Genomic DNA, 144,179 nt, shown 5'->3' on the forward strand with positions numbered 1-144,179 from the left:
TATCGAGTTGTTTGGCACATCACAGTCAGCAAATATACATTACCTGATTTAGATTTAGGTAATGGACCCACGCAGTCAATTATTAGGTGCTCAAAGGGTTTACTTGTGACCACAATAGGACACAAAGGCACCGGTCTCAAAGACTGATTCGGTTTCCCTGTTAACTGACAGGTATGACATGTTGTAATAAAGGCCGAAATATCTTTTTTCAGACCCGGGCAATAAAACTGTCTCAAAACTCTGTTGTACGTTTTATTTACTCCGAAATGACCAGCAACTTCACCATGTGAGACTCGCATTACCACCTCTCGAAATTGCTTTGGCACCACTACTTGAATTACAGATTCCTCAATCAAACCCTTCGCACAGGGAATAAATTTCCTCAAGAGTAGCTCATCTTGGATAAAATATCCACTGGCAGCACTTCTTACCTCCTGCGATGGAATAACATTCTCAAACAGTTGTTGTAACCCAGGATCGTTCTGTTGTGCAGTCATCAGCTCCCTATGAGTAATAGGAAAAAGAGTAGACAAACCCGGCACAACACAATTAAACAATTCTTTCTCTTCACAAGATGCCTCACGACTCCTCGAACGAGTTACTGCACACGTTACAAATACCTCAGGGAATTCTTGCTTTAGCACATCAGACTCTTCCATCAACGGAGTGGGCACTACCACAGGTGGTGGAATTACCTCTCGCCATACCCTATCTCCAGCTAAATTATTCCCCAATATTACCATGACAGTGGACTGGTGGGGCTTCGCTTATGCTGCAGCTCTTGCTCTGGGGGGATTCATGGGATATAAAAGAAAAGGTATGAATTGTGCTGTTGTTGTTTTCATGCACCTTTCGAATTGAGCATGTGCAGCTAAATATTGCAGATATGGAGATATTGAATCTAGTGCTGGACTCCCACAGGGAGTGTGGTGTCATTAATCGCTGGACTCTTCTTTGGAAGTGTGTCTGCATACGGAGCCTTTCGGATATCAAATGATCCACAGGATTACTGGACCTCTTTAAGTATAAAAATCTCCCTTCTTTAGAAATACTCAGCAAATGTAGGCCTACTTTACACAGCTTTGAACTTTCTCTTTCATTGCTTTTTCTTATAGTGTCTGCTGGCGTACTTGCAGTTGTGATGGGAATGAGGTTCAGGAAATCTGGGAAATTAATGCCTGCAGGGATCATGGCAGCGCTGAGGTAAAGTGGCATTGTTAACTCTTTCACAGTTACAAATATACTATATTATTGTGTTCAGACGTATCAAAATATGGCTAGTACAGCTTTGAAATCTTTCAAAACCCTTGAAAACTTTTATTCATGAATTATTGAAATATAGCCTATATGAAATTGGTGTTAAATTTTTTTTATTAAACAATATTTTCATGCAAAATGAATGCGGGAGCCTGTTTGATATAGATAGGCTATATAAAGACATTTCACATGGCTATGAGCGTGATATTCCTCATATAAATATCCAAGTATATGATACAGCTTAGTTTGAATAAGGAAAGCGATATCTTTGTTGTATCCCTTTCATTGGTTAAAGCTGCCAGTCATTGCATGTGCTGCACTTTATTTGTACCATTTTGTTTTATTAATATATAGATTATAGATTAATATAATTATCTGTTTACCTTTTTTTAGAATTTGAAAGATAATGATGATATTGTTTGATTAGTGACATCTCTGATTGTAGTCCTCGAAAACCAAAAAAAGTAGTGCCAGAAAAGTCCTGCAATTTCATTTTACAGTATCTGCATGAACTTTACATTTGACTTTTCTTCTACATTTATGGAAGAAGTAAAAATCTAGTTGAAAATACCATGTTTCAAGTCATGTTTTCCCCACACTGTTTTTTATTTTACCACATGAACACAAGGAAGACTGATCGAATATTGTCTTTTATTTATATGCTCCATAGTAGTTAAGATCAAAATTATTACTAGAGCAAATACATGTGAAATGAACAGGAGACGTGCAGCTGAGGATCTGTCTGATGTCTGCTCTTATTTCAGCCTCCTGATGGTTTTCCGGATTCTGATCTTCTAAGTGATCACTGGGACCTTCCAGACAACATGTACTGAACAGCTGCGATGTTCATTTCACATTATTATAACTGTATCTTGTACATTCCAAATAAATCTGTCCATGTTCGCGTGTCAGTTTTAATAAAGAAGCTTGTAAGTTAGTTCACTTCTACTTAAAGCCGTGGCTCAACACCTCCTTCACGGTGTTCACGTACACCTCGTCAGGCGGAGGCTTTCTCGCACTGCCCGGCTGCAGGAATTTGCTGATTCTTGGTAAGGCCTTCATTTTCCCCTGGAACGCCTGCGAGACAAATGAAAAATTATATAAAATCATAATCATGCTGCTAAAAAAAAGAGGAATTATGGGTTTGATTCATGGACTGAATTGGTCAGGCAACTCACTAAACTTATTACTGTATATCTGACAATCAATACTGTGTTTTTTTATTTGTGTTAAATATAAATTTGAAGGTTTAATGAAACTTAACTTCACTCTATTCTGACTGTTTGACTGCCAACGTTTAAAGATACAGACATGCTCACAAAAAGAACTAAAATGTATGTTGAAAAATGGGGTCCCGCTTTATATGAAGTGTCTTTAACTACTATATACTAACCTTTTAATGAATCATTTGATGCAATGCAGTATGCACTTATTGTGTACATGCATGTTTTTACAGTATTGTACTTATATGTAAAAATACCTGCATTTAATTACAGCTGTAATTAATAACATCTGTAATTACACTGTTGACCCACTCTTAATCTCACCTGTATCCTCCTCAACATCAACACTATAAGATCACTGTACCTGATATAATTACTTTTTTGATGCAAATACATAGTAGTTAAAGACACATAATATAAAGTGTGACCAATAATGGTATTGTTAAGTCCAATTTTGGGGTTGATGGTGTGTGTGGGAAAGCGTGGAACAGATCACCTGGACTTTGGGAAAGGTTGACAGTATTGTAGGGAATAACTCCTGCAGCATCAGAGAGGCTTCCAGAAGATGAACATCAGCGCGGCTCAACTGGTTTCCCACCAGGAAATTAGAGTTTGCAAGACCCTAAAAAAGTCATATCAGAAACGGCATGATTATGTGGATAATAAATGCTTCAAAATATGAGGAGTCAGAGCTATCAATACCTTTTCAAACACGGGGAGGAAGCGCTCTTTTGCCTTTTGCTCTATATTACTGAGACTTTTCTGCTTGTTTTCAGGAGGTGTAAAAGGAGACATCATTAAAAGATCCATTAGATCACTAAGGCCCTCTGCATACATGTCAATCCTAAAGGACAAAAATACAGTGATAATTGCTTAGGTGTGGTGGAAAAACAAGGAATCTTATTTAAAATAACGGATTACTGGAATCTAGTTTCATAACAGTCACGGAACAATTTGCATTAAAAGTTGATATTTACAAAGCCCGTTCTTTAAGGTCTTTTCCGTAGAGGTTGTATTTTCCAGCGATGTAATTCAGGATAGCCCTCGACTGCACAAGCTGTATCCCATCTATCTCAACCAGAGGAACCTGCTGAAACATCAGGGCTCCCTCTGCAACCAACATAGCAATCACATTCATAATAATAATATACATTATGCAATAGTATATACATAAAACAAGAGATGACTGATGAGGAATTTACTGAACTTACCATTCACCAGTTTTTCATAATGCTCCCTCTTGGTCAAAAACACCTCCTCAAACTGTGAACACAAGAACGCATTGATCTCTGTCATATGCAAACAAACTATATTTATTGCGCATGCTGAAGAAAAAGTTACATGTAAAGTGTTAATCGAGTTCCACTTGCAAATTGCAACTGCATTTCTTTTTGTATAAGACGTCACGTGGTCAAAAACACCTCCTCAAACTACAAGAACAAAATGAAAGTATTGATCTCGAGATCACATTACAATGCACACATTCAATTTCTAAAGCAGGTGTTTTGTGATCGTCATATGCAAATAAACTACATTTATTAGGAAAAAGTTACATATGTAAAGTGTTAATCGATTTCCACTTCTTGCACCTGCATTTTTTTGATAGACGTGGAGAAGTTTTCCAGAGCAACTAACCTCGACTCCAGCCGCGGCCAAAAGCCATCGGATCGACTCCATTTTCCCTCTTCCATCGAAGTAATGCAACACAACTTTCTCAGACATTTTCACAAAATAAAGCGACACTTCAGTACAAAACGTTTTTCTGCGGTGTGTGTGTGTGTGTGTGTGCAGTGCTGTGCTGGCTGTTTATGTGGACTGTGTTGTGTAATTCGTGGGTGGTGCTGCATCGGGACAAAGGGCTCAAACTTACACCCACTGTCCCACACGCACATCTACAGGAATATTGTTGTGAATATGCTGCTGATATCACTCGAGGCATGTAAATAACACAGTTGCACTGCTTCCTGGGTCAGTTTTCTACAGCTCAAACTGTCCAGACAAGCGTCTGCTGATCGAATGAATGAAAAATAAAGTAAAAATGCTCCAGCAGTGATTAAATGTTCATTTATGTACGTAGGCTATCTAGACTAATTTCAATTATTATTTTTTTAAATGCTACGTCATGCTAGTTTATGACATTATCCCTAGCCATTTATGCACTTCACTATGACTGGTCAAATTATAATTGTGACTCATAACGTAATGAACTGAGTCACGATTACTAAGCAGAAAAGTGGACAAAGAATCTTTCTGTAAAGTACGTTAATAACTTAAAGACATTGTGCACATATTTTGGTAGCCTACGTGTCATTTTCATGTAAACCTTTGGTTTGCCAATACAAATGATATTTTAGATAGTTACAATTGTTAACAATAATAAATTAAAGGGATAGATCATCAGCTAAAAATGAAAATTCTGTCATAATTCACCCACTCTCAAGTTGTTTTAAACCTGAATGAGTTTCTTTCTTCTGTTGAATACAAAAGTTTCGATACGGTTCACTTGTACTGCGTCGCTAGGCACATTGGGGAAACTTCTCTTTCTCAGATTACTGAAGCCTTATATAAAATAAAAAATGCGCAAACCAGACGCGATTTCTGCAAGGGAAGCTCGGCTTCCCCTATAATGTCAAAACAATAATGGTCAAATATGTAACGAGTTTAAACAGTTTAAAATATATGTTTATATATAATTAATTTTAACGAATTATAATTAATTATAAATATTTGAATGTTTTAGCAGAATTAATAGTGCAATTATTTAATCAATTTAATTTAGGTAGCTAGATCAAGATGTTTAAGTGACTGATATTTTTGTGAGTGGCAAACACAGAGACAAAAAAGTGTGAATGTAATGGTTTAATAAACGAAACTACGGTAGGCTACACCAGTGGTTCCCAAACCTGTCCTCAAGGCACCCCAACACTGCACGTTTTCTTTATCTCCCTAATCAAACACACCTGATTCAACTCATCAGCTCATTAACCCATGTGATAACCACAACCTACAAGAGAAACAGAGAATCAGGGTCACCTTAAAGGGCCACAATAACTTAGAAACGCATCTAAAGGCTGCACACGGGTACTTGCATTGACTTCAGTTGCTGAAGTCCAGATGCAGGAGATTCGTGAGATTCTTGATGATTCAGGAGTGCGCTGAAGCGTTCGTTTGGGTTCTTGGGGTTGGTCTGGACACCCCAAGGGTCGTTAGGTCTGATTACCAAATGTAGACGTTCTGACCCGGAAAAGGAAGTAAAACAGCACGAAATGCAATGGATGCAGATGCAAATAAAATTATCCAGTGTTTTGCTTTCCACAATATTTTGAAAAGTCATCAAAACATTGGTCTCGTACGGCAGAGAAAAAAGAGGAGAGCCCTTGTTGGCACTGTAGCCACGAGCACTTAAACCCGTGCCTCCCCATATCTCGTGAAATGTCTTCAAACACGGATTTATTTCTGTAACAACCCTGCCTTTTTGCCTGTACTGTCTCTTCGCCCCAAACACTCAAAAGACATGAAACCTCAGCATTGCCCCACTGTGTGTATCCTTCGTCCTCCACCGTGCCTATAAGTCATGTGATCTCAGTTGGTGGTGTCCACCTGAGTTGACGTCACTTTTTTAATGACGTACGACTCGCATTTACTGGGGAATATCCGATTTGTCTGCTTACAAATGCACGTATCCGATTCATATCCGATTTATTACCACATATGAGTGAGGCCTGAATCCGATCTGAGAAAATCGAAATACATGCGTTTTTTCCCTGCTTACACATTCACCTGGTCATATACGATCCGGATTTGGGTCACTTGAACCATGCGTAAATGGGGCCTAAGTCATGGGCAAGATCAGGGTTGAGCATCATTGAGTTGAGCATGCAATCAGTGAAGGTGGTTGCATTCAAGTGGCTAAACATAATGAAACAGTCAAACAAAACTGCCTTATTGAGGTGACATCCTTGCTTGGCCTGCAGGAGCTGTCATGTAGGGGACATGATGAGAGTAGTTGTTGAGCTGAATCTCAGGAGTGATTATGAAAGAACTTCACTTCCCAGAGTGCACCAGCAGCAAACCGGCTGCTTGTCACCTGATTATAATTGTCACTGATTTGGAGCACCTGAAAAAGCATGGAGGTTCTCAGTCAGTCAGAAAAAAAAAAAACTTCAGAGAGAAGAGGCTCCAAGTTCACTCGTAGGTTCAGTCCAAAGACGCCAATGGTCTGTAATATGTTTATTTACTTTCATGGTGTTTGTGCTTAAAGGCACACTATGCAAGAATTGTACCTTGATATAACAGCTTCAAAGTCATTTCGGTGGTAAACAAACTCATAGTAGGGCGAATCATCGTGGTAATAAAGCTTGGCGGGGTCGCCGCTGGAAAAACCAGGAATGCAAGTTTGAGAGGAGCGCCCCCGACAAATCTCGCGAGAATCACGACTTGCTTTACGGCAACGACGTCACACACATCAACAACGATGTCACACACATCAACAACCACATATGAAGCACGAAGACACTTGCGTGCATTTCAGACGTGATACTTGACGATGGAAAAAGCAAAGAAAACGCGGTCGGAAGAGACTTGGAAAAGGAAAAGAGAATCTGACCGCGTGAGGAACCGGAAAAGAGTCCCTGATTCGCCCTCGCTATGTGTGTGCGTGTTGTGTGAGTGAGCGCGAGGGCGGGCGCGGCTGATGAGCTGATCAGCGCCAGCTGTTTTGAATGAGGATGTCCGATATATTGTTTGTTACCTCGTCCTGTCTTTGTCAGTTGGTTGTTGAGGCTACCAGGGTTCTACTCGCCGTGTTCTCCTGCATTCCACTCCTGTACCATGCTGTGGTTTCCTGAGATTTTCCCGGAGGAATTTCTACCTGTTCCTGCATCTGTGTCTGCCCACTGCGTCCCAGCGTTGCTGAGACTGAGTCTTCTTCTGTCTGCTTCCATTTTGACCCACACGGATATCTACTATTGTGCTCAATAAATTACTGTTTACTCGCAACTGAATCCTTTGACTATTTCCTTGTGACAGTCCCACTCGGTCGGGCTTTCACTAGTTGGCGCGAGCTAAAAAGCAGCACTGGATTCAACCGCGATGCTGACCTGGCGATCTTGTTGATGGATTAAGTAGCCTAAATCTCTTATTTCTAAACTTGATTGCGTTCTATGTTTTTGCGCTTGCTTGTAGTATGCCATTTTTTTACAATGCTGTTCATTCATCCATTGTTGATAATTAGACCAGTCCAAAAATGTCCACATAATGTCTAGATAGCTATTTACGACAGTGTAAGTGTTCCACAGCGACTATAGGGGTCCCTGTTTGACTAAAACACAATTTCTGCATAATGTGCCTTTAATATGTTTGAGCTATGTTTAACTGCTGTGTAGATGTTAAGTAACACATTGCAGCATTTCCTTCATTTATTTTGTGTTTGTGCTAAAATAATATTACATTGAGTTTGAAAATAATTAAGAGTATAAGATAAAAAAGGATGGTATAAAGTTAAAAGTGGTAAAATTTGATTAATGAAATAATTTTTCTTTGTTCCATCTAAAAGGCTTAAGTGGTTAATTAATTTAAAAAGCATTAATGTTTGATTAAAATGTTTGAATAAAATTGTAACTTTTGTTCTCTGTCTTTAAAGGTTTACAACCTAATTTGCTGAACAGCACAATCAACTGACAAACCAAAAGAAAAAGAAAAGTGATTGAGTCGGAAATTTGAGTTGTCCTTGTGTCCTTTGGAAGTCGAAAAAGAGTAGGACTTGACAGTTGTAAACCACGCGGAGCGGCCTGGCCCTGAGGATAAACGGCTTCAGGTCCAGAAATAAGCTGTTGACGCAGAGGAAGTCAAGATGGCAGAAGATGTCCTGGGGAAGTCGGTCCAGCAACTCAAAAAGGAGAGGACCACTGCAAAAAGCAGCTTCACCAGACAAGCCAACTTCATTTCAAGAGGAGCAAGCAGCATGCTTCAAATGGAGTTAAAGGAGGAATTCACAAAGCTTTCAGACTGTTTCAGAAAGATGCTCGATGCCAATGATGACTACAGGATTGGACTGGAGGCTGACATTAAGATTGAGGATAAGGAAGCAAGTCTTGATGAACAGCAAGAGGCTGACATTGACAAATCTGTAATTGAAGGTGAGACAAAGTTGATGGAAGTAAGAGGCATTGTTCAAACAAACCTGTGGTCGAGGTATGGAAGGAATGAACTTCTTGAGGCAATCCTGGAAGCAGAGAAAGCCAATGATAAAGCAGCTGATGTACCTGTGGAAAGTGCCAATTTAGAGGGCTATGAAGTGCACCTCGCTCTCTTGGACAAGAGAATAAAAGAGGCCATCTCAGCAATGTCAACATGGGAGAGATGGATCCCTGTAGAATTAAAGGATGAATTAGATGGAAGAGTCAAGGACGTAAGAGCATCTTACTACAGGCTTGAGTTAAGGAAAGCTGAATTTGCCACTGTACGGACGATCAATGGGCAAGGCACAGGAGCGAGACTACCCCAACCGGCAACATCCACACCAATAGTGAGAATCAAGCCAACCTCTCTACCTATCTTCAATGGAAGCAAGAGAATATCACAGATGGAGGAAAGACTGGGAAAGCCTGCAAAAGCAGGGAGAGCCATCCGGTTCAACTGAAGTTAAGAAAATTCAACTCTTGGAGAGTGTGGATGACAAAATCTCAAAAGACCTCAGACTTTCAACCTACACCACTGCCATTGACATGTTCAGAGTCCTGGAGAACAGATATGGAAATAAGTCAACTATCACAGTGGAAATCCTTGAAGAGCTGGAGAAGATGCCACATGTGAAAGGGAACCAGCCAAGAAAGGTAATTGACCTCATACAGTCAGTAGAGAAGGCCCTAGCGGATCTCACAGAGTTAGGAAACTCTGGAGCCATAAATAACCCACTGGTAATTAAAACTATTGAAAGCAAGTTGCCTGACTTTATTAAGAGAGATTGGGTGATCTCACCAGACAACCACTTTATCATGCTCTTGAAGTTCCTGAAAAGCCAAGAAGAGATACTAGAGAGACTTGAACAGCTCAGAACTGTGGAGAAGGTGGAAAAATCAGATCGATCAGAAAAGAGGTATGACAGAAGGATTGCCTCAACAAAAACCACAAAGAAAGAAGAGCTTGATGAGGTATGTGGTGTCTGTGGTGATAGTGGGCACAACAACAAAATCTTCTTCTGTAGAAAGTTAAAAAAACTTAAGCTACCTGAAAAGACAGCTGTATTGAGAAAACTGGGAGCATGCAGAAAATTTCTCGGATGCCATGAGAAGGATGGTTACTGCAGAGACACTTTCCTATGCAGAAATAAAGACTGTAAAAGGGAAGGTGGTGCCCCAGACCACCATTTTTTTCTCTGCCCAAAAGAAGTCAAAAGAGGGGAAGAGAGAATGAGTGGAAGAGACGGCAAAGGTAAAAGCAAACTAACGGAGGAACAGGAGGAAATCTTGTCTGAACTCTCCCCAGAAATGGCAGATCGATGCAGACAGGCTTTCACCAACACCAACAAAACCGCAGTGACACTCGATGCTTCAGGCCAGTCTGAGCTACTGCAGAGGAATGGGCTCTCTGAACTTCCTGTCATCATGATGCTGATGCAAGTCACTGCAAACGCAGGGCAGAAGATTGGGACTTTAATTGACCTTGCTTCAGACACAAACTACATTACCCATAAGGCTGCTGAAAGACTGAGGTTAAGACATGAGAAGATAACTTTAGTTGTGCATGGGGTTGGTGGTATGACCATGGAGGTGAACACACAAAGGTATCTACTCAAAGTCAGAGTCAAGACACCTAAAGGAACGGAGAGAGCTCATGAAATGGTCTGCTACGGCTTGGACGAAATTGCCAGAGTGCATCGAGTAATTGAACCTGAGAAGTTGAGAAAATTCTTCCCAGAAGTCAAACTTAAAGAATTGGAAAGGCCAGAAGAGGTTGAACTTCTCATTAGCCACCGAGAGGGAAGACTCGCTCCTCAGAGGATAAAAATCATCGGAGACCTCGTCTTGTGGGAGGGACCATTGGGGAAGACAGTGGGTGGAGCACATCCCGACTTATTTGAAGAAGTGGAGGTTGCAGTATATGAGTCCAAAACACACTTCGCTCGTTCCATGAGGACAGCAGCAGTTAAATATCAAGAAATCACAAGTCCAACAATGGACACAGCCCAGTTACAGCAGGAGGATGTGGCTCAGACCAAATTTACAGCTGCCAGTAACCGTGAGTTCCTTGAGTGGTGGCACTGGGACAGCATCGGGGCTGCATGTGAGCCAAGATGTGGAGGATGCCGATGTGGAAACTGTCCACCAGGAGGAAAAGAAATGACCCTGGCGGAAGAGAGGGAGCTGGAGATCATTGAAGGAGGCCTCACCTATAAGAAGGGGGATTCTCACACACCAGCTCCACATTGGGATGCAAAGTATCCTTGGACAGTAGATCCAGCCTCTCTCCCAAACAACAAAGGTGCAGTCCAGGCTTGTTTCTTAAGGATGGAAAAGCAACTAAGCAGAGAGCCAGACTGGAAAGTCGCATATGCTACCCAGATCCATGAAATGGTCGAACGAGGCGCAGCCATAAAACTCACCAACAAAATCATGGACGAGTGGAATGGACCAGTGTGGTACGTAAGCCACCTGGTGGCGCCAAACCCTCATTCGGTGACAACACCAGTTTGTATTGTATGGAATAGTAGCCAGAAATACAAAGGCGTGAGTATGAATGATCTTCTTCTGAAGGGACCAGACGTTCTCAACCCTATCAGAGCTGTCCTGCTGAGGTTCAGAGAAGGGACGTATGCATCTCTAGGAGACATCAGAAAGATGTACAACTCTGTATGGTTGGAGGAGTGTGAGATGCATCTTCACAGGTTCCTCTGGAGGGACAGCCCAGATGAAGAGATAAGTGAATATGCAGTTACCAGAGTCAACATTGGGGACAGACCTGCTGGTTGCATTGCTCAGCTGGCTATGAGGGAAACAGCACGCCTGCCCAACTTTCTTCACTTGGAGGAAGAGCGCAGAGTCATTGAAGAGGACAGTTATGTGGATGACCTCTTAACCTCCCAAAATGACCTAAATAAACTTGACAAAATCACAGCGAATGTTGAAGAGATCTTGAAAGCTGGAGGTTTCTTCCTCAAACCATGGGTCCGGTCAGGGCAAAGTGGGAGGCAAGGAATGGAGACTGAGGTTCTAACAGAGACACAATGTAAAACCTTAATTCTTCCAAATCAAATGAGGGACGAAGACAACAAAGCCTTGGGTATTGGCTACCAAATGGATGAAGACAAGCTCTACATGTTAACCTCAGTTAACTTTTCCAAAAGGAAGAAGAAAATGAGAGTTGGAAAAGATCTTCTCAAGGAGGAGGTGAGAACTGGGACACCTAATCCTCTGACTAGGAGGGCTCTCTTAAGCCAAGTGGCTGGACTGTACGACCCAATTGGCTTAGTTACACCTGCTAAACAGAAGGGAGCAATTCTTGTTAGAAAAGCATTCCAAGAGGGAGGGGGTGGGAAACTAACCCAAGATACCTGGGACCAACCTCTCTCAGAAAGCCTCAGAGAAGAAGCCATACAACTTTTTGAAGAATATGTGCAGCTTGGACAGATGAGATTCCACAGGAGCCTCACACCAGCTGGCTGGAAAGGGAAACCTTGGGGCATCACATTCTCTGATGGAAGTGACAAAACCTATGGAGCTGTGATGTACTTAATATGGGAGACAAGTCAAGGCACTGTAGTTCGATTCGTTGAATCAAAAGCCAAACTGACACCCCTGGATCAAAAGGGAGAAGCTGTAAAAGCTGAGATCTGTGGTGCTGTTTTTGCAGCCAGGATCAGGAAGTATGTGGAAAAGCATGCACGAATGAAGATCGAGAGATGGTTCCATCTACTTGACAGTCAAACAGTCTTGGGAGCCATTCAAAGAGCCAGTTATGGGTACAAAACAGGGACGTGCACAGGGGGGTTGCTCAGGTTGCCCGGGCAACTGCCCATATGCCCTTCTCGACTCAGGTTGCCCTTCCGAAAAAAAAAAAGAAAAAAAAATCGTACAATGGATGCAGAATTTCACGTAGGCCTAGATAAGAAAAAAAAATCGCAAAGCCTCATTCACTTCCATTCGGGCACCGAAACTGAAAGTCAGTAAGGGAAGGGCAAACTGTTTACTTGGCTGCAGCGCTGCACGCGACCGGTGCGTATTCTGCGTAAGGCCCCGCAAATTACTTAAGGCCCCGCCTCCATCTCGTGACATAGCGCGTCAATTAATGTGTGCAACATCCATGACAAAATGAAGCGAAACTATCCTTCTGGTCACGAAAAGAGGAAGAAGAAAAAAAAACCATGAGAGTGAATTGCGGGAACAACAATCAGGTAAATTTGTGTTCTCTCCTCTCTAAGTTTGATGTTGACCAGCAAAGTTTGATGTTTTTCGGTCTTGCTAAGCTAGCTGGGCAGGCAGTGCATCTCTTGCATCACTTTGTGCCTGACAAAAGTGAGAGTAAAATACAATTATTTATTACGTTTGTTTTTGATAAACGACAAAGTGCAACGGTGTTTGTTTACTGCGCAGCTCGGAAAACATAACCGCGTCGCCGCGTTCATATCGTGCGTTCATATGCTCGTGCACGACATGAAACTCGCATTTTTCAAGCAGAAATATGTGGAGACCAGACATACTGTACAATACATGCACGTGAATGATGGCACTCCCAATCAAAGTACACATTATAAAACAAGACACTGATTATCTATTCTCAGTGTAGTTAAAAACTCTAAACAACTGCACTAATTATGCAAGATAGAAAGCAATGTATTGACAATGTAATTTGACATTGATTGACTATTGATTTATAGGCTATGTTGAATTTAAAATGTTGATTAACTGGACATACTAGTCAATATGGATGCACATCCCTCAGTAAATAATAACCATAAATCAAGAATTGCTTCAACATGCATAATAAAAAAAAAAAAATCATACTGATGCCGAAAATACCCAGGCTGTAGAGAGAACCAAAGTTAATCCCAAAAGCCAAAGCTCAGGGTTATAATTTATTATTTTCTTCTTATTTATGTTTACATTAATATTCACTTGTTATCTTAACATTCTATAGAAAATACTCTATTCAATAAATATTGTTTGTTTGAACTTCATTCTGTTCTATATTCTTGTACTTATTCTTTGACTGTTTTGTTTAAAGGAGGGAGGATTGTATTGGGAGCACTGAAGTGTCAGGTGTGACTGTGGCAATGGCAAATGGTTTACATAGCTCACGACATCACAGGTCAGGTAGAGGCCCCTTAGCAGAATTTTGCTTAGGGCCCCAGGGGGAGGTCAGGATCGGCACTGGGTTTAGCAGTCGATTCTGTTCCCTACCGGAATTCCTGTTCCCTTTACGCAATCATACTACAAATCATGCGTAGTTGCCCGTAGTTGCCCGTAGCCTACCATCAGAACTGAATACGAGCAAGAAGCACAACTGAATGTACGGGAAGCCAAAAGGTTAAAAAAGGATTGTATTTTTTCCTGAAAGTGTGCCCTTTTTTCAGGTCAGAGCAACTGCCCCTCAAAATTCCTGTGCACGTCCCTGGTACAAAACCTTCTTTGCAAATAGAGTGGGTGAAATCCAGAAGGCTGGACTAGTGCAAGACTGGTGGTGGATCCGTGGAGATCTAAACATAGCTGACATCATAACAAGAGGGGGCGCTCCTGGAGATTTTAAGGAGAATTCCATATGGCAAAATGGACCAGAGTTCCTGAAGTGGCCCGTGGAGAAATGGCCTATAAAATCAGCTGGAGAGGTTGCAGCTCAAGCCAGAGAAAGTGTAAACAAGCTCCAGAGGAAGGCATTCACAGGTGCATTAACAAGAGCTCAAGCAAGGAGTCAGCAGAAAGAAGACCTACAAGGCACCCAGGAAAGTCCAAAGAGTGAAGCTCAAGAGGGAATACCTGTGGTAAACCCAACTCTTCTTCTAGGAAGGAAGCCCACTGGCTGGGTTAAAGACCTTGTGGAAGTAAGAAGATTCAGTAGCCTGTTCAAACTGGTGAGAGTCGTTGCCTGGGTTTGTCTAGCTGCCAAGCAGTGGCTGAAGAGGAAGTGCCGGGCCCTTAAACAGTTAAAGTGGGAGGTAAAATCACCCAAGCAAGCTGTGCTGACTATCAAAGAACACGAAGATGCGCTCAAAGACCTCTTCCTCGCAGCTCAAAAAGGTACAGTTTTTTCAGACACAACTCTGAACAGACTGGTAGTATACAAAGATGTGAACTCTGGACTGCTAGTTTGTGGAGGCAGAATTCAGACGTTCAATAAAGATAAGACAGCAGTGCCAGTTTTACCATTTGAAGCATGGGTGTCTACACTGCTGGCACAAGAATCCCACAAAGCAAACCACGAGGGAGTGGCAGGAACCCTTCTCCGGATGAGGAAGAAAGCCTGGGTAATAAAAGGCCGTAGACTTGCCAAGAAAATAGTTGACAGCTGTGTGGTCTGCAGGAAAAACAAGGCAAAACAGTGTCAACAAATCATGGCTGACCTGCCTCTAGAGCGAACAGGCCCAGCTGCACCTTTTGAATTCACCACCATGGACTTGTTCGGCCCTTATGGAGTGAAAGATGAGGTCAAGAAGAGAACTAGACTCAAAGTATGGGGAATAGTCTTCTGCTGCATGGCTTCCCGAGCCATACACACTGAAGTGGTGAGTGACATGTCATCTGAAGGATTCCTGCTAGCCTATCAAAGGTTCACTTCACTGAGAGGACACCCCAGGAAACTCTGGTCAGACCCTGGCACTAACTTTGTGGGAGCCAGACCTGCACTGGAGAAGCTTCATAGATTCCTAAACCGACTAGACAAGTCTGAACTTGAAGATACAGCTGCCAAGCATGGTACAGAATGGTCGTGGAAGATCCACCCTGCAGACTCTCGCCATAGGAATGGTGCAGCAGAGGCAGCAGTCAAAGTAGTGAAGCAGGCGTTGAGCAACCTTGGTGGAGATGCTGTTTTCACATGGGGAGAATTTCAAACTTTTCTCTTCATGGCAGCCAACCTTGCAAATGAGAGACCCATCGATGCAAGAACTCAAAGCAGAGAAGACTGTGTAGAGTACATCACCCCAAATTCTCTGCTTTTAGGACGTGCCAATGCAAAGGGAGACCCTGGAGATTTCCAGTTTAATGGCTACGCTTACAAAAGGCTTAAACATATTCAAGCAGAGGTAAGCAATTTCTGGAAGAAGTGGAGCCAATTGGCTGGACCTAATCTGTTCATAAGAAGCAAATGGCACACCAAAGAGCGAAATGTTGCTGTTGGAGATGTGGTCTGGGTGGCTGATCAAAACGCCCTGAGGGGACAGTACAAGCTGGCTAGAGTGGTCAGTGTAAATGCTGACAGCAAAGGCATTGTAAGAGATGCATTTGTAAAAACTTTTCCTAGCTATCCTGTTCACATCACAAGAGCTAACAGTGAAAGAACTAAGAAGCTTCAAACCAAAATCCCAGCCACAATTCTTCATAGGGATGTCAGACGCCTTGTCATTCTACTTCCCACTGAAGAACAAGCAGAGGTGTGAAGGGCTTGTGTGACCTCTGGATTTGAAAAAACCAGGAGCTCAAGTGGGAGGTGTTGAGCTGAATCTCAGGAGTGATTATGAAAGAACTTCACTTCCCAGAGTGCACCAGCAGCAAACCGGCTGCTTGTCACCTGATTATAATTGTCACTGATTTGGAGCACCTGAAAAAGCATGGAGGTTCTCAGTCAGTCAGAAAAAAACAAACTTCAGAGAGAAGAGGCTCCAAGTTCACTCGTAGGTTCAGTCCAAAGACGCCAATGGTCTGTAATATGTTTATTTACTTTCATGGTGTTTGTGCTTAATATGTTTGAGCTATGTTTAACTGCTGTGTAGATGTTAAGTAACACATTGCAGCATTTCCTTCATTTATTTTGTGTTTGTGCTAAAATAATATTACATTGAGTTTGAAAAAAATTAAGAATATAAGATAAAAAAGGATGGTATAAAGTTAAAAGTGGTAAAATTTGATTAATGAAATCATTTTTCTTTATTCCATCTAAAAGGCTTAAGTGGTTAATTAATTTAAAAAGCATTAATGTTTGATTAAAATGTTTGAATAAAATTGTAACTTTTGTTCTCTGTCTTTAAAGGTTTACAACCTAATTTGCTGAACAGCACAATCAACTGACAAACCAATAGAAAAAGAAAAGTGATTGAGTCGGAAATTTGAGTTGTCCTTGTGTCCTTTGAAAGTCGAAAAAGAGTAGGACTTGACCGTAGTGAATCATCCAACAAGGGGAATTACAGGGAGTTCACAGAAACATTAGCTAAATATGACTCTTTCCTGTCCACACAATTCAAGTCCTCAACTGTGTTTTCTATGTCCCATACTATTCAAAATTACTTGATCTCTGCTCTAACAGCCACTGTTTCTGATCAGATCAGAGATGATATTCAGGATGCTCCCTTTTTTGGATGGCAGGATGAAACAACTGAGGCCGTGCCCAACTCGCTGTCATTGTGGATAGTGCAGGTAAAATTCAGGAGCGCTTTATTGGATTTTTTAATGTTTCTGGGGGGCGAGATGCTCAGTCCGTTTTTGATGTATTAAATGAGAGCATGCAGGGCTACAGTTTTAAGGACAAGCTTGTGGCACAGACCTATGATGGGGTTGCTGTCCTGGCTTCAGCTCTCAGTGGTCTGCAGGTCAAAGTGAAACCAATATCCCCCAGTGCAATGGGTTTGTGCATTGCTATGCACACAGACTGGATCTGGTGCTGTCACAGGGGGCTAAATGCTTGCCTGAGTGCAGAATTTTTTTGCATCACTCTCTGGGTTTGCCACATTTTTTTCAAAATCCACTGTTACGATTCTTCTTAAAGATCGCAACAAAAGATCGCAAACGCCACACAATCGCTGCGTATATAAACCATAAGATTTATTTACATAAAGTAAGTAACATGTGGTGTCAAGGGATCAGTATAAATGTTAGTTAGTGTGTCAGCATGTATTTGTACGTGGCAAGCTCAAGTGATGTCAGTTCAACCAAACATAACCAAAACATAATCAAAAAGTCCAAATCAGAAGATCGTCAGCAGGGGAAGTACATCACATCAGCTCTCCGAAGCGATTGTGCTCTCCCGTGACCCATATGTCCTGTGAGCTCTCTGGAAGTTCCCAGAGCTGCAACAACACCCGCGAGCCATCGAACTCCCGTCTCTGTTTGACCCAGTGTCTTTTAAAACACCATAATCTGGTTCAGGTGTAAAGCCACGCCTCCCGGCAATCAGCCTGTAACTCAGGGACAAAACACACGAGCACTCACTGCACAAACACTCATTGAACCGTCACACACCCCCCTTTAAAAGATCCAATATCTTATGAGGATCCTCAGAACTTCTCAAAAAAAATTCTGAAAAATAAAATAAACAGATCATACTTTCCTTTCAAAACATTCTTTATGAAGTCCGATTCTTGTGTTACCAGTGTTTTCCCACAGTCACCTCTAATCTCCTAGATTACTCAGTTTATTTCCAGCAATCTGGATCCTGAAAGCATATTAAGGCAACAAACAGAGCGCACAGAAAAATAGTAACAACTGTTAAAACACCTACAGTACACCATTCAATCTACTCAGGAACACGAGATAACGCATCTGCCACTACGTTATCAGTTCCCTTGATGTGTTTTACAGTTAAACTGTAAGGCTGCAAAAAAAGAATCCAGCGCATTAACCGTTGACTCGGAGACTGTAAAGAGTGTAAAAACGTTAAAGGGTTATGATCAGAAAAAACCTCCACAGGTAATCCGCCCCCCACGCACACATCAAAATGCTGAAGAGCCCAAATTAAGGATAATGCTTCCTTCTCTATTACAGAATAGTTCCTTTGGTAAGTATTAAACTTACGAGAAAAAAAACTTACAGGATGGTCAAGTCCACTCTCACCAGTCTGTAATAGGACGGCTCCAGCACCAATCTGGCTTGCATCTACTTGTATCTTAAATGGCTTATCCAGCCTAGGGGCAGCTAAAACAGGAGCAACAGTTAACAACATTTTAACATGTTCAAACGCCTTCTGACAATTTGTACTCCAAACAAAATTGACAGCACCCTTAAGGAGATCAGTTAACGGAGAAACAACAGTTGAAAAATTTAGGCAAAAACCCCGGTAATACCCAACCATCCCTAAAAAAACGCATCAACTCCTTCTTTGTTGATGGAGGAGGAAATTGTTGAATAGCCGCCACTTTAGCTTGAACAGGACGCACCTCACCCTGTCCAACTTCTTTTCCCAAATATCTGACAGTACCCTTTGCAAACTCACATTTTGCCAAGTTAACTGTCAGACATGACTCAGCTAAACGCAGCAGAAGCGCACGGAGATGTACCAAATGTTGTTCCCATGTATCACTGAACACAATAACATCATCCAAATATACCGCACAACCCTCCAGGCCGAAGACCACTTTATTCATCAATCTCTGGAAGGTTGCGGGTGCATTTCTCAAACCGAAACTCATAACAGAGTAAGAATATAACCCTGATGGTGTAATGAATGAAGTTATCTCTTGAGCTCTGGGAGTTAAAGGCACTTGCCAATATCCCTTTAGAAGGTCTAATTTGCTTACGAACTTCGCAGACCCCACCTGATCCACACAATCCTCCATACGAGGAAGTGGAAAAGCGTCAGGCTTAGTAATAGCGTTTAATTTGCGGTAATCAGTGCAAAATCTATAAGTAGAATCTGGCTTTTTTACCAACAAGCATGGTGAAGCCCAACAGGAGCATGAAGGAACAGCAATCTCATTATCAAGCATATACTGAACCTCTGACTCCAACACATTCCGCTTGTTGATAGGAACCCTATAAAAACGCTGACGGATAGGTCTCGCCTCTCCCACATCCACATCATGCTGGATCAAATGCGTACGGGTGGGCACATCTGCAAACAAACTAGGAAAATCAAACAACAACTCTATCAATTCTGATTTTTTTAACTCTGACAAATGTGCCAACAATGCATCTAGACTCTGAAGGGTCTCTGAATTCTTTAACCTTGGAAGCAAAACACAGTCTCCAGGTACAATCACATCCTCCCCTCCCTCTACAGAAAAAGGTTGAGAAGTATCCAGAGGGACAGCAGCAACAGTAACAGCTGGATTAACCAGTTGAGTGTCAGATTTACGAGAATGATAAGGCTTAAGTAAATTTACGTGAAAACACTGTTTAGCCTTACGCCGATTTGGAGTTGCAATTTGATAATTTTGGTCAGTCATTTTTTTAAGAACAGTATACGGACCAGTAAATCGTGCGCAAAACGGAGATCCAGATGAAGGTAACAAAACCAACACCTGATCACCCGGCATAAAAACACGGCTTTCGATATGTTTGAAGTGTTTCTTCATCTTATCTTGTGCTCCGACAAGATTTTTCTAAGCACTCATTCCAGCTAAAAATAAGCGTCTACGGAAACCATCTACATATTCCAACAAATTCTGAGGAGGATCCTTTTCAACCAATCCTTCCCTCCAAACAGAAAGAGGACCCCGTACACTGTGACCAAATACAAGATCATTCGGGCTAAAACCCAAACTCTCCTGTTGTACCTCTCTAGCTGCAAGTAATAACCAGGGTAAACCCTCCTCCCAGTCACGATTCAACTCCACACAGTAAGCACGTAGTAACGCTTTCAATGTTTGGTGAAACCGTTCCAGCGCACCTTGACTTTGGGCGTGATATGGGCTTGACCTTAATCACTCTCAAAATCTCAGCAAACATACGTGAAGTAAAATTAGACCCTTTATCGCTCTGAATAATCTTCGGTATCCCAAAAATAGAGATAAATTGGGTTAACGCTTTCACAACTGCTTTAGTTGTAATTCTTCTAATCGGATACGCTGCCGGGTATCGAGTTGTTTGGCACATCACAGTCAGCAAATATACATTACCTGATTTAGATTTAGGTAATGGACCCACGCAGTCAATTATTAGGTGCTCAAAGGGTTTACTTGTGACCACAATAGGACACAAAGGCACCGGTCTCAAAGACTGATTCGGTTTCCCTGTTAACTGACAGGTATGACATGTTGTAATAAAGGCCGAAATATCTTTTTTCAGACCCGGGCAATAAAACTGTCTCAAAACTCTGTTGTACGTTTTATTTACTCCGAAATGACCAGCAACTTCACCATGTGAGACTCGCATTACCACCTCTCGAAATTGCTTTGGCACCACTACTTGAATTACAGATTCCTCAATCAAACCCTTCGCACAGGGAATAAATTTCCTCAAGAGTAGCTCATCTTGGATAAAATATCCACTGGCAGCACTTCTTACCTCCTGCGATGGAATAACATTCTCAAACAGTTGTTGTAACCCAGGATCGTTCTGTTGTGCAGTCATCAGCTCCCTATGAGTAATAGGAAAAAGAGTAGACAAACCCGGCACAACACAATTAAACAATTCTTTCTCTTCACAAGATGCCTCACGACTCCTCGAACGAGTTACTGCACACGTTACAAATACCTCAGGGAATTCTTGCTTTAGCACATCAGACTCTTCCATCAACGGAGTGGGCACTACCACAGGTGGTGGAATTACCTCTCGCCATACCCTATCTCCAGCTAAATTATTCCCCAATATTACCATGACAGTGGACTGGTGGGGCTTCGCTTATGCTGCAGCTCTTGCTCTGGGGGGATTCATGGGATATAAAAGAAAAGGTATGAATTGTGCTGTTGTTGTTTTCATGCACCTTTCGAATTGAGCATGTGCAGCTAAATATTGCAGATATGGAGATATTGAATCTAGTGCTGGACTCCCACAGGGAGTGTGGTGTCATTAATCGCTGGACTCTTCTTTGGAAGTGTGTCTGCATACGGAGCCTTTCGGATATCAAATGATCCACAGGATTACTGGACCTCTTTAAGTATAAAAATCCCCCTTCTTTAGAAATACTCAGCAAATGTAGGCCTACTTTACACAGCTTTGAACTTTCTCTTTCATTGCTTTTTCTTATAGTGTCTGCTGGCGTACTTGCAGTTGTGATGGGAATGAGGTTCAGGAAATCTGGGAAATTAATGCCTGCAGGGATCATGGCAGCGCTGAGGTAAAGTGGCATTGTTAACTCTTTCACAGTTACAAATATACTATATTATTGTGTTCAGACGTATCAAAATATGGCTAGTACAGCTTTGAAATCTTTCAAAACCCTTGAAAACTTTTATTCATGAATTATTGAAATATAGCCTATATGAAATTGGTGTTAAATTTTTTTTATTAAACAATATTTTCATGCAAAATGAATGCGGGAGCCTGTTTGATATAGATAGGCTATATAAAGACATTTCACATGGCTATGAGCGTGATATTCCTCATATAAATATCCAAGTATATGATACAGCTTAGTTTGAATAAGGAAAGCGATATCTTTGTTGTATCCCTTTCATTGGTTAAAGCTGCCAGTCATTGCATGTGCTGCACTTTATTTGTACCATTTTGTTTTATTAATATATAGATTATAGATTAATATAATTATCTGTTTACCTTTTTTAGAATTTGAAAGATAATGATGATATTGTTTGATTAGTGACATCTCTGATTGCAGTCCTCGAAAACCAAAAAAAGTAGTGCCAGAAAAGTCCTGCAATTTCATTTTACAGTATCTGCATGAACTTTACATTTGACTTTTCTTCTACATTTATGGAAGAAGTAAAAATCTAGTTGAAAATACCATGTTTCAAGTCATGTTTTCCCCACACTGTTTTTTATTTTACCACATGAACACAAGGAAGACTGATCGAATATTGTCTTTTATTTATATGCTCCATAGTAGTTAAGATCAAAATTATTACTAGAGCAAATACATGTGAAATGAACAGGAGACGTGCAGCTGAGGATCTGTCTGATGTCTGCTCTTATTTCAGCCTCCTGATGGTTTTCCGGATTCTGATCTTCTAAGTGATCACTGGGACCTTCCAGACAACATGTACTGAACAGCTGCGATGTTCATTTCACATTATTATAACTGTATCTTGTACATTCCAAATAAATCTGTCCATGTTCGCGTGTCAGTTTTAATAAAGAAGCTTGTAAGTTAGTTCACTTCTACTTAAAGCCGTGGCTCAACACCTCCTTCACGGTGTTCACGTACACCTCGTCAGGCGGAGGCTTTCTCGCACTGCCCGGCTGCAGGAATTTGCTGATTCTTGGTAAGGCCTTCATTTTCCCCTGGAACGCCTGCGAGACAAATGAAAAATTATATAAAATCATAATCATGCTGCTAAAAAAAAGAGGAATTATGGGTTTGATTCATGGACTGAATTGGTCAGGCAACTCACTAAACTTATAACTGTATATCTGACAATCAATACTGTGTTTTTTTATTTGTGTTAAATATAAATTTGAAGGTTTAATGAAACTTAACTTTACTCTATTCTGACTGTTTGACTGCCAACGTTTAAAGATACAGACATGCTCACAAAAAGAACTAAAACGTAAGTTGAAAAATGCGGTCCCGCTTTATATGAAGTGTCTTTAACTACTATATACTAACCTTTTAATGAATCATTTGATGCAATGCACTTATTGTGTACACGCATGTTTTTACAGTATTGTACTTATATGTAAAAATACCTGCATTTAATTACATCTGTAATTACACTGGTGACCTCTTGACCTGTATCCTCCTCAACATCAGCACAAGTGTTTTCAACATCAACACTATAAGATCACTGTACCTGATAATTACTTTTTTGATGCAAATACATAGTAGTTAAAGAGACAGAATATAAAGTGTGACCAATAATGGTATTGTTAAGTCCAATTTTGGGGTTGATGGTGTGTGTGGGAAAGCGTGGAACAGATCACCTGGACTTTGGGAAAGGTTGACAGTATTGTAGGGAATAACTCCTGCAGCATCAGAGAGGCTTCCAGAAGATGAACATCAGCGCGGCTCAACTGGTTTCCCACCAGGAAATGAGAGTTTGCAAGACCCTAAAAAAGTCATATTAGTCATATTTATGGATAACAAATGCTTCAAAATACGAGGAATGAATAGTCAGAGCTTTCAATACCTTTTCAAACACAGGGAGGAAGCGCTCTTTTGCCTTTTGCTCTATATTACTGAGACTTTTCTGCTTGTTTTCAGGAGGTGTAAAAGGAGACATCATTAAAAGATCCATTAGATCACTAAGGCCCTCTGCATACATGTCAATCCTAAAGGACAAAAATACAGTGATAATTGCTTAGGTGTGGTGGAAAAACAAGGAATCTTATTTAAAATAACGGATTACTGGAATCTAGTTTCATAACAGTCACGGAACAATTTGCATTAAAAGTTGATATTTACAAAGCCCGTTCTTTAAGGTCTTTTCCGTAGAGGTTGTATTTTCCAGCGATGTAATTCAGGATAGCCCTCGACTGCACAAGCTGCATCCCATCTATCTCAACCAGAGGAACCTGCTGAAACATCAGGGCTCCCTCTGCAACCAACATAGCAATCACATTCATCATAATAATATACATTATGCAATAGTATATACATAAAACAAGAGATGACTGATGAGGAATTTACTGAACTTACCATTCACCAGTTTTTCATAATGCTCCCTCTTGGTCAAAAACACCTCCTCAAACTGTGAACACAAGAACGCATTGATCTCTGTCATATGCAAACAAACTATATTTATTGCGCATGCTTAAGAAAAAGTTACATGTAAAGTGTTAATCGAGTTCCACTTGCAAATTGCAACTGCATTTCTTTTTGTATAAGACGTCACGTGGTCAAAAACACCTCCTCAAACTACAAGAACAAAATGAAAGTATTGATCTCGAGATCACATTACAATGCACACATTCAATTTCTAAAGCAGGTGTTTTGTGATCGTCATATGCAAATAAACTACATTTATTAGGAAAATAGGCTATATGTAAAGTGTTAATCGATTTCCACTTCTTGCACCTGCATTTTTTTTTTTGGATAGACGTGGAAGAGTTTTCCAGAGCAACTAACCTCGACTCCAGCCGCGGCCAAAAGCCATCGGATCGACTCCATTTTCCCTCTTCCATCGAAGTAATGCAACACAACTTTCTCAGACATTTTCACAAAATAAAGCGACACTTCAGTCCAAAACGTTTTTCTGCGGTGTGTGTGTGTGTGCAGTGCTGTGCTGGCTTTTTATGTGTTGTGTAATTCGTGGGTGGTGCTGCATTCGGGACAAAGGGCTCAAACTTACACCCACTGTCCCACTAACACGTACATCTACAGGAATATTGTTGTGAATATGCTGCTGATATCACTCGAGGCATTAAGTAAATAACACAGTTGCACTGCTTCCTGGGTCAGTTTTCTACAGCTCAAACTGTCCAGACAAGCGTCTGCTGATCGAATGAATGAAAAATAAAGTAAAAATGCTCCAGCAGTGATGGTAGTTAAATGTTCATTTATGTACGTAGGCTATAGACTAATTTCGATTTTTTTTAAAATGCTACGTCATGCTATTTTATGACATTATCCCTAGCCGTTTATGCACTTCACTATGACTGGTCAAATTATAATTGTGACTCATAACGTAATGAACTACGATTACTAAGCAGAAAAGTGGACAAAGAATCTTTCTGTAAAGTAAGTTAATAAATTAAAGAAATTGTGCACATATTTTGGTTGCCTACGTGTAATTTTCATGTAAACCTTTGGTTTGCCAATACAAATGATATTTTAGATAGTTACAATTGTTAACAATAATAAATGTATTAACATTAAAGGGATAGTTCAGTTAAAAATGAAAATTCTGTCATCATTCACCCACTCTCAAGTTGTTTTAAACCTGAATGAGTCTCTTTCTTCTGTTGAATACAAAAGTTTCGATACGGTTCACTTGTACTGCGTCGCTAGGCACATTGGGGAAACTCCTCTTTCTCAGATTACTGAAGCCTTATGTAGAATAAAAAATGCACAAACCAGACGCGATTTCTGCAAGGGAAGCTCGGCTTCCCCTATAATGTCAAAACAATAATGGTCAAATATGTAACGAGTTCCAGTTTAAAATATATGTTTATATTTAATTAATTTTAACGAATTATAATTAATTATAAATATTTGAATGTTTTAGCAGAATTAATAGTGCAATTATTTAATCAATTTAATTTAGGTAGCTAGATCAAGATGTTTAAGTGACTGATATTTTTGTGAGTGGCAAACACAGAGACAAAAAAGCGTGAATGTAATGGTTTAATAAACGAAACTATGGTAGGCTACACACACAACTAAACTAAGCAAAGATCGAATCGAGAAAGTAAAGAAAAGTGAAGAGAGGGAGAGAGAAGAAAAGAGAATGGCAACGATCACAACCTACGAGAAACAGAGAATCACCTTAAAGGGCCACAATAACTTAGAAACGCATCTAAAGGCTGCACACGGGTACTTGCATTGACTTCAGTTGCTGAAGTCCAGATGCAGGAGATTCGTGAGATTCTTGATGATTCAGGAGTGCGCTGAAGCGTTCGTTTGGGTTCTTGGGGTGTCCACGTTGGTCTGGACACCCCAAGGGTCATTAGGTCTGATTCCCAAATGTAGACGTTCTGACCCGGAAAAGGAAGTAAAACAGCACGAAATGCAATGGATGCAGATGCGAATAAAATTATCCAGTGTTTTGCTTTGCACAATATTTTGAAAAGTCATCAAAACATTGGTCTCGTACGGCAGAGAAAAAAGAGGAGAGCCCTTGTTGGCACTGTAGCCACGAGCACTTAAACCCGTGCCTCCCCATATCTCGTGAAATGTCTTCAAACACGGATTTATTTCTGTAACAACCCTGCCTTTTTGGCTGTACTGTCTCTTCGCCCCAAACACTCAAAAGACATGAAACCTCAGCATTGCTCCACTGTGTGTATCCTTCGTCCTCCATCGTGCCTATAAGTCATGTGATCTCAGTTGGTGGTGTCCACCTGAGTTGACGTCACTTTTTTAATGACGTACGACTCGCATTTACTGGGGAATATCCGATTTGTCTGCTTACAAATGCACGTATCCGATTCATATCCGATTTATTACCACATATGAGTGAGGCCTGAATCCGATCTGAGAAAATCGGAATACATGCATTTTTTTCCTGCTTACACATTCACCGGTCATATACGATCCGGATTTGGGTCACTTGAACCATGCGTAAATGGGGCCTAAGTCATGGGCAAGATCAGGGTTGAGCATCATTAGCTGCATTTACATGGTTCAATCGGAATGAAATCAATCCGATTGATGAATCCGAACACGGTGTTTACATTAACTATAAATAAAGTAATCGGGTTGATGTGCGCGTTTATATGTCACAAGATTCAAATCGGAATTGATTTTTTGACATGCGCACACTGCACGAATATGCCGCTGTTCGCGCATAACTATTTTCCTCTATTGGTTCTTTATTTTTTTTAAACAGCAGACTTAATATTTATCCGTCTCTGGTCATGATTTGGAGACGATGAGCATGATTTGCCGTGCTGCTTATTGATCGCGCAGTAAAACCCCGCGCCCAAAACCAGTCGAGCATGGATGATAATCTGAAACAAGCACTGATGGGACGTTGTCCTGCTTCACTTCACAAACGCTGAGTGAAATGAGAATTTTTTAATAACGGAACACTCATTTATATTCACTTTATTCAACAGGAAGAACAGCTCGTTCCGCGCGTCATACGTCATTACGCTATTTCAACGTCATTGCACATGCACAGTCCTTTTAGTTTTGGTTTTCAATCCGATCAAGTGTTTACATGTTCTCTCGATCGGATTACAAAAGGAGTAAACCACCCCTTTTAATCCGATCGAAATTTCAATCGGATCGAGCTCAATCGGATCGATTAACGTGTTTACATGAAGGTTTTTTAGTCCGATTGAACCGTCAATCCGATTATAAGTGTCCATGTAAACGCAGCTATTGAGTTGAGCATGCAATCAATGAAGGTGCTTGCATTCAAGTGGCCAAACATAATGAAACAGTCAAACAAAACTGCCTTATTGAGGTGACATCCTTGCTTGGCCGGCAGGAGCTGTCCTGTAGGGGACATGATGAGAGTAGTGAATCATCCAACAAGGGGAATTACAGGGAGTTCACAGAAACATTAGCTAAATATGACTCTGTCCTGTCCACACAATTCGAGTCCTCAAATGTGTTTTCTATGTCCCATACTATTCAAAATTACTTGATCTCTGCTCTAACAGCCACTGTTTCTGATCAGATCAGAGATGATATTCAGGATGCTCCCTTTTTTGGATGGCAGGATGAAACAACTGATGCCGTGCCCAACTCGCTGTCATTGTTCGCCATGTGGATAGTGCAGGTAAAATTCAGGAGCGCTTTATTGGATTTTTTTATGTTTCTGGGGGGCGAGATGCTCAGTCCGTTTTTGATGTATTAAATGAGAACATGCAGGGCTACAATTTTAAGGACAAGCTTGTGGCACAGACCTATGATGGGGTTGCTGTCCTGGCTTCAGCTCTCAGTGGTCTGCAGGTCGTAAGGAAAGCAATATCCCCCAGTGCAATGGGTTTGTGCATTGCTATGCACACAGACTGGATCTGGTGCTGTCACAGGGGGCTAAATGCTTGCCTGAGTGCAGAATTTTTTTGCATCACTCTCTGGGTTTGCCACATTTTTTTCAAAATCCACAAATACCCCTTTTCCACCAAGGCAGAGCTGGTGCTGGTTCGGAGCCAGAGCCTAGTTTCAATTCGGTTCTTTGTTTTTCCACACGCAAAGCACCAGCTCCGAACCAGGAAAAGTGGTTCTTAAGTAGCACCAAATCATTGCTGGTCTAGAACAGAGCCAAGTAAGAACCGCTTGCGTCAGGGACTGGGGGCGGGGTTACCGTGACCAACAAGACGAATAGAAACTTGTGACCGCCATTTTTAAATAGCAGCTAGTCGAGCTAATAGCGGCTTGATTATAATATCCGTCTATGTAAGTTACGGCGAGCTGCACAAACGCGTTGGATTCCGATGTATTTTTGCAAACCCATGAGCATCCATAGTACGCAACGTCCGTTATTGTTGAGGCTTGTTCGAGATGCTTTGGAGCGGCGCGGACCGATCGGAGCTGCGGGAGTGTTTGGAGATCATACGACATCTTGTGCTTTTGGATCGCTTTCGCAGTGCTTTGATGTCATGCGGCGATCGATCTGCGAGAAGCCGATGCATCTCGAACAAGCCTGGCGTGTTTGTGTTTGGCGCTACCGCACTAGCGTTGCTGGGCAACATGAGACATATGCAGTGACGTAAGATCTGGCTCTGTTGTGGCTCTCTAGCCGGTGGAAAGGCAAACCGGTTCTTAGTAAGCTTGTCAGTCGAACCAACTCCGAACCAGCTCTGGCTCTGGCTCTGAACCAGCACCCGGTTCTTGTTGGTGGAAAAGGGGTAAGAGAGGACGGCTTGAGTCTGCAGGCTGTTCAAGGTTTCCCAGAAACGCTCCTACTCGATGGGATTTCACATCACGGATAGTGAGCACTGTGGCAAACAATTATGATGGCCTCCTGCAGACATTTGATAACATCATTGCAGATACGACAATGGATGATGATACACTGGATTGTGCCAAAGGCTTTGTTAGGAAACTGGAGGATTTTGAGTTTGTGTTCATGTTGTTCACACATGTGAACAAATCTTCTCTGAGACTGATGTGGTCTTTGATATTGTCCAGCAGAGGGCGATGGATGTTCTCTACTGCAAGAAAATAATTGAGTCTCTTATTGCATTTGTCAAAGAGAAGAGGTCAGAGGGGGCTTTCCAAGCTGTTTATGCCAAAACAGCAGATCTCACATCAGACCCACGAGATGAGCCCATGAGAAAGCGCCGTCTGACCCAATTACAGGATCCCCAAGAGCTCTACAGAAATCTCTACATGGCCATCCTTGATAACATCTTGGAGCAGATTCCTCAACGTTTTTCAAATTTGGAAAGTATGCTATTCTTAGAATTAGTCAATCCAGGGAAATTTGATGACATGAGACAAGTATTTCCAGAGGAGGCCTTCCAACGTGTGCTGAAAAGTTATGGCCATCACTTTGACTCAGGGAGACTGAGGTCTGAACTTCAAGTCCTGTATTCAGATCAGGGCTTGGGTGACAGGGGAAAGCTGTGTGATTACTTGGTGTTTCTTAAAGACATGGAGTTGGACAGTGCAATGGCTCAGCTTTACAAACTGTTCTCATTAGTGGCAACAATTGGAGGCTCAAGTCCTACACCCGTAACACAATGGGCCAAGGCCGTTTAAGCAGCCTAGCTCTGCTGGCCATTGAGAGGACACTGGTCAAGCCACTGGATAAGACGCCTAGTTGGTACGACAGGGTCACAGAGCATTTTCTTGAAAAGGAATGTAGGGCAGAATTTACGTATAAATAAATGGACAGTTTTTATGATGTAGGCCAAAAATGAGCTTCCCCTCTTTGAAAGACCACCAGCCGCCACTGGCACAAACCTATGGCGCTAAAGCCCGTCGAAATGGGGGAGGCTACCCGTCTATATAAGCGGGCATTCGGCCATAGGATCTTAGACTAATTCTCCTTCAGTGATGAGATCTTCTCTTCGCTGGACTCTGAAGAAGAAGCCTTCTCGCCATTGAACGAGCCTCACAGCGGATCAAGCTGACTGATTAGTGACAGAGTCAGTGTATACATTAATGTCTGTGTCTGCTGCATCTCGGACAATCTGATAACCCATGGTTTGAAAACAGTCCTGAAGTGTGAAAATTGTTTTCTCACTCCATTTATAAACTGACCTGATAACTGTTTTTTCTGCTTCAGCTTTTGTTTGTATGCAGGCAGAAGGAGAATAGAGATGGGATCAGCTTTAACTCAGGGCGGGGGAGAGGTTTGTTGCTGTCCTTGAGTGCAGTATTGTAACGATGTGGCAGGAATGAAGCGGAGAGCGAATCCAAATGCAAGCACTATTTTAATAATAATAATAATAATAATAATACAAAAAGGTAATCCGGGGTAAACAAAGAAACTCAGATCAGGAACTCAGAACAAGAACCAGGAGACAGCTACAAGCAACAGCAAACAACAACTGAAGCACAGGGGTTTAAATACACAGGCAAACAAGCTAAACAAGATAACAAGGGGCTAATTAGAAACACCCGGAGAGACTAATAAACAAGAAAAACTACAAAGGACTACAAAACATGGCACAGAACAGGAAATAACAAAAGTCCACACAAGACAAGGAAAACTTAAGACAGGAATCGTGACAAGTATAACAGTGATCAAGCGTCTCGCAGCTCGCTTAGGAAAAGTTATATGTTGGATACATTTTGGGAGAACTTTTTTCAGATTTGTCCTATTAAAGTCCCAGACGATATTAAAAGCGGCATCTGAATATTTGTTTATCTCGACTGTTTATGGTTTCATACAGAATGTCCAGGGCTTTACTTTTATCTACCTGTGGTAGGTCACTGTTGATCGAACTAAATTCGCATGGAAGAAAGACTGGATGTATTTAACTGCAATGAGACCGACATCAGGACTGCAATGCTTAACAACTGAAACGTCTGAAACACAAACACTTTCTGATGTCTCGCTGAAACATTATCCGAGCATTTAGCTCTTCCATTTTGTTGACCAGCGACTGAACATTTGCTAGAAGAATACCCGGAAGAGGAGGTTTAAAAGTCCTTTTCCCAGTTCTGCACAGAGTCCCGGCACGTTTGCCTCTCTTGCGCTCTGTTGCTATACAATGCTAAGATATATGTACAATAACAATTCAGAAAACAAATAACATTACGATGTCCAGAAATCAATTTCAATTGTATATTGGGTTTATTTAGCCATTTAATGAGATCTACTACTAATATATATTGTTAGTGCCGAGAATTTTCACGTGAATAAATCCATAGATATGCGAAAATAGCTTGTGTACATTCATGGTCTAGTGCAGTGGTTCCCAAACCTGTCCTGGCGACCCACCAACACTGCACGTTTTCTTTGTCTCCCTAATCAAACACACCTGATTCAACCCATGTGATAATGAGCTGATGAGTTGAATCAGGTGTGTTTGATTAGGGAGACAAAGAAAACATGCAGTGTTGGTGGGTCGCCAGGACAGGTTTGGGAACCACGTGGTAGAAGTTTTGGTTCTGGGTTCTAATCCACACTCGTATACATTTTTTATCAGTGGTTGTATATCAAGCAGGGACACATTTGTATGGATTTTGTTTTGTGATTTCACATTTTGTTTTGTGATTTGATAGATTGAAGCGTCCGTGTGAAGACTGTGCTCGAGCCACAAGAGAACACTGTATCCGCACCACTGATAGCAGCGGCAACGGGTACTCAGCAGCTTTAAAAAAAAAAACCCACACATTTCACCGCTAGAACTCTTATTTGACAAACAAACAAAATAAATGCCCTGCCAGTTAACTGGAGATGTTTTATTTATTTGTATTAGGTACATCCGTGCAGCCCGCGAGTTGTTTCAAAAAGTGGTGGAGATAATATCTGGCAAAAACCCATATTGCTCCAGGTCTGTTAAAGATGGTCGCTTTGGCCAGGTGGTGTTTATAGCATAGGGAGCGGGATGATTTACATTATAGAGAGCATTTGATTGGACAGAAGATGTGATGAGGAGCTGAAGTCCGTGGTGACGTCATAAAAATCTGTGATCCATTTTAGCGGAAGTGACTGAGGGACTTTAAGTTTTGAATGCTTATATCTCCTGAATGCGAATTTTGTCATTGGTTTGGAACACAACCAGCTTATTCATAACCTTAAATGGGTGGTATAATACCCTTTTCACAAGATGTAAAATAATTCCTTGATGTCCCCAGAGTGTGTATATAAAGTTTTAGCTCAAAATACAGATATTTTTATATAGCATGTTAAAATGGTCACTTTTTGAGGGTGAGCAAAAACCCAATGTTTTTGTGTCTGTCCCTTTAAATGCAAATGAGCTGCTGCTCCTGGCACAGAGGGCGGAGCTTCAAGAGCTTGTGTCCCTTTACCTCACACACTCACACACACACACTAAATTTTTTTTAAAAACTTTTAGCCGTTTATGTTCAAACCGAAGTCAGACAATGATGGACTCAAGAAGAAGAGACAACATGTAGAATCAACAGGACATTTCTGAATGGTTAGTTGATGAATTTATGCAGCTTATGTGTAGTTATCTTCTAGTCATTGATTAGCATATTCTGTCATGATAATCTATAAATCGCGTTCCCGGGGGCGGAGTTTATGTAAATTCTAGAGTTAGTGATGTTACTAACCCGGGAGGAAGTTCGTGTAGTTCCTATCAGCCGTTTGTTGTAGTCCTTAAAAAGCGATTTCTGTAATAGGAAATATCCAAGGGTGTAATCCACCAGCCGGACACTGAAGCCTCCCGGGGGCCGCCATCGGCTAGCAAGCATTCTCCTGCTGTTAGCATTCAATTGACTCCCATTCATTTTGGCGTCACTTTGACAGCGAATAACTTTACATCTGAGGCGTTTAAAGACTCAATTTGTCCATTATTTATGTCTAAAGAAACACGACAATGTATAAAATGCTCCATTACCTTGTATCTTACGTTATGGCCCCGTAGAAGCAGTTTTTGTAAAAATAGGCTAACGATTGCGTCATAACACGCGACTCTCTGTCGCGCAGTAGAGAAATTACCGTATAGACTGAAGTAGAAGCTTGCGCGCAATCGGGGGGACGTGGAGGCATAAAGTCAAGGGAAAAGCCCATAGAGAGTTGTATAGTGTCTCCTGCTGCTCATGGACAGCTCATACTCACGCTCTCCGGCTCTGTGAGATTCGGAAGGGATGATTCAGATTCCTCTTGGCACCGCTACTAGAAGACGTACAGCTGTCAGACAGGCTCACGTCACATCTCCGTCAGTTTGAGCATGCGCAGTGCGCTTGGCAATCAGGAAGTGACTGCTTCTAATTTAATTCACTTTTCTCCATTGAAGTCTATGGGGTCGCTGTGTCCATTTCTTTTACTGTCTATGGAAATATCTCTCTTTGCTTTGAACTTTGAGCGTCGTAACTTTGCAGATGTTGTTTATGCTCAAACAGCAACATTACACACTAACTAAAGTTAGAAAAGTGAAATCATAATCAACCACCCCTTTAAGGCTATTGTATTTATACTAAAAGCTAAAAAACTTAAATATTGATTTCAGGGGGCCTTTAAGCCTTCATGTTTGCCATGTGTCCTTGTCAAGTCAAGTCACCTTCATTTATATAGCGCTTTTAACAATATAGATTGTTTCAAAACAGCTTTACAGTGATAATAGGAAATTAAAGTAACAGAGATTGTTTTGGGTTTACAGTAGGGCTGGGAATCGCTGGGTACTTCACGATACGATACGATACGCGATACATTGTTCACGATACCGATAATATCACGATATGGCGATACTGCGATAATCGATATATTATCAGTAATAACTCACAATATATCATGTTTTAAGAAATACAATTTTTTTTTTTTTTATTAGGAAAATGAATCTCCATTTATTTTTTTGGATGAAACACAATAACAAAAACAACTTCTTATCAGTTGCAACAAAACAGTCACAGACACTATTTTAGTGTAACATTGCTGCAATAAGTAGTAATACTATGTCTTCGACAAACGGTGACACCATTTGGGTGCAAAATAGCTGTAAGGCTGAGGACAGATACAGTGTAAACAATACTATATGATTGTCCTTCATAAACATGAACAGTGACACTATTAAGTGCAAGAAACATAAACCTTTGGGCTACTGCTTTCAAATAAAAAATAAATATATCAGGGATAGAGTAAATCTAAAACGTACCCAACTTAAAGTGCATCCAAAAATAAAAAAAATTCAGAACAAAATAGAAAACAGTTTAATGTGATGTGTTTTATATGTTCATATTTTTCTTGAGAAAGAGGAGTTGGTCAGCATGTTCAGGAGTGAGTGAACTTCTTTGGGCACTGATGATATCTCCTGCAGTTGAAAAGACCCTCTCAGCTGCTACACTGGTCCCAGGAATACACAAATGCATATGGGCCAGCTTGGAGAGGAGAGGGAACACATGTTGCTGAGATTTCCACCACAACAGTGGATCTTCAGTGAGAGGCAGAGAAGGAGCATCTTAATATTGTTTTATCTCCTTCTCTGCAATTGAGGTTGCTGATGTAGAGACATAAGAGGTCTTCTTGAAGGTCTGACCAAGAAGATCAACAAGTGCAGACTTTCTTTTCTTTGCTGTGCAGGTCTCCTCTTCCTCTAAATCCCCCTGAACATCACCACAAGGCACTGGATCATCCTCCTTTAAAGCTGCAGCTTTTGACTGTAGTTTTGCATAAGTGTCTTGCACTTCTTCAGGTGACAGAAATAAAAGGGATTTAAATCTAGGGTCCAGGGCTGAGGAGATCTTTTTCCACCTCTGATTGATATCTCTTTGAAAGGTCTTGATTGATGGCTCCCTTAATCTCTCGAACCAGAGGGGAATCTTCTTCAGTGCTGGTTGTGTCATCTCGCAGCAGTTGGGCATGAAGAGGAGCAACCACTGAAATGGTGGGATTCTTTTCCTCACACATGATATTTGTTGCCACAAGCATTGGTCTAAGTGCTTCCACCATCTCTTCAGCGCTTGAGATGTCATTCTCTGTCAGAGCACAGTCAGTCACATTCTTTCTCACCTTAATAAAAAAAAAAAGAAAAAAAAAAGGCAAAATACAATTTATTAATAAAATGTATATAACTATTGTTCTATATTTTAAAGCAAATAAAGCATGAACTGTATGATGTAACCTAATGTTTTTATTTGGAGTTTATATTATTTATACCTTTTTAGTATGTATAAAGTATTTATTCATTGTATCAAGTAAGTTTAAATCATATGTTTTAGTATTTATTTACAAACTTATTCATTGTATATGATAAATTATTCACATTTATTACACATATAGATTACAACTTCTACATTGCACACTTTTCTTACCTCTGTTGATAAGAGGGCAGCACAGACAGCTGGCTGTTGCTCAAGAAACCTGGAGACCATCTCATAGGCACTATTCCAACGAACAGGCATGTCCGTGATGAGCTTGTGAAGGGGGAGGCCAAGGAGTTTCTGGTTTCTTTTCAGTGCTTCTGCTCCAGTTGTGCTTCTATGAAAGAATGTTGAGATCCTCCTAACTTTGACAAGTACCTTGGAAACAGCAGCTATTTTCAGCGCACGTTGGGATGCAAGATTTAAAACATGAGCAAAACATCTAACATGTTGGTATCCTGTTAAGTCCATTGCTACACGCATGTTTGATGCATTGTCGGTGACAACCACTGGCTTCTTAGCGTCAAGATTCCACTCCCCCACTGTGGCTTTCAGTACATCGGCAATGTGTGACCCAGTGTGCGTTTCGTGCATTGCTCGGGTTTGCAGGACATATGACTTCATTTCCCAGTCTTCGTTTATAAAATGTACAGTGAACGTTATGTAGGAGTCCGTGGCTCTCGATGTCCACCCGTCACACGTGAGCCCCACTCTTTCTGCCGACTCGAGTGCCGACTCAACTTCAGCCCTGGTCTGGTCATAAAGTGCAGGAATAATTTTTTCAGAAAAATATTTCCGAGAGGGAATATCAAAGCGTGGCTCTAAGATTTTCATCAAAAAGCAGAACCCCTCGTTCTCCACCTCGCTGTACGGACGGAGCCCTTTACACATGTAAACAGCGATCCCATTTGTGATTGACTTTGCCCTCGCAGAACAAGGTGGTAGCTTTGCCTGGAAAAAGGTGTTTACGCCGGGGTGTGTCGGCTTCGAGCCAGCACTAACCACGGCTTTCTCACAGAGCTCCGGGTGATGCCGCGTGAGGTGGCTGTGCAAGTTTGTCGTGTTTCCCGTGTAGCGGACTTTTGCCAAGCAGTTCTTGCATATTGCGTAGTCCTTTTCTAGCTTTGCCCCGTCCGCACTGCTATAAAATCCAAAGTGAGTCCACACTTTGGATTTAAATGTTGCTGGAGCGTCCTTTAACTTCTTGCTCTCACTATTACTTTCCCTGCTTGACTCCGCCATTTTCAAGTGTGTTTACGTCTTCTTACGCCCACAACAGCCAAACTCGCAACGCGTGCCCCCTATCTACTTCTGAAGGGTCTCATCAAGGGATAATGAATAGAGCGTTTTATAACGGCTTTTAAGATCGGTACTTGGCAAGAGCGCATCGAGAATCGATCGCGGGAGTAAATATCGTGAGATATCGCCATATCGATATTTTGGCGCACCCCTAGTTTACAGCAGCTGTAGAATAAAGTTATTGTCCAGATAAAGTTCGTTTTGATTGATTCACTTCCGTCGCAACGATCATTAGTTATTAACTTAGCTGTTAGTATGGTCTACTAACAGGAAACCCTTAATGCAATCCGGCCGCTCATTTGGACAAAACAGTGTCTGGTGCCTCGAGAACGCAAACCATGAAATAGGTTCCAAGGTCCAAGCCTTGAAAAATGTATAATACGGAATTTTTTATCGCTTCTGCGTAGCCATGTGAACCTGAATTATCCTGACAACGTTTGATCTGTAAAGAGGTAAAGGGAAGGAGGCCTTCACAGGGAGGGACTAGTGACTCTTCAGCACTGCGTTGTCGTCGTGTCCAGGCGCAGGTCCGTCATCAGATCTGGAGTGTGTGTGTGTGTGTGAGTGTATCCAGGCGCAGGTCCTTCATCAGATCTGGATACGGCCTGGATCCGGCGGACTGCGGTAAACCTCGGGATAAACAGAGAGGCTAATATTAGCATAGACGCCATTCTTCTTATGATGTAACGAGTGCATCAGGATTTATGGGAAGTGTCCCCGGTTCCGGCTGACCTAATCTATGCAGCCTAACATTGAGTTATAGAAGTCTATAATGTATTATGTGTATGCTAGGTCAAAGAGATGTGTTTTTAGTCTAGCTTTGAACTGACAGAGTGTGTCTGCTTCCCGGACAATGGTAGGAAGACTGTTCCAAAGTTTTGGTGCTAAATAGGAAAAGGATCTCCCGCCTGCAGTCGATTTAGATATTCTAGGTATTATCAACTGGCCGGAACTTTGAGATCGCAATAGACGTGAAGGACTATAATGCGTTAAGAGCTCGCTCAAGTACTGGGAGCTAAATCATTTAGTGCTTTGTAAGCAATATTTTAAAATTTATACGATGTTTGTTTAATAGGCAGCCAATGCAGTGTTGACAGAACCGGGCTAATATAATCATATTTCCTGGTTCTGGTAAGAACTCGAGCGGCTGCGTTTTGGACCCGCTGGAGTTTGTTTATTAAGCGTGCAGGGCAACCACCCAGTAGAGCATTACAATAATCTAGCCTTGATGTCATGAACGCATGAACTAATTCTTCCGCATTTGTCATTGAGAGCATATGACGTAATTTAGATACATTTTTTAAGATGTAAAAATGCGGTTTTACAGATACTAGACACGTGGCTTTCAAATGAAAGATTAGTATCAAAGAGCAAACACACACTCACAGGTTTCTAACCGACGACGAAGACTTGACAGCCATCAAGTGTTAGACAGTATTCTAGGTTATTATGTGAGGAAGTTTTTTGTCCAATAATTAGAATCTCTGTTTTTCAGAATTAAGTAGTAGGAAATTACTAGTCATCCAGTTTTTTATATCAGCTATGCATTCCGTTACTTTTGTGAATTGGTAAGTTTTGTCAGGGCGTGAAGAAATATAGAGCTGAGTATCATCGGCATAACAGTGAAAGCTAATTCCATGTTTCCTAATGATATCTCCCAAGGGTAGCATGTACAGTGTGTGTGTGTGTGTGTGAGGGTAGCATGTACAGAGTGAACAGCAGCGGTCCTAGTACTGAGCCTTGTGGTATGCCATAATGAACTTGTGATCGATAAGACATATCTTCATTTACTGCTACAAACTGATAACGGACAGATTTGTCATGTATTGTTACCTGTAACCACTGTTTGGTGAGTTTTCTGCTTATGTTGAAGTTTAGAGTGCCATGCCTATGTTTGGGATTATTTGAATAAACTGCATTTGGGTTCTCCAAGCTTGCCTTCAGTGGACCTTTCATTACACCTGTGAAGAAGACAGGGGCGGCGTGACTGGTACGTTTTATTAAACTCAAAATCAAAAACAAAAGGCGTGCCCACAGTTTTGTTCTTTTTAGAAAAAAAAAATATATATAGCATTTTTCTATAATTACCATTGTCCATTGACCTAATATATCATTAAAAAAATTAAATCAAGCTGTTATTTCATGTTCCCTTGGGGGGCCCCCTGGTGGCCACGGGGGCCCTAATCAGCCACTTAGTTCACTTATGTCAGTCATAGTTCAGACAATTCTGTCTGAATTGTTTCCAATACTTATTTTCCGCAGAATTGATACACGATACCAGCAGCTCTTTCTTGTTTTCTCATGATCTCTCCGGCAGGAAGTTGACACACAAACACGCCTCCCCTCACTCACTCCTTTCATTTGCTCCGGATGAATATTAATGGTGTTACAGGGGTTTAATTTCGGTGTGGGACTGCATTGCTCATATTATTGCACATCATTTTACTCATTTCCACAGATTTTTTGCTGACACTCAAAGTCACCTCTCAGTACTAAATTGAGTTCGTTTTCGCATCTTAATGCGTTTAATACACGCAAATTGCCAAAATGCCGGTCTTGGTGAGTACAGTTATGTTTTAAGTGAAAGTAAACAGTTGAAAAATAAAATGTATGTGTAACAGTATAATGGATCTGTGCGTCAGATTATACCTATACCTGCCTAATATACCTGCTGCCAAATTATGAGATAATATTAAAAATATCTATATGGCAGTCAGGGGCGTCACTAGGGTTTTCATTTTAGGGGGGCTAAGCCCCCAATATGATTTTTAAACAAATTATAAAAAAGGTAACACTTTAGTTTAGGATCTAAAGATCACTATTAACCATTTTCATTACGATGCAAAGGCACGGTTTTATAATAACTGTGGTCCCAAATGTGAGGCAGGGCAAATAGGGGGGTTCGGGGTCTCCCCGAGAAAATTTTGATTTCTCTGATCTACATATGTGCATTTTAAGATGTTCTGAAGGCCAAAAAACTTGGATAGTGGGCAGCTGATTATTTTTATCTCCTCCTCAGCAGCATCACTTTTTTTCTCTTTGTTTTTCTCTTGCCCTGTCTCTTCCCCTCCTAAAGCTGAGCTTTGACTGATATAGGCTTTTCATTTTTGTCTGTCAGTGAAGAAAGTAAACATAGGCAGTGGCGTCATGCCCATTCAAAATTTTCCTCCCTGATAATTTTTTATTTCTTCAGTCTTGTTATAATCAGATTCAGCGCGTTGTTCATCTTCAATCCGCAGCGGTGCCGAGCAGAGCGCACGTCAGAAACAGAGGACAGTGTGTGTGTGCGTGCGTGTTCATCTGAGCCTCATTGGTCTGTCACTGCTCGTCAATGTCAGAATATTTGAGATGACCAATCAAATCAAAGTAGGGGGGCTTTATGTTCACAGAAGCTGAGCGCGAATTTTAGCAGTGAGACTCGACGCTTCAGTGTACAGTCACGTGCGAGATGTAAGTAGCTAAACTAAACATTTCATATTTGACAGTTTTTTTAGTTCATAAATGTTAAACGAATGACAAAAATAATCAGGCACACGAATATACTTTTGTCTAATTTCGCCATTTTGAGCTGAAAATAGGCCTATGTAACATGACTCGTAATGTAGGCTAATAATTAGTTTACTGTCATTGTGAGGGGAAAAGACGTTTTCATTGTTAGGCACAAGATTAATAATGAATGTGTACATATTGAGAATTAATATAGTACAACTTGTAGCCTTACGTAAATTAAAAAAGCTCAGCTTTAGGAGGGGAAGGCAAGATCAGGAGACTGAGAGAAAAAGAAAGAGTGATGGATAAGAAGTGAGAGCAGGTATTGACAAATAATCTGCCCACTGACATGGTTTTAAAGCTATTTCTTATCCTTTTTTTGGCCTTCAAACGTCTTGAAATGCACATATCAGAGAAATAAAAAATTTGAACCCCCTACCCACTTCAAATTTAGGACCTCTGTGATTATAAAGCCCTGTCTACGGCCCTGTATTAGGCATAAGATCAATAATGAATGTGTACTGTGAATGAATTTAATAAACTTAGTTAGGCTACCTAGCTTTCCTAGTAGCTTTCAGTAAATAAATTCGTCTGAGAAAATGATTCATAAATCAACCTATCAGTTGACCCTATGTTTACTTTCTTCACTGACAGACAAAAATGAAAAGCCTATCAGTCAAAGCTCAACTTTAGGAGTTTTTTTGGCCTTCAAAACATCTTATAATGCACATATAAGATACACATATACTTTAACTTAGTCCTCAGATAGAGGAGGGTTGCTGCTAGCTCCGTTAAGGTATTTCTGTCCCTCCCAAACTGCATTGAAATAGTATGTTTCGCAGCCAGAATTAAAAAAATTTCAGTGGGAGAAACCCCCTGACCCCTCCTAACATGATCCATATGACCCGTCAGAAAACAATTGCAACGTCTCAGATTGTGCCCCCCCAGAATTTTGGCTTGCATGACGCCCCTGAACATAGGGTCAAACTGATAGGGTGATTTTTTGCCTATGAATCATTTTCTCAGACGCGTTTATTTACTGAAAGCTACTAAAGGTAATTAAGTTTATTAAATGCATTCACAATATGTAGGCTACACATTTATTATTGATCTTATGCCTAATACAGGGCCGTAGACAGGGCTTTATAATCACAGAGGTCCTAAATTTATTTGAGATTGGTAGGGGGTTCAAATTTTTTATTTCTGATATGTGCATTTCAAGACGTTTGAAGACCAAAAAAAAAAAGGATAAGAAATAGGTTTAAAACCATGTCAGTGGGCAGATTATTTGTCAATACCTCCTCTGTTCTCATCTCCATCACTCTTCCTTTTTTTCTCAGTCTCTTCCCTTTCTCTTCCCCTCCTAAAGCTGAGCTTTTTTAATTTACTAAAGGCTACAATTTGTATTATATTCTCAATATGTACACATTCATTATTAATCTTGTTCCTAACATGATGAAAACGGCTTTGTTAATGTTTCTTGTAAACTAATTATTACATTAGGCTACATGAGTTACATGAGTGTATAGGCCTATTTTCAGTTCAAAATGGCGAAATTAGACAAAACTATATTAGTTTGCCTAATTATTTTTTGTCATTCGTTTAACATTTATGACCTAAAAAAAGTAAAATATTAAATGTTAAGTTTAGCTACTTACATCTTATCTCGCACTTGACCGTACGCGTCGAGTCCATAGACTGTAAAAAATGGTCGTGTCGCACTGTTAAAATTCGCGCTCAGCAGCGTCTGTGAACATAAAGCCCGCCTACTTTGATTTGATTGGTCGTCTCTGACATTGACGAGCAGTGACAGACCAATGAGGCTCAGATGAACACACAAATGAACACACACCCTGTCCTCTGTTTCTGACGTGCTCTCTGCACGGCGCAGCTGTGGATTGAGAACGTGCTGGATCTTATTATAACAAGACTGAAGCGAACACGAATTTGTGTAGCCTACATTAATCTCACATTTTTAGGGGGGCTTGGCAGAAGTTTAGGGGGGCTGAAGCCCCCCTAAAAAGGGCCTAGTGACGCCCCTGATGGCAGTTTTTCCCCATGGTATTGATGTCAAAAATTGTGGCCAGTGAAAATGCTGACACACTGGACACACAAGATCTGACAAGAGAAGAAATTGTTGAATAAAGTTATTTTTCATAACAACATATTTTAATCACTGAAGTCACATGGACTATTTTAACGATGTCTTTACTACCTTTCTGGACCTTGAAAGTTGCAATGATGTTGCTGTCTATGGAGGGATCAGAAAGCTCTCGGATTTCATCAAAAATATCTTAATTTGTGTTCCGAAGATGAAAAAAGGTCTTATGGGTTTAGAAGGACATGAGGGCGAGTAATTACTGACAGAATTTTTGGGTGAACAAACCCTTTAACTGTTTATTGAGTGATATGCAGGGGGAAAGCTCAACAGGTGAGTATCAGATGCAAATACAATAGAATGAGATAATGGGTAACTGAGTCTCTGTGTCTTTGAGGAGGATTCCAGGAGATTGTGACGAAAGATAGCCAAGGGAGGTGGAGTTCACACACCCAGATGGGTTTAGTGCAAACAGGGAAAAAAACATCCACGGTTAAATATAATGCTGGATCTTTGAATTTGTGGGCCTATTTTTCTGCCGGAGGACCTGGACATCTTGTTCAGATACATGGACTCATGGATTCTATAATATACCAACAGATACAAAAAATTTAAAACTGACTGCTAGAAATCTTATAATGGGCCGTGCTTGGATCTTCCATCAGGACATTGATCCAAAACAAACATCAAAATCAACAAAAAAATGGATCGGTGAGCACAAAATGAAGGTTCTGCCATGGCCATCCCAGTCCCCTGACCTGAACCCATATAACTGAAGAGAAGAAGCACTAACATGGACTTGGGAATTTGAAGGATCTGGAGAGATTCTGTATGGAGGAATGATCTCTGATCTCTTGTCAGGTGTTCTCCAAACTCATCCGGCATTATAGGAGAAGATTCAGAGTATTGAAAAAAAAAAAGGGAACCATTCATTTTGGGCAAAGTGTATTGGAAAAAAAAACATTTATTTCATAAAGAGATTTCCACCAATTCTCAATTATTTTACTTCAATCAAAGGTTAGATTTGTGTGATTTTTTTAAATAAAAGATCTAAAGGATTAACCATGCAGATTTATTTTCACAGGCTTCTTTGTTCATAATTACTAAGGGTGCCAATCATTCTGACCATGACTGTACTTGTTAAATCAGATTGACAAGTGCAGATGTGGCATGATGAGGATCTATCTGAGAGTTTATTCTGATGGTCTGTGTTCTTATTCCCGCCTCCTGATGGTTTTCCGAATTTTGATCTTCTATAAGCTCATGAACACACACACACACACACACACACACTTCCTGACAACATGTACTGAACAGCTGCAATGCTCATTTCACTATCACTTTATCCAAACTGTATCTTGTACATTCCAAATAAATCTGTACATTGTAGCGTCTCAGTTTTAATTAAGAAGCATGTAAATTAGTTAGTGATTAACATCATGTAAATGTTTTGAAGTATTGTTTGGTGTTCTACTTAAAGACGTGGCTCAACACCTCCTTTGCGGTTTTTATCACCGCCTCGTCAGGCGGAGGCTTTCTCGCACTGCCCGGCTGCAGGAATTTGCTGATTCTTGGTAAGGCCTTCATTTTTTCCTGAAATGCCTGCGAAACAAATGTAAAGTTATATAAAATTCATAATCATAACACTAAAAAAAAAAAAAAAAATATTAGGCCGATCAGCTTGATTCAGAAATGAGAGAATTGCTCAGTCAACTAACAGCTTCACTAAACTGGAACAGATTACTCTCTCAATCCCTAATGTATATTCAACAATCAGTACTGTGTTTTTTTATTTGTATTAAATATAAATTTGAATGTTTAATGAAACATTCACTTTATTCTGAATGTTTGTTCAAATGCCAATGTTTAAAGATGCAAACATGTTCACAAAAAGTGTATTTTGCAATAAATTGTAATATCCAACATAGGCGGAGTTTGACATTCGAGCCAGGGGGGGCAAAAAAAAATCATTGTACCATTCATTCATTCATGTAGTAATCATTAGGCGCTTTTCCATTACAGATTTGCTCAAAACTTTTGCGACTTTTTCTAAATGTCGATAAAAAACTATTGCGAAATGACGGCGTTTCCATTAACCGATGTTATGCGACTAAAATGTATTTTTTTCCTCTCGCGATAAGTCATTCCAAAAATCATGGTAAACGGATGTTGGTAGGTTTATCACAGCCACCGCACTAGACATTATTATTATTAATGGAAGGAGACGTGGTGTTATCCAAGCATTAATGGCAGACCCTTATACTGCGAACGGCACATAGCCTATAGCCTAAGAGTTCCTGGCTGTTTCTCCCTCATTTCTGCTCCGAGGTCTTGATTGTGGCATTTCTTTGAGGTTTAGAATCCAGTATTCCTGTAATTATTGTTTCTTTTATGAATTTGATAAAGAACTCTGTCTCGTATTATGTCCAAACGGTCAGTGTACTTTTGTGTCCATTCGTTTTTCCTTATTTAACCCGTAATTGCAAAACGAAAAATAAACGGTTGTATTTTTAAAACGCAAAGTCGAACACCAAAATTTTAATTTGAACTGCTACACACCAAATGCTGCGCAAAATAAATAATATGGACGAATTTTCAGATTTTTGTTTATGACTTTTTGCCCCTTTATTAAACATTTAAAATATTGACAAATTAATATGAAAAAAATGTAGATTTAACTGGTTTTCTAAGGCCAAATTAGAACCTGGAAATTATATTTTTCCCGTATGTGCTGAATGAGAAGATAACCACAGGCTACAGAAAGGGGATTTATAGGTGAGTTATAGGCTATACTAATTAATAAATGTGTCTGAAAAAATAACAAGGCATTTTAATTGTTTATTAATAAAAAATCAGTGTCGGCTAAAACATATCTCCATCTCCGCTGTATACGGCGGATGCACCTTTAGAGAGAAATGCACCTCTCATACGGATTACATAATCAGAAGGTATTAGCTTTCGATTCGAATTTGTTAGTTTTAAAGTGGACATTTTAAGCTTTAACTTAGGCTATTTTATTTCAGTTATAGCGCTTCAGTTCACGGAGACCATGAAGCGCGCCTGATTGTTTTATTTTATTTTACAAAAGCACAACGTTTTCTTGTTATTGTGAGTGTACACAAATAAAAGTAGTTGCGAATAATGTATTATTATTTTCTGTATGACCAGAAATGATAGAGTAGGCTAGCCTATTTTAAGTTGTTTCCACTGTTGATAGGAAAATGCAAGTGTTCGCGCCCGCGCCTCCGTGCCATCCAGTGCGCGCTCCACATTCCGCACACACACTTGGATATGCGTCAAAATCTTGTTTAGCCCATTTGTGATCATCTTAGCCCTGTATTATGAATGATATGTGACGAATCGCTTTGTTCCTTTTTTTGATAAGCGTCTTCTACATATGTAGCCTAATAAATGTTATAATAATGATGATAATTATTATTATTATCCCCGCGTCTTCTCTAAGTCAGCTGACTGTAAATGCGCAAAACCTGTTTCCATTGCAGTTTTTTTTTTTACTAAAGCAGTATATAAAATCAGATGTGTATTACCTACCACCATTTAGTTGTTTTGTGTTATTTAAAATATTTATAATATATATTTTTTTTAACAATGCAAAAAAAAAATTAAACGGGTTTCAGCCACCAGGGGGGGCAATGCTGGTGCAAATGCCCCCCGCAAACTCCGCGCCTGATATCCAACTAAAACACGTTTAAAAAATTGGGTCCCACTTTAAATTATGTGTCTTTAACTACTATGTACTAACCTTTTAATGAATCATTTGCACTTTGACACCTAATATAAAGTTTAGAGGTGTAACGGTACATGTATGGGTACCGAACCTTCACGAAACAACAGGAAAAAGAGCAGGAGAAGAAGAGACGATCTCTGAACCAACACAACACAAGTGTTAAGATGGCATGCAAGAGCTTGCTAGTAGCCTAAACCTCGTATAAATTTTAAAATATTGCTGATTACTTACAAAGCACTAAATGGTTTAGCTCCGCAGTACTTGAGCGAGCTCTTAACGCATTATAGTCCTTCACGCCTATTGCGTTCTCGAAATTCCGGCCAGTTGATAATACCTAGAATATCTAAATCGACTGCTGGCGGTAGATCCTTTTCCTATTTAGCACCAAAACTCTGGAACAATCTTCCTAACATTGTCCGGGAAGCAGACACACTCTGTCAGTTCAAAGCTAGACTAAAAACACATCTCTTTGGCCTAGAATACACATAACACACTATAGACTTAATTCAAAATTAGGCTGCATAGTTTAGATCAGCCGGAACCGGGAACACGTCCCGTAAATCCTGATGTACTTGGTACATCATAAGAAGGATGGCGTCTACGCTAATATTAGTCTCTCTGTTTATCCCGAGGGACCGTCTATGGTGGACCTGCGCCTGGACCCATCCCAACTCATCCTGCAGTGCCAGCCTCATCAGCCCTGTGAAGGCCTCATCGACAAGGCAGTAGGGGTGGAACGGTACACAGAAGGCACGGTTCGGTTCATACCTCGGTTCAGACATCACGGTTCGGTACGATTTCGGTACAATGGAGGGAAAAGCAAAACAAAAATGCAGAAGGCATTGTATTTTTTAATAACAGGTTAATAAGTTTTATTATATAAAGGCATAGAACCAGTTTATTTGTAGTGCACTGACAATAGTTGTATATAATTAGTTTATTAATTAAATTAATGAAAAGACAAAAAGACCTTGCGATATGTTTGGTAATTGTACCTGAATTAATTTAAAATTAATTTGCTATATTTCAGATCAGTATATTTTTTTTCCTTAATTTTAATTAACATTATTAATTAACAATGTAACATTATTCTCATCTGAATTATAAATAATTGATTTCTGTTAAAATAATACTACCATTAAAAACACATTCGATTTTCTTTTTTAATCAATGTAGAATGAGTAAGATTAATGCTCCGAGGACAAGAAATGAAAACCAATGCAATATGATGAATGTCCAAAAGATGGGACCCACAGACTGTTTTGAAATGGAGTCGGATAAATCTGTTTTTCTTTTAAAACAGTGTGTGTGTGTGTGTGTGTGTGTGTGTGTGTGTGTGTGTGTGTGTGTGTGTGTGTGTGTGTGTGATTTTGGTTGAGTGACAGTTGTAGGTTGCAGTTTGACAAGAGTTTACAGTGTGCACAATGTTGTGTTTTATTGCGAGTGTACACAAATATAAGTAAACACTTTGCAGGTTTAATGATCTGTATGAACAAAATTACGGAGTATGTTTTTTTTTTATGTTTCCACTGTTCGGTCGCGCGCCTCTCTCTCTCTTTCTCTCTCTCTGTCTCACACACACACACACACACACACACACACACACACACACACACACACACACACACACACAATTCGATCTCGCCTCTCTCTCGCGCGCGCGCACACACACACACACACACACAGACACAGTCCAGCATTGCTATCTTGACATCGCAGCCTTCATTATGCGGTCACACCAAACACAAATAGAGCGTCAAATTCGCGTCTAGTTCGACGCTAGTCCAAAGCGAATATGACGAGCGTATAAAGCGAACGTTTGAAGTGAACGCGCGTTCAGAGCTAAGCCGATGGTACAGATTATGTGTCCCTAAAGAACCCGCGTATCTAACAGTAGTTCCGCATTACATTAATTAATTTGCACACGAGTTTTATTTATTTTTATACCGTGTATTCTCCGTGTAAATTCGTGCACCGAACCGTGACGCCCGTACCGTTTCGGTTCGATACGAATACATGTACCGTTCCACCCCTACAAGGCAGCCATCGACACTGATCCTCAACAACTCGTCTCCATACCGGCGTGATTACTTCGACTTCCAACTAGATGGAAATGGATAAATACTCTAAATGTTCCGATCCAATCTGATTTGTAATGCTGCCCGAATCATACACTGTTCCCTCGTTGGTCAGAGGAGAACTGTCCCCCGACTGAGTCTGGGTTCTCCCAAGGTTTTTTTCTCCATTCTGTCCCTGATGGAGTTTTGGTTCCTTGCCACTGTTGCCTTGGCTTTTGGCTTGCTTAGTTGGGGACATTTAATATTCAACAATATTATTGATCTGCCTTACTTAAGGTGGACGTTGATGCAATTTTCTTCTAGAAACAAACTTTGTTGTATTATTTTCATGTTATCACTGTGAAGCTGCTTTGATACAATCTGTATTGTAAAAAGCGCTATATAAATAAAGGTGACTTGACTTAACTAGCCTATACACTGAGTTTCGATTCATATTTGTGACACGCTCCACTAACTTCACGGAAAGAAAATGTCTCAGGTTACGTATGCAAGCCTGGTTCCCTGAGAGGGAACGAGACGCGGAGGGAACGCCCCTGCGTGATTGCGTCGTGAAGCACGTGTATAATCAGCCCAATGGAAAGACGAGACATCATAGGCGGGTGACGTCATCGACCAGGAAACTATAAAGCACACCTGAAAACAGACCGCGCCAGCTTCTGATAGGCCAAAGCAAGTCGATCACAGGCATGCAGGGAGTATGGCAGGGCGACGCAGCGTCTCATTCCCTCTCAGGGAACCAGGGTTACGGTCGTAACCTGAGACGTTCCCTTCCAAGGGAACTCGAGCTGCGTCGAGACGCGGTGTGAACACCATACCCACGACACCATAATAGCAAATGCCTGTTCTTTGTGAAGTCATTGCGCACACTAAGAAGCAAGCACCCTAGACCCTGGAGTAGAGCCAAGATCCAATCATAAAATCTAACAAAAGTATGCGGTGAGGACCAGCCTGCCACATCACAGATGTCAAGGAGCGAAACCCCCGATAATAAAGCCTTAGAGGCAGCCATACTCCTAGTAGAGTGGGCCCGGACAGCCAAAGGTGAAGGCGGACCAGCCGCTTCATAAGCAAGTGAGATAGCCTTGACTACCCACTTGCTCATTATCTGCTTGGAACCTCATTAACCTTTTCTTGGTGACCCGAAACAGACAAATAATTGATCCGAATTATGCCACAAGGCAGCTCTGTGTACATAAGCATCGAAAGCCCGAACAGGGCACAAAGCAGATTAAGTTTTTCCTGATCTGGTGTAATAAAAGGTGGAGGACAGAAGGCATGCAGCACGATTGGGCCCGAAACATTAGTAGGGACCTTAGGAATATAACCCGGCCTGGGGTGAAAAAAAAGGCTTTCCCCATACCAGGTGCAAATTCCAGGCATGAAGGAGCAACTGACAAGGCTTGCAAATCTCAAATTCTCTTGATAGAAGAAATAACAATGAGAAATAAAGGAACTTTTCTGAAACCTCTTCAATGGGCTCGAAGGAAGCCAAAGCCATGCCCTCCAGTACAACGGCCAAATCCCAAGCCAGTGCTCTATAGCGCAGTGCAGGCCTCAGCCTCAGGGTGCCACGAAGGATCCCTCAGGAGCCAAGCCCACAGTTTCCACAACTCTGCAAGTCGAGGGTGATAAATAGTGCCCCCTGCTTGGGACAGCAGGTCCCTCCTGATCGTAATCACCATCGGAGAGACGTATAGAAGGGACACCTGGTCCCAGAACCAAACTTGGGCCGGTCAGTACGGGGCTACTAACAATTCTCCTGGGCCCATAGGAGGATCCGATGAGCCAGTTTGCAAAGATGACGTGACCTCAGACCCCTGATGGTTGATATAAGAGACCACCGATGTGTTGTCCGTGCGGACAAGAACATGGTGACCTCTCAGGTCTGGAAGGAAGTGCTTGAGAGCTCGAAACAACGTCATAATGTCTAGCCGATTTATGTGCCAAGAAAGTAGATGGTCTCACGCCATCTAGACGAGATAAAGTAGAGGAGCGTTACTCGTCGACAAGAAGCCCCCAGCTCTGGGCCTTGGACGAGGAATCAAGGTTTGTTCCACATGACTAAGGCACGTAAGCATCGCCGCATGAACCGAACCGAACTGAATTCTGTAACCCTTTTCTATTGTATGCAGGCCCCAATGAGATATTGTCCCAACTTAATTGATATAAGTAGTGTAGAACATTATATAGAAACTGTGTCTATTCCTCGTCTAGTGAGGCCAAACAATAAATCTAGTGTAGGATCTAGGAAAAATCTTATTGTAATTAAACCAGAAAATCTAAATATCAGTGAACAAAAACAATTTCTAAAACTAGGTCTTCTAAACATTAGATCGCTCACACCTAAGGCGGTTATTGTAAATGAAATGGTCACAGATAATAGCTTCGATGTACTTTGCCTTACTGAAACCTGGCTTAAACCAAATGAGTATTTCGGTCTAAATGAGTCTACTCCGCCAGGATACTGTTATAAGCATGAGCCCCGTCTGATCGGTCGTGGCGGCGGTGTTGCAACAATCTATAGAGATATTCTTAATGTTACTCAGAAAACAGGTCACAGGTTTAATTCGTTTGAAGTACTTGTGCTAAATGTTACGCTCTTAGATGTAAGAAAGAAATCCCTATTATCTCTAGCCCTGGCTACTGTATATAGACCGCCAGGGCCCTACACTGATTTCCTAAAAGAGTTTGCAGACTTTCTCTCAGATCTATTGGTCAATGCTGATAAAGCAATAATTGTTGGAGATTTTAACATACACGTAGATAACACAAATGATGCGTTAGGGGCTGCGTTTACAGATTTATTAAACTCCTTTGGGGTCAAGCAAAACGTCAGTGGTCCCACTCATCGTCTAAATCATACACTAGATTTAATTATATCATACGGAACCAATCCAACCGATATAGATATTATACCGCAAAGTGACGATCTCACTGATCATCACATGGTAACTTGTATAATACGTACTGCTGAAATTTGTCATGTTGCGCCGCGTTATCGACCAGGCAGAACAATCCTTCCAACCACTATAGATAGATTCTCAAATAGCTTACCTGATCTATCTCAGCTGCTCAGTGAACCCAAACAAACAGATGAACTAGAGGAAATGACCAGCAGTTTGAGCACCATTTTCTCTAGTACATTAGATATTGTTGCACCAATTAGATTAAAAAAGGTTAGAGAGAAAACTAAAGCACCATGGTACAATAGTACTACACATGCTATCAAGAGAGAAACTCGTAACTTAGAGCGTAAATGGAAACAAACTAATTTAGAGGTCTTTAGAATCGTGTGGAAAGACAGTGTGTCACGTTATAAAAAGGCTCTAAAAGCAGCCAGGGCTGAGCATCTCCGCAAACTAATAGAAAATAACAAAAATAATCCAAGGTTTTTATTTAACACCGTGGCTAGACTAACAAATAAACAGACATCGCCAGAGCAAAATATTCCGTTACAGTATAGTTGTAATGATTTTATGAATTACTTCAATGAGAAAATAGAAAGCATCCGAAATACAATTGTAAATGTACAATCCTCTATGGTGTCTTGTGATTCAGCCTCAATTATCGCCCCTCAAGAACAACTACACCGCTTTACAACTGTAGGACAGGAAGAGCTAAATAAACTTATCATTGCATCTAAACCAACAACATGTTTATTAGATCCAATACCCACTAAACTACTGAAAGAAGTGTTACCTGTAGTGGAAGAGCCTCTTCTCAATATTATTAACTCGTCTTTATTCTTAGGTCATGTTCCAAAAATATTAAAGCTGGCAGTTATAAAACCTCTTATTAAGAAACCGCAATTAGATCAAAATAACTTAGCAAATTACAGACCCATTTCAAATCTTCCATTTATGTCTAAAATACTAGAAAAAATTGTGTCCGCTCAATTGTGCTCTTTCTTGCAAGAAAATGAGATATATGAAAAATTTCAGTCAGGATTCAGACCGCATCATAGCACAGAAACTGCGCTAGTTAAAATTACAAATGATTTACTTTTAGCTTCTGACCAAGGCTGTATCTCAATACTAGTTCTACTCGATCTTAGCGCTGCGTTCGACACTATAGATCACAAAATACTCTTGGATCGACTACAAAACTACACTGGTGTTCAGGGACAGGCATTAAGCTGGTTCAGATCGTACTTATCGGACCGTTACCATTTTGTTTGTTTAAATGGGGAAAAATCGAAGATAACGTCAGTAGACTATGGAGTGCCGCAAGGATCGGTGTTAGGCCCTCTGCTATTCTCAATATATATGCTGCCACTTGGTAATATTATAAGAAAACATGGAATTAATTTCCACTGCTATGCTGATGACACTCAATTATATTTTTCATCACGGCCAGATGAAAACACTAACTTATCTAAATTGACAGAATGTCTTAAAGATATAAAATGCTGGATGACGTGTAATTTCCTGCTATTAAATCCAGATAAAACGGAGGTATTACTTATTGGTCCAAAAAACTACCCACAAAATCTCTTACAATACAACTTTAATTTAGAAGGATGTCCTGTTACCTTATCCTCTACGGTAAAAGATCTGGGTGTTATACTAGACCGCAACTTGTCTTTCGAAAATCATATTTCATATGTTACAAGAACTGCCTTTTTCCACCTTAGAAACATTGCTAAATTACGTAACATGCTATCTGTTTCTGATGCAGAAAAGTTAGTTCATGCATTCATGACCTCGAGACTAGATTACTGTAATGCTTTATTAGCTGGTTGTCCTGCATCCTCAATAAACAAGCTACAGTTAGTGCAAAATGCAGCCGCTAGAGTTCTTACTAGGTCAAGAAAATATGATCATATAACACCGATTCTATCATCTCTGCACTGGTTACCTATTAAGTTCCGTATCAATTACAAAGTACTACTACTGACCTATAAAGCCCTAAATGGTTTAGCTCCTGTGTATTTAATGGACCTTCTATCGCCCTACAATCCATCGCGTTCTTTAAGATCACTAAATTCGAGGCTTCTGGTCATTCCTAGGATATCTAAGTCCACTAAAGGAGGGAGGGCGTTCTCACATTTAGCTCCTAAACTCTGGAATAGCCTTCCTGATACTGTTCGTGGCTCAGACTCGCTCTCCCAGTTCAAAACTAGATTAAAGACGCATCTCTTTAGCCAAGCATTCACATAATGCTTACCTTCTATTGTTGAATCAGATCGAATGCACTAATATTATGAACAGCAGCTACGCTAATTATTTCCCATCTGCTTTTCTGCTGTTATCTCGGGACGCTAGTCCCGAGGTAAATAGCGTTCGTCAGCTCCAGTTTGTATCCAGACTCTCACGGAGACTTCAGATGCCCCAACACCTGCGATGAGACGACTCGACGCCTGTGAAGAGACGACTCAACGCTGGCGATATGTTATGCCCTAAATTAGTACATGATGACTAACTAACTATATTCTTCTATGTACATTTCTGAAATGCACTTTCTGTGAAGCTGCTTTGAAACAATATGTATTGTGAAAAGCGCTATACAAATAAATTTGAATTGAATTGAATATATTTGGCAGTAGTTTCCACGCTGCCAAAAATTCTACTAAGGGGACCAGTCTCTCGAGACTGGCCTCTGGATTTGGTCGAACGGCCACTTCGGCGCCCTGAAGCGGCGAACCGGCAGGGACCAACCGAACTGATTGTTCTACGACCCAACTCGGAGGATCGTTGAAATGTGCAGACACCTCGGCGCCCCGAAACGGCGAACCGGCAGGGAACAACCAAACTGATTGTTCTACGACCCAACTCGGAGGATCGTTGAGATGTGCAGACACCTCGGCGCCCTGAAGCGGTGAACCGGCAGGGAACAACCAAACTGATTGTTCTACGGCCCAACTCGGAGGATCGTTGAGATGTGCAGACACCTCTGCGCCCTGAAGCGGTGAACCGGCAGGGAACAACCGAACTGATTGTTCTACGACCCAACTCGGAGGATCGTTGAGATGTGCAGACACCTCGGTGCCCCGAAACGGCGAACCGGCAGGGAACAACCAAACTCGCAGCACTGCGACCTTCCTCAGAGAGTCGCCCCCCAGGGGACCACCCTCAGAAGCCTGATAGCCTCGGCGTCAGGACTTCTTCTTCGTTGAAGCCTTTTTAGAGATAATGACAGTCCTCAGATCTTGTCCACCTCTAACAGGCTTCGACTGCGACCGCCACCCAGGCCCCCTGATTGTGGAGGAGCCCGAGTGGCGACGCTCTGTCTTTGCTGCACTCTGTGGGGCGAGGAGCTTGTAGATGGCCGAGACTGCTCCCGCCCAGCAGGCTCAGGGACATTAGATTGGCGAGGATGAAACTTCTGGATACACATACAAGACTTCGCAAAGAATTACTGAATGAGCAGGTTTTATATATGCTGGGCTTAACAAGGTAATGAGTAACAGCTGGAAGTAATAAGGCATGATGAGTCTGGAGGAATGGATGATGAGAAATGTAGTCCATGAGGGAATGACAATGGTCTGGGGAAGGGTGCGCTCCGATGGATATGCAGGGCACTGGTGATCGAGACGACTGCTTAGTGCCTAATACATCAAAGGAGGCTGTGCTGTAAGAAATAGGGGACTTAATGCCGCTAGGTAGATTTGCATTACTGTCTATTCAAATTAAATGAAAAGAAACCTAGTACTGGGGATTTGATGCTTTTTCGGAAACTCGTACGGAACTCGTATCGAACCGCGACCCCAAAACCGAGGTCTGTACCGAACCATGACTTCTGTGTACCATTACACCCCTAATAAAGTGTGACCAAAAATGGTTTTGTAAAGCAAGTTTAGTCCAATTTTGGGGTTGATGGTGTGTGTGGGAAAGCATGGAACAGATCACCTGGACTTTGGGAAAGGTTGACAGTATTGTAGGGAATAACTCCTGCAGCATCAGAGAGGCTTCCAGAAGATGAACATCAGCGCGGCTCAACTGGTTTCCCACCAGGAAATGAGAGTTTGCAAGACCCTAAAAAAGTCATATCAGAAACGGCATGATTACGTGGATAATAAATGCTTCAAAATGTGAGGAATGAATAGTCAGAGCTGATACCTTTTCAAACACAGGGAGGAAGCGCTCTTTTGCCTTTTGCTCTATATTACTGAGACTTTTCTGCTTGTTTTCAGGTGGTGTGAGAAAAGACATCGAGATAAGCTCTGTTAGATCACTAAGGCCCTCTCCATACATGTCAATCCTAAAGGACAAAAATACAGTGATAATTGCTTAGGTGTGGTGGAAAAACAAGGGTCATTTTTACCCAAAACTAATTTATTTTATTTATAAAGTGGACTTTTGTAACCACGAATACACACAAACAAATTGTTTTATGGATTCGAGGAGTTTTTAGTTGAAATTTAAAAAAGTAACAAATCCTTCCCTTGCGGGTCAGTTTGACCTCCCAATGAATGGAATGTGAGGAATGCTTCAGTACACATAAAAAAACCCCTAAAAATGCTCAAAATTCAAACTAAAAATGCTAAAACTTTACCCATTTTTTAAAATAATGTCTACATGTGTATCTGAATGCATACTGAAGAGAACTGACTTTAGGACCCAGTGGAACAGCTCATTTGCTCCATATAGAGCTATAAGGCCATCTAGAGTCATGAAATATCATGTTATATAAAATTTTTTCCACAAGAGGTCGGCAAAGACACACAATGTAAGATATTTTGAGCTGAATTGAAAGGGTTAAGCCCAATTTATACTTCTGCATCGAACTCACGCCCTAGCTGTCGTAGGCTGTGTAGTAGCGGCGTACCCTTCGGCGTACCTGACGTGCACCTCTCCAAAAATGTAACAACGCGTCAATTCTACGTGGACGCAAGCGCTGTGATTGGTCCTCTAGAGCCCCTCCCCCTACATGTGTAACTGCGCGTCAACACGGACAACGGCGCAGAAATATAAATCAGCATTTATTATTGAATTTAATTTCAAAGAATGTGAGGAATGTCCTTAAATTACAATTTATTTATTATTTATTGATCAAATCTAGTGATTTAAAGATTAAAAAATAACAAAAAATCTCCAAAATGTTTTTTTATTAAAAATAGAAAAAATATTATCAAAATGAAATAAAGCTTTCTGGACAAAAAAAGAAAAGAAGTATAGCTAATTTTAGGGCTTCGGGTCATTTTGACCCGTGAGGGAAAGATATGTTAAGTGCGAGGGAAGGATGAGGGTTAAATTAACTGATTACTGGAATCTAGTTTCATAACAATTAAGGAACAATTTCATTAAAAGTTGATATTTACAAAGCCCGTTCTTTAAGGTCTTTTCCGTAGAGGTTGTATTTTCCAGCGATGTAATTCAGGATAGCCCTCGACTGCACAAGCTGCATCCCATCTATCTCAACCAGAGGAACCTGCTGAAACATCAGGGCTCCCTCTGCAACCAACATAGCAATCACATTCATAATCATATAAAATATTATGCAATGATATATTCCTTAAACAACAAGAGATGACTGATTTACTGAACTTACCATTCACCAGTTTTTCATAATGCTCCCTCTTGGTCAAAAACACCTCCTCAAACTGTGAACACAAGAACGCATTGATCTCGAAATCACATTACAATGCACGTATTCAATTTCTAAAGCAGTTTTGTGATCGTCATATGCAAACGAACTACATGTATTGCACAGCCTTAAGAAAAAGTTACATATATGTAAAGTGTTAATCGATTTCCACTTTTTGCAACTGCATTTTTTTTTTTTTTTTTTTGATAGACGTGGAGAAGTTTTCCAGAGCAACAAACCTCGACTCCAGCCGCGGCCAAAAGCCATCGGATCGACTCCATTTTTCCTCTTCCATCGAAGTAATGCAACACAACTTTCTCAGACATTTTCCCAAAATAAAGCGACACTTCAGTACAAAACGCTTTGCTGTGTGTGTGTGTGTGTGTGCAGTGCACTGTGCTGGCTGTTTATGTGGACTATTGCCCTTTCGCCGGCCCCTCCCCCAAAACGGCCATTGTCCAATCACACATCATAGCAACCGTTACTATGTGAGCAGGTCCTTCAAACATTGACTCCAAGCAAGATGGTGAAGCGGTGCGCCCCCGGCGTTTGTAAATCGGACACTAGGCACCCCGAGAGATTGTCTGGAGGAGTTGTGTTCTTTCCGTTTCCAAAGCCGAAAACACAACGTGAGCGGTGCCTACAATGGATAAAACAGTGTGGACGACCCCACTCCCAGTTACATGTGTCGAACAGGGTTAACCCGTGCAGCGTGAGTGAGACTGAGACACTGAGATTAACTGTTAGTCAAAGAAACACGGAGAAAGCAGATCAAGAGGATCCACAAAGGAATTACGGTTTCTAAAGGGTTGTTGTTAACATGATATTCTCAGTGGAAATGAGCAGCAGTGCAGCGCCCGTAGACTACAGTTTAGAGGAGTGCACGCTCGCAACGGGGAAAGCATGAAGCTTACTAGATAACAACAGTTCATATCAATATCGTAACGAATAGAAATAACCCTAAATAATGTTTGGTTATCTGCATCTTTCCGTCTCTTATGTATAAGTTAGTTATTTTTTAAACAAAGAAGTTTGTGTTTGAATAATTAACTATCTTATTTAGCTGAGGTAAATTAAACCCAATTGAACGTTCGCAAAAGCCTCGCCCCCTAGTTATTAATAAAATATATTAATACGCAATGAAGGAGACTATCGAGGCTAATGCTTACTATACCGGTCTCAAGCGAAATCTGAGAAACCCCATGACCTGTAACTTATAAACCAGCACAGCCTTGAAGAAGAGTTTATACGCTGGTTCACTGGAAATAGAATGTTAGAAATATGAGTTAAATGTTATATTATATATGTTAGAAATATAACTCGCGCTGCATATTTAGTAATTTTGCCTCAGATATATACATTCGCTTTAACAAGCAGGTTCATTACCACGGCAACCGATTGTTTAACCGTGTAACTATACATAGACGGAAAGATGCAGATAACCATACATTATTTAAAGTTATTTCTATTCGTTGCGATATAACGTTAACTGATGTTGTTCTAAACTGTAGCTACGGGTGCTGCACTGCTAGTCCTGCTGCTCATTTTCCCCTGAGAATATCATGTTAACAACAACCCTTTAGAACCCGTAATTCCTTTGTGGATCCTCTTGATCTGCTTTCTCCGTGTTTCTTTGACTAATCCCAGTGTCTCAGTCTCACTCACGCTGCACGGGTTAACCCTGTTCGACACATGTAACTGGGAGTGGGGCCGTCCACACTGTTTGATCCATTGTAGGCACCGCTCACGTTGTGTTTTCGGCTTTGGAAACGGAAACAACACAACTCCTCCAGACAAACTCTCGGGGTACCTAGTGTCCGATTTACAAACGCCGGGGGGCGATATTTTTTTCACAGGATGGTAGGGGAAGACTCATGAATATTCATTAGGGAACTCTTCCCTGATTGGTCTTAACCCCAGTGACTGGTAGGTTTCGGGGCGGGGTTAGGGGTAGGTCATCAGACCCCCAGTGACGGGTAGGTTTAGGGGCGGGGTTAGGGGGTAGGTCATCAGACCAATCAGGGATGAGTTCCCTAATGAATATTCATGAGTCTTCCCCTACCATCCTGTGAAAAAAATATCGCCGCCGGCGAGGGGTGCACCGCTTCACCATCTTGCTTGGAGTCAATCGGGAGTCAATGCACGGACCTGCTCACATAGTAACGGTTGCTATGATGTGTGATTGGACAATGGCCGTTTTGTGGGAGGGGCCGGCGAAAGAGCAATAGTCCCGTGTTGTGTAACTCGTGTGTGCTGCTGCATCGGGACAAAGGGCTCATGAGTTTGCAAACTAAATGCTGATATCACTAACCCTCAACAGAGTAAATAAATCTTTTCAGACAAGCGTCTGCTGATCAAATGAATGAAAATAAAGTAAAGTTCGAGATAAAAAAATTATAAAAAAGCTATGCCATGCTAGTTTATGACATAGCTACTCTCGCAAGCCGTTTTATAACTTTATGCCTTATGGACTATATGACTGGTCAACTTATAATTGTGACTCTCCAAAATACAATTTTAACTATCTAAAATAAAAATAAAATATTTCCCCGTGAAGTTATTTAAAGAATTCCTTATTTTTAATGTGCACAAATTCCTTATTTTTTAAACTATCTTCACAGAAACTACATTTTTGTATTAATAACAACAAAAAAAGTGTGTTACAAACATTAGAGTATACAAGAAAATACAACATAAATGTAACAAATAGTTGCACACTGGGGCTAATAATTTAGCCTATATGATATTTACAAATAAGAATATTTGCACACATTTTCTAAGTTTTCTGCTTTGTGCTTCATATAAATCGTCAATATAAAGTTCCATTTCTTTCTTGAATGATGTAAAACAAGGGTTGTTATTTTTTTTACAGGAACACTTGTGAACATGGGATTTTGCCATTTAGAATACAACTTATTATATAAATCTGACTGTGCTTGTCACTACAATTCTCCAAAAGACCAAATAACAAATGTTTCCAAAACAACACAAATAGGCTATTATTGTTCTTTGTGATATCACAAACATTTTGCCAAAGCGGTCTTACAAATGCAGTGCCAGAATAAATGAACCTCAGTTTCAGGGCAACTGTCACAAAAAGTGCAATTAAAATCAATATCATCTTTAAATTTTACAGAGTAAATTCTATGTATAATTTTGAATGATAGCTACCTCCTTAACTTTCTTTGTAATTAGTATATAAGCCAAACCTGTTTCCACACAATATTGCCTGTCAAACGATTCCAATATGAGTAAATATAAGGCAAAAACACAGTGTTTCTTTGAAATTGGGGAAAAACAAATATTATCCACAGAAACTTGCTATAGTAGAAACTAAATATTTTGTTTTATTCATTTAAGAAACAGATGCAAATAAACAGATTTAGGAGAACTTAAGAGTAAAAAAAAACACTCGGATGTAAAATCAGATATTTAAAGGAAGTAATAAGAATCACTTACATACAAATGAAGAGGACAAATAAAAGAAAAAGGAAAAGGAGAAAATAAAAGAGTAAGTACCTTACATTTGTATTGGGAAACAATACTGACAAGAGATAATCAAACACAAAAAACAATATATGACAGAAAGCTGGTTAAACCTGAACATCAGAGCCATTACAAAATAATCGTTCATCTAGTTTTAGGAATATATCACATTTTTATTGCTATTGCTAGTTAGGAATATAATTAGGTTATTATAGTTAGGAATATATTTATATAGAAACTACATTTTTGTCCACCTATCTGCTTAGTAGCCCATCGTGACGTTGAAATTACGTTCGCCAATAGCAGCACTTAGTAATCGTGACGTAATCATGACGTACGCCAATAACAGCTGCATAGCAGCGAAGCATTGTGGGAAATACTGACTGTTTTAAATTTAAAACAGTGTAATTAACGATTAAACGTAGAATTTGTGTTCGTGTCGTGTTTCATACATCTATATTTGATCGCGCCAGTATATCCAACGTGAAAAATTGCAGACTGAATATAATATTACCGTTGAAGTGAAACACGGGTCAAGTCTGCCGTATATATACTCAGCGCCCGTACACCGTTGTTTGGATGTGAGGGCGATCTGGCTGCGACATCTGTCACCCCATTGATCGCTAGTGTTGATTCGGCTGATCTGGCTGGCTAGGCGGGTGTCCCCTTCCTCCCTCACCGCTCCATGTGTGTCCCTCCCGAAGCCCCGCGCTCGGTTGATGAGGACGAGTTCCCCGGCGGACGAGCATCGGTTGGTATAGAAGTAGCTGCACTCCCCTGCTAGAACCTCCAAACAAGCTCAAGGCCCATTTGTAGGAGAAACGTAGGGAAGTCGAGCTCCAAGACTTCAAGCACATCCAAATGAGGCACTGCATGTGGCAGTCTGCCTTTCTTTTGAGAAAAAAATACCTCAATATAACACGTTTCTTGCCTTTATCAAGTTCACTAACAACGTAGTGTGTTTTATTTTATTTTAAATGAACGAAATGTGAACTAAAACCCTAACTAATTACTTTAAATAAAATACCTTAAGCTTCAAACTTTACCAAACTCTTCGGTTTCTCAAGGGAACTTAAAGTTTGTCTCGATGAACTTTTTATCTAGTGTATTTCAGAATCAGAATACGCTTTATTCGCCAAGTGTGCCCGAACACACGAGGAAGTTGTGTTTTTACAGGAGCTTTGCAAACATACATGAGACATTTAAATGAGACTAAGGAAAAAACATAAATAAAGAATAATAATAATATGGTAATGTGGTATAGACGCCAAAGCAACTTTTCTCATTTTATGTACTAATATAACTAAAACTAAACTAAAATTAACTAAAATTAATGAAAGCTATAGAGATAGGCTATATAACTTAAAAATTAAAAACACAACAAAATGACTAAAACTTTAACTAATATTAAAATGGAAAATATAAAAACATTGAAATATTAATAATAGTATCTAAAATAGCACTAACATAAACTGCAGTTTAACATAAAAAACAAAGAATTTTTCGACTATTTCATGGGAAGGACTGACAAGAAATTATTCCAATTGAATTAATCGCAAGTTAATCACATACATTTTGGCTGAGACATTGCCCCATAAAAGATTATGTAAAGTCATTATTGTGCAGGACAAGAAAAGCATTGAATAGACATAACAAAAAATAGCTTTAGAAATATTTTTTTGATTCAACATAGAATTTATTACACATAAACTATTAAGGCTACAACGATCATGGCCATAACAGGACAAAAGAGGTTCAGAAGTTAGAAGTTTCAATCTATTCGTGCATGATTAATGATGCAATACATCTGGGGGTTCATTTTACAATGTCTTTGTTTTTATTTATTTTTGCTGTTGAATATTTGTTTTAAAAATGATTTCTATGAGACACGTCTGTAATTGCGCAGTGATCCTCCAGGTGGCAGTGCGCAGACTCAGCGCGCGCGCGCGTTACTCAACAGGAAACGAAGAAGAAGAGCGCGCAGTTTACAAAGTATTTCATAACGCATTTCATAACATAGGTGAGTTTCAGTTATTGTGCTGATGGATGTGGGGAAGGAAAGAGTGATCGCGCTGGTGGACATGGACTGTTTCTATGTGCAAGTGGAGCAAAGACTCAATCCCGAGCTCAAAAACAAGCCCTGTGTTGTTGCGCAATACAAGACATGGAAAGGCGGAGGGTGAGACTTTACTTTTCATTCTTTTACTGTTATTATAGTCACACATTTACTCTCAACCCCCGGATATATATTTTGCAGTTCATATAATATAATTTTAAAGTCTATTAACCGTTATGTTCTGTTGATGTTGACTGTATGTTTATGTTTGGGGTCCCAGAGACCGCGATGCTTATATAACTACTTTTTCTATTATTTAATTATAATTATTATTATTTCTTAGGGGTGTAACAATATATCGCAACAATATGTATCGTGGATAGTGACAATTTGTATTGTGATAGTTCACCCAAAATAAAAATTACTGTCTGAGAAGAAATTCAAGTTTTCAGAGTTGTAGTGTCAGTACTACATTAAACTACTATATATAATGTTGAATATAATGTATAATAATGCAATGGGGGAATATCTGTGTGTCCTGATAATGCCAGATGTCTGATGTTACCAATATAAGTGTTCTACATTATTATAAATATATCTAGTCAGTGACAGTGAAAGCATATTCGTCTAAAATAATTCAGTATTTTCAGCTTCAGAATCATGAATATTGTTATTCTGGTGTCTCTATTGTCCTGTGCTTTGGGTTTCAGCACCAAGTCCAAGATATTCATTTACACACAAAATGAAATTTTTATCAACAGTTTATTTTTTGTTAACCTTTTATCATATATCTTGGAGTATTGCAATAAGATCAGTATCGTGAAATGTATCGAATCGTGACATGAGGGTCTCGTTACACCCCTATTATTTCTATATTACACCAAGATACACTAAAGTGCCATAAACTAAGCTGAATATGTCCTGAAATTCACCCCTTAAAGAATGAAAGTGAAGTTGCTCTAGTCTTTCTTCTCTATTGTGTCGTATATCGAGTGAAACGCTTCTGGAACAAGAACAGATGTGGGCGGGGCTTGATTGTGTCTGTGGGGAGTTGATTGGATGGTTGTGGTTTGCTATTGGCTGATCTCATATGAGTGACAGGTTGCTCCGCCCACATCATCAGAGAAGAGATGCTGCAAGAGGAACTGATTCTGATTCAAGATTATTAAAACAATAATGATGTGAATCATAAGAATTGTCATGTGTGACTTCATGGTAATTCAGACCCCAGTGATGTGTGTCATTAGCATTATAGCGGTGAGTTATGAAGCCCGGGCTCACGGTGTCACCAGGAACATGTGGGCCGACGATGCCAGGACCCTGTGCCCGGATCTACAGGTGGCTCGGGTCCGAGAGTCCCACGGGAAGGCGGATCTCACTCAGTAAGTGCACATCTCGGCCTTTCATGCGGCGCTAATGTGTCTAAAACGAGGAAACGCCACATTATAAAAACCCTACAAGTTATAAATGGAATCTCTAAAACCCTGTTTACCATTTACAGGAGATGTTTCTGATTTAAAGGTGCAGTGTGTAAGTTTTAACAGCATCTAGTGGTGAGGTTGCGAATTGCACCCAACAGAAGTTACGGTGGCCGACAGGAAGTGATGTCGTCGTCTGAGACCGCAGAGAGCAGCCAGTTAACAATGAGGTTTCTTTACAAAGATAAATTAAGAAATTAGGTTTACTTGATTATTCAGTAAAACGATGTTATTGTGACTTGTTCATCATTGTGTCAGTGTTTTACTCGCTGACTTTAGCAGCTTCTTATCATGAAGAACAACAGTGAGGAAACGCATGTGTCCGCTCAGGGCCACCGTAGAAACATGGATGTAAGCGGACCCGCGGTGTGTGTAGAAAGAAATGCTCATTCTAAGCTAATAAACACATAACGGCTCATTATAAGGTCTTTACACACCTATTATGTATATGATATTGCATTTCTGTCACAGATCCTCCATTAATATTACACACTGCACCTTTAATGACTTGTTTATGACTACTCTGATAGTTTGAGCGAGTCCTCGTGTGTGTGTGTGTGTCAGTTACAGGGAGGCGAGTGTGCAGGTGATCGAGGTGATGTCCCGCTTCGCCGTCATCGAGAGAGCGAGCATCGACGAGGCGTACATGGACCTGACGGCCAGCGTGGAGGAGCGCCTGAAGCACACGAGCGCTCGGGACGTCTCGCCGCAGCTGCTCCGCAACACACACGTGCAAGGCTTTCCTCAAACACACACCGGTGATCCCGGCGGCGGCGGCGGCGCGGTGCAGGATAAAGGTGCGTGTCTGAGACTCACAGCAAAACATGATCTTTTCATCATATCACATAAAGAGAACAAATGCTGGATGGAAACACCGAGACGTGGCAGTAACACTAGCTATGTGTCCATCCACCTATTTTTAAGTGAATTTTGCATAATAGGGATGAAACGGATAGATTCTAATAATGCTCATATAAATGTATGTGCCCAATTGAAGTGGATACATTTTTTTTACTTGATGAGAAGACATGCAGCTGTGCCTACAGAGAATACACTCCAGCTCAACAACCGTAATGAAATGACTCTCCACAGTAGATGATGCTTTACAGTGAGCAGTTCATCTGTCCAAAACCCTTCTCTCCTGCTGAGTAATACAACTCCATCATCTCTAGGGTATGGCTATGGGAATCGAATACTTGAGGTCAGGAATCGGATACTTGTTATAAATTTAACATTTCGATTCCTTTGTGAGTATTTCAATCTGATCTTCGAGCGTGAGAGACTCTGCGCTGTGCCGTGTGTATCAGTGTATCGGACCCGTGCGGCTCTTAAAGGGACAGCGCTCATATTCCTGCCGTCTCTATTATAACAATAATCACACAACACAAGACAGAGAAAATTCACTCGTTCTTCACTGAATAACTTTTGCAATGTATATTTTACTTATAAAGTACAGTGTTATTTTACTTTTGATGACAGTTTCTGCACCTGAACATCTTAAAACACTGTTTATTTCAATCGTACCTTTGTTCAGTTGTAACTTTTTTTTAATTACTGAGTGTTTACTAGTCTTTAATAATGCTTGAAGTTTATATTAGTTCAGCTAGTTGTTCTTCTACGGTATTTTTAAAGCACAGGCAAACGCTCCTTGTGTAAGTGTCCTCTAGCCTGTCAATTTTTGTTCATGATATTCAGCTGCAATTAAATGTTTTGCAATAAAACTAAATGTGAATATCTAAGTTTTTTAATTTTTTACATTTTTTTTTACCTTATTGGAATCGCAAAATAAGTAGAATCGAAATTATTAAATGTCCTGTGTGTAACTTTTTCACTCTACTAAAGCATAAAAATAGCATAATCTGTTTGCATATATTGAGGAAACATGCTGAGTTCACACACTCGTTTCTCTGAGAAACACTTCTACAGCCGGTTATTTTACTCTGAAATGTGTGTTTCCAGGCTGGAATGTTTGTTATTGTTTTGGTCTGTGATACCGCACGTTTCCAATGTGCCAATTTTCAATTTCCTCGTTCCTGTTGCGTGTCTCAAACTGGCGACCCGTGAGTCTGTGGAGGCGGGAGAAACCACGATCTCTGATATGTTGAATCGCACTGCAGTTCCTCTTTCCACCACTAGTGTCATTCTTACAGACTGCACCTTTAAAACCCAAACGATAGCCGACCCTACTCGTGTGTGTGTGTTCCTGCAGACGCGCTCCAGGCCGCGGGCCTCCTCCAGTGGCTGGATCATCTCTCCTCCTCTCCTGCGGATCTGCGTCTGGCTCTCGGCGCGCTGATCGTGGAGGAGACGAGGGCCGCCGTGGAGGAACACACGGGCTTCCGCTGCTCCGCCGGCATCTCACACAACAAGGTCTGATTCACCAAACAACCAGATCAGCACTCAGGTTACTTCAGCACAGATCCACAAGCTCTTCAGTCAATCTCCATTCGGTTCTTTTGGAGACAGTACTGGACAAAAGCTTGGAAACATTACCATTTGTAATGTGCTGCATTTATTTGATCAAAAATACAGTAAAAACAGTAATATCAGGGTTCGTACAAGGTGCTTAAAGTATTGAAGTATTTGACGTTTTGAAATTTAAGTCCTGGAAAACGCTTGAAAACAGACGTATTTAAGCAAAGGTACTTGGAAAGTGCTTGAACTATTGAAAGACAATATGTGTGAAAATGGAGTTTAATTTTATTGTTAAAACAATCTTTTCACACAAAATGAAGCTGCAGCCTGATTTATATATATATATATATATTTCACATGGATATGAGTGTGATATTCCTCATATAAATATCCAAGCATATGATACATCTTTCATTCTTCAGGTCAATCATATATAATTATGGAAAGTATTTATAACTAATTATATAGTCATTGCATCTGCTTCACTTTATTTGTACCATTTTGTTACAATTTATATATTTACCTTTTTTAGAATTAAAAAGATAATAAAGATATTGTTTGATAAATGATTGTAGTTCTTGAAAACCAAGAAAGTAGTGTTTAAAAGTCCTTGAAAATGCTAGAAAAATACTATATATGTGAAAATAGTGTTTAATTTTGTTGATAAAACAATCTTTTCACACAAAATGAATGCTGCAGCCCGTCTGATATACACTCACCGGCCACTTTATTAGGTACCCCATGCTAGTAACGGGTTGGACCCCCTTTTGCCTTCAGAACTGCCTCAATTCTTCGTGGCATAGATTCAACAAGGTGCTGGAAGCATTCCTCAGGGAGTTTGGTCCATATTGACATGATGGCATCACACAGTTGCCGCAGATTTGTCGGCTGCACATCCATGATGCGAATCTCCCGTTCCACCACATCCCAAAGATGCTCTATTGGGTTGCGATCTGGTGACTGTGGAGGCCATTTTAGTACAGTGAACTCATTGTCATGTTCAAGAAACCAATTTGAAATGATTAGAGCTTTGTGACATGGTGGAAGTAGCCATCAGAGGATGGGTACATGGTGGCCATAAAGGGATGGACATGGTCAGAAACAATGCTCAGGTAGGCCGTGGCATTTAAACGATGCCCAATTGGCACTAAGGGGCCTAAAGTGTGCCAGGAAAACATCCCCCACACCATTACACCACCACCACCAGCCTGCACAGTGGTAACAAGGCATGATGGATCCATGTTCTCATTCTGTTTACGCCAAATTCTGACTCTAACATCTGAATGTCTCAACAGAAATCGAGACTCATCAGACCAGGCAACATTTTTCCAGTCTTCAACTGTTCAATTTTGGTGAGCTCTTGCAAATTGTAGCCTCTTTTTCCTATTTGTAGTGGAGATGAGTGGTACCCGGTGGGGTCTTCTGCTGTTGTAGCCCATCCGCCTCAAGGTTGTGCGTGTTGTGGCTTCACAAATGCTTTGCTGCATACCTCGGTTGTAACAAGTGGTTATTTCAAGTTGCTCTTCTATCAGCTTGAATCAGTCGGCCCATTCTCCTCTGACCTCTGGCATCAACAAGGCATTTTCGCCCACAGGACTGCCGCATACTGGATGTGTTTCCCTTTTCACACCATTCTTTGTAAACCCTAGAAATGGTTGTGTGTGAAAATCCCAGTAACTGTGCAGATTGTGAAATACTCAGACCGGCCCGTCTGGCACCAACAACCATGCCACGCTCAAAATTGCTTAAATCACCTTTCTTTCCCATTCTGACATTCAGTTTGGAGTTCAGGAGATTGTCTTGACCAGGACCACACTCCTAAATGCATTGAAGCAACTGCCATGTGATTGGTTGATTAGATAATTGCATTAATGAGAAATTGAACAGGTGTTCCTAGTAATCCTTTAGGTGAGTGTGTGTATATATATATATAGTAAAGTGTGATTTAAAGCTGAATATTCAGCATCATTACTCCAGTCTTCAGTGTCACATGATCATCAAAGTCTGAGACTGTTTCATTTCAAAAGCACAAACCTGATCATGATATTTGGATCAGGAGCTACTTGTTCACACATTTCCCCCCGTTTGTCCTTCATAGGTGTTGGCCAAACTGGCGTGTGGTTTAAACAAGCCGAATCGGCAGACAGTGCTGCCCCTGGGCTCCGTCCCGCAGCTCTTCCACACGCTCCCCATCAGGAACATGTGAGTAGATCTAATGGTGCGCTGATGCTGTGTCTCCTCACTGATGATGACGGTGTGTGTGGTCGATCCGCAGCCGTAACCTGGGAGGGAAGCTGGGATCCTCCATCACACAGACTCTGGGGGTGGAGAACATGGGAGACCTCCTGCGCTTCAGCCGGGTCCAGCTGGAGCAGCTCTTCGGGGAGAAGACGGGGTGAGGAGCGGCTCACGCAGAGCAACACGCCTCGGGACACACACACTCATCTAATCAGGCAAAATAATCAGGCACAAATCGACACATATCACGATATTATTGCAATACTATAAGATATATGATAAAAGGTTAACAAAAATGCACTGTTGATTAAAATGCTAAATTATATTTCATTGTGTGTGTAAATGAATAGACTTGGACTTGGTGCTGGAAACCCAAAGCACAGGACAATAGAGACACCAGAATAACAATATTCATGATTCTGAAGCTGAAAATACTGAATTATTTTAGACGAATATGCTTTCTCTGTCACTGACTAGATATATTTATAATAATGTCGAACACTTATACTGGTAACATCAGACATCTGGCATTATCAGGACACACAGATATTCCCCCATTGCATTATTATACATTATATTCAACATCATATATAGTAGTTTAATGTAGTACTGACACTAAAACTGACTTTTTTTCTCACACAGTTGTCCATCCACAATACATATTGTCACTATCCATGATACATATTGATGCATTTTTGTATTGTGATATATTGTTACACCCCTACAAATTAATCACAGCGTCATGGGAAGGTCTAATTGCACTTGGGTAGAAACTAGTGATGCACCAAAATTATTATTATTATTATTATTTTTTTTAGAAAAACATTGAAACCGAAAATGTATTGATTCATTTTTTTAATAATCAACAACACTCATGCAAACAAATATTAAGGAGCATAAACATGACATCTGTTTTAATTCAAATTGACAGAATTCAAAAGCTGAGAGTTTGTTTCATATCAAAAGTATTGTCACTCAACTAAAAAATGTATTAATTAATCGCACATTTTTCTGTAATTAATCACGATTAATTGCACCTGACATTAAAGTTTTTTATATATATATATATATATATTTATATTGTAATAATTTCACATTTAATCTCCAATTAACGTTGAAACACAAAGACAGTAGACTATATTTTATATATTTGTTTAATGGCATCTTTTTTGACTTTTTCTTCTATTCATTTCTCCTTTTTTCTATTTCTTTTTCTTTCTATTCAAAAATGTCAAAATTCAGATTCAAATTGAATAATAATTCAAATAATAAAATACAAAAACTCAATTTTAGCCATTAATCAATTTTAAACATTTATTAGGCTTTAAAAAATATACTGTATAACGTTTTTAGCCGTAAGCGAAAACTCATTTATGGTTGAACAGATTTCAGGCAATTCCTGGCTGTGAATGCTCATTTAATCTCCATATAACAATTCTAAAGCACCTTTTCCAATAATAACGAAGTAATGGTGTAAATGTGTCGATGTAAAGGTGTGTGTGTGTGTCTCAGGCCGTGGCTGTTCGACTTGTGCCGAGGGATCGAGTTTGAGCCGGTGAAGCCGAGACATCTTCCCAAATCCATCGGCTGCAGCAAGAACTTCCCTGGGAAAACCTCTCTGGCTTCCAAACAGCAGGTGTGTGTGTGTGTGTTCCTGCGAAACTGTGTGTGTGTTCCTGCTCGTGATGCTCATGCTCTCGTGTGTGTGTGTGTGTTCCTGCACGTGATGCTCATGCTCTCATGTGTGTGTGTGTTCCTGCTCGTGATGCTCATGCTCTCGTGTGTGTGTGTGTGTGTGTGTGTGTGTGTGTGTGTTCCTGCTCGTGATGCTCATGCTCTCGTGTGTGTGTGTGTTCCTGCACGTGATGCTCATGCTCTCGTGTGTGTGTGTGTGTGTGTGTGTGTGTGTGTGTTCCTGCTCGTGATGCTCATGCTCTCGTGTGTGTGTGTGTGTGTGTGTGTGTGTGTGTGTTCCTGCTCGTGATGCTCATGCTCTCGTGTGTGTGTGTGTGTGTGTGTGTGTGTGTGTTCCTGCTCGTGATGCTCATGCTCTCGTGTGTGTGTCTGTTCCTGCACGTGATGCTCATGCTCTCGTGTGTGTGTGTGTGTGCAGGTTCAGCACTGGCTTCATCAGCTCGCCCTCGAGTTAGAGGAACGCCTGAGCAAAGACAGAGACATGGTGAGTCCGTCACTGATGAAGGAACTAACGCTGCAAACCAGCAGATCGACGCCACCGGATCGCATTAGCCACGCTCAGAGAAAGGCTGTGTTAATGCAGAGAGCTGCCATGTAGACTTGTTGTGGCAAAAATTCATCTCAAACAAACATCACTGCGTAAGAGACACTCAGAGTCAAATTATCTAAAATAGAAGTATTTATTCTTGCAAGAATAGGAGCAGTCTAATACACAGTTGTTACCCTGTGCAGAAGAGTGACACACCCCCAGACAGACTGAACCAGCTTTTATCTAAGTTTCAAGGCCTTCTTTCCCCCAGAGCCTTCCTCCCAGTAGTTTTCCATAGACTAAGCCCCCCTGCACCAAATGGCCTTCCGACATCTAGGTCAGAGGTCCCTGTTCGTCTGTTCTCTGGAGTGTCTCCCACTTCTGCCTCCCCAGGTACATAAACAGAATCTTCTCTCACTACAAGTGAGACACACATGTGACATTCTTTGAATCATCTATATTTTACTAAAGATCAATGAATATCATTAAAATTGCCACTACAGACTCAAAATGTGTAAAGTGCCAAGTAAAACTCACATTTACTAATACTACCTATGATACACAGTATTATGTTAAAAATCCTTTACCTAATTTTGTGTTTCTGGTCAAAAATGAATGGTCTTCTAAATTAAAAAAATATATATTTAGGGCTGTCAAATCAATGCATTTCTGTGTGTACATTTATTAATATATTAATAATTAATTAAACCTAATTTTTAAAGGGTTAAATTTTAATATTCTTACTGAGTTAGAACTATTCTTATTAAAACTAACCATTGGTTTCTGTAATTCGCCTTATATTTCGTTACTCCTTTTATATTTCATAAATGTCTATATTAATAATACAATAACATTTGATATGAATACCTTGCCACAATACCATGTTTACACAGTGAGTGTTACCACAATAAATCCTAAGTAAATGTGTGTGATTTGTGAATTGATAGCATAATGAGGGATTTATAAGCTATTTTTTTGTATGGTCATTTTTGACCCCGAACACCAAAAGTGTAACAAGGTGGAAAAACCAACCAAAGCTTTAGGGAAGTTGTTAAAGCTTGTGTGACATTATACACTTCTGTTCAAAAGTTTGGGGTCAGTGAGAATTGTTATTACATTTTTTTGGGCGAAAGAAATAAAATAAATCAATACTTTTATTCATCAAGGATGAATTAAATTGATCAAAAGTGACAGTAAAGACATTTCTTGAGCATCAGATCATCATATTAGAGTGATTTCTGAAGGATCATGTGACACTGAAGACTGGAGTAATGATGCTGGAAATTCAGGAATAAATTAACTTTACTATATATTCACATAGAAAACAGTAATTTTAAATTGTCATAATATTTAACAATATTTATTTTTTCTTTTGTATTTTTAATCAAATAAATGCAGCCTTGCTGAGCAGAAAAGACTTCTTTTAAAAACATTAAAAATCTTACCGATCCGAAACCTTTGACTGGTAGTGTAGGCCTGTGAGAGCAAAGTCAATGAGTTTTAGCATGAACTAGCGTTTGGCGTGTGATTATGTCCCACAGCGATGCTGTAAAGTATTGTGTTTCTCTGCAGAACGGGCGAGTGGCCAAACAGCTGACGGTGGGCGTCCGGCAGGCGGGAGACAAGAGAGCCAGCAGTTTCTCTCGCTGCTGTGCGCTTGTGCGATACGACGCCACCAAGATGACCTCAGACGGCTTTGCTATCATCAAGAGCCTCAATACTGCGGGCAGCCACCAGGAGGCGTGGTGAGCGAAATACAGGAACCGTCCGCTCAAACAAACAACCGATGCAGAAGAGTAGAGTGGTCAAAAGTACCGACTTCTGTACCAAGTCGGAAATTAAATGTAAAAAAGATGACGACACCAGCATTTCCCTGTAGCAGTTTGAGCGCATTCTTAAACACCTCTGATTGGCCATTGTTTTCATGCGTTCAACATATGTCTGTGATTGGCTACAATGATCAACCCTTCAAAAACATGTTGTCTTCACTGAGCGCTTGCACAGATACACACGGAAGTCTATCAGCTGATTCGTCAACAAGCGGATATATTAGGGATCCGCTGAATGACGCCTGCTTTCAAACGTGTGCATTTGACTTTGTGTGAGCGCTCAGTGAAGACAACATGTTTTGGAAGGGTTGATCACTATAGCCAATCACAGACATACAGTGCATCCGGAAAGCATTCACAGCGCTTCACTTTTTCCACATTTTGTTATGTTTCAGCCTTATTCCAAAATGGATTAAATTCATTATTTTCCTCAAAATTCTACGAATAACCCATAATGACAACGTGAAAGAAGTGAAATCTTTGCAAATTTGCAAACGAAAAAATCACATGTACATAAGTATTCACAGCCTTTGCCATGACATTTCAAATTGAGCTCAAGACGCAATCCTGTTTCCACTGATCATCCTTGACATGTTTCTACAACTGGATTGGAGTCCACCTGTGGTAAACTCAGTTGATTGGACATGATTTGGAAAGGCACAGATCTGTCTATATAAGGTCCCACAGTTAACAGTGCATGTCAGAGCACAAACCAAGCCATGAAGTCCAAGGAGTTGTCTGTAGACCTCCGAGACAGGGTCGTATCGAGGCACAGATCTGGGAGAGGGTACAGATAAACTTCTGCAGCATTGAAGGTCCAATTGAGTGTTCTCAATCATCCGTAAATGGAAGAAGTGTAACCACCAGGACTCTTCCTGGAGCTGAGCGATCGGGGGAGAAGGGCCTCAGTCAGGGTGGAGACCAAGAGCCCGATGGTCACTCTGGCCGAGCTCCAGCGTTTCTCTGTGGAGAGAGGAGAACCTTCCAGAAGAACAACCATCTCTGCAGCTCTCCACCAATCAGCAGAAGCCACTCCTCAGTAAAAGCACATGACAGCCCGTCTGGAGTTCGCCAATAGGCACCTGAAGGACTCTTAGACCATGAGAAACAAAGATTGAACGCTTTGGTCTGAATGGCAAGCGTCATGTCTGGAGGAAAGCAGGCGCCGCTCATCACTTGGCCAATACAGTGACGCCTGGTGGGGGCAGCATCAGCTGTGGGGATGTTTTTCAGCGGCACGAACCGGGAGACTCGTCAGGATCGAGGGAAAGATGAGTTGAGCAATGTACAGAGACATCCGTGATGAAAACCTGCTCTAGTGCGCTCAGGACCTCAGACTGGGCCGACGGTTCATCTTCCAACGGGACAACGACCCTGAGCACACAGCCAAGATAACACAGGAGGGGCTACGGGACAACTCTGTGAATGTGCTTGAGTGGCCCAGCCGGAGCCCGATTGAACATCTCTGGAGAGATCTGAAAATGGCTCTGCACCGACGCTCCCCATCCAACCTGATGGAGCTTGAGTGGTTCTGCAAAGGAGAATGGAAGAAACTGCCCAAATTAGGTGTGCCAAGCTTGTAGCATCACACTCAAAAAGACTTGAGGCTGTAAATGGTGCTTCAACAAAGTATTAAGCAAAGGCTGTGAATACTTATGTACATGTGAATTTTTTTTTTTTTAAATAAATTTGCAAAGATTTCAAACAAACTTCTTTCCCGTTGTCATTATGGGTTATTGTTTGTAGAATTTTGAGGAAAATAATGAATTTAATCCATTTTGGAATAAGGCTGCAACATAACACAAAATGTGGAAAAAATGAAGCGCTGTGAATACTTTCCGGATGCAGTGTGTATATATACTGTATATATATTACAACAGTTGAGTTACTTAGCTAAGGCTTCATTATTTTCTCGTAGGTCTCCTGCCTTGACTTGCCTTCATCTGTCAGCCAGTAAGTTCAGTGATGTACCTTCGTCCTCCTCAGGAGGGATAACCAGCTTCCTGAGCAGCGACGCAAGTTTAACTCAATCCCCCAAAACACAGCCGGCCCCCAGGAGCCCCGGGGCCATCCAGTCCCTGTTCGAGAAGGCAGCCGAGAGGAACAAGCGGCAAGCGGAGGAAGACGCGTCACACACTCCTGTGGAAAACACACCCAGCCAGTGCAGGTCGCAGAAAGCCTCTGGAATCGCTTCTTTCTTCCAGAGAAAGAGCCTGGAGAAAAACCTCGGGATCTCTAAAGGAAACGGGCAGATGCGGACCAAAGACGAGGATCTTCAGGTGTGTGTAGAGCCGAGCTCCTCCAAGGATCTTCAGGTGTGTGTAGAGCCGAGCTCCTCCAAGGATCTTCAGGTGTGTGTAGAGCCGAGCTCCTCCAAGGATCTTCAGGTGTGTGTAGAGCCGAGCTCCTCCAAGGATCTTCAGGTGTGTGTAGAGCCGAGCTCCTCCAAGGATCTTCAGATGTGTGTAGAGCCGAGCTCCTCCAATTATCTTCAGGTGTGTGTAGAGCCAAGCTCCTTCGAGGATCTTCAGGTGTGTGAAGAGCCGAGCTCCTCATTGGATCTTCAGGTGTGTGTAGAGCCGAGCTCCTCCGAGGATCTTCAGGTGTGTGAACGCTGTGGTCAGAAGGTGCTGGTCTGGGAAATGCCTGAACACACAGATTATCACTTCGCTCTGGACTTGCAGAAATCCTTCAGTTCCTCGGCCTCCAGTGACGGTCCCGTTCCCGCCAGAGCTCCTCTATTGTCCCATGGGAAGAGCAGAACACGGATCCAGAGCGGCCCGCAGGCCAAGAGAGCCCGAGTGCTGGGAAACTCTGGCACATTGGACTCCTTCTTTAAGAAGATGTGAGATATTCAACAGCACTTTACCTGGACAAGCTTTATATACGAGCAGGTTTTGATTAGAAATATTTGTGATTTTCAAATGTTTCGTGTTTTAATGTAAATAATAAAAAGTTGTTGTACAGAATATTATGTTCAAAAGCCATTTCTTTCCACTAAACATTGGGACACTAAGTCATGATTGCATATTAAAACAGCTGCGATTTATTAAAGCGGTTATGCGAACACAGGGACCTCGTGCTCCGGCACCACTCCCGACTGGGCCTTAGTGCTCAACTGGGAAAAGAGCAAACTCTCCCCTGTGCAGAGGATCTCCTTTCTCGGTACGGAAATAGACTTTGTCGCCATGTTCGCGCAGCTTACGAGCGAGCGCGCTCAGTCACTGCTGAATTGCCTGAGTTAATTCAAGGGCAAGAAGACGGTTCCACTGAAACTTTTTCAGAGGCTTCTGGGGCATATGGCATCCGCAGAGGCAGTCACACCGCTCGGGTTGCTTCATATGAGACCGTTTCACGACCGAGTCACGAGATGGGCATGGCAACAGGGTCAGTCAGTCACTCCGGCCTGCCATCAAACCTTCACCCTGTGGTCCAACCTCTCATTTCTATGGGCAGGTGTTCCCCTAGAACGAGTTTCCAGGCATATTGTTGTCTCAACAGATGCCTCTGCCACGGGCTGGGTGCCATGTGCAACGGACATGCTGCGTCGGGCTCCTAGACAGGACCCTAACTCCAGTGGCATGTTAATTGTAAATAACAACACTGCAACCGCATAAATCAACTGTCAGGGTGGTCAACGCTCCCACTGCATGTCGCAACTCACTTGCCATCTCCTCTTATGGAGTCAGAAGCATCTGAGGTCGCTTCATCCCATTCACAACCCGGGCGAGCCGAATCGTGCAGCCGACGAGCTCTCATGACATTGCTCTCGGCCCGGGGAGTGGAGACAGCTGATTTGGGAACGCTTGGGAGACGCACAGGTAGATCTGTTCGCCTCTCCAGACTCTTCCCACTGCCAGTGGTTTTAACTCCCTGACTGAGGGGACCCTCTGCACGGATGCTCTGGCACACAGCTGGCCGCGGGGCCTTCGCAAGTATGCGTTTCCCCCAGTGAGCCTGCTCGCACAGACCTTGTGCAAGATCAGGGAGGATGAGGAGCAGGTCCTCATGGTCGCGCCCTATTGGCCCAGCCGGACCTGGTTCCCAGAACTTGTACTCCTCGCGACAGCCCCTCCCTGGCCAATTCCTTTGAGGAAGGACCTCCTTTCTCAGAGAGGGGCACCCTATGGTACCCATGTCCCGATCTTTGGAACATACACGTGTGGGTCCTGGACAGGACGGTGGAAGGTTTAAGTACTTTGCCACCTCAGGTGGTAACTACTATCACTTCGGCTAGAGCCCTGTCCACCTGACACGCCTATACCTTGAAGTGAAACCTCTTCGTCACCTGGTGCTCTTCTTGCCGAAAAGACCCCTGGAAATGTCAGATCGGGTCAGTGCTCTCCTTCCTTCAAGAAGGTTTGGAAAGAAGGCTGTCTCCTTCCACCCTCAAGGTCTATGTGGCTGCCATTTCAGCTCACCATGATTTGGTTGACTCTAAGCCAGTAGGGAAGCACGACCTGGTCATCATGGTCTTTAGAGGAGCTAGGAGGCTCAATCCACTCTGTCCTCAGCAGATACCCTCTTGGGATCGCTGTGGTTCTATCTGCATTGCAGAGACCTCCCTTTGAGCCATTGCTCACAGTGGAGCCTAAGTTCCTCTCTTTGAAGACGGCGCTCCTGGCGGCTCTGGCCTCAGGTAAGAGGGTAGGGGACCTGCAGGCATTTTCAGTTGACGAAGCGCGCCTGGAATTCGGGCCGGCTAACTCTCACGTGATCCTGAGACCCCGGCCGGGTTATGTACCCAAAGTTCCCACCACTCCCTTCAGGGATCAGGTGGTGAACTTGCAAGCGCCTGGAGGAGGCAGACCCAGCCCTAGCACTGCTCTGTCTTGTCCAGTACGCGCCCTCCGCGCTTATGTAGATAGAACTCAGTGTTTTAGGACCTCAGACCAGCTCTTTGTCTGTTACGGAGGCCAGCAGAAGGGAAAGGCTGTCTCCAAGCAGAGGTTGTCCCACTGGATAGTGGATGCTATTACCTTGGCTTACCAAGTCCAAGGACTGATTTCCTCAGGTGAGTTCCACAGTTCTGAACCCTGGGTTCCTTTAGCACTGTTGACGTCTAACACCTGTGTGCTGCCCAGTTGGCCAGCCCTCGTGTCGGATTAGGTGCCTTCATGTTTTGCAATTCCCCTGCTTGTGCAATCCCACGTGTGTATTTCCACAGTAAGTCTCCTCTGGTAGCACGTGTCTTTCCCTTGGCAAGACCACTCTTGCCTCTCTGGGGTTGAAATAGTCTCCACCCTCTGGCTGGGTACCTCAGAGATCTTCCATATGTATTCCGCCTAGGTGGTTCATATATGTATTCCTAAGTCCTCCCTACGGGTAGGCATCATCCTTGCATTTTCCTCATGGAATTTGCTACCCATTGTACTTTGGTAATTCTTGCGTTTAGCCTAGCCCTTCGCTTGTGCTGGCCTTATACACTCACCGGCCACTTTATTAGGTACCCCATGCTAGTAACGGGTTGGACCCCCTTTTGCCTTCAGAACTGCCTCAATTCTTCGTGGCATAGATTCAACAAGGTGCTGGAAGCATTCCTCAGGGAGTTTGGTCCATATTGACATGATGGCATCACACAGTTGCCGCAGATTTGTCGGCTGCACATCCATGATGCGAATCTCCCGTTCCACCACATCCCAAAGATGTTCTATTGGGTTGAGATCTGGTGACTGTGGAGGCCATTTTAGTACAGTGAACTCATTCATGCTTACTATATAAGTATATGGAGACTGCAAAAACATCAGTAACAACTTCATAAACTGCAGTATTCAAGACTTATAGAAAACTTATAAAAGACCGTACAACTGTGACTAAAGCATGACACTCATGTCAAAGTCCACATTTAAACCTTTAGGATGCAAGGCGTCCAGAGTATGAATCCAGTAAAGTTCCCTTTGGCATAGCACTTTATCAATATTGCCACCTCTAGGTAATTTAATCTGCTCAATTCCCTGAAAACGAAGAGAAGAAACTGAATGAGCAACCTCTGTAAAGTGACAGGCCACAGGGTAGTTAGGGTCAGCACGTCAAATCGAGCTTTTATGCTCACTGATCCTCTGTTTTAAACTACGTGTGGTCTTTCCCACATACACCATATCACAAGGGCATCTTAAAATGTAGACAACATTCTTAGTTTTACATGTAATAATGCCCTTCACATTGTAGCTCTTACCAGATCTAGGATGTTTAAAGTTATAGGTCTTGTGTGTGTTATTACATTGGGCACAATTCCCACAGGGATAGTTCCCATCCCTAAGGGGTGCTAAGAGTGTAAACACTCTTTGCAGTCTCTTTGCAGTCTTTGGGAACTGCAAAGAGACTGCAAAGAGAATTGGGAACTTTGCAGTCTCCATATACTTATATAGTAAGCATGAATGAATGTGTGTGTATATATATATGCGCCTCTATATATATTTTTTGTATATTTTTTGTATATGTATACTTATGTCGGTTTCTTGTAGTGCGATTTTTCATTTTTCTTTGTCTTTTTTCCATTTTGTTTTTTCACTATGTGGAGTTAGTGTTGATCACCTAAAAACTACAACTCCCACTATTGGACTACAACTGGTCATACCTGGCCTCTGCAGGTGTGGGTTATTATTGTTGATTGTCCTGATGTGTTTTGAACACAGTTAAATGGAATGTGACATTTAGTTTTTGTATGCCCTGAGGATGGTCTTGTGACCGAAAGCTTGGCGATTAAAATTGCTTTAAAGGATTCAAGTGTGCAGACAGTTTATTTATTTTCTGAGTTGTTTAGTTGTGTCTGCCTGGCACCTTGTTTATCGTGAGTGCGGTGAAACGCCTTTAAAGTACAGTGAACTCATTGTCATGTTCAAGAAACCAATTTGAAATGATTAGAGCTTTGTGACATGGTGGAAGTAGCCATCAGAGGATGGGTACATGGTGGCCATAAAGGGATGGACATGGTCAGAAACAATGCTCAGGTAGGCCGTGGCATTTAAACGATGCCCAATTGGCACTAAGGGGCCTAAAGTGTGCCAGGAAAACATCCCCCACACCATTACACCACCACCACCAGCCTGCACAGTGGTAACAAGGCATGATGGTTCCATGTTCTCATTCTGTTTACGCCAAATTCTGACTCTAACATCTGAATGTCTCAACAGAAATCGAGACTCATCAGACCAGGCAACATTTTTCCAGTCTTCAACTGTTCAATTTTGGTGAGCTCTTGCAAATTGTAGCCTCTTTTTCCTATTTGTAGTGGAGATGAGTGGTACCCGGTGGAGTCTTCTGCTGTTGTAGCCCATCCGCCTCAAGGTTGTGCGTGTTGTGGCTTCACAAATGCTTTGCTGCATACCTCGGTTGTAACGAGTGGTTATTTCAGTCACTGTTGCCCTTCTATCAGCTCGAACCAGTCTGGCCATTCTCCTCTGACCTCTGGCATCAACAAGGCATTTCCGCCCACAGAACTGCCGCTCACTGGATGTTTTTTCTTTTTCGGACCATTCTCTGTAAACCCTAGAGATGGTTGTGCGTGAAAATCCCAGTCACTCAAATCAACTTTCTTCCCCATACTGATGCTCGGTTTGAACTGCAGGAGATTGTCTTGACCCTGTCTACATGCCTAAATGCACTGAGTTGCCGCCATGTGATTGGCTGCTTAGAAATTAAGTGTTAACGAGCAGTTGGACAGGTGTACCTAATAAAGTGGCCGGTGAGTGTATAGCTCCTTATATACTACACAGCGGGGCGGAGCTCGCAATGCAAATTCCGGTGACCAAAGTACTTTGCATACCATTGGCTCGTTTTTTACAACTCAAAGGTGATTGGGCTCTCGGGCGAGACCCCATTCGCCAGACGTTCTGACATAACGTCTCCGTTCCCTCCTTCAGGGAACGAGGGTTACATACGTAACCGAGATGTTCCGTTTTGTTCTCCAAATCTCAGCATGATTACAAATGTGATATTGATTTTATACACCAGTTCAATAAACATGTTAATATTATTAAGTAACTTTTAAGAGACAATATTGCCTTTTTTTGCTCTTTCACCAACGAAAATAGTTTCAAACTAACAAAACCACAGGACTGTTTTGCTTCTCTGAGCAACACATGGCAGTGTTTTGTTACTAAAAAATGATCGAATCATTTGAACAAATGATTCAATGAGTAAAATGCTTTGTTACTGAATGAATCAGCCGTTTGAATGAAATGACTCACTCATTAACAGTGACTTGCTGCCATCTACTGGCAGTTTAAATTTAACAATTAAGGTATCTTTCAATTTTTAAAATAATTTCTAATATCAATATTCAACGTTTTATGTTTAAAACATCAAAACATTATTTATGCATTTGTAACTGTGTAAATGTCCCTCTGAGCTGCATTGAACATATAAATGATACTGATTACTGATTATTATTCTAATATAATTTGATTTAATGTAAAAATGTAGGAATTTGACAAACGAATGATGCATGCATTTAATTAGGTAAAAAAAATGGCTTTATAAAGGAAAAAGATGATTTCCTGAACGGAGGCGCGGCTCAATGAGACACAGAGATATATCAAATAATTAACTGTAATGTTAGTACACGGTAACATTCAGTGGTAAGAAGCAAAGCAAGATCTAGCAGAAGCTCTTTTCATAAGCATTTCACAAGTCTTTTCAAAGAGATGCACAATAAACAAAACGTCATACCAGAAGGATCACGCCATGGCTTTTCAAATTAATCTGAAACGGTGATCAATTATAATCTTAGCAAAGTTTTTTGCATAACAAAAATCACCCTCTGTCAGCAACGCTCGGTTTTGAATATGCACCGTCTCCTTTAAAGGCTCGTTCACACCAAGGATGAAAGTTATAAAGGTATAGCTTTAAAAATCATTTAAAATGTAAAATAAAAGTCCACACCACAACTATAACAATAACAGCACAGAGGAATGAGAAATCACTTTCAGAAAGATTCAGAAGGTTTAGGACTGTCGTGGACAGCTGACTCCTAAAGTTTTTGATATTCTTCTTATTCTGTGTGATGGTCAGTTCGCAGCAGAGACGGAAATCATCTTTTTCCTTTCCATTCCACAGCTTGCAGCCAGCTAGCAGACTGGCCGGCGGGAATCACTTTTGGAGTCATTTCAGCAGGAGATCGGATATCTCCGCAGGTTGGATCGGGAAAATCCGATACATGAATTACGCTGGTATCGGTCCTGGTCCCGATACTGGATCGGATCGGCCCCATACCTGTGGGCCATAGGCATGCTCGTCAACATCGGAGAACTCGGTTTCTTCATTCACATCCATTGTAACCTGAGCTTGAACTTGACCAGACTCCCTCGCCCATCGTCACTTCCGGTTAGTGCTTTATAGATGCGGAAGTTATTTTATCACAATTTATCTCAAAATATCGTTAATGGCTAAATATATATTACTCCAGTTCAGAAAATCTAGTTGTTTTATCATCAACATACACTATGCTATATAGGGGTGTCCAACCTGCACGTTGCTCTTTAAAACCTACTCATACCTCCAAACCTGTCCTAACCATAGACTGGATCCCAAATCGCCCCCGATAGCCTCAAATAGGCCACTATTTGAGGGAACGGCCATTTGTAGTGGTGTCCGAAACCATAGTGTACGTTATTTAGTGCACTCATTCTATCCCACAATGCACCGCAATAACGAGTACAGCCGATGTACGCTCAACGACTGTCCGAGTTCGCTCCCTCGTTCTCATTTACTCCTTCAGGTGAACCGTATTAGTGGACTAACGTAGGGAGTAGGGATCGAAGGTTTAAAGGGATCGAAACTTGCCGGTCCAGGAAGTTATTAAAGACATCGTCCGGACTATAAAGAAATAGTCCCGAGTGACTACAGTGGCTCAATCTTAAGTTTATCAAGCGACGAGAATACTTTTTGTGCGGAAAAAAACAAACAAAAATAACGACTTTATTCAACTATTGATTTTCTTCTCTGTGGGCCTCGAGTGAGTTCGCGTAGTGTAACAGTGCAGCGCTTCTGGTGTACGTCACACACATGACCAGCGTCGGCCAATAGTGAGCCTGCGTGTGACGTACAACCCAGGAGCGCTGCGCTGTTACACTACGCGAACTATCTCGAGGCCCACAGAGAAGATGATGAATAGTTGAATAAAGTCATTATTTTTGTTTTGTTTTTGCGCACTAAGTGAGTACAACATGAGGGAGACAGAATTAAAATTTTTGGGTGCACTAACCCTTTAAGTTTACTGCAGAAACACTCATTATGGCTGTGTGAAATAAACAGTTATGGAAATGTAGAAATTAAAGTTAAAGCTTCAATCTCCTCCTCCCGAAGAGAAAAAAAGTGTGTGACAGTACTACACCAGAGAAGCTGTCAATCATGACGTCACAAACTAAAACCTAAAGAACGAACACTTGAACTGACATCAGAGTGATAAAAAAAAACGCCTAAAATGACACACAAACATCTTTGGAAAAAGTGATTTGAAAGTGTTCATTTGATTATTTTGTCTCACGTCCCATTCCATTACATGGAGAGGATTAAGAGCTATACTGCATCCAGCCAGAAGAATATGGGTAACCAGACAGTTGAAGGACCTCATTGACTTCTATTGTAAAGAAAAAAACAACAACTATATATATATTTTGTAAATCATGAACTATCCCATTCAAGTTTATACATTTACATGTAAGCAAGACCTTCTATATTGAGTTTCCCAGTGATCACAAGCATCTTGCATCACCTTTCAACAACAAGCTGAAACAATGAAATCATCATCAATCATGAACTTTAATAAACTTTTATTTATGTACATCACAATATACAAACAAATCTGTACATAAATACTCCAATTCACCAAAAAGTAAGGCTAAAATATTTTAAAATACCTCAAAAAAACTTTTTGCCAGAAAAGTGACATTAGGTGTAAAAATTAGACGTCACTCAAAAAAAACAGATGCATATTAGAATAGAAATTATTACAAATCTAAGAAACTAAAACATCCAGATTTTGTCCCCCTGACATTCTTTATAAATTTCCAAAAACGTTTGGTTCAAATACATTTTAACTTGTAAATTGCTCAGGCGAGAGAGAGAGAGAGAGAGAGAGAGAGAGAGAGAGAGAGAGAGAGAGAGAGAGAGAGAGAGAGAGAGAGAGAGAGAGAGAGAGAGAGAGAGAGAGAGAGCAGTGATGGAGTAACCCTGAAGCTGACGGTTAGTGATGAACACGCATCTAACAAACTTTATCCTCCCCTCCAACATTTAAAAACATGTAAATGTTTAGCACCAAACCAAGTGTTCATGTGGGAAACGCTGAGGGAGACGGAACAGATAAAAGAGTAATTTGCATATTTCGAGAGGTGTGTGTGTGTGTGAACTGAATCCTCCAGTTTTCCTGAGCTCCTGAAGGCAGAACGAGCCGTGCGCTCTCAAGGCAGAACCGACGGTGGTGAAGCAGCAGGTTTATCTCTAAAGACTGATGATAACACTTCAGTACAAGAACCTCGATACACAACGATAACAAATTAAAAGATATCAGAGATAGTTTCTGGCATTTGGTGATGACTTCAAACTCTAGCTGCCACGAGAAGAAACCATTCCTCATTGACATCGGTTATAAAAATGCCCACTTAAAACAAGAGAACAATCTTTGGCAGACACATTTAAATACACAATCTCTGTGCTTTGGTTACTGAATAATGTCATAAACTGTGACTGTGTGTGTGTGTGTGTGTCTTATAGGAAAAATTCACTTAAAAAATGTTTATTCAGTCATCATTTACTCGCCCGCAAGTTGTTCCAAACCTGTGTGAGTTTCTTTCTTCTGCCGAACACAAAAGAAGATATTTTGAAGAGTGTCGGTAGCCAAAACTGTTGTTGGACCCCATTGACTTCCATAGCAGGAAACAAAATACTATACGAGTCAATGGGGTCCAACAACTGTCTGGTTTCCCACATTCTTCAAAATATCTTTGTGTTCGGCAGAAGAGAGAAACTCACACAGGTTTGGAACAACTTGAGGGCGAGTAAATGATGACAGAAATGACATTTTTGAGCGAACTGCTCCTTTAAATCAGGATAAATTTACTGGAGAAGCAAAATAACTGAAGATATTTTTGTTTTCATAAAAAAATCATAAAAATTGAGTTTGTACTTAAAAAAACAAGAACAATATCTGCCAGCTGGGTCTTAATTCAAAGGGTTATTTCTTTTTTTTTGACCCCGCTGGCAGATTTTGTTCTTTTTTTAAGCACTTAATTTGTGTCCGAAAACAAGACTTAATATCATCTAGCTTCTCCAGTGAGTGTGTCTGGATTTAGGAGTATGTACTGTAAGGCTAGACAGAACCAGTGCGAGATGAGCGCCGTGTGTGTGTGAAACGGACTGGTGTGAGCAGGAGGAGCGTGGCCCGCTCAGGCCTGCTGCTGGTACTGGCAGGCGGGCTGCAGTTTGGTCACCTGACCGATGCCTTTGGTCACGCCCTCTCGGAAGAGCAGCTTGGCTCCCAGCTTCAGATACTCCGGGTGTTTGATGAACCTGAAGCCGACCACAGCCTTCTCTCCGGTGCGCAGCTCGTCCTGAAGCACAGCACAACGTCAGTCTTGCTTTCCCGTTCTCTAGAGATTCATCCTGGACAACTACTGTTGGTTTTATTGTGCTATATAAATAAAAGTTGATTGATTACTTATTGAACCTTTTATTGATCCACAGACGAGTGAGTGATGCGAACAAAACCTTATAATCGAGATACGTCATTCTATTTCACAATAACAATATAGTTACTTTGCCTGGAAATAGGGTTGTTATGAGGGCTGTCAAAATGGCTGAAAAGCTTTCTTAAATATTAGCAAAAGTCGCATTATATTTGAATTCTAAAGGCAAAAAGTGCTGTGTTGTCTCCTGTGTCCACAAGAGGGCGACACAAGCAAATATAAACCACATAAAGCATCGCATCTTTTAGAGAAATTAAACGACATTCACTTTTTAAAGTGCATTAACTTTTGAAACAAGTGTTCTTATACAAAATATAATTTTCTTAATGTGCATGCATCTTTCTGTTTAGCAAGATAGACAATCGGATGATCTCGCTATATAGTTAGATATATACAGAAAGAGACAAAATACACAAACATCTAGTCTGATATAGACAGCCAGACTAACAGATATAGTTAAATCCAGCTTTTAATGTTGTTTATGTGTGTATGTGGTGTTTTTAATACGCTTTAAGACACACCATGTGTAAATTCATAAGTCGACAGCATTGCTGAGTATTTCCTCCTTAAAACTGCAGTGAACCAAAGACAGTCTCAAAAACACGGTTTGAAATCGCTGGTGTTTCTGACGTCACAAACGACCTTGTAACCAATCAGATCAACGTGTGATCGTCAACCAGTGGATCTCTGAGCTGAGTGAGTGAGTGGAGGCGGGGCTCATTTGCATATTCATAAAACCGCGTATACTAAATGAGGCGAGGGTGTCGAGTTACATTCAAGATATTTTAAGGCATGAAGACATTTTTTTCAAATGTAATTTTGGTGATCAAAGATGAGCTTTAAGTTTATCTAACTATCTGTCAGACAGACGGATCAAAACTACTCACCTTTCCTTGCAGAGCCTCAACTGTGGCCGTCTGTCTAACGTTGCCCACATGAACGGTCACCTGGAAGCCCTTGTGGAAAGTTTTGGCATGGAAGAGCAAGACGATCTCTGCCTCAAAGCGCCAGCAGATATCGGGGTTCATCTCGGGACTCACCATCACCAATCCCTGCCAGAGGACAAACAAACACACCAAAACAAATATCAAATATCATCCTATGTTTAAATCTAGATTAAATCAAGGTTTATCAAATAATTCTGTTGCACCAAACTTCAAAATTTGTTTTAATTTCTCTTCTCTGATGATGTGGGCGGGGCAAACTGTCACTCACATGAGATCCTCCAATAGCAAACCACAACCATCCAACCAACTCCCCCACGGATTACGTAATCAGGTCAAGCGTGTTCCGGTTCAGAAATGAAGAGTAGAGCGAAAAACTCCCTCTCATTTTCTCCTCCAACTTCAAAATCGTCCGATATCGTTGTTTTACCTTTAATTTTTTTTTTTTTATGGTAAATGGCGTTTGACTCAGTCTTTGCACGTCCTTTTTGTAAACACTGTGTCTGTTCTTCCTCCTACGTCCCGCTTGACCTTTCAACCTGATCACGTAATGTGTGTCGCATCACAGCTAGAGCAAGACCAGCATTAGTGGTTAAAAGTATATAAATGTTTATTTTGTTATAAATGTCCGCTGGTTTGTCTAGATCAGACTCTTATTCCTCGGCTGGATCGTGTCGAGACTTTGAAGCTGCACTGAAACTCACATCTGGACCTTCGACCCGTTGGACCCCATTGAAGTCACTATATGGAGAAACATCCTGGAATGTTTTCCTCAAAAACCTTCATTTCTGTTCCACTGAAGAAAGAAAGTCATGAACATCTTGGATGACGTGGAGGAGAGTAAATCATCAGGAAATTGTTATTCTGAAGTGAACGACTCCTTTAATGTTACTGGTGCGATCCTCCCCTAGTGTAACAGCTCAGATTCAGTATCTTCTGCATCCACCAATAGAAATGCTCACCTTGCGTAAGAACGAGCGGTCGAAGTCTCCGATTGCCAGAGTAGCGGCCTGTCCCGCTCTGAGGACCCGACAGCCGGAGCGATTCCTCTGGATACTGAGGACCGTCAGCTCCCGAAACTCCCCGTCATCCGTGGGTCCGACCACCAGCTGCTCCCCCTCGCGGCAGATCCCGCTGCACACACACACACACACACACACACACACACACACACACACACACACACACACACACACACACACACACAATCTCATTAGCATTAGCTTCAGCCTGAGGCTAATTATTCCTCTTACAGTGTGAAAGGGTCTTTACATTTGCCCCAAAATATAACCTTTTTGTTATTAAAAAAACAAGCCCAAGTAACGCGAAAAAGTAACGTAATGCATTACTTTTCTAAAAAGGTAACTAAGTAACGCAATTAGTTACTTTTAAAGGGAGTGACACAATATTGTAATGCATTACTTTTCAACATAACTTTCCCCAACACTGGTGATTAGACACGAACGGCGTGTGTTTGGACACCACCGTCAATAGAGGAGAGAAGAGGACGTACCTGTAAAGAGTCCCGCCAACCACTGTCCCCACATCTGGCACGGTATAGATCTCATCAATCTACAGCACACACACACACACATTCATCAAAGAGGTGCACTATCCATCCGTCTGTCTGTCGGGTTAAATATCTCTATATACTCAGAGAATACAATGAAATTTCAGTTTTGGAGGGAAAAAAAGTCATTGACTGAAATAGTGCTCCTCCAATGGCACGTTTCGTGGCACAACATGGACAACCTACAACAGCTGTGTGGACTTTTAATTGATCTTCATCAGTATTTATAGCGCATGCCATCTGATAATAGCTATAAGCTTTGTTACTTTGATATGAAACAAAGTCTGAGCTTTTAAATTCTGTCCATTTTGATAGAACATCTCTTCCTCTTTACTACTAGTTACAGCAGCAAATACACATCAGTGAACATCAGCAGGAGTGTTGAAACATACAGAACAATTTACTGAAATCAATCTCATGTAACCCATCCATCAGTGTTTCAGCCGTCAGTAAAACAGCTGGAGAACAATCCTGTCACATTCACCTCAGAAAAACCATTCAGAGTCCATGAACTCGATATTTAGTTCGAAAAATAACTCTAGAGAGGAGCGTTCAGATTTACTGAATATGGAATATAGTGCATATATTTATTTTACTTAACCTGTTTTTTAATGTGTGACTGAATAAATTAAAATAAACGAATAAATGCCTTGAAAATAAGTTGTTATTATTAGTCACCACTTAAATGTGTATATTTCCAAAAATTGGAGTAGAAACAATTATATAATTCAAAAAGTTGATATAAAATGCTTGTGCGCAATTTACATTTTTTAATTTAACACAAGTTTGTATTTGAGTGTTAAATCATTAAATCTGATTAACTGTTTTTGCCCTTTTTCGGCTAAATAAAAACGTTCATATTGGTTTTTAATGTTTTGGTAATAAAGCTCCGTCTCCAAATCACTAGAAATAAGCATTGTGATGAATATGTCCTTGTGCTCAGCAGAAGTCAGTCAAGCCCCTTTCACACAGAGATTCCGGAAAATACACGGATAAAGTGACCCGGGATTTGACCCGGGTTCGTTTGATTTTGCTTCATTCACACTGCCAGTGGTTTGCCGGAATCAGACAGCGCGTTCACACTAGGGGTGGGAATCACCAGAGGCACCACGATACGATATTATCCCGATACTTAGGTCACGATACGATATAATCCCGATACTTAGGTCACGATACGATATTATCCCGATACTTAGGTCACGATACGATATTATCCCGATACTTAGGTCACGATACGATATTATCCCGATTCTTAGGTCACGATACGATATTATCCCGATACTTAGGTCACGATACGATATTATCCCGATACTTAGGTCACGATACGATATTATCCCGATACTTAGGTCACGATACGATATTATCCCGATACTTAGGTCACGATACGATATTATCCCGATACTTAGGTCACGATACGATATTATCCCGATACTTAGGTCACGATACGATATTATCCCGATACTTAGGTCACGATACGATATTATCCCGATACTTAGGTCACGATACGATATTATCCCGATACTTAGGTCACGATACGATATAATCCCGATACTTAGGTCACGATACAATATTATCCCGATACTTAGGTCACGATACGATATTATCCCGATACTTAGGTCACGATACGATATTATCCCGATACTTAGGTCACGATACGATATTATCCCGATACTTAGGTCACGATACGATATTATCCCGATACTTAGGTCACGATACGATATTATCCCGATACTTAGGTCACGATACGATATTATCCCGATACTTAGGTCACGATACGATATTATCCCGATACTTAGGTCACGATACGATATTATCCCGATACTTAGGTCACGATACGATATTATCCCGATACTTAGGTCACGATACGATATTATCCCGATACTTAGGTCACGATACGATATTATCCCGATACTTAGGTCACGATACGATATTATCCCGATACTTAGGTCACGATACGATATTATCCCGATACTTAGGTCACGATACGATATTATCCCGATACTTAGGTCACGATACGATATTATTGCGATTTTAAACATATTGCGATATTCTGCAATATATTGCAATTTATTACCTTTATTCAACTTCAATTTGTGCATTTTTTCCAAACAAAATTATTACATTTATATCGCCGAAATGTTTGCGCTCATTGCAATTTTTACAATGGGGGTAATATTGTTAAGAATTTACACATCACAAGGAAGCTTGATTTTAAATTGTTTAATTAAATTGAAAAAAGTAGCACAAATAAATACAATAGAATGAAGACAAATAAAGAGAAAAGTTTTTGAATAGGTATAACACTAGTATTCATCATATACAGAAACTGAATAAAGTAATCAAATGGAAAATAACACTGGGTGGTATTTTAGTCCTGAATAAATTAGCCTAAACACATAGGCTATTAATCCTGATTCCTTTAACTTAAAGCTATCTTTTTTTTTTTTTTTTTACAACAAAATTAATGACAGACGCATATGGCTGCCGTCACTTTAAGAGCTAGTGCACGGATCCTGTGTTCATTATACTGGCATGCGTTTTATGCTTAGGCCTATTAAAGACAAAACCGACTATGTTTAGAGTATAGCCTACTCACAAAGACCGAAATTGACAATATATTATTAAAAATAGTTACTGGCCTGCTGTTTTTGAGGCGGATTTTCTATGAATGTGCGCATAGAAAATAATCTCAGAGAGCGCGCGAGCACTGATTAGTTTAAAATCGCTTGAATGTTTAAACTGGTAAGACTTAAAAAGACTTCAGTCACGATGCACTGCTGGCCCGATTGTGCAAGTGAATATTCCGTCATGTCCCGACTCCTAAACGCGAGTGTGTGTTATCGCCGCAGCGCTTGATGCTTGCCTTGCACAACACATTTTGAGAGAAGAGATAGAAGACGCGGCACCGCTGAACACTCACGCAGACACGCACTCTACTACCAAAGTTAAATTCTCATGTGTAGCTAATTTAAATAATAAAAGATCGATACTTGGCGCCCGTGTATCGATACAGTATTGCCACAGAAAATATCGCGATACTATGCTGTATCGATTTTTTCTCCCACCTCTAGTTCACACACAACCCGTGTATGTTCCGGAAAGACGCGTGGCGTTGGATGTGACGGGTCTCTACTTCAGTCCAGTTTGCAGACATTTTTTCGTTCTTTCTTCTATCGATGACGAACACAAACTTTCTTCTAGAGGAACTGAGCCGCACGATAACTACGTCATTGCAAAGGCTCGTGAATCCTCACTACGACACACCCCTTATACGGCATTGGTTCTGGCTTTTGTTCACACAGCGTGCGTTCCGGGTCTGAACACGGCAATGTTACTAGATCCTCAACCCGGCATCGATCCCGGGTCGTGTTTGCGTTCACACAGAAGGCAATTTGCCGGGTTCAAAGCGCTGTGTGAAAGGGGCTTCAGTCTCACAGGTGTGCAGTGATGCCGGTTTCCCGGATAACCCCAGCGTGAGCGAGGACATCGGAGCTGTACCTGGAACTCGGTGAGCTGCTGCATGAGCTCCTCCTGCTCCTTGCTGTTGCTGAGGGGAGGGAGGATATTGAAGAAGACCTTCAGCACATCGAGACTCTCGCCCGACACGCTGGACAGGGTGAAGATGGGGGTGATGCTGGAACACAACAGGCTCTGATCAGGCCGTTTACAGACATCTTCTTCTTTCATCTTTGTGATTGTAAAGCTAGGTTTGTCATTCTCTATAGAGGCTTTCGCTCCGGGGAGTTATGGGTACGAGCCTCCAGGGTGTTTCCCCGAGAACTAATGGATCCCTTAGGAACGTTTTCCTGGTTGCGTTCGCGCCGCGAGGAGTAACTCTGAAGTGACGGGAGACTCGTTTATTGTGACGGCGCTGAGAACAGCAGAGCTCGCATTCTCCGTGTTCATTAGTTTACGATCTGTCTAATACGTTATCAGATAGAACTGTTATACATAAAGTAGACCGTAATGAACAGTTATTAGCGTATGGCGTGTGGTGATGTCCAGTGACGCTGAGCAGAAACACATAATCATGTTTCTCTTGGTCTCCTCAGTTGCGTTGGGTTTTCTCCTCAGCGTAAAGGTTTAGAGCTTCATCTATCACTGTTTTACATGTTCGTAGAGTTAGTTTCTGGAGTAAATATATAGGCTATAATCTGTGTGTTTACACAGCCTTTTCAAAATGGCGGGTGCTGGTGTTTCGGCCAATCAGCGAACACTAACGTCACTGTAGTTCCTATAGTGCCGGTTTAGACCCGACTCTGAAGTATGAGTAAATTAGTTCCTCCGAAAGAGTTCCTAGAACTAAAATCGTTCCTCGTTCCTGCGGTGCGAACACGCCAAAATCCTGGAACTCAAAAGGTTCAATCAATCAACTTTTATTTAAATAGCGCACTAAAAGCAACAGTAGTTGGCCATTGTGCTCTACAACTAAATATCCAAAAAACAAGAAAGACCGCAACACAAATGATTAAGGGAGTTGACATCGAAAACACCAATCAGAAAATGTAAAGGTTCCTCCAGAGCGAAAGCCTCTATAGTCAAGCTGTGCTGTGCTGTTACTGTGGGTTTATATGGACCTCGGGGACTGAGCATTTATTAAAAGGCTGTGTAACACGCATATTATAGCCTATATATTTACTCCAGAAACTAACTCTATGAACATGTAAAACAGTGATAGATGAAGCTCTAAACCTTAACGCTGAGGAGAAAACCCAATGCAACTGAGGAGACCAAGAGAAACATGATTATGTGTTTCTGCTCAGCATCACTGGACATCACCACACTGCATACGCTAATAACTGTTCATTACTGTCTACTTTATGTATAACAGTTCTATCTGATAACGTATTAGACAGATCGTGAACTAATGAACACGGAGAATGTGAGCTCTGTCGTTCTCAGCCCGTCACAATGAAAGTCAAGCGAGTCTCCCGTCACTTCAGAGTTACTCCTCGCGGCGCGAACGCAACCAGGAAAAGTTCCTAAGGGATCCATTAGTTCTCGGGGAAACACCCTGGAGGCTCGTACCCATAACTCCCGGAGCGGAAGCCTCTATAGTCAAGCTTTGCTGTGGTGTAACTGTGTTTATGAGTACCTCGGGGACTGAGCGAACTCCTGCGCGGCAGTGACGGCGTCGTCGGCCGAGGACACTAGCATGGGCACCTTGTTGCAGCCGGGCTGCTTGAGGATCCGCTCCAGCTGCCGGACCGTTCGCTCCACGGTGCCCTTGGCACACAGGTCCACTTTACTCACCACGATGAAGATCGGCACCTTCAGCGCCATGGCCAGACCCAAGTGCTCACGCGTCGTACCCGCTAGGAGAAGAACGAGAGGGAACGCCACACATCAGAGGCGTGGATGACACAAAAGCTTCGGAAAACAAGGAACTTAAAGTGCCCCAGTGGTGAAAATCAAGCTTTTAATGTTGTTTATATGTCGATGTGGTGTTTTTAATATGCTTTAAGGGGTCATCGGATGCCCGTTTTACACAAGTTGGTGTGATTCTTTAGGGTCTTCATGTAAAGTGTGTGATATACTTTGGTTAAAATTCCTCAATGGTTGTGTAAAACAACAGCCTTTCACCTCCTCAAGAACAGCTCTGTCCACAGCGAGCCGTTTCGGTGCATGTCTCTTTAAATGATAATGAGCAACTGATCACCCCATGACATCATATTGCTCAGAAAATCCAAACGCTTGATTATTGAGTGTGTTTCGGCTTTTTGAGGATTAAAAAAAAGGAATGGATTTTTTTCATTGTATGGTGGTTGTGTCCACACACTGCGAAGACACGATGCAAACACCATATAAAAGTGAAAAGTGACCCCTTTGTGTAAGTTCATAAGTCGACAGCATTGCTGAGTATTTCCTCCTTAAAACTGCAGTGAACCAAAGACAGTCTCAAAAACACGGTTTGAAATCACTGGTGTTTCTGACGTCACAAACGACCTTGTAACCAATCAGATCAACGTGTGATCGTCAACCAGTGGATCTCTGAGCTGAGGGAGTGAGTGGAGGCGGGGCTCATTTGCATATTCATAGAACCGCGCATACTAAATGAGGCGAGGGTGTCGAGTTACATTCAAGATATATATTTTTTTTAATTTGTCATTTTGGTGATCAAAGATGAGTTTTAAGGGATACAATTATTGACTACAAGTTTACGTACTTTAAATTCCCTCATTATGCCTTTTCGAGGATTCTCTTTTATGTAGTGTGTGATAAAGCTGTTTGTGAGTATATATTGTGAGTTTTTGTCTCCTAAAAGAAAGAAGTGATTCTGAACTGAAGCGAGTCGTCAGTAATTCAGTCTCACTTCCTGATGAACCTGTGTACGTTTGTGACTAATTTGCATAATGCCAGCCTGTGGTGTTGATTGGCTGATCAGCGTCTCTTAGCTCCGCCCTCAATCACTGTAGTGTATCTGAGACTGGGAGAGTTGGGTTCGTGTCGAGAAGACGCTGTTTTCTCATAAAAACTAAATTGAGCTGAATAATGACACTGTTGTCTTTCTAGAGCTGCTTTACAGCAGAATTTGATGAAGTTTGAGTGATTAATTAATAGTTATTTTCCTTGTTTATTACTGTGAAGCTGCTTTGAAACAATCCGTATAGTGTAAAGCACATAAAGGTGACTTGCCTTGAAAAGATACTCTGTGGCCATTAACTAATTCTCACAAAGCAAGAATCAGCATTAGTTAGTGCAGCAGGAGCAGTGTCTCGTCTGTCAAGTCAGCTTCATGTATACAGCGTGTGTGTGTGTGTGCGTGTGTGTGTGCGTGTGTGTGTGTGTGTGTGTGTGTGTGTGTGTGTGTGTGTGTGCGTGTATGCTTGCAAAAACAGCAGCAACATGTAAACAAACACGGAGGTCAAGGCTGGCGTATATTATGATTCATAAATAGATGTTCCGGAGCGAGACTCAGTTTGACCAGGTCAAGGTTGAAGTGATACCACATCATCATCTTGTGGGAAATACATGGAACATGTATGAAAAATATTATTATTAATATTTTGGTGACTACATTTCAGAGTCCTGTTCAGCATGAGCTATGCACTTATTATAGTAATGACAATAACTGGGTAATAACCCTGAATCTACCCGTCCCTTATATTACTCACTACTTTGAGAAAGTGCACAACACATATTAGAAAATAAAATGCAACTTAATATTTTAAAATCGGTCACTAGTTTATCACCTTTTTTTCAAATGCATTTACAGGTGAAACTCGAAAAATTTGTTTCAATAGTAGTGCAGTAATTCAACTTAAAAGGTGAAACTAATATATTATATAGACTCATTACATGCAAAGTGAGATATTTCAAGCCTTTATTTGTTGTAATTGTGATGATTATGGTTTACAGATATGAAAACCTTTTCACAATATTCTAATTTTGAATTTGGGATTTTCATAAGCTGTAAACCATAATCATCACAATTATAACAAATAAAGGCTTGAAATATCTCACTTTGCATGTAACGAGTCTATATAATATATTAGTTTCACCTTTTAAGTTGAATTACTGAACTTTTGCACGATATTCAAATTTTTCGAGTTTCACCTGTACATGTAATCATATTTCATGCAGCCAATAATCCCAGCTATACACTAAAGTGTAATTAAACACTTGTATATTTGAGATAGTAGCTTCATTGAAAAAGATTAGATCTATAAATAACGGTGAAGTGTGCAATTCTGAGCAGAATCTCAATATGTTTGATTGAGAATGACATTATCGGCTCAACCAATGGTGTAAGTTTGGGGCGGGACTCTTGGTTTTCCAAAATACTAAGTAAAGGTCCCTGCACACTCGCACGTTAAAAAATAAACACGACCTCAATCACGTTTACACACTGCCTCCGAAACTTTCGTCCGTCATTAAAAAAAATCGTATCGGGTTACATTTTCTGCGTTTTGACAACTCAGAGCCACCGTACAAGCGAACACCAGATCCAGAACTGTTCAGGATCAATTGGTTCGTGGAAATGACTGGTCTTGTTTTTATAATGTGACTCCAGTATCGCTGGCAGAGCATCAAACTGAGCCGAAGCTGAAGTAAACTTTGCATCTCTCGGGAGAATCCCGCAGCGAACTCTCCTTCCTCTCTACGCAATCAGGATCTGATGGACCCAATATTTCCTCTTTCTTTTCCTCTTTATAAGAAGAGAGAGGGCGACAACATCATCCTCACTTGCCATTTTGTATTGATGTGCGAATTCTTCCGCAACGGATTAACTAACACGCATCGGACTCAGTGTGCGAGGACCTTGCGTGTTTATCTTTGCTCTACTGTTGGATGGTTCAGGCCAATGCAACACTCATCAGAATGTGACCCAGGGTGTGTGTGTGTGTGTGTGTGTGTGTGTGTGTGTGTGTGTGTGTGTGTGTGTGTGTGTGTGTGTGTGTGTGTGTGTGTGTGTGTGTGTGTGTGTGTGTGTGTGTGTGTGTGTGTGTGTGTGTGATCAGCGTTCACAGGTCATCTGGAAGGCGTTAGTTGAGCATCACTTGTTTTGACAAGCTCACATCAGCTGATTCACACACACACAAGAGCATGAAGATATGCAGTGCAGGTCACGTCCAACACACACACACACACACACACACACACACAGACAGAGACACACACACACACACACACACAGAGACACACACACACAGAGACACACACAGAGACACACACACACGCACACACACACACACACACACACACACACACACACACACACACACACACACACACACACACACACACACACACACACACACACACACACACACAGACACAGACACAGACACAGACAGAGACACAGACAGACACACACACACACACACACACACACACACACACACACACAGACAGACACACACACACACACAAGAGCATGAAGATATACAGTGCAGGTCACGTCCAGCTGTCTCACACACACACACACAGACACACACACACACAGACAGACACACACACACACACACACACACACACACACACACACACACACACACACACACACAGATCTGTCCAAAGTTCACCCGTCATCTGAGGTTAATGATTGGAGGACTGGCCGAGTCTTGAGTGTGTTTGCATGGATCTGCTTATGGGAGAGTCCGACTCTGGAGTCTCTGAGACACCGCACACCCGTTCATAACTCCAGCGCTGGTGTCGAGTTCTCCTCGCAAGACTGGCATGACCCACTCGCACTAACCTCCTGTAGACACCGCACAAATTTGCATGAAATTTGCACAATATCACTCTTAAAAACTACATGGGACCGCTTAGCATATGGAAAATGCTCCATGATGTGACACAAACACAGCCAATCGGAGCATGTTTGGGTTTCGGGCCGATGTGATTTCAGTGTGAATGGATCAACACTGCAGAAATAGAAACCAAGCGGTGGGCAAACCGGGAACGGGACACAGATTCTGTTCTCCATCGTTAGAGTCAGAACATGATGTTGCTGTAAACTATATGTTGTTTCCCTGACTTTAACACTCATATCTGAGATTATTCATCTTCAAAGGTTTGATTTCTGTGCTCTAGCATTGCCAAAGTAACCCATGTCCATTTTCAAACCTTTTTCTTGAACATCTGCCCTTGTTTACCAAATATACCTCACGCCATTGGTTGAGCCAATGTTGTCCAAACGCTCAAACGACGCAATATTCGGATAACACTACAAAGCCTTCACTCTTTTCAAACGCATACTTCAATAAAACCTGGCTGCATATACAGTAGAAAAGGCTGTTGTCTTCCCTTTTGCCAAATAGACAGGAAAACTTCAACACCCATAATGCACTGGGCATGTTGGCGTCCAAGGCCACTCCCACCAGTCTGCTATATTGACTATATTTAAATTTAGTTATATTTGACTATATGTATTCTTGCTTTAGTAGGAAATACTTCTTAGCAAACTTTTCGTCACAATAGTGTTGACTGGTATTGTTCCCGGGTGCGAGAATTCAAGGAGTAAATGTTTAACGTGAGTGAGTTACTATGTTGAAGGCAGCGGTTTAAGGCTGCAAAGAATCGCGGATACAGTGAGAAAGCCACGACGGACAATCTGAGAATCCTCCGTGTGTGTAGTCAACATCTCAAACTGGATGATCACAAACCATAGACTGTATAAAACAATGGGTGTAGTGTGTGTGACGTCACCCGTAGTGTTTCCGAAGAGCCTTTTTGAAGCCCAAAGTGGGCGGAGCCGGTCGTCGCCATCTTGGAGGCCGAAAATGTGCAGCGAGGCGGATTAGCTGAGGTGACGTGACGCTAACACACAGCAGACAAACGGCTAGCAGTGACATCAGCGGTAATCCACCTGTCACTCAAGTGGCCACGCCCTTAATTATGCAGAACTTTAAGGCTTAATATAATTTAAACGGATGAGTTATTAAAAAAAATGCACCCCCTCACAGTCGTCATGAAGGGCAAAATAAGCAATATAGACCAAAAGCACTTTTTGCTCCAGGCTGTAAACGTGTGTTTTTCTGCTGTAAAGTTGGGCATTTTAACATGCGTGTCTATGGGATTGACTCTGTTCTGCAGCCGGCCTCTAGTGGCCAGTGGAGGAACTGCAGTTTAAGTCACTTCCGTGTTGATTCACGAGAGAGACCGGAAGGTTGCCGCTTGTCATGAACACAGTGTTTTAGGCCAAACGAAGGGGAAAAACTGAAAGAAACTGCCGTTCCTTCAGTTCCAGCCGAAGCAAAACGCCGTCACGTAAGAAAGCTGTTTCCTTAGCGTTTCATTTTTACCATAATGCTGTATAAATAGTAGACAGTACGATACGATTCTCAGTGATAAACCTACCTTTACAATAACGGCTTGGTTGATAACCCTCTGCCGAAGACTTTTCCTGACAAATAAACCTGAATTTATCGGCCCAGTTAATGACTAAACATTGTTCATTTGCAGTGATGGGAATAACACTGTTACTAACGGCATTACTTTTTCCAGTAACGAGTAATCTAATTGATGACTCTTCTCATCTTAATAACGCCGTTACCGTTACTGCCAAAAAATGCGGCGCGTTACTATAACTGATGAAGCTGTTTTATTTTTCATCAGACCAACTAGATCTCTGAGCGAGAGGCAAATACTTTTTTTACTGTTCTTCCTTGGTTAGTGGGCAGAGCACGAGACAAGCGCATAAATGCTGACGATTGGCTGAGGTGGAGTAAAATGTCATTGTAAGCCAATCAGAGGTAGAGTTGGGCGGGTGTTCGAAAGCACGCATAGTAGTGATGGGCGTTCGGCTCTTTTGACTCAGCTCACTGAAAAGAGCCGGCTCTTTTGGCTCACAAACGGCTCTTTAAATGACTTTAACTATGATATTTAAATTTTTATTACATAATTATTTAATTTCTATAGGCTAAATTTGTAAAAATAGAGTCGGCTCTTCAGATATGCGAGCCAGCTCCCGACGTTCACCTAAAAGAGCCGGCTCATTCGCGAACGAGTCGACCCATCATCGCGAACGGCTAACGCTCATGAACTGCGAACGACCCATCATAACACATAGTCGGACAGGGTAGAGGTGGGCTCACATTTGAGCATTTAAAATTTAATTTTACTTGAAAGTAACGCATTAGTTACTTTCTTAAGTAACTAGTTACTTTTAAAATTTGTAACTGAGTAACTAATTTAGTTACTTTTTGGAAGAAGTAACTAGTAACTGTAACTAATTACTTTTTAAAAGTAATTTGCCCAACACTGTTCATTTGCATATACTAACTGACTGACATTGTAATACAAAGCAGGTTAAAAATCTTTAAGTTGGAGTCGACCGATATATCAGCAGTAATTTGCAATTTTTTAATTATCGGCAGGTACGAATGTAGATACGGTGGCTTGAACAAAATCTCACAGGAACCTTGATTTTTTGTGAACCCAACTTGGTTAGAGATATATCTCAGATTTGATTTTATTTGTATGGGGGTTTATAGGGGGTGAGAGTGAAATGACACTGTGTCCTGCAGTCACAGACAGACTGACGCGTCTCAGGTTTCTCTATCCCTTTAACTCAAGCCCCCTTCGGTCCTGGCCCAGAGGTATTCTGGGGTGTGGAGGACAGAAGGAATGGGGGCGACACTTAAGACTGCATGACATAAGATCATATGCCGCCATTATTGAGTATCCAGGAGAACAGCTGATTTAAGAATGACGTGTCCAAACATCACAAGGTTTATTTGTGTCACTTGCCCTGCGTGATTTGACATTTATCAGGGCCGGCACTAATCTAAGATAAAGCAAACGGCAGGCCAATATTGCATAAGCCGTTACGCAACCCCAAACGCGCGTGAGAGCTTACCGATGCCCGTGTTGGCACTGACGACGAGCATGGCGAAGTCTGGACAGTAGCTGGTTAAGCCGAAGATCGTGGTCTTCAGGTATTTGTGGTGGCCGGCCAGATCTATGAAGGTGATCATTTTTGAGGCGCTCTCACAAATCTCCTCTGCCGTGCGGGACTCGCTGTAGTTCACCACCTAGATCAAACACACCAGAGGACAGCATGCTTTTATTTTTTGCCCTTTATTTAACCAGATGAATAATCTGGGATTAAAATCTCTTTACAGAAGTGGCCTGGCCAAGATGAGACGCACAACATTATCAAAAAAGAAAGAAAGAATTCACCATAACATTAGTACATAGTAACTCGCATCATGTAAAGATGCGAGTTTTTGCCAGCAGCCATATCACCCTGTAGCCCAAGACTGGTTGCCCACTAAAGCTAAGCAGGTCTGAGCCTGGTTAGTACCTGGATGGGAGACCTTCTGAGAAAACCAGGTTGCTGCTGGAAGAGGTGTTAGTGAGGCCAGCAGGGGGTGCTCACCCTGTGGTCTGTGTGGGTCCTAACGCCCCAGTATGGTAATGGGGACACTATACTGTCAAAGAGCACTGTCCTTCGGATGAGACGTTAAACCGAGGTCCTGACTCTCTGTGGTCACAAAAAATCCCAGGATGTCTTTCGAAAGAGTAGGGGTGTAACCCCGGCATCCTGGCCAAATTTGCCCAGTGGCCTCTGTCCATCATGGCCTCCTAATCATCCCCATATATATATATACACTGATTGGCTTCATCACTCTGTCTCCTCTCCACCAGTAAGCTGGTGTGTGGTGGGCGTTCTGGCGCAATATGGCTGCCGTCGCATCATCCAGGTGGATGCTGCACATTGGTGGTGGTTGAGGGGATTCCCCCTTCTATGTGAAGTGCTTTGAGTGTCCAGAAAAGCGCTATATAAATGTGATGAATTATTATTATTAAAGCCCTGTCATCATTTACTCAGCCTCATGTTCAGGGTTTGAGACTCACACCCGATAACTGCGGGTAACGATCAGCTGGCGGGAAACGCTGTCAAATCACACGTTACTTATTATGTTTACTCACTTTGCCGGGGAAGTTCGAGTAAGACAAATCTGCACAGGTTTAGCACAAACACTGAGTCCTCATGATGTATTAAATACAGCGTACTGCACAGATCTGCTCATATCTGGCTTACTTGAACACACACACGTCACTACACAACTAATAACGGCTCGCTTGTTCATTTGCGTTGAAGCAATAGCGAAGATTAAAGAGCATTTGGTGAACAGAAAAGACTTTATTTTCCAACATCCTACATTTTTTGATGTTCTTTTTACTGAATTGATAAACACATTTGTGGTGATGAGGATGAAAGAGGAAGAGAGGAGATGCTGGATGACAGGATTTTGTTTGAATAAGAAATTAATGTATGAAATCCAAATTGTATTATATATATATATACCGGTATATATATATATAAACTGTGACATAGTTAATCTGATTCTTTTCTTCTTCTTCTTCTTCTTTTTTGGCTAGAAGAAGTTCTGAATGGCCGGTAACTTAAAAATTTAGTAGCCAAATTGGCCGGTGAGTGAAAAGCATAATTTCAAACCCTGATCATGTCGTTCCAAACACATACGACTTTGGTTAATCTTCAAAAGACAAATTAGGATATTTATAAATAACCTTGAGAGGTTTCTGTCCCTCCATTGAAAGTCCTTAAAACTTAAAATACCCCAATTATGCTATTAAGGTTAAGGTTTATAATGTTAATGTTTATAATGACGGTTCCTAATGTTGTTTCAGAGTCTCCTACAACAGGTTTAAACGCATCTAAGGTCAAAAACACTTTATTTAACTCATAATCTCCACTGCAGCGTCAGCTCTTTCTCTCAGTGTCTGAAACGCTCCGATAAAGATTCAGTCTCTCTAAGCCCCGCCTCTCTGAGAGCTGCTCTGCTGTGATTGGTCAGAAAACAAACGCTCATTATCATATGTGAATCTCAGCTCTTGATCACAGTGATACGAACAGTAACGATGGCGAGGGTTTCACCGTATCAATCTCATCAAAGTGGATTTGCTTTGTGAGCAGAAAACAGCGTCTTCTCGACACGAACAACACGAACCCAACTCTCCCAGTCTCAGATACACTACAGTGATTGAGGGCGGGGCTAAGAGACGCTGATCAGCCAATCAACACCACAGGCTGGCATTATGCTAATTAGTTACAAACCTACACAGGTTCATCAGGAAGTGAGACTGAATTACTGACGACTCGCTTCACTTCAGAATCACTTCTTTCTTTTGGGAGACAAAAACTACATTTATCTGCACTTTTCAGACCTTTTATACTCACAAGCTGCTTTATCACACACTACGTGGAAGGTATTATCCGAAAAGGCATAATAGGGGCACTTTATAAGGTCTAAAAAGGTTCTAAAGGCATCATAAAATTAATCCATATAAATCGAGCAGTTTAAAGAGCACAATTGCTTTATATGATGAACAGATTTAATTTCGACAGCCCACTTTAGATATTCTACTAACTATGAGCCAGCTAACTCTCATTAGAGTATTAGTAGACTGTAGTAGACTGTAAGGTAGTGTACTAATACTCTAAAGACTGCTATGTAGTTGCAAAGTTACTTCTAGTTAGTAGAATGTCTAAAGTGGACTCAGATAAAGGCTTTTATTCACATATAGAGAGCGCATCACGTGTGGAAAACAAGGAAGCTTGAGCATGCAAAACTAATGACATATGTTCCAACACGGGACACTTCAGTGTTTACCATGTGTTTTGGTTACCTGGACATTCAATGGAGGGACAAGGTTTCATTAAAAATATCTTGATTTGTCTTATGGGTTTGGAACGACATGAGCATGAGAAACGGAGAGAGAGTCTTCATCTTTGGGTGAACTTGTGACACATGGGTTACCCTGCGTAATATATTATAACAGTTAACGTTTACTGGAGTTTTATGTTGTCTTAGCCTTTTTATTTCCTCTTATCTGTTTTAATGTGTTCATGTCTTTAAATGATACTGGGTCTGCCTGTCATGTGACTGATCACATGACAGGAAACAGGAAGTAGACCAGCATAGAGGAGGCATCATGGCAGTCAAAGGAGGGTCACACACTTGATCACACACTTGGACTTTCCTCTCCAGAAAGCCACACTTCATTGGACTATCTGTGGATTGTATATACACCGCTGGACACTTTCATATTGGGACTGACAAGACAACACTTCAGGAGTGTTTATTATGGTATGACGAAAGTGTTATTGTGTTGTTTTAAGTTTCATGTGAATAGTATAAACACACTTTATTACTGTTGTTCATCTCATCTTTTTAACCCCACATGATATTTTTGACTCATGCAACCCAATGATATGCTGATTGTTACAAACTAATCTTTTAAGGTCATGTTATGTGCTGATGATAATCCATAACTGCAGAAGTGTGTAGCGTGGCGGTATAAATGTGTAAAACATGTATAAAAGAGGCAAGAACTACAGCTAAAATACAAATCTACGCCCAGGCATGAAAGACCTTGTCAGTAAGCAGTTGAGTTGTTTACAATAGCCAAGCAACATCACAACTTGACATACTAACACAGATGTGAATTGATTTGTGTGTGGTCACAGTGTCAATCAAGCTGACCATTTTTCCAAAGCCGTTTTGACTTAAAATGGCTTTAAAGGGTTAGTTCACCCAAAAATGAAAATGATGTCATTAATGACTCTCCCTCATGTCATGTCAACCACGAACGACGTGCTAAGTGAGCTGAACTGTATGAAGTTCAGTGAACTTCTGAACTGTATGAATGGCGTTCGTGGTTTGACTAGTCGAGACTGTTTTCCAAAGATGGCTCCTGTCTGTATACACGAAGTGGACTGTCTTCGTAAAATATCTTCTTATTAAACGGTCTGTACACTTACAAAGTTCTCAATGCTTGGTTTTGCATGTAGGGACCCTCATTATGTTACTGTGTTAGTGCGGCGGCACTGAACGCGGATCCACAACAGAACCAGAATACACACACACACACACACACACACCAGACTAGAGTTGGGGTACTCGAACTCAGACTCGAGTCCAATTTTGAATGAACTCGGACTTGTCACGCACTTGGATGAATTTGTACTCGGACTTGACACGGACTCGGACATTTTAGACTCGGAAAAATGTCCGAGTCCGGGCACTGGAGGACACAATATTATTCAAAAACGAAACGAAACTACTTGTGTTGTTTCCGCGTTGAGCATTGTAGCCAATCACAGACATGTATATTAAGCGCATGAACACAGTGGCAAATCAGAGGCGTTTTAGTCAACATGCGGAGAATTCGCTCTTAATGTATGTTCAGAATCAGCACGAGCTTCATCCCTTCGCAAATCCCCTCATAATCAACAAAGTCTAGACGCGATATAAATAAGAGATTCACTGTGCAGTGCGGACAACTGCAGTGTTTATGAGGAGAGTTTCAGTGAGAGTGCAGAACGCGGCTTAAAGGGAGCGCTATTGACAATCTAAATAATAGTTTTGTTTTTCGTGCTTCTAGAGGACCAGTGGTTACGTTCACACAGTAAATTATAAAGAGTGATAAATGCATTTAAATGTGGGAGTGAATCCGCAAAATTTTAGTCATGTGAGTCATGAAATTGCGATGATTGACATAGTAACCATAGCAACATTTTGGCGTCTAATAGTTTTATGATTTTTGTTACATTTACACTTTTGTTTACATACACCTTTCAGAATCTCCAAAATGTAATTTTTATTTATTTATAAGGATCATAAAAACATTGTTTCTATTTAGAACTGAGGCCTACACATTAAAGCACCACAAAACAGTATTTATTGTTTGAATTTCATACTTATTATTTAAAAAAAAAATTATTAAAATAATTTAACTTTTATTTCATACCAAGAGTAGGCTGCTCTGTCTTGTATGTTGGCGCATTGTCAGTGTCCTCTTTGCTCCGCAATATATTTTTCACTGTGTGAGAACATGTGAAATGAGAGCGGATTGGCTTATCGGACGTAGCAACAGTAACTAAGGGGGGCGGGTCTTTGTGAAAGGTCAATTTCAAATCGTTTAAATCTTTGTGGACTCGGCCGGACTCGACTCGGACTCGGATGTTAAGGACTCGGACTCAAGTCCGACTCGGCCCTCTTTGGACTCGGACTCGATTGTTAAGGACTTGGACTTGGACTTGACTCGGACTCGACAAAGGTGGACTCGGACCCAACTCTACACCAGACACACGTCAGCAGCGGCACTGAACGCGGATCCACAACAGAACCGGAACACAATACAATGCTGAATAAAGGCCTAGTTTTTGTTATTTTTGGACCAAAATGTATTTTCGATGCTTCAACACACTCTAACTAACCCACTGATGTCACATGAACTACTTTGATGATGTCTTTATTTCCTTTCTGGACAAGGACAGTATACCGGACATACATGTTCAATGGAGGGACAGAAAGCTCTAGGACTAAATCTAAAATATCTTAAACTGTGTTCTGAAGATGAACGGAGGTCTGACGGGCTTGGAGCGACACGAGGGAGAGTCATTAATGACATCATTTTCATTTTTGGGTGAACTAACCCTTTAAGGTTGTTAAACTCACCACTCCTTTGCTGTCGAAGCCCAAGATCTCGATGCTGATGCTGGAGGTTCGGCCGGTCTGGATCTCATGAAGGTGTCTGAAGAGGTTTAGTCTCGCTCGGCCTCTCCCGTTGTCCAGCTCTCCCTGTGTGAGGACACCCAGCAGAGTGGACTTTCCCGAGTCCACGTTTCCCAGCACAGCCACTCGCAGGTCCAGGAACTGGAGACCATTACAGGAGTAGGTCACCTCAGAATTAACATTTACTGATAATTATGTCTGTCTTTCTTCAGTCGAAAAGAAATAAAGGTGTTTGAGGAACACACTCCAGGGTTTCTCCATATAGTGTCTTCAATGGGGTCCAACGGGTCGAAGGTCCAGATGTGAGTTTCAGTGCAGCTTCAAAGTCTCGACACGATCCAGCCGAGGAATAAGAGTCTTATTGTGCCGATGTTCATTAGTTGGAGGCAAAACACAGAGAAAACTGGAGGTGGCCAATACAAACCAGAACCGATTCCGATACGATAAGGAGCTTAAATGTCATTAGTTGTGTTGTTGGGTGCAATAATCGAGGGAGTACAGGCTCCAATGTGAAGTTTTATCACAAGGTTTTCTAAGCTATTTTGATTGTTAATCATGTGATTGTATACATTGTTGTGATTGATTGTGACTAGACTGGTAAGAAAGAATAATCAAATACATAGTTAAATTAATTTGCTGTGTCTGGCATTTTTATTTCTAGAAAATATTCACATCATTAAAATTGCACTGTAATGTCACTCTTTACACGGTCGCCTTCTGGCCTTGGCTCTGACTAGGCAGAACTTCGGGTCGTACCACACAAGTCGTGTACGTGACCATTCATCACAGTTATAGGCATCTAAAGATGTACTCTCGCTCGGGTTCTCCATCAGGTGTAGGAGTCAGGCCACTCGACCGAGGTAATCCTGTCAGATCGTCATCATTGAGGGAGCGTGTACGGGTCCGCCCATCCGGTTCCGTCCGTTAAAATTAACTTTTGAGAATAACAATCGCGGTCCTGGACAGTGAGTGACCTTACACTTTAAGATCTTCTCCAGCCAACTAGCGTAAGTGAAGCAGCCTGGGGAATCGCTCCGCCCACAACAAAAACATCACAGCTTACTAACTGAAAAGGGGTCTATAAGAGTCTTATTTAGCCAAACCATCAGTCATTTTCTGAAAAAAATTACATTTATATACTTCTTAACCAGCTGTGATGCGTCACACATTACGTGATCACGTTGAAAGGTCAAGCGGGACGTAGGAGGCAGAACCGATCTAGTGTTTACAAAGCCAACGTGCAAAGACCAAGTCAAACGCCATTTACCAAAAAGAAATAAAAGGTAAAACAACGATGTTGGATGAGAGAAAATTAGATGTTTTCGCCCTACTCTACATTTCTGCACCGGAACACGCTTGACCTTTCACCCTGATCACGTAATGTGTGACGCATCACAGCTAGAGCAAGACCAGCATTAGTGGTTAAAAAGTATATAAATGTGTATTTTGTTATAAATGTCGGCTGGTTTGTCTAGATCAGACTCTTATTCCTCGGCTGGATCGTGTCGAGACTTTGAAGCTGCACTGAAACTCACATCTGGACCTTCGACCCGTTGGACCCCATTGAAGACACTATATGGAGAAACCCTGGAGTGTGTTCCTCAAAAACCTTCATTTCTTTTCCAATGAAGAAAGAAAGACTTGAATATCTTGGATGACGTGGAGGAGAGTAAATCATCAGGACATTTTAATTCTGAAGTGAACTCCTCCTTTTACACACACTTTAGACAATCAAACCCAGATAAACACACACCTGCTGATCATCGGGCACTTTCCTGACCAGGACCTCGGCTATTCTGTGCGTCTCGTCAGAGTCGTAATCGACCTCCCTCTCTCTGAGAACTGTGATGTCTGCACCCACCCTGAACAGACCACAACACACAACACACAACATTACACTCGTCTGGATCCTCACAAACACAACACACAACATTACACTCGTCTGGATCCTCACAAACACACAACACACAACATTACACTCGTCTGGATCCTCACAAACACAAACACACAACATTACACTCGTCTGGATCCTCACAAACACAAACACACAACATTACACTCGTCTGGATCCTCACAGAACATGCCAAGAACACTTCAGCGAGAGGTACACTATCATACTTTTAAAAAGATCGCTCATTACAGTAATATTACACTTAAGTGCCGACTGAATGTAATGTTTTCAGACTCTTAATTGCATGTCAAGTGCAATTAAATGAAAATGCATTATAATTTAAATTTATATCAAATGCAATAACCCACTTAAGCACATTAATTTGTCATTTCATACTTCTATTGTTAATAATATACTTTAATGGCATGTCTAATGAAGCTTGTTTTCCATGTACTTTGTAATTACACGTGTAATGATGAAGTTGTAATTTTAGACATTTAAAATATTTCAACTTTAAATGTAATATTGAATAACAGCTAGTTAAAATTATAATCAAGTAGTTTACATGTGCTTTCGCATGTTTGTCAACACTACAGCTGCAGGGTTCTGGATAAATTGAGAAGCACAATTTTTTTTTTTTTTTTTGTCGTTTCAAATCGAGATCCTGATTCTGAACAGACAACTAAACAAAATAACATGTAATTTATTAGAGATTCTGACAAAATGGTAATTGCTCCAGTCTGTTTAACTCATTTGAATGAATTATTTTGAACAAAATTTGGTTTGGGTGAATGATTCAATGACTCACTCATAAAGACTCGTTTCATTACTGAATGAATCAGTGTTTTTGAACGAATCTCTTGAATGAATGATTCAGTGACAGATAGATTTTTAACAGTCACCCGTCGCCACCTACTGGTGTAACGATGTAACTGATACAATCTTTATTTCAAGCGTCAAGTTACCTTCAAAAGGTGATTCGCTTTATTTTGCTTTATCAGTTTTAATATTGAAACAAACTTTTATCCCGGTACTTCTGTGATAATATGAATTATTGTAAGTCAGAAATGATGATACTGTGTGAAGCTGTTGCATATCTATGCATGAATGTTCACTGTGATTGTACTCGTCAAAGGTTTAATAGACATAGATCTGAATCGCTGTCATTTAAACATAAGATTGTGTGGGAACAAGTACATTTAAAAGGACAGTTCACCCTAAAATTAAAATTGAGTCATTATTTACTCACCCTGGTGTTGTCGCCCTTCTTTCTTTTATTGACCACAAAAGGAGAATTTAAAAATCATATCCCGCCTATATATATATATCGTCCATATAATGGCAGTGAACAGCGACCAGAATCAAGCTTTTTTCAAAAAGATGCAAAAGTATCGCAGAATGATGCCATGTGACGCGTGTCGTATATCCCAAGTGTTCTGGGGGTTTATGAAATTTAATGTATTTAATAAAAATAAAAGCGGAATCTGAAATACAACGCCTAGAAATCCCCAAAAAGTATTCAAGTATGTGGATTGTATTTCATGTTGAGTTTTTCTTAGTCTTGATGTCTCACATATTTAGAATTTTTGTCAAATAAAACATTAAATTAAATTAAATTTTTTTAAACAAATTCTATCGTAAACCTCCAGAACGCGTGGGAATTACGACACGTGTAACATCACATCATTCTGTCATATTTTCAAGACTTTGTAAAGCTTCTGGTCGCTATTCTCTGCCATTATATGGACGAGCGCAAGCGGGAAATGTAAAAACTCTCTTTTTTTGTGTCCATAAAAGAACGAAGGGCGACAACACCAGGGTGAGTAAATGACCATTTTCATTTTAGGGTGAACTGTCCCTTTAAAATGCCTTTTATTTCCTTATGTTATCATACAGGTGAAACTCGCAAAATTAGAATATCGTGCAAAAGTTCAGTAATTCAACTTAAAAGGAGAAACTAATATATTATATAGACTCATTACATGCAAAGTGAGATATTTCAAGCCTTTATTAGTTTATTTGTTATAATTTTGATGATTATGGCTTACAGATATGAAAACCTTTTCACAATATTATAATTTAGAATTTGGGGTTTTCATAAACTGTAATCCATAATCATCAAAATTATAACAAATAAAGGCTTGAAATATCTCACTTTGCATGTAATGAGTCTATATAATATATTAGTTTCACCTTTTAAGTTGATTTACTGAACTTTTGCACGATATTCTAATTTTGCGAGTTTCACCTGTAGATGGTGCAGACAGAAAAAAACCCTGACTGAGATTCACTCAAATACAGAGCTAGCATTTGATATATTCATAAGACAAAATCACTTTTATTATGATGCAGTGTGTGTGTGTACGCTCGCACTTCTCAGCCATCCTGCGGAGTGTTTTGAGCGAGGCGTTCATGTCTTCCTCCGACAGGCCCACCAGCAGACCGTTGTCCTCCACGCCGATCTGATACACGGCCTCGCCGCGGCCCTCCTGGAGCCTCCACTTCATCTGTGTGGCCAAGTGCTCGAAGCGGTACTGAGTCGGGTTCACCAGCTTCAGCTGATCACACACACACACACACAAGTTAGCACTACGGTACGAGAGGCTAGATTAGCTTTGACTTATTCACGATACAGCACTAGCCTAGAGTACCTAATTGCTTTTATAAAACTGTTACCACACAATACGAATATTAAAGCCAAAAATAGTGCTGGGCGGTATACCGGTTCATACCGAATACCGGTTTTTATTTGTGTTATGATATGAATACGCGGTGTATGACGCTTTAACAAGGTTGGGAACGCGTCGTAACACTGTGTGAGTGGGTCTTCCACTGTTTCACTGGTGACGCTCAGATGTGTGTGTTACGGTGAAGATGGAGAGGTTAAGCTATAACTGATAACTGTCAAATTATATTGCAGTGTTTCCCATACATTGGTGCACAATATCATCAACAATGCCCGCCGCAAACAGATATTTTCCAAAAGGCTTTGACATCGTTGAATAAACATGAGAACTGCACGTTTCAAAGTTATTGTTATTGCCGGAGCTCGTGTAAAGACCCCGCCCTCTTCTGAACGGGGGCGGAGCTGCAGCTCATTTGCATTTAAAGGGACACACACAAAAACAGCACGTTGTACAAGCTGTAATAAATGATCTGGAGGGAATTTTGAGCTGAAATTTCACAGACACATTCTGGGGACGCCATAGATTTATATTACATCTTGTGAAAAGGGGCGTAATATGTCAGCTTTAAACGAACAACAGCTGTAGTTTATAAAAAGCACTGCTAATCGACTGCCGCCCGCTTACGTGTACAGAAGCGACTCTGAGCGTTTACACCTGCTAGACACTGACTGTGCATGAAATACATAACATTATTAAACAAATATTCTGAACAGCACTGTGATGTACAATACAGAGATGTTGGCTTGAAGAGACTTTACCTTGTACTCAATGTTTCCCTCTTCAACCTGAAACAAAAGGCAGGACAGAGGTGATGCTAAATGCTGCTCAAAGGTCACAGTTCAGTTTTCAAAAGCACAAAGACTCAGAAGAGAAAAGAGCCGCGAACAAGCTCAACGGCTCATTCAGAATAGGCTCTTCCTATTCACGTCTTGCTGCTTTTATGCCGTGTAATGAATCTAAAATTGTCAAAAACAAACAAAAAATTCTTATTACATTTTCATGGCACGTCAGATACGATAAAAGTGAGCTTTGTCATTGCAAACAAAAGTCATAATAGACTAAAGTGCAGTGAGTGCACATCACAAACTCCTTTCACCAGTCCTGTTCAACAAGTCCAGCTAATGACTACATTAATCACCTGAATGACGACTTCTAGTGTGACAGAAACACTGAATCATATTTTCCCGCCTTTATTTCTCATATTTACAAACACAGCGTCATCATAACAACAGCGTCATCATATCAACAGCGTCATCATAACAACAGCCCGACGCGACGCCGTCGTCTTTAATGATAGTTGTTTATTTCTTTCTACAGAAACTCGCCTTCATTGCCAGACAAACAATCAAAGTGAAAATGAAATGTTAATTCACTTTTATGAGCTGACAAACTAAAATAAATGTACTTTAAAAATTAATTTGTTACAACACAGGGCTATTTAGAAAATAATGTAAAAATGCTGCTCCTTTTGTTTAAATTATAGTATATTTTAAGTCACATGGGATTTTACTGTAAATAATAGTTTTTTTAAGTTTTAGTTTATAGTTTATAAGTAAATAATATTTAGGGGGAAAGCACACCATGATTATATTTCTTTATATTTTACTTAAAATGCTCGTTTATTTACGCTATAGGATTGTTGTATTTTGCATTTCATATGATTCAGTTTAGTGTTTATAGGGTAAAAACAGACTAATTTTATCAAGTGGCTTTCTGCTGTACACCTGTGTTATTATTACACTTTACAGTAATAACCCTAATAACAGTGATATAACCTCGAATAGGTTGGTATTGACATGATATAATGTAATATTATACTTTAGTGCTATCTACGTTACTGTGTGTATGTCATCAACTTTTCATGACGCAACGCTTGCAACAGTCACTGTATTTTTGTATAGTATTTATAACAAAATAATAAACAAACAAAGAAATAACCATGACCAGTCCCAAAAAACTTATATACAAACAATATAAAACCGTGTTTGGAGGAACTACTTAACGTTACTGCGAGTAATGAAAGTGTAATAAACGCAGAAGTAGATCCGCTGTTTGCTTTAAACAGACAGATGTTATAGAGTGAGTTGGCTCACCTCTGGAGGAAGATAAGGAGGATTATTGCTGGGTTTCTGATACCGGGCTGAGCGGTTTTTGCACTTTTTGCTGCCATTCTTCGCGGTTTTTCTGCTGAGAGCCGCAGTACTCGCCGCGGACCCGAACAGCTCCGACACCCGCGAGTCCATTCCTGTTCAAACCCCGAGATAAAGTGATGCACTCCCGGCTCTGTCCTACGCCATCCGCCGGTTCAGGTTCAGGTTCAGGTTCAGAGAGGTAGAAACACAAGAGAGCGAGTGAAACATGATCGTATATAAACTCGAGCCGGTAGGGCTCAACCCCCCAACACTCGCAACAATAACAACTCAACTTCCGGTTTAAGTTTGCGGAAGCGCGTCATGCGCAGAAGAGGGGAATATACTTTCTTATTCGCTTCTGTACTGAATAAAGTTAGAGTTATCTGAAACTCTCACATAGAGTATATAGAATCGAACAGAGTCAATTTGAATGGAATAGAATAGAAAAGAATAGATCCTGTGAGAACACCAGAAGTGATTCTGAAGAAGGAAGTGATGAATATTCAAATGCTGCAATCGATATGTAACTTTACACGAATAACAAGTGAAACGAAATATTGCACTGCGTTTGCGTCAGCTTTGTTAAAAAAAACAATGATTAGTCTAATAACACGCATAGAGTCGATAAAAGGATCAAAACCTTTTCTCCAGGGGCATTTGGCTTTTAATTCACAAGACGGAAGATATTTTGATACAATTTCTTTATTCTGCTAGTGCTTTCTGAAAGCGGATATTTCGTTAATAAAGGTTGAGTTCAGAAACTGCGTGAATTAAATGAAGTGATCGGTGAAACAGCGCCAGTATTAGAGGAATAAACATCTCGTATTCTCTGTTTTTTGTTTAGTTTGTGTTCCCCCCCCCAAGCAATAAGCTACATATTTGCACCTAAACATTTTTGGGGGTTGTTTGGCTTTTATTAAATATTATTATAACATATTCCACACGTTTTCTACAAGATGATGATGAGTTATACAGTGTAAGTCCTCGAATATGATTGGCTGATTCCACAAGTTGTTGTTGTTGTTGTCGTCAGTTATCAAGCATCTATCCAGTTAAATATAATCATTTTGCTGGTCGACAGAAATAAAAGTGTAGGCTATTTCTGTAACGTATAGTGAATGTACACAAACAGTGTTATGAAACTTTCATTTATGAATTCAATTTTGGTATCTGAAGCATTATGTTAATGACGTGTTTGTAAAAGTTATTACAAAGTGTTGTGCCACTTTTAGTTACACTCTTGACTTTTGTTTTCCAGTGTGAGAAAATATTACAAATACAAAATGCCTCAGCAGAGAATCAGATAATAAATGAAGAGTAAAATTAATTCATCCATAATCAGGATTAAAAGTTTAATAAAGAAACATATAAAAAACAGTTAAAATCACTTTTAATATTTCTAAGTAAAAATAAGTTGTTTGAGAGATCTCTCTTTGAAAAGAAGGATCAGTCTGAGCCCGAGGTGAGACTGGCCTGTACATGTTATTATAAATATTATATTATTATAGAAATATTATACAGTTGCTTATGGGAACAGAGCTAAATTCCTCTTTTCATACACACAAGACACACACATATCTAGTGTTTATGTGTTCACACTCGGAGGTGTTAGCCCGAACACTGCCAGATGTTCATTACACGCGTTCCCCACTTTATTCTGAGACAGTAGAGCATCATCTATCGGCCGTCTATCAGAACTGGCAGAATTTCACCCTGAGGACATTTGAGGCATAAAGATTAATAAAAGAAAATCATTAAACTTACATTTCAAATGATATAAATGATTAATGATAAAACGTAAGCAAATTATAAAACATAAATGCAGGATTTGGTATTTTGAAAATGCACAAAACACATGTGAAGTTGGCCATTCAGTGAAGTAAACAGTCAGTAATACAATAAGAACAAAGAAACAAATGACAAGCAATAGGAAAAATAAATACAATAGAACAAAGATGCAAATGAAATAAAGAGTGCTGTTCTTTTTAAAATACACAACACTGATATTTATTAAAGACAACAGTGACGAGCCGTGAGTGGTGTTCTCTCTCTCTCTCTGCTGTGGTTAGGTGAACATTAACCCTTTAAGTGTTTTTGTAGAAGTGAAATAAATTAAGAAAGTGAAACAGAAAAGTTATAGAAGTTTTAGTTTATGAAAATGTACAATGTCAAAAAATTTAATTATTCATATTTTATATAAAATATATTTTTTTCAAAACCTGGGCGACTCTAAAGCTGCAAAAAACCAAGCCAAAAATCTGAACAAGTTGTGTTTCAAATTTTAGTTTGATATCTCAGTAAATGAGCTTTCAGTGTGTGTGTGTGTGTGTGTGTGTGTGTGTGTGTGTGTGTGTGTGTGTGTGTGCGCAGTACCGAACGCTTCCACTAGAGGACTGCCAGACTCCATCACTGCCCATATCAAGGGCCGCCATCTCCATGTGTGTTTTGATTGAGTGATCTGAACCATTATTTCCACAATTTTCATACAATTTATGAAGTAGACATCCTATTCAGAAGTAGTATGAGAAGTTTGGCAGATTTTGATATGAATTCAACCTCTAAAAATAACACGCATGTGCGTTATAGCGCTGCCACATCACAAATGGTGAATCTATTATATTTTTCTTTATATTTAAAACATTTTCATTTCTAAAATTATTGAATGGATGCTATCTTTTGAACTCTTGGCATGAAAACAAACTGAGGTTTCTACCCTTCTTTCATGATTTTTCATGTTCATCGCTATTTCAAAATAAAGGTCTGAACACGCCTTAGGAGTACGAAAATATTCTTGTTGCAAATTGATAAATTACGGCTCTTCTGTAATTTATTTTGAAAAGCTTTCAAATGATATATAGTTTGTCAAGATTAGTTTAGGTTTAGTATAGGATATTACTGTTTTAAAGATGTAATGGCTTTGTGCCCACTGGTGACACTTGACAGACGGCAGTATTTTAGGTGTCTGTCACTTTAAGAGCTGACGCACTGACTCGATCTCCTGTTTACTTCCACCCGAGACATAAACCCACTGTGTTTACAGGAATACCTCGATTTGGACATATTTCTGTGTGTATTGGACCCGCTCACAGAAATCTACCTGTCAGTGTGCCAATACTGTTCAATTTCACGGCATATTGCGCTTTTAATAACTCTTTTTAACATCAAGCACGTCCCGCTCTTTATCACTAAAGCTTCTTTATCACTAAAGCTTCTTTATCACTCTAATATGTCAATAAGTCCTGCCTACTAAAATCGGCATGGTTATATTTCCATACCGCGATGTATGAACAGAAAAAGTTAAATGGATTCACAGACGCTTCAACGGGCTTCAACACATGAAAATACAGGAAGAGAAAACCAACCCATCATCAAGACTGTCTGTTCCCCTTACTTCTATTCCTTCATGTTAACTCTAAAGTTAAACCTGAACATCATTCAGATTTGTCTAAACAACAAGCAGAATCGACCATGCCATCCTCACCTGATGTGAAACACTGCCCATGTGTGTGTATGTGTGTGTGTGTGTGTGTGTGTGCAACTATAACCTTATGTCATGTTTTGTCTGACTTGTATAAGAAAGACTTCAACTTTCAAAATAATATACAGTCAAACCAAAAATGAGTCAGACACCAGATATAATATTTGATATTTTTCACTAGTGTGTGCAGGACACTATTGATCATTTATGTAAGTGAGGAGAGCAGAATACAGTAAACTGTGACATATTATACCCAAAATATTCTTCATTCAGAGACTACCAGTGACATTTATACACATTTGGGAGCAAAAATGATTCCTCCACTTTGAGCTGATCATGTTTTGCTGAAGTGTGTTTTCTGTAACTGCTAATGCTCTTTTTACACACACACTGAACAACATGAAGCATTGCTTGGTCACTGGTTGAGCTAAACTGGTATTATCTAATTGTGGAGTTAAATTTAACAGCTGACAGATATTCAACATAATTCATGTGTGAGAGTCTAACAGAAGGACAGACAAAACCAGTCAAATATCCACTGATCTGAGAACTCTGAGTTCTGCTCATGTTTTATTACCATTTTCTAAACTATAGCGAATAACTGTGATAATGTGAGAAATGTTGAAGGTGTCTGAATACATTTAGGCTTGACTGTAGAAATGAATGAGAAGTTATTATAAAGTGCTCTACTATAGTGTTGATCTGGTGTGTGTGACTCGGGAAGCAAGATTACATTTTGGTTTGACTGTTTAATAATGAGTTATTACAAAATAATCCTATAACACTGGTCTGATTGTGAGGTGGCGTGTTGATCTGTGTGACGCGCAGGTTTTCCCAGCGGCAGGAATGTGTGTGTGTGTGTGTGTGTGGACTCTCTCTGATTGGCCGAGTGTCTCAGTTCTGCTTAACACTGAGGAATGCGTGTGTGAGTCTCTCAGCTAAACACTGAGGAATGTGTGTGTGAGAAGAGATTTCTCCTGTACGAGTCTCTGGGTTTCTGAAGATGGACACACACCACGGCCTGATGTTCCTCTGCATCTGTGTGGGACTCGGGTGTATCACGACACACACACACACTGCTCTCGTGGAGAAACTGGCAGACCGCAAGATCTGTGCAGACAAACACTGTTCATGTGAGTAAAACACTATGGAGAAGATATGTGGGTAACACTTTACATTAAGGTTCATTAGTTAATGTAACTAACATGAAATAACCACATTTGTTACTGTATTTGTTAATCTTTGTTAACGTTAATTAATAAAAATACAGCTGTTCATTAGTTCACAGTGCATTAATGTTAACAAGATTTTAATAAAGTATTAGTCAATGTTGAAATTAACAAAGATTAATAAATGCATACGTGTGGTTCATTATTAGTTAATGTTAACTATTGTAGGTTAACTAACATTAACTAACAAACCGTATTGTAAAATGTTACTGAAATGTATTTATAATTTCAATAATTTGTATTTGAAGTCAACATTCAGGTGTTAATTAATGTTGTCTAAAACCATTTCAGTTTCTGGTTAGTTTTAAAAGCTCATATTTTGCTGTGCTATGGCAGGTATTGTGACAACATGCCCCAGAGTCAGTCAACATGTTTCAAACTAACTTTCTCTCCTGGGCAAAACTCTTCAAAATAAAGGTTCAAAAAAGCGTTTTCTCACAGCAATGCCACAGAAGAACCTTTTGTTTCCCCAAAGAACCTTTCAGTGACCAGTTCTGAAATGATAGTTTGGTAACGCTTTAGATTACAGCCCGGAAAGTACTGTGTAATCAAGAGGAATTTACAGCGTAACTTTCTGTAATTATTGTGTACCTATATACTTGCATGTAAGTATAAGGGAACAATATGTAAAGTTTGGGGAATAAAGGGGTAACAACCAGGAGAAATAAAAAAATATTTATACTGTAAGTATTATAGAACTAAGGGGAACTTATTCTACTATTATGATACAACAATCTTACATTTGGGAGCAATTTAGCGAGAACATACACCGCGTACCTTTTTGTAATAATTTTGTAAGGCAATACATACTGTATAGGCTTTTTAAAAATGACAGGGTACATATTTATGCATTTATAATATATATATATATATATATATATATATATATATATATATATATATTGTTTATAGCAAAAGTGCAGATGTTTAAGTTTGGGCTAACATGTTTCAAGGCAAGAAAAGCTAAGACTATTGCAATTTTTTTTTTTAAATATACTGGGAAATAAATCTGGTTTCATGTGATTACAGGGTAAGTGGTGCTTGTATAATAAATAAAGGTTTCCGAGTCAGTGATGTAAGATTGTGTGTATGCATTTTTACTGTTACGCTGTAACTACATGAAACAAGAGTATCTTTGCCCAATATTTAAGCAAAAGTTGCAAAAGTTTTCGTTTTCCGTGCACTTTTGTTAAAAAGATTATTTTATAAATGCATAGATATGTACCCTGTAATTTTTTAAAGCCTATACATGTACTGGTTCACCATTATTTCAAAAAGGTATGTTCTGGCTAAATTGCTCCCAAATGTAAGATTGTTATATCATAATAGTAGAATAAGTACCCCTTAGTTCTATAATACTTACAGTATAAATAATTGTTTAATTCTCCTGGTTGTTACACCTTTATTCTCCAAACTTAAAATATTGTTCCCTTATACTTATATTGTAAGTACGTTATAGGTAGGCTACACTATAATTACCGAACATTACACTGTAAAATCGCTTTAATTACTTTCCGGGCTGTAATCTAAAGCGTTACCGATAGTTTTTACTGGTTGAAATTCAATTGTTGATTTTAATTGTGAAGAATTCATATTTCTGTGAGTGATGATGTCATTGTTGATATCAAGAATTGATATCCTGGGCATGAATAAAAGTGAAAGGGCTCGACACGAGCTCACGGACTGCGGAAAACACGAGAGAAAACTAAAGCGCACAATAAATCTTTCATTTACAGTGTTGACGCTTTTTTCCCCACATGAACGTGTAAAAACTGATGGTCGAATTGAATTTTGCTGTCTTACAATTGAATAACTAAATTCATACTAGGCCTGAATGTTTAAGTGTCTATTCTGATTATAAACTACGGTATTACACGATTAATGATGTTAAAGCATTAAAGCAAAGATAACGACACATAAACGAGTGATATTTCACCGGAAGTTTTTCCATCTGCCTTTTAATATTTAAGTTCTGTGGGGTTTGTTCGTATCATTTGTAGCAAAAACTATTTTTGGCGTATTTTGGCACGATAAATAAAAAAACTCGTGCTATAGATACGCACTTTCATGAGATCGTGTGTTCGGTCATAAGTTCTGTGCATATGGTCAATAATGGTGGAAATATTCTGTAGTTTTATAGCCCATAATAAAAGGTGTTATAGCCCTAAGCTGTCCCTGTTCAGTGCATGTTTGCCTCAGATGTTCTCTCAGAGGCTCGAGCTCTTGAGGACTACGTGGCTCCAGACTGCAGATTCATAAACCTGAGGAGAGGCCAGCAGATCTACGTGTTCTCCAAACTCAAGCCCGTCGAGGGAGCCGGGGTCTTCTGGTCTGGAAGTGTGCGTCTCACACACACTCACGCTCATCTCACACACTCATGCTCATCTCACACACTCATGCTCATCTCACACACTCATGCTCATCTCACACACTCATGCTCATCTCACACACTCATGCTCATCTCGTGTACCTCCGCTGATCTGAGACGCATCACTCATGCGGGTCTGCGTCCGCAGGTGTACGGGGAGCGCTATGTTCACCAGATGGGGATTGTGGGATATTTCCCCAGTAACTACATCAACGAGACACGCGTTTTTCAGAAGAACACTGTCGAGATCCCAACGACTGTGAGTAAATAATCCACTGACCTTATAAATAAAGTTCACATTATAGGCTACTTTGTATTCTGATAATGCATTATATTCTCTCTCTGTAGGACATGGACTTCTTCTGCGCTTAAAGACTCTCAATCCTTTTATGAATATTAATATCCACAACAACATTTCTAAGGCCCACCAGCTCTAGTTAGAGTGTATCCAAAACGTATTTGAACCTACAGCCACTCCTACTTTTTCTAAAACTAAATAATTATAAATGACTAATTATGAATTTGCCAGTAAACCAGTTTTATTGATTGCAATGAAGAATAAAACACACATTAACATTCACACGCAACATTTGCGCAGCAATTCAAATGTTATTTTTAATGTGATGACCAAAAACGTTATTTGTTCGTCCTTCTGAGATTGTCCCCAGTTGTAAAACCGAACGTTTCTCCAACATTTGATAGAAAACACTTTTGTTTAAAAAATAAAAGACTTGATTTACCACAGTCACCAGCAGATGGCGGCAAAGGAGCATGATAAGGATTAAAGAGAGGGATATTTAAACATATTTTTACGTTATTTCTACCCAGTAAAATATTTTACAGCTTGGCATAAGAAAAAAATTATATTCTTTACAAAAATGTTTTATTCTATTTTAAAAGTTCATTATTTTGATTATTGAGTGTGATGGAATAGTGTTGGCCTGATTTTGTTGATTTGGCCCGAGTGGATTTGAGGAACCTGTGAATGCATTATCTGCTAGACAACACTATAAATTATACAATATAGGTTGATCTAAATCTGGATGATTACTTATATCATTGAAATATCGTCATAATTCCCAGCCCTTAAACTGTTAAAGCATTACATAACATTATGCAAACTTGCAGAATGCAGATTGCAAGATATTTGCTGGTGAAATTAAAGTGACGAGGACATCTATGGATATTCTGGTTGTTTCAGTGTAGAGACTAATAAAGTAAGATTTTCTTTGCGCATTTTATCTAAATATTTTACTTTGCATCTGAACTAAAGAATGAAGCCTTTAGTGGACCTTTAATTATCTGTGCTTGAAATTCAGTATAGGCTTTTAAGGATTAGTTGAATGAGTTGTGGTTTTTAATATATATATATATATATATATATATATATATATATATTTTTTTTTAAATAATCAGAATGTATTTGATTATTTTAAGCAGATTATTAAATGAGCGATGTGACTAAATGGCATTAGGCAGCAACTCTTGTAGAATTTAAAAGTTGCACCTATAAGGTTTTTATGTATGACTATGTACACAACCTTACGTGAAGTCCATTGAGTAACAAAATTGTTATCCACTTTATAAACTTAAAGTCGGCATTAAAGTGAAGTTGTGCTGGTCTTTTCTCCTCTATTGTGTCGTATATCGAGTGAAGCGCTTCTGGAACAAGAACAGATGTGGGCGGGGCTTGATTGTGTCTGCGGGGAGTTGATTGGATGGTTGTGGTTTGCTATTGGCTGATCTCATGTGAGTGACAGGTTATAGCCCCGCCCACATCATCAGAGAAGAGAAGAGATGCTGCAAAAGGAAGATATTCTGATTCAAGATTACCAGGAACATTAATTTACAAACACAGATAAATCATTTATAATCAACACTGCAATATTTAATAGAAAAGTTGTCAATTTTAAATTCATGACTTTAACCCATAACCTAATGCCATGCAATATCCCAAAATATCCCTTTTAGCTTCACATCCGGGCTACGTTTATTCTTATGATTCTGAATGTTATCCTTATTTACTCCTACTTGTTCATTAGTTCAGTAGTTGGCAGATGTCAGCAGTTCCTCAGAACGGGCCAGTGTTATATTTGGATACAGGGGAGCTGTGTGTGTGTGTGTGTGTGTGTGTGTGTGTGTGTTTGTGTGTGTGTGTGTGTGTGTGTGTGTATTAATCTCTGCAATGTGCTCTGTCCATTCTGATAGAGTTTAATAGCAGAAAATTGAAGGTAATTACCTTGAAGCGCATTCTCTCTCTCTCTCTCTCTCTCTCTCCCCCCCCCCCCCTCTATCTCTCTCTCTCTCTCTCTCTCTCTCTCTCTCTCTCTCTCTCTCTCTCTCTCTCTCTCTCTCTATAGTGACATTAATGGATATTACCAAATTCAATTTGCAGTCTTGAATGGCGCTTTTGTTTTCCAGTGTCAAGCCTTTCAATTCCTCACTGCTGTAGAACCATAACCTTATTTCATGTTTTGAATGTGGAACATCATTTGTTCGTATGAAGGAACAGAGATAAAGATGCTGTGAAAGACCAATAACTCGTTTTTTATGTAGGCCTGGGCAACGATTAATCACATCCAAAATAAAAGTTTGTGTTTACATATAATATGTGTGTGTACTGTGTATAATTATTATATATTAATACACACACACATGCATATATTTAAGAAAAATGTGTTATTTATACAAAAAATATATACATTACACATATTATATATTATAAATTATATATACAGTATATACATGCAAATATTTCTTACATATAAACATGCATGTGTATGTATTTATATATACAAAATAATTATACACAGTACACACACATATTTCATGTAAACACAAACTTTTCTTTTGGATGTGATTAATCGCAATTAATCATTGCACAGTTACTCATTACATGCAAAAGGAGATATATTTCAAGCCTTCAGTTTGTCGTACAGGTGAGATGGCATTACCTGCTCTGGCTTTCCAGCCGGTTGCACCTCCTACGGTGCCGTTGTGGCAGCTGCAGGGTCATCAGCTGGACACCGCCGTTCATAGATGCTTCGCCCCCACGACCAGTACATCTCCAGGCGGGGGGGCCGGTGGCATGCTGGGGACGTCTCCCCCCCACCCCCTGCAGCTGCCTTCACTGGGGTGATGATCCCCACCCCATTTCTTTCCTCCTCAACCAAAGCCAGTAGCTCCCTTTCTCCGCTTCCTCACCCAGCACCCCCGTGGCTTTCCTCAGCCTTGAGCCTGTTACGCCCACTCCATGTAGCAGCTGGACTGATGCTTTGCCCACGAAGCCTCGACAGCCGATCTCCACAGGGTGAACAGTTGCTTTCCAGCCAGCATCTTTGCACTCCGCTGCTAACTCGGCGTACTTCTGGTGCTTCCTTTCGTGGGCTGCTGCCATTTTCTCCTCCCAGGGGATGGTTAGCTCGATGAGGAGGGCTCGCTTTGCCACTGTGGACCACATGACTATGTCCGGTCGGACAGTGGTAGTCATGATCTCTCTTGGAAAGAGCAGCTGTTTCCTAAGGTCTGCCAGCATCCGCCACTCTTTACCAGGTGCGCGCATGCTGCTCTTCTTCTGAGCAGGAAATAAGTGTATACCGCCAGGCTTTACAAATCCTGTCAGGGCATGCTCTTCAGTTGCCGGTGAATGGTTTGCTGCCACCCTACAGCCCTCCAGGATCTCGACCAGTTTTGTCAGGATTGCATCATGGCGCTACCTGAAACGTCCCTGGGTCAGTGCCACTCTGCAACCCGACAAAGTGTGTCGGAGACTTGCCTTGGCGCTCCCGCACAGATGACAGCCCACTTCATCACCATACCACAGTGTGAGGTTCCTAGGGCATGGAAGGGTGTCGTAGGTCGCCCTCAAAAGGAAGCTGAGCCTGGATTGAGGCGTCCTCCAGATATCCGCCCAGGTAATACGCCTGTTGATGGTAGCATCCCATCTCGTCCAGGCTCCTTGCATGCCCTGGGATATTGCCTTCAGATGGAAGCGCTCCTTCTCCAGTCTTGTGATTTCGTCCACCACCATGGTCTTCTGCTGTCTCTTGGTGGCTTTGGACCAGAATTGCTGGAACCAGAATCCACAGCCAAGCCCAGCACGACTGGTCTGGACAGCCCCCATCACTTCTCGGTGTTGCAGACTGGCGATGGCGCGCTCCACCTCTGCTTGCACCTTCCATTTGCGGCCTGTGCGGATGGGAACATTTGCACTCCTTATGAGCGGGTCTGCTGAGTTCTTTAGTTCCAGCACAAGGCGAGCCTTCTCCTGCTTATATCCTAGGCTGATGGATTTGATAGGGAGATCCAGCATGCTCCGACCGAAGAGACCTGTGTCTGAAAAGCATCGGGGCAAGCCCAGCCACTTGCGGATGTAGTTGTTGGCTAGGCTATCCATTCTGCTGACATGTGATGAAGCGATTTCGCAGACCTTAAGGGGCCACAGGATTCGTTGGTGCAGGATGTGCTGATAGCACCACACCTTGTACTTCCCGGGCAGTTGACTCTGCTCAATCTTTGCCAGACCTTCTGCGAGTTGATGCTTGGTTGTCTTTCCCATATGCCTGTCTGACAAGTCTGCCGTGTACAGCCTCCCCAGGCTTTGCAGTGGTTTTTCGTCCAGCCGTGGAATTGGCTCCCCTCCTGCGGCGAAGCTGTCCCTGACTTGCACTATGCCTTTCCTTATCGACAGGCTTCTTGATTTTTTCGCCTTGACCTTCATCCTCGCCCATGCGAGAAGTTCATCAAAGCGCCTGAGGAGCCTGGTTGTACAAGGAGCCGTTTGAAGGATGCTTGTCACATCGTCCATGTAGCTCCTCAGTGGTGGTACCCTCACGCCCGATGGTAATTTGATACCTCCAACTACCTGCCTGGCCCCTATGAGGATTACCTCGAAAGCCATCACAAACAGGATGGGGGAGTTGGCGCATCCCATCGCAATTCCACTTTCTAACTGCTGCCATTCTGTCTAGAGCCCTCTAGCGTGAAACACATGTGCAGGTTGCTGAAATATCTGGCGATAATGTGCTTTATACCACCCGGGACATGAAAGAACTCCAAGGTGAAGTCAACCAACGTGTGTGGAACTGAACCATATGCGTTGGCCAGGTCCAACCAAACCACATGCACATCCTTCTTCTCTCTCCTGGCGCGCTGGATCTGATCCCAAATCAGAGAAGAGTGCTCAATGCATCCTTGAAACCCGGGGATTCCGGCCTTTTGGCAGCCTGTATCGATGTACCCATTTGCCATGAGAAAGTTTGTCATTCTCTTTGCCAGAACGGAGAAGAAAACCTTTCCCTCTACATTCAACAAGGCAACGCTTCTGAACTGGCTGATGGGCTGGGAGTTCTGCTCCTTGGGAATAAATACACAGATGGCTTGCTGCCACTCTGCTGGGACTTGCTGCTTCCTCAAAACCGTTTTCATTAGCTTCCACAGTGCCTTGACTACCTGCGGGCAGTTCTTGTAGAGCTTGTAGGGAAGCCCATTCAGCCCTGGGGCTGATGCTGACCTTGCCTTCTTGATTATCTCCTCCACTTCTCGCAACTTAGGTGGAGAACTGTCGAACGGTAAAGTTGGGAAGGCTGGCCGTGGTACATACCCTGGAGAACCAAGCTGTGATGTTCGTTTGTCGTCACTGTACTGGCTCTTGATGTATTGCTCCAGCTCCTCCTTACTGACGTTCAACTTGCCACTTCTCTTCTCATCCAACAACTGCCGGGCATACTTGAAGGGATCTCTAAAAAAGTTGGTTCTCTCTTTCTCTCTTCTCTTCCTCCTCCTTCTAATCCTCTCCACTCTCCTCAGCCTGGCGAGGTTTTGTCTGACCTCGTCCCACAGGACCTTCAAGCTTTCCTTCTCCTGAGATGCAGCCTTCCTCCAGTTCCGACGGAGCTGGTGCCTTGCTTTAATGAGCTGTTCGATCTCTCTCTCTCTTCTTCCTTTGGCTGGGGCTGTGGGCTCTTTCTTACTGACCTCGCCAAACCTCTCTCTGCATACCTCGAAGATGATGTCCCCAATGATGTTCAGTTTGCTCTCGACGCTCCCTCTCAATGCCAGCTCCAACAGTTGGCTCACGTCAGCATCCAGACTCTGCCACGCCACCCGGCCATTTGCTTTTGGCCATTTTATCTTCCCGCGCTTCCAATGCTGCTTTGTTACTGGCTTTGTCAGGTGTGCCTCTGGTGAGCTGGTGTCCTCGTGTTCGCAGGGTACCTTCTCCTTCATGGGGTTTCCTTCTGCCTCTTCAGGAGACTCAGCACCGGTGGGTCCTGCAGCACTGTGGCTGCACTCCCGGCTTCTGGACCCTGTCGACTGACCTGCTTCCTGAGCAGTGCGAGGTTGCTGGTCTGCCTGCTTCGTACACTTCATCTTCCCTTGATGGATACGCAGTCCCCTGCTTGACGTCACCTTCTCCCATCCACACGCACACTTCCGGAGGATTTTCTCGTCGTCGTTATTCGATCCTGTCGTTGCCTTTTGGTCCGTCCTTGTGGGCTCATCTTCCATCCCGCCTCTCGGAGGGCCCTCGGGCTGTTTACTCTTTTGATGCTTCGTAGTCAAGGTTGGTGCGTCCTGGGGCTACCAGGTCGCTAGTGGGTAGGGTGACTAGCCGCCCACTCCTAGTGCGTTCTTTCCCGCCGTCAACTGGACTTTCCCAGCTGTCCACCAGGCTTTCCTGGCTGTCACCTGCCCTTTCGCAGGAGTCACTGGTTGCCCAGGGTGTTCAGTTAAAATTGTGATGATTATAGCTTACAGCTTATGAAAACCCCAAATTCAAAATTAGAATATTGTGAAAAGGTTTTCATAAGCTGTAAGCCATAATCATCACAATTATAACAAATAAAGGCTTGCAATATCTCACTTTGCATGTAATGAGTCTATATAATATATTAGTTTCACCTTTTAAGTTGAATTACTTAAATAAATGAACTTTTGCACCTGTAGTTGTGAAATTTTTCACAATTGAAATTCTAGTTTAAATGTATCTCCAATTTTCCAAACACACTAAAGGGATTAGATGAGTGTAAGATGTTTAGTATAAGAGATAAATACATCAAATGTAACACTAGTGTACCTGTGATTCATGGTTGTTGCATAACCTTTTTTTTTCTTTGATTAGCATTTAATTTTTTTTATTGTGCAACCCATTTTGCATGCATGTAAAATAGGTCATGGTTTCCTCATTTCAAAACACTGAAAGAAATGAGGTTACTTTAACATCAGCTGAGGCGTTTGCTTGAGTCTCCTCCTCACACGTGTCTCCTGAGACAAAACAATCTAAAACTCACACAACCGTCTCCTTTAAAGGAGGAGAGATCTCAACAGCATCTCATCAGCATCATTTATTTGCAGAGTCAGTTGTTTAATTAACATTAAAAACACAGACAACAGCAGGAGTATTAGGCTACTGTCACTTTAAAACATATTGCACGAATCCAATAAACAGTTAATATGCTTTTTCTTTTTTCGACTGTTTTTCGTTCATTTAAAGTCCCCCTGTGGTGAAAATCCAGCTTTTAATGTTGTTTATGTGTCTATGTGGTGTTTTTAATATGCTTTAAGACTAACCATGTGTAAATTCATAAGTCGACAGCATTGCTGAGTATTTTCTGCTTAAAACTGCAGTGAACCAAAGACAGTCTCAAAAACACGGTTTGAAATCGCTGGTGTTTCTGACGTCACAAACGACCTTGTAACCAATCAGATCAACGTGTGATGTCAACCAGTGGATCTCTGAGCTGAGGGAGTGAGTGGAGGCGGGGCTCATTTGCATATTCATAGAACCACGCATACTAAATGAGGCGAGGGTTTCGAGTTACATTCAAGATATTTTAAGGCATGAAGACATTATTTTCTAAATAATAATCAGTACATTTATTCCAGTATGTCTTTTTAAATCCTATTTCCAAACTCACCACACACAGTAATGGTCAATAACTGTAATTTATTGAAAGCCACTTTTTTTTCTGAAACAAAAATGACACTTTGTGCTTGAATTGTGATAGTACAGTCAAAACAACAAAATATGTGAAACTACCTATTACTAGCTATTTTAGCTTCAGGTTTTAAAGGGTTAACCATCATCATTTTCTTAAAAGTTATGTTTGACTGAAGGAGACGATCCGTAAATGTCAACTCTCTCACCATGATATTGTATATTAAACAATAATTCAAAATGAAGGATTGTGTAAATATCAGCATTAAATTATTTTTCTTGTAACCAAAATCACACTTTAGATTAGGACCCAATAAACTAACATTTAACTATGACTTTTGCCTCAGGAAACTCCTAATTACGGCTTATTAATAGTTAGTAATGTAGTTGTTAAATTTAGATTAAGGGATGTAGAATATGGTCATGCAGAATAAGGGATTAATATGTGCTTTATAAGTCCTAAACAGCCTTTCAGGCCTCTAGATGGCGCTAGCTTGTCTAGTATTCAATGGTTTGCATCTGCATGAGAAAACCACTCTTAAAAAACCTAAAGGAGGCTTTTCAGCAGGTCCGGTGTAATACAGTCGTCACATGACAGAAGTCCACATGCTGGATATATGGTGCAAACGCATCATTTCTTAGTTACGAGAGCGTCTCGTATGTGTGTTTTTGTCGATGTCTCTGGAAGGAGAGCCGTAGCCGGTTCACTTCATGTGTCTGAGATGATTTGCCCAATATCCCATCACAGCACGACACAACTCTCCTTCAACAGAGGCGATCGGCGGTCGGCCAGCATCAGCACCGCAGCGTCTCCATGGATACGGAGTGATGGAGTGACGGCTTGTGTGTGTGTGTGTGTGTGTGTGTGTGTGAACGAGGGCAGCAGCTGCGCTCCTCCAGCCGGCATCGGCCACAACTGAGGAGATCACGAAGAACATCAATCTCAATCTCATCAGATCCGGATGTGAACACGCTCTTCCCGGACTCCACGTGTGAGTCGTTCATTGTTTGAGAGCTGGGAAAACACTATAACGCAGATCCCAGAGTCCGTCGTCGACATTATCCGTGGATTCACAAACATGCATACTTTCTTACCAGAGGGGTGTGTGTGTGTGTGTGTGTGTCATCATGACTGCCTGGAAAATACAGAAACATGTTTTGATAACGTTCCTTGTTACACGTAACATGAAGTTACTAATAACTATAAATTGTGCATAATTACATGCAACTAACCCTAAACCAAACCATAACTCTATAGTAAGTACACGATTAATTAATATTACTCAAATGTATAATAACACTGTAATACCGACACTTTAAAATAAAGTGTAACCCTACACTGTAAAAAACAAATCTGTTCAATTTACGGTAAAATACCGGCAGCTGTGGTTGCCAGAAATTTACTGTATTAAATATGGTAGCAACATATTAGGTTTTACAGACTTAACTTAAAATTTACAGTAATAAATCGTATTTCATTATCTGATATAATGTTGATTTACCAACCTATTGAAGTATTAATATCTGTTTTATATCATTAATACACTGACAACCAACACCCACAGTGGTGATGAGAGTCACATGATCAATCAAAGCTCATCACAAGCAGCTCTTTCACTAGAAAGTTAATACTAATATATAAAGCTGCACAGTTTCATTCACACAAACATTAAACACCATCATAGTAACACATGACATTTTAAAAATGCAATAAAAATAGATTTAACAGCATTAAATGTAACACAAAAGCCTAATGTACATAACTGATTAGAAAAAAAAACTAAGAAAACTATGAAGAAACATAGTTATTTCAACAAAAATACATAAAATGCGAAGTGTCATGCAGGAAATTGTGGGAATGTAAATTTATGGTTTTTCACTGTAAATTATACAATGAGTTGTTCTTTTTCACTTTCAAAAACTGTAAATTTAACAGTATTTTACAGTAAGATTACATTAAATGTACCATTAGATCTACACAGTTTTTTACCGTATATAGTACGGAAACTTTCTGTTAACCAATTAACAGTTTTTCACTGTAGCATTTTTACCGTTAAAATCACAATATTTATTTTTACAGTGTACAGTATTTTTAAGTTGACGTAGTTTGTTGCTAAAATAAGTAATACAATAATAAAAGAAAAAGAAAATATAATAAAAGTAATAAATGAGTAACATTAATAAACTGCATGTGAGTGTATTTATGGTTAGGGTTATTTGCATGCAATTATGCATAATTTACAGTTATTACTAAAGTAACTACATAATGGGCCCTAACTTGCACCCAGCACAATTGACTTTGTACACCGACGCATGTATCATTCGTATTTTGCACCCATGCAAAGTGGACTTTTCCCTCCACAGACGCACGCCGGCAAACTAGGGAATGAACTTGCGCTGAGGTAATGATTAAACTGGGTGATATTTGGGCATTTTGAAATGATTGCACTGCCTAATAACCATGTTCAGAAGCGCCAGTTCCCAGATGCACTGCCTTGCTGTCAATTGTTTTTGTTTTTGAAGTGATTCAATCAGTATTGCCACAAAACATTGAAACACTTTTCAAAGTAAACAGAAATACAGTGACATAAATGGGCCGCTGTAACTGGTCAGCAGTTCTGGTCTCCGTCTCGGTCTAGCTTATCTACAGAGTCTGTGTGTAACGTGATGAGATCGAGCCGATAACAAGGACCTAGCGGGAGTCTGAACTCAGAACAACAGAAGGTCGTAAACCCTATTTCGGCTGGCATGGGAATCAGGACGGATCAGAGCAAGTGAAGTGAATCTTCCAGAAGAACTACGGTCAGGCTCATGGCGTCAGCTTTAAGCCATTTCTCAATATGCGCTCCTGTTCTTGTGTTCTTCTGAAACGTCATCAGTCGCTGCTCAAGTACTGTCCAGTTCAAAGCGCACATCTAGCCAAGTCCAGTCCAGATCCCCGGATGCGTTCCTGATCCGCCCTTTAATCGAGAGGTGGCTTGAGACAGCCAGGTATCCCAGAATGCATCTTGCACCAGAAAGCGTCAATGGTGGAGGAGAAAATACTGCTGTTATTGTGTCACGAGATGTAGTTTTAAGAGTTTTCCAGGCGAGAATAAAGTTTTTTAAAGCTCATATCTGTGGTTTATCTATAAAGAGAAGAGAGCGCATATTTGAAAATGTGTTCTGATGTTTTCTGAGTTTCGCTCAGCGCTCAATAACCTGACTGAAGGCTAGTCCTGATGCGGTTAAACATATCTAACGGGGGAATCTATCATTTGGCTGGTTACTAGTACATTATAGGTGTCATGTTTTGGGTTTTGTTCCTTGTTCCTGTGTCATGTCTGTCAGGTGATCCCATGTTCAAGTCATGTGATCCTGCAATGTGTTCCCTTGTCTGATGTGGCATGTTGTCATTGGTTCATTGTTCACAGGTGTTCCTTGTCTAGTCGTTAGTCTTGTGTATTTAAGCCCTCATTTGCCCTGTGTCTTTGGCTAGTATTGATTGTTTCATGTAACTACTGTTATAGCGCTGTCGATGTTCTTGTTCTTTATCTTGTTGTTCTTTATCTTGTTCTTGTTCTTGATCATGTTCTTTATCTTTTTGTTCTTTATCTTGTTGTTCTTTATCTTGTTGTTCTTTATCTTGTTGTTCTTGTTGTTCTTTATCTTGTTGTTCTTGTTCTTGTTGTTCTTTATCTTGTTGTTCTTTATCTTGTTGTTCTTGTTGTTCTTTATCTTGTTGTTCTTTATCTTGTTGTTCTTTATCTTGTTGTTCTTTATCTTGTTGTTCTTTATCTTGTTGTTCTTGTTGTTCTTTATCTTGTTGTTCTTTATCTTGTTGTTCTTTATCTTGTTGTTCTTGTTGTTCTTTATCTTGTTGTTCTTTATCTTGTTGTTCTTGTTGTTCTTTATCTTGTTGTTCTTGTTCTTGTTGTTCTTTATCTTGTTGTTCTTTATCTTGTTGTTCTTGTTGTTCTTTATCTAGTTGTTCTTTATCTTGTTGTTCTTTATCTTGTTGTTCTTGTTCTTGTTGTTCTTTATCTTGTTGTTCTTTATCTTGTTGTTCTTGTTGTTCTTTATCTTGTTGTTCTTTATCTTGTTGTTCTTTATCTTGTTGTTCTTTATCTTGTTTGTTGTTCTTTATCTTGTTGTTCTTTATCTTGTTGTTCTTGTTGTTCTTTATCTTGTTGTTCTTGTTGTTCTTTATCTTTTTGTTCTTTATCTTGTTGTTCTTGTTGTTCTTTATCTTGTTGTTCTTTATCTTGTTGTTCTTGTTCTTGTTGTTCTTGTTCTTGTTCTTGTTGTTCTTTATCTTCTTGTTCTTGTTGTTCTTTATCTTCTTGTTCTTGTTGTTCTTTATCTTGTTGCTTTTTATCTTGTTGTTCTTTATCTTCTTGTTCTTGTTCTTTTATGTTCTTTATCTTGTTGTTCTTGTTGTTCTTTATCTTGTTGTTCTTTATCTTGTTGTTCTTTTTGTTTTTTATCTTGTTGTTCTTGTTCTTGTTGTTCTTTATCTTGTTGTTCTTTATCTTCTTGTTCTTGTTGTTCTTGTTGTTCTTTATCTTGTTGTTCTTGTTGTTCTTTATCTTGTTGTTCTTGTTCTTGTTGTTCTTTATCTTGTTGTTCTTTATCTTGTTGTTCTTGTTGTTCTTTATCTAGTTGTTCTTTATCTTGTTGTTCTTTATCTTGTTGTTCTTGTTCTTGTTGTTCTTTATCTTGTTGTTCTTTATCTTGTTGTTCTTGTTGTTCTTTATCTTGTTGTTCTTTATCTTGTTGTTCTTTATCTTGTTGTTCTTTATCTTGTTTGTTGTTCTTTATCTTGTTGTTCTTTATCTTGTTGTTCTTTATCTTGTTGTTCTTTTTGTTTTTTATCTTGTTGTTCTTGTTCTTGTTGTTCTTTATCTTGTTGTTCTTTATCTTGTTGTTCTTGTTGTTCTTGTTGTTCTTTATCTTGTTGTTCTTGTTGTTCTTTATCTTGTTGTTCTTGTTCTTGTTGTTCTTTATCTTGTTGTTCTTTATCTTGTTGTTCTTGTTGTTCTTTATCTAGTTGTTCTTTATCTTGTTGTTCTTTATCTTGTTGTTCTTGTTCTTGTTGTTCTTTATCTTGTTGTTCTTGTTGTTCTTTATCTTGTTGTTCTTTATCTTGTTGTTCTTTATCTTGTTGTTCTTTATCTTGTTGTTCTTTATCTTGTTTGTTGTTCTTTATCTTGTTGTTCTTTATCTTGTTGTTCTTGTTGTTCTTTATCTTGTTGTTCTTGTTGTTCTTTATCTTTTTGTTCTTTATCTTGTTGTTCTTGTTGTTCTTTATCTTGTTGTTCTTTATCTTGTTGTTCTTGTTCTTGTTGTTCTTGTTCTTGTTGTTCTTGTTCTTGTTGTTCTTTATCTTCTTGTTCTTGTTGTTCTTTATCTTCTTGTTCTTGTTGTTCTTTATCTTGTTGCTTTTTATCTTGTTGTTCTTTATCTTCTTGTTCTTGTTCTTTTATGTTCTTTATCTTGTTGTTCTTGTTGTTCTTTATCTTGTTGTTCTTTATCTTGTTGTTCTTTTTGTTTTTTATCTTGTTGTTCTTGTTCTTGTTGTTCTTTATCTTGTTGTTCTTTATCTTCTTGTTCTTGTTGTTCTTTATCTTCTTGTTCTTGTTGTTCTTTATCTTCTTGTTCTTGTTGTTCTTGTTGTTCTTTATCTTGTTGTTCTTGTTGTTCTTTATCTTCTTGTTCTTGTTGTTCTTTATCTTCTTGTTCTTGTTGTTCTTGTTGTTCTTTATCTTGTTGTTCTTTATCTTGTTGTTCTTTATCTTGTTGTTCTTTATCTTCTTGTTCTTGTTGTTCTTGTTGTTCTTTATCTTGTTGTTCTTTATCTTCTTGTTCTTGTTGTTCTTTATCTTCTTGTTCTTGTTGTTCTTTATCTTGTTGTTCCTGTTGTTCTTGTTGTTCTTTATCTTGTTGTTCTTTATCTTGTTGTTCTTGTTGTTCTTGTTGCTCTTTATCTTGTTGTTCTTGTTGTTCTTTATCTTGTTGTTCTTGTTGCTCTTTATCTTGTTGTTCTTGTTCTTGTTGTTCTTGTTCTGAGTTTTATACCTCGTCATGCCTTTGTTTTATGTTTGATCACGTTTGTTTAATTAAAGTTGCACTTGGGTTCTCACTTCAACTTGCCTCCAGAGGATTAATTACAATAGGATTCATAGATTTTATGTTTTTAAAGCAGGTTATGGTATGGCCCCAGAATACTTGGTGGAGCTCATTAAGCCTTACAAGGCATATATATCATAAGATCCTCAAATAACTATCCCATAATCCCACGAGTACGCCTGAAATCCACGGGTGATCGTGCTGTCGCTGGTCCGAGAATATGGAACGACCCTTTTTTGTTAGATCTTCCCCAACATTAAATATTTGTAGGTTTCGTCTAAAGTCTCACTTGTTCTCTCTTGCATTTTAAGTCACTCTTTTAATGGGCGTTGTACTTTTTTATTGTTTATCTTGTTTTTTTTGTTCTCGATCATGTGTTATGTAGAGCTGTTGTGATGGAGATCATTTGTAACGTACAGCACTTTGCAGATACATGTGCAACCTGGAAGATGCTTTATAAATTAATAAATACAAATACAAATTTGTTCCTGGGCAAAGTGAAGTTTCATTTATATATTTATTACCGTACTGGAGCGCTGACTTAGTACGTTTGACCCAATTGTTTGCTTGTCTTTATTTCTTATTGTATAGCTTCTTATACTTTATACTTTCATATTGATCATTAAAATGGACATTTCATTTTATTATACATTATATGCATTATACATACAGTGAATATAATAAGAGTCCATACGCACATTTTTCCTGAACCACTGGAGCTTTGTGTACTTGTCATTGAGAAGCGTGTGTAGTGTCATGAGTGTTGAAGTGTTCCAGATTATTGAGCCCAAGACCATGTTTTCCTGGACTCGGGAGCGTCTGAACAAGGTCGCGACCCTCTTCAGGGACCGGTTTCACAGAGCTGTTTTAGACTGGTCTATAGTGTTAGACAAGTCTAAAATGTGCTCATAGACTAGTCTAAAGCAAGTTAAAATAAAGACTGACTTAATTTAGACCAATAAAATTAGACGCCTTTCCCAGGCTAACTCAGGTCTAAGACTCTGTTACCGTGGCAACCAGCAGTAACAATCCGTTACCTTGGCAACCAACAGTAACAATCCATTAACTTGGCAACCAGCAGTAACAATCAGTTACACTACAAACAGCCGAAAGAAAAGGGGAAATGGACCTTTCCAAATGAAACATTTCTTCTTGTTACTGCATTCTCCGCTAAATCTCCCCAGTAAAATGTCCTTGTAACTGTTACACTCCTCCAACACACACATATCTCCCGCTGGGGTAAACTGCACTGAGCGGCTGAATGCGCTTACTCGATCCGTCATGTTTTTGTTTTGAAAAGTGTCTTATTTTACCCAGAATGCATTGCAGTTGTAGCAACAATGAGTTCGTTTTGGGGAAATTATTTAACTCAAATGGGGAATATTATTCATTAGATAATGAATATGTAATCGCATACATAAATTAAATTATCCCGAATAGGGAATGGACTAAACATTACCATACATGAATAATTAACACGATTGATCGTAGTAATTATTGATATTTGGTTTGGTTAAGTCAGATTTATTGTCAGGGTCAATTTACATGTGATTCCAAATTAGTTTGTCATGCATCCTGGTTCGTCCTGCGAATCGGAGATGAAAACTTCCTTATATCACAAGATTACCTGCCTGTATACCGAGTGAATACTTTCCGCTGGCCACACGGAAGTATCTGCTCGTATACAGCACTTTCAGATGTTTAAAATAGTTAACCGAGGTAGAGCGTTGGTAACTTTACAGATCTTTGACATATTACAGAGACTTCAATCATGGGACAATGAGACAGATTCGGTTCAAAGGATTATGGAATTTAATAACACAATACTAAGGGTTATATAGACTACTGAAAATCACGCAGGAGTAAATAATATGCATATCAAAACAAACAATTAATACAGGATTGCAATATGACGTATTTAAAAGGACACAGTTAGAGTGAGAGTGAGAGAGAGAGAGAGAGAGAGAGAGTGTGTGTGAGTGTGAGAGAAGAGAGAGAGAGAATGACAGAACAGTTCAAAACAGTTCAACAGAGACCCAAAGGATTCCAATATTAATCGAGACAACTTTAAGCAGCACTTAATTGAGATTTGTACGTTACTTGATTTAAACACGGTCCCTTTGTGTTGAGTTGTGTACAAAGGCAGCGTGGTTGGAGTTGTCTGGCGCGTCTTCCGGTAGGAGGCAGATGTTTGCGATTGCTTCAGCTGCGGCCCGTACGAGAGGCGATTAATCTTAAACTTGTTTCGTTCTTGAATGAAACCGAACTATCAACTGAGGTAGATCGAAAGAAAGCAACTTAGATTTAAAACAAAGTAGAAAAACGACGAAGAAGGAAAACTCCGGCTGGAGTTTAGCAGGAAAGTTTAGGCATCTCTCTCTGGCGTAGGAAACTGCCCAGAGGATCAGGTGGCGGTCTATTTTGAAGGGTCGAGGGACACGCCTTTTTCACGTGCCTGATCCAATCGTGCTGCCGGGGGGCGGGTCGGCAGACCTTGTGATTCCCGAGGTACAGCCTCCCGGTCATGTGCATAGCAGATAAAGACTTAGTAACCCTATACTTCTTAAACTAGGTATTAATAAAATCATGCATCATATTAAATTTTGAGTTGCTGATTCAATCTTCTTTGGTTATTCTGATTACAACGATATCGCGCACGATAGAGTTATACGTTAGTAAGATTTCGATACATGATTTTCGTGATTAAACACATATCAAGTCTGATTACATATTATAAACTTACAGTTATGCATTTTTGGTAACAAGGGAATCATGAAAACACAACCACAAAACATTATACATTTACAAAAGGGGATTTTTGATCCCATGTGTTCAGAATGATTGTCTCTCGTGTATGTGTGTGCGTCTGTGTGTATGAGCGAGTTCACCCAGCGTGCAGTCACGCGGTGAACTTTTGACTATCTTCTGTCCTGCATAGGTTTGTGCGTGTATGTGTATTCAGAGTTCGTTGAGACGGTGGCTCACCCCCCTCCTTCAGGGGAATTGCCATGTGTTATCTGGTTTGACAATGTTCGTTTGTTCATCTTGGAGGAAACCCAGAGGGGGCCCTTCCTCGTGATCTGCCTTTTGGTCATGTGTCTTGATCAAATGTGGTAAGCGGGGTATTGTTTAGTCATTAGAGAAAAGCGCCACGGGGCACTTGTACCGGTAATTCAATTAAGTCCAAACACCATTTGCTTTGTGAGCAGTGCGTGGAGAGATAAGAACTTGTGGAAATCAGTGATTTAATCAAAATGGCAGATGGCATCTGCTTTTTGTTACAGTCGCTAAATGGGAAGAATGCAAAAACAGCAGTTTAAGAAAATGGCAGATCTGACCATGGCTACATTCCCCCTTTGATGGTTCGACAGGACCCGTGGGGGTGGACCTCGTTGGACCATCACGATTGCCTTGGTCAGATGGCAGGTAAATCATGGAGGTCGGACTCGGCAGATGATGGTTAGGGCTGAGGGCTCAGCTCTATGAGGTCCTCCGCGTTCGCTAGCGGGGAGTCTTCTTTCCGAGGGGTCTTACGGAACCCCACGGACATGGCTTGGGTGAGCCTGGCTGTAGAGGCTCGCATCTCGTTGACTCGTCGGTACAGGACGTAGGCAAGGCCCAAGGTTAGGGCGTGTCCGATGATCGTTGAAATGCACACGGCAGTGTCAGCGGCGGTCCATGCTTGGACGACTGGTGAGGCGTTCAGGATAGGCATTCTGGACAAGGCTTGGAGGGCGGTGTCCAGGGGAGCGATGTCGACGATCTGTGACCCCCCTTCCTGGATCCATTTCTCCAGCTCTGGGTCGAGGGTGAAGTTGCGATCCTTAAAGAAGGATGGAATCTCTAGTTCGGCTTGGTATTCTTCACTAGGGAGGTGGTACAAGGCTAGGTCGTCCAGGTGGAGGATGGCTCCTCGTGGAACTTGGATCCACATGGTCTGGTTCAGCAGGTTGACACGCGTAGCGGTGTCGTGTTGGTCGTAGGTCAGTGTCGCTGTCCGTACTGGGGTGTTAACGAGCCATCGGTTTCCCACAATCTCGGCTTGCGTCTCGGTGACTTGGCTGCGGGGTTTAGCATCCGCCGGGCAACGTGCGTCGCTGGCCAGATGTTGCAGGCCGCAGATCCCATCAGTGTTGTCTCTGAGGAATGGTTTGCTAGGGCAGAGATAGTGGATATCTTTGGTGCGGGTGCACATGTGCAGGTTTGGGGCTAGGTACAGCTGAGGGTCGCTGTCGTGGTAGGCTACCACGTCAGGTGTCCGTACCTTAAAGTAGGTATTGCTCTGCCAAAATCCCACGTTGACAATGTCTTTGAGTCGGTAGATTCGGCTTGATTCTATGATGGGCAAGTTCAAGAGGAAGCCTACCTCTCGCTGTGCGGGGTCAACGTACAGTGGAATGGCACTGCCCAAGGAGTAGGCAAGGTGGGTTTGGATCGGGTCAATGGGTGTGGTTATGGCGGAAGCCAGCACGGTTTGTACCAGGCTTAGGGGTATCAGGTATGGCGGGATCCGAGCCATAGCTAAGCTGTCTATGGAGGAGCTTACTTCTCGGAGCATGTCGGTCATTAATGCTGTGACCAACTGTGTTTGGGCAAAGTCATTTTGGAAAACTGTGAACATCTGCTTCATGGAGCTCACAGTCTGATTCAGCATGACGCTGTGAGTGTTGAGGATTGTCACGGTTCCTCTCAGTGTCTTGCCAATGGTTCGCAGGGATTCGCTCTGTGTGGTGAGTTGTTCTTTCAACTGTGGAAGCTCGGTCTGGATTTCGGCCACGTGTCGTCGCACCGTGGCTATGTTCACGGCGTTGACACTGGACATGCCAATGTTGAACAGCGTGCCCACGGCTGCAGCGGCTCCGAGCAACGCTCCCAGGAACCGTTTGGAACGTTTGTTGTGTCCTCCCAATTCCGCTTGGGTGACGGTCATCTTCTCGAGTTGGCTCAGCATGTGCTCGACGTCGGCTTCGGCGTGGTTGAGGGCGGCTTCTGTCCATCGCGCACCTGCCCAACTGTACTGTGCCACCGAGCTTGGGTAGTGTGCCCGGTAGACATTTCTGGGGCCGAGTCGCACATACACTTTCTGTGTGTGCGTTCGGCAGTTAGTGATCAGGAGTCCTGGTTGGTCCCTCAACACGATGCCCGAGGCCGGTCCTGGTGAGATGACGTCGGCTGGCGGCTGGCCTCTGGTCGACTGAAGGCACATGAGGACGATCAACAGCAGCATCCTATTACAGGCAAGAGAGAGAGAGGTATGGAGGAGCAGGGGAGAGAGAAAGGCACAGGTCAGCGAGGTTTGTCCCGGGTTGTGTGAGACAGTCTTTCGCTGCGATGACGGCGGTTGAGTTTTTAGCTTGCATTGGCCCCTCCCTGTCTGTCCCTGCTAGTGGCCACATGTCTTTTGATCTGATTGCGGTGGACCCATTTGAGAACTGGTTCTCTCTGTCCCCGTTTTAGCTGGATTTGGTATGCAACGGGGGAGAGTTTGTTCACAATCTCGTGAGGTCCTGTCCAGTGGGGCAGGAGCTTCTTTGACAGCCCCCGGGGTGGCGGGGCGAAGATGTAATACAGGACTTTGTCGCCCACATTGAACTCGTGGTGAGATGCCTTTTGGTCATAGTATGCTTTCTGGCCTTCAGCACTGCTTTTCAGGTGTTGCTGGGCGAAAGCGAAAGTTGTTCTCAGGTGTTTGTGGAGCTCGTCCAGGTACTGGAACGTGGTGTAGGCGGTGACGAGGTTGTGGTCTCCTGGTTGGTACAACAGGTGTAATGGCAGAGTCATCTGTCGCCCTGTCATGAGTTCGAATGGGGACACCCGTGTTGATTCCTGCGGTGTGGCTCGGAGGGCCATCAGCACAAGGGGAAGTTTCACGTCCCAGTCTTTCTGGTTAGTCGACACGTACTTTCTTAGCATGTGGACCACCGTCTGATTGGACCTCTCGACTTGCCCAGATGATCTCGGATTTTGACTGATGTGTAGTCTAGCTTGTACCCCTAGACATCTCCAGATCTTTTGCATGATCTCGGCAGTGAAGTGGGTACCTCTGTCTGAGTTGACTCTTAGTGGCAATCCGAACCGGGAGAAGATGTGGTTCATCAGGAGGTATGCCGTTGTTTGGGCAGTGTCGTTAGGTGCTGGCAGACACTCTACCCACTTGGTAAACTGACACACCACCGTGAGAAAGTACTTGTTGCCTCTTGTCGACCTGGGCAGGGGTCCTACCCAGTCGATTTGGAGGTCTGACCATGGGAACGTGATTCCTCTGCGTTGCAGTGGGGCTCTGTGATTTGGGTTTGCTGGTTGGAATTGACAGCAGACCAAGCATTCTCTCACATACTCTGCCACATCTTGCTGCATGCCTGGCCAGTATGCCACCTGTCTGAGTGTGTCATACGTGGCTCTGGTACCGTGGTGTCCAGCATAGGGTGTGTTGTGGGCGTGCATTAGCATCACCCCCCTTTGGCACAGTGGCACCACGAGCCTAGGCAGTGTGGTGCCATCGGGGTCAAACCATAGAATGTCGTCCCTCACACGCAGCATATGTCTGGAGTTGTGTAGATGTCTGAGGTATGAGTCGTCCGCCAAGGCTGAAGGTGAGATAGGGTGGCAGGTGGGGTCAGAGAGGTGGTCAAGAATTGTCTTTATAGCAGTGTCTGTGGCTTGCATATCCGCAATATCGTTGTTAGAAATTTGCGGTGTTAGCGATAGCGGCTGTGAAGCTGGTGCTGTCGCAGGCAAGGGCCGTTTGCTGCGGGTTAGTACCGCCACATCGGGTGTTGGTGTGGGGTTTGGGGCAGACCACGGCTCACCGTGGATGGCGCCCGCTTTGGCAAGGGCGTCAGTGTGGTCATTAAAGTCTTTGTCTAGGCCTGGCAGTTTTGAATGTCCCTTTACCTTCTTCCAGTACACGGTGACATCGTGTGTTGTTGTGATGTTATCACATTCCTGGAACAGGTGTTGGTGTTTGACAGGCTTGTTGTTTGCTGTTTTGAAACCATTTCGTTTCCAGATCGGGAGATGGCACACAAAACTGAGTCTGACATAGTTAGAGTCTGTGCAGATGAGAAGTTCACTGACGTTATGGGCCGATGCGATTTGCAGAGTTATGAGAATGGCTGCCACCTCTGCATACTGGGATGACTGGGGGCCCAGTTTGAAGCGTTGTGGTGGGCATGGGTGGTTGTCAACCCACAGTACCCCTGCACCTGCCTTTAGGATGCCCTCGTGGTTGTAGGAGCATCCGTCGACGTAAGCTGTGGGCATGCCGTCGCACGCATTCTTGTCAAAGTACCTGTGACAGGTCAGTTGTGGCTGTTGGGGCTCTGGTGTGTCTAGCATCGCAGCAGGTGAGTCGTCGGAGCAGTTCTGACATGCAGCCAGGCCGTTTCCCAATGCCGACTTGTGATTCTGTGCATACCGTGCCTCGACATCTCGTCCTTGTAGAGCCATTAACCACGTGGCTATGCGTGCATTGGTGACCACGCCGTTTCGGATGCGTTGGCTGTTGAGGTACATCACGGGCTGGTGGCAAGTGTCAATGATAACTTTTTGTGCTCCAATGTAGTTGGAGAAACGCTGTATGGCCCATACTGTACAGAGCAAAGCTTTTTCACAGTCTGAGAATTTACACTCTGGAGGGAGAAGCGTCTTGCTGGCATATGCGACCACCTTTTTGTCTTGATCGTGCATTTGGTATAGGCCCGCACTGAGACATTGGTCAGAAAATCCTGCTTCCAGGTAGAATTCCTTTTGAGGATCGGGGTAAGCGAGGCAAGGGGCTGAGCATAAATGTCTTTTTAGTGCCGCCATGGCGTGTTCTTGAGCGTCTGACCAGACGAAAGGGCAGTCCTTTTTCAGCAGCGCTGTGAGGGGCCTGGCGATGTCCGAATAGTTTTCGATGAACTGTCGGGAGTAGTTGCATACCCCTAGAAAGCTTCGCAGTTCAGAGACGTTAGTGGGAGGCTTGATGTTTTGAATGGCGTGGATACGGTTTGATTGTGGTTCGATGCCGTGGGATCCGACGAGAAGGCCCACGTAGTTGACCTTGGTGCGGCACCATTGACCTTTGTGGAGAGCTATTTTGGCGCCGGCAGCGGATAATTGGTTCAAAACATAGTCTATTTCTTTCAGGTGGTCTGCCACCGTCGTGCTCTTCATGAGAACATCGTCTACGTAAATCAGGTTACCTCTCATCCTGGCATCAGGGCAGGCTTTGTTCAGGAAGATGTTGAACTCAGCTGGTGAGTTGGCATACCCGAACGGGCATCTGTTGAAGGTGAACTGTCGGTTGCCAAATGTGAATGCCAGCTTGTGTTGGTCTTCTGGGTGCACTGGAATGGTCCAGAATCCAGAGGCCACATCGAGTGTAGAGAAGATGGTGGCTCCTCTGATTCGGGGTATTTCCTGTTCGAGTTGGGTCATGGGCCATCGTGATAACGGCACCTGTTGATTCAGCTTTCGATAGTCAATGGTGGGCCGCCATTTCCCATTCGGTTTGAGAACGGGCCAGATGGGGGCAGAGTAGGTGCTGTTACATGGACGGATGACACCTTTCTCAAGCATGGATTCGATGATTTCCTGCACTGGTTCGTGCGAGGCGATGGGAATTTTGTACTGCTTGACGAAAGTGGGAGGAGCCTCGGGATGCGTGGGGATGCGCACCGTGTGGAGGTTGGTAAGGCCACAGTCTAAAGAGTTTTTGGCAAAGGATTCTTTGAACTTGTAAAGGACTTGTCTTAGCTTTTGGCGGTCTGTGTCATTCTGAAGCGCGTCAGCCTCTTGTAGAATTTGCTGCACTTGAGATTCAAAACCTTGATATGGCTCCTCTGTCGATGTGTCATCAGTCGGGTTGATCTTTGAAGGCATAGCAGGTGCATTAGTCTCACTGACAGGCTGGTGGGAGACTGTGTACACTGCGAGGTGTTGGTCCTCTGTAAGCTCAGTTCTGCACACTTGGTCTTTGGCCACTGACATGACAGACGTGATGGCAATGAGTTGGAAGGGCAGCGTGAGCACTGTGTTGTCTGTGTGTCCTTCAGGTATCAGTGCAGGTGGAAGGGGGCCGATGACCGGTAATACAAGTTCAAAGTCATGAAAGTCATGACTCACTAGCCATCCTAGCCTGTAGGCTCTGGGAATGCTGATGTCCCTTGCTGTGCAGTTGTTGAACAGAATGTAGACTATCCGAGATGACACTTCCGTGAGGGGTGTGGCTTCGAGTGTGAGTCCGAGGTCTCCACATTCAGGTGAAGGTTGGAAGAAACCTAGCGTGTGGTTCAATGTTTGGTTCCGTCGTATGTTGAGGCGTACAGCGACCCCTTTGGTGTAGGCTGGTACTACTGTTGCTTGTTCGTTGATTAGGGTGCAGACTTCAGGGATGGTCACATTTCACATTTATTTATATAGCGCTTTTCACAATACAGATTGCATCAAAGCAGCTTCACAGTGATAACATGAAAGTAGTACAACACAGTTCAATAATATTGTTGAATATTAAATATCCCCAACTAAGCAAGCCAAAAGCAAGGCGACAGTGGCAAGGAACCAAAACTCCATCAGATTGGATGGAGAAAAAAACCTTGGGAGAACCCAGGCTAGTCAGGGGCCAGTTCTCCTCTGGCTAACAATCATAGGGTTTTAAAGAAGCTTTACAGTAAGTGCATATCAGAGAGTACCTGGAAAAAATACATTTAGTTAATCATGTAATATTTAGGGGATAACATATCGCCGGCGTTGAGTCGTCTCTTCGCAGGCGTTGAGTCGTCTCTTCACAGGCGTTGGTCTTCTCATCACAGGCGTTGAGGCATCCGAAATCCCCGTGAGAGGCAGGATACCAAACTGGAGCCTACGAACGCCATTTTTCTCGGGACAAGCGTCCCGAGATAACAGCAGAAGGCAGATGGGAAATAATTAGCATAGCTGATGTTCATAATGATTTCCATTACACGGGAGTAGGTGTTAGAAAACCATAATCTCACAACTCTCCGCAACCCAAACTCTCCGCAACCCAACCGCAACCATACGGACCGACCCGTTTGTCTATAAGGCTGTCGAGCCCCACTGGTGCGTTAAGCAGTTTCAGTGGCAAACGGTTCCGTATGGCATAGCAGAGGACTAAAAGGTAAGCATTATGTGAATGCTTGACTAAAGAGACACGTCTTTAGTCTAGTTTTAAACTGTGTCAGCGAGTCAGAGCATCGGACCGTATCGGGAAGGCTATTCCAGAGTTTTGGAGCTAAATGCGAGAATGCCCTCCCTCCTTTCGTGGACTTCGATATCCTAGGAATGACCAGAAGCCTTGAATTTAGTGATCTTAGAGAACGCGGTGGATTGTAGGGCGAAAGAAGGTCCGTTAAGTACATAGGAGCTAAACCATTAAGGGCTTTATAGGTCAGTAGTAGTACTTTGTAATTGATACGGAACTTAATAGGTAACCAGTGCAGAGATGATAAAATCGGTGTTATATGATCATATTTTCTTGATCTAGTAAGAACTCTAGCGGCTGCATTTTGCACTAACTGTAGCTTGTTTATTGAGGATGCAGGACAACCAGCTAATAAAGCATTACAGTAATCTAGTCTCGAGGTCATGAATGCATGAACTAACTTTTCTGCATCAGAAACAGATAGCATGTTACGTAATTTAGCAATGTTTCTAAGGTGGAAAAATGCTGTTCTTGTAACAGATGAAATATGATTTTCGAAAGACAAGTTGCGGTCTAGTATAACACCCAGGTCTTTTACTGTAGTGGAAACTGTAGTGGATGGTCTGTCCCGACAGTAGATTGTCATGATTGCTGGGAACAGGTGGCTGTATAGTCAATGGGGCCCATACCACTTCATTTAACGTGTCCACATGAGCTTTGAGGCGAATCAGAACGTCTGCTCCAATGTAGACATCGTGGAC

The 144,179-nt window shown here is 41.2% G+C and overlaps 9 protein-coding genes across 9 annotated transcripts; 4 read left to right on the plus strand and 5 right to left on the minus strand.

The window, feature by feature from the left end:
• The first annotated feature begins 741 nt into the window (after window positions 1–741).
• On the plus strand, window positions 742–2,194 carry LOC130103839 (transmembrane protein 14A-like). The gene is made up of 4 exons (XM_056270166.1): window positions 742–817; window positions 922–1,023; window positions 1,116–1,203; window positions 2,022–2,194. The coding sequence occupies exons 1-4, from the start codon at window positions 742–744 to the stop codon at window positions 2,053–2,055; spliced, it is 300 nt and encodes a 99-aa protein (XP_056126141.1). The 3' UTR covers window positions 2,056–2,194.
• LOC130103838 (glutathione S-transferase 3-like) lies at window positions 2,186–4,272 on the minus strand. The gene is made up of 6 exons (XM_056270165.1): window positions 4,116–4,272; window positions 3,692–3,743; window positions 3,458–3,590; window positions 3,183–3,324; window positions 2,977–3,102; window positions 2,186–2,334 (listed from the first exon to the last, which is right to left on the minus strand). Exons 1-6 carry the CDS (start codon window positions 4,200–4,202, stop codon window positions 2,203–2,205), a joined length of 672 nt encoding a protein of 223 aa, XP_056126140.1. The 5' UTR covers window positions 4,203–4,272; the 3' UTR covers window positions 2,186–2,202.
• A 16,883-nt stretch (window positions 4,273–21,155) lies between these two features.
• On the plus strand, window positions 21,156–22,607 carry LOC130103833 (transmembrane protein 14A-like). Its single transcript, XM_056270159.1, has 4 exons — window positions 21,156–21,231; window positions 21,336–21,437; window positions 21,530–21,617; window positions 22,435–22,607. Exons 1-4 carry the CDS (start codon window positions 21,156–21,158, stop codon window positions 22,466–22,468), a joined length of 300 nt encoding a protein of 99 aa, XP_056126134.1. The 3' UTR covers window positions 22,469–22,607.
• LOC130103832 (glutathione S-transferase 3-like) lies at window positions 22,501–24,678 on the minus strand. Its single transcript, XM_056270158.1, has 6 exons — window positions 24,522–24,678; window positions 24,093–24,144; window positions 23,859–23,991; window positions 23,584–23,725; window positions 23,378–23,503; window positions 22,501–22,747 (listed from the first exon to the last, which is right to left on the minus strand). Exons 1-6 carry the CDS (start codon window positions 24,606–24,608, stop codon window positions 22,616–22,618), a joined length of 672 nt encoding a protein of 223 aa, XP_056126133.1. The 5' UTR covers window positions 24,609–24,678; the 3' UTR covers window positions 22,501–22,615.
• A 10,188-nt stretch (window positions 24,679–34,866) lies between these two features.
• Window positions 34,867–36,530, minus strand: LOC130103817 (E3 SUMO-protein ligase ZBED1-like). The gene is made up of 2 exons (XM_056270146.1): window positions 35,451–36,530; window positions 34,867–35,148 (listed from the first exon to the last, which is right to left on the minus strand). The coding sequence occupies exons 1-2, from the start codon at window positions 36,528–36,530 to the stop codon at window positions 34,867–34,869; spliced, it is 1,362 nt and encodes a 453-aa protein (XP_056126121.1).
• A 7,052-nt stretch (window positions 36,531–43,582) lies between these two features.
• On the minus strand, window positions 43,583–56,875 carry LOC130103828 (glutathione S-transferase A1-like). Its single transcript, XM_056270155.1, has 6 exons — window positions 56,766–56,875; window positions 56,491–56,542; window positions 56,261–56,393; window positions 55,059–55,200; window positions 54,849–54,974; window positions 43,583–43,776 (listed from the first exon to the last, which is right to left on the minus strand). The coding sequence occupies exons 1-6, from the start codon at window positions 56,850–56,852 to the stop codon at window positions 43,645–43,647; spliced, it is 672 nt and encodes a 223-aa protein (XP_056126130.1). The 5' UTR covers window positions 56,853–56,875; the 3' UTR covers window positions 43,583–43,644.
• Window positions 56,876–61,928: 5,053 nt separating this feature from the next.
• polh (polymerase (DNA directed), eta) lies at window positions 61,929–75,221 on the plus strand. Its single transcript, XM_056270151.1, has 10 exons — window positions 61,929–62,191; window positions 63,316–63,450; window positions 64,111–64,343; window positions 65,756–65,916; window positions 68,060–68,163; window positions 68,237–68,356; window positions 69,712–69,835; window positions 70,313–70,378; window positions 71,996–72,168; window positions 74,171–75,221. The coding sequence occupies exons 1-10, from the start codon at window positions 62,055–62,057 to the stop codon at window positions 75,099–75,101; spliced, it is 2,184 nt and encodes a 727-aa protein (XP_056126126.1). The 5' UTR covers window positions 61,929–62,054; the 3' UTR covers window positions 75,102–75,221.
• A 9,373-nt stretch (window positions 75,222–84,594) lies between these two features.
• gtpbp2a (GTP binding protein 2a) lies at window positions 84,595–112,455 on the minus strand. Its single transcript, XM_056270169.1, has 12 exons — window positions 112,114–112,455; window positions 110,779–110,805; window positions 109,707–109,891; window positions 107,196–107,304; window positions 105,386–105,583; window positions 99,754–99,928; window positions 92,545–92,764; window positions 90,948–91,083; window positions 87,393–87,451; window positions 86,842–87,013; window positions 85,823–85,987; window positions 84,595–84,800 (listed from the first exon to the last, which is right to left on the minus strand). Exons 1-12 carry the CDS (start codon window positions 112,261–112,263, stop codon window positions 84,636–84,638), a joined length of 1,761 nt encoding a protein of 586 aa, XP_056126144.1. The 5' UTR covers window positions 112,264–112,455; the 3' UTR covers window positions 84,595–84,635.
• A 4,126-nt stretch (window positions 112,456–116,581) lies between these two features.
• Window positions 116,582–119,779, plus strand: LOC130103846 (otoraplin-like). Its single transcript, XM_056270171.1, has 4 exons — window positions 116,582–116,763; window positions 119,059–119,198; window positions 119,376–119,486; window positions 119,576–119,779. The coding sequence occupies exons 1-4, from the start codon at window positions 116,634–116,636 to the stop codon at window positions 119,597–119,599; spliced, it is 405 nt and encodes a 134-aa protein (XP_056126146.1). The 5' UTR covers window positions 116,582–116,633; the 3' UTR covers window positions 119,600–119,779.
• Window positions 119,780–144,179: the final 24,400 nt, after the last annotated feature.

The sequence above is a fragment of the Rhinichthys klamathensis genome, unplaced genomic scaffold (assembly GCF_029890125.1).
Source record: "Rhinichthys klamathensis goyatoka isolate OS25496 unplaced genomic scaffold, OSU_Roscu_1.1 h1tg000298l_1, whole genome shotgun sequence".
Lineage (NCBI taxonomy): Eukaryota > Metazoa > Chordata > Actinopteri > Cypriniformes > Leuciscidae > Rhinichthys > Rhinichthys klamathensis.

Bases quoted from the DNA above. Each gene is read 5' to 3' on its own strand.
- LOC130103839 (XM_056270166.1), top strand. From the start codon at position 742: ATGACAGTGGACTGGTGGGGCTTCGCTTATGCTGCAGCTCTTGCTCTG. The intron at 1,024-1,115 runs GTATAAAAATCT...TTTTTCTTATAG, and splicing joins GGATTACTGGACCTCTTTAA to TGTCTGCTGGCGTACTTGCA. The intron at 1,204-2,021 runs GTAAAGTGGCAT...CTCTTATTTCAG, and splicing joins GGGATCATGGCAGCGCTGAG to CCTCCTGATGGTTTTCCGGA.
- LOC130103838 (XM_056270165.1), bottom strand. From the start codon at position 4,202: ATGTCTGAGAAAGTTGTGTTGCATTACTTCGATGGAAGAGGGAAAATG. The intron at 3,744-4,115 runs GTTAGTTGCTCT...TTGTGTTCACAG, and splicing joins TGGCCGCGGCTGGAGTCGAG to TTTGAGGAGGTGTTTTTGAC. The intron at 3,325-3,457 runs GTAAATATCAAC...TTTGTCCTTTAG, and splicing joins GACCTTAAAGAACGGGCTTT to GATTGACATGTATGCAGAGG.
- LOC130103833 (XM_056270159.1), top strand. From the start codon at position 21,156: ATGACAGTGGACTGGTGGGGCTTCGCTTATGCTGCAGCTCTTGCTCTG. The intron at 21,232-21,335 runs GTATGAATTGTG...GGACTCCCACAG, and splicing joins CATGGGATATAAAAGAAAAG to GGAGTGTGGTGTCATTAATC. The intron at 21,438-21,529 runs GTATAAAAATCC...TTTTTCTTATAG, and splicing joins GGATTACTGGACCTCTTTAA to TGTCTGCTGGCGTACTTGCA.
- LOC130103832 (XM_056270158.1), bottom strand. From the start codon at position 24,608: ATGTCTGAGAAAGTTGTGTTGCATTACTTCGATGGAAGAGGGAAAATG. The intron at 23,504-23,583 runs GTATTGAAAGCT...TGACTTTTTTAG, and splicing joins TCCTCCCTGTGTTTGAAAAG to GGTCTTGCAAACTCTCATTT. The intron at 22,748-23,377 runs GTGATCTGTTCC...TTTGTCTCGCAG, and splicing joins CAACCTTTCCCAAAGTCCAG to GCGTTCCAGGGGAAAATGAA.
- LOC130103817 (XM_056270146.1), bottom strand. From the start codon at position 36,530: ATGGCGGAGTCAAGCAGGGAAAGTAATAGTGAGAGCAAGAAGTTAAAG. The intron at 35,149-35,450 runs GTGTGCAATGTA...AAGGTGAGAAAG, and splicing joins TATCAACAGAGGTAAGAAAA to AATGTGACTGACTGTGCTCT.
- LOC130103828 (XM_056270155.1), bottom strand. From the start codon at position 56,852: ATGTCTGAGAAAGTTGTGTTGCATTACTTCGATGGAAGAGGAAAAATG. The intron at 55,201-56,260 runs GTAAATATCAAC...TTTGTCCTTTAG, and splicing joins GACCTTAAAGAACGGGCTTT to GATTGACATGTATGGAGAGG. The intron at 43,777-54,848 runs GTGATCTGTTCC...TTTGTTTCGCAG, and splicing joins CAACCTTTCCCAAAGTCCAG to GCATTTCAGGAAAAAATGAA.
- polh (XM_056270151.1), top strand. From the start codon at position 62,055: ATGGATGTGGGGAAGGAAAGAGTGATCGCGCTGGTGGACATGGACTGT. The intron at 64,344-65,755 runs GTGCGTGTCTGA...GTGTTCCTGCAG, and splicing joins CGGCGCGGTGCAGGATAAAG to ACGCGCTCCAGGCCGCGGGC. The intron at 70,379-71,995 runs GTGAGTCCGTCA...GTTTCTCTGCAG, and splicing joins TGAGCAAAGACAGAGACATG to AACGGGCGAGTGGCCAAACA.
- gtpbp2a (XM_056270169.1), bottom strand. From the start codon at position 112,263: ATGGACTCGCGGGTGTCGGAGCTGTTCGGGTCCGCGGCGAGTACTGCG. The intron at 109,892-110,778 runs GTAAAGTCTCTT...GTGTGTGATCAG, and splicing joins AGGGAAACATTGAGTACAAG to CTGAAGCTGGTGAACCCGAC. The intron at 84,801-85,822 runs GTGAGTAGTTTT...GCTGTGCTTCAG, and splicing joins TTGAGGCTCTGCAAGGAAAG to GACGAGCTGCGCACCGGAGA.
- LOC130103846 (XM_056270171.1), top strand. From the start codon at position 116,634: ATGGACACACACCACGGCCTGATGTTCCTCTGCATCTGTGTGGGACTC. The intron at 119,199-119,375 runs GTGCGTCTCACA...CTGCGTCCGCAG, and splicing joins GGGTCTTCTGGTCTGGAAGT to GTGTACGGGGAGCGCTATGT. The intron at 119,487-119,575 runs GTGAGTAAATAA...CTCTCTCTGTAG, and splicing joins CTGTCGAGATCCCAACGACT to GACATGGACTTCTTCTGCGC.